We start from the raw sequence: 144179 nt of genomic DNA on the forward strand, positions 1-144179 counted from the left end.
ATCTCACTGGTCATGTAATCATATATGGACATATATGTCCAATTCATTCTACTGTCCTTCCTGTTCTCATATTCCCTTCTTTCCCATCACTCCCTTCTCTCTAACCCTAAGTACCTCAACTCATCCCTAGACCCTACCCTCTTATTGCGAATTAGCACCCACATATCAGAGAAAACATTTGGCCTTTGGTTTTCTGGGATTGGCTTATTTCACCTAGCATGATATTCTCCAGCTCCATCCATTTACCACAAATGTCATAATTTCATTCTTCTTTAAGACACAGTAATATTCCATTAGTGTGTATATACCATATTTTCTTTACCCATTCATCTGTTGAAGGGCATCTAGGTTGGTTCCATAGTCTGGCAATTTCGAACTGAGCTGCTATACACATTGATATGGCTGCATCACTGTACTATGCTGATTTTAAGTCCTTTGTGTATAAACCAAAGAATGGGATAGCTGGGTCAAAGTTGGTTCCATTCCAAATTATCTCAGGAATCTCCAAACTGCTTTCCATAGTGGTTGTACCGATTTGCAGTCCCACCAGCAATGTAATAGTGTGCCTTTTCCCCTACATCCTTGCCAACATTTATTTTTTGCTTTATCTTTGATAATCACTATTCTGACTAAAGTGAGATGAAATCTTCGGATACTTCTGATTTGTATTTCTCTAATTGCTAGAGGTGTTCAACATTTTTTCATGTATTTGTTGATCAATTGTACTTCTGTGAATTATCTTTTCAGTTGCTTAACCCATATATTAATTGGGTTATTTTTTTTCAGTGTTAAGTTTTTTGAGTTCTTCATATATCCTGGAGATTGATGCTTTATCTGAGGTGCATGTGGTAAAAGATTTTCTCCCAATCTGTAGGCTTTCTCTCCACATTATTTATTGTTTCCTTTGCTGAGAAGCTTTTTAGTTTGGATCCATCTCATTTATTGATTCTTGATTTTACTTCTTGCATTTTAGAAGTCTTATTAAAGAAGTCAGTTCCTAAGCCAAAATGGTGAGGGCCTCCTTTTCCTTCTTTTAGACACAGGGTCTCTGTTCTAGTGCTTAAATCTTTGATCCACTTTGGGTTTTGTGCAGAGTGAGAGATAAGGATTTAATTTCATTTTGCTACATATGGATTTCCAGTTTTTCCAGCACCATTTGGTGAAGAGGCTGTCTTTTTTCCAATGAATGTTTTGGTGCCTTTGTCTAACATGAGATAACTGTATTTATGTGGGGTTTTTTCTATGTCTTCTGTACCATTGGTCTACATGTCTGTTTTGTTGTCAATACCATACTGTTTTTTGTTACTATGGCTCTGTAGTACACTTCAAATTCTGATGTTGTGATATCTCTTGCTTTACTTGCTAAGGATTGCTTTGGCTATTCTGGGTCTCATTTCTCCAAATGAATTTTATGATTGCTTTTTCTAGAATGTCATTGGGAATTGCATTAAATCTGTATGACAGTTTTGGTAGTATGGCTATCTTGACAATATTAATGCTGCCTATCCAAAAGCATGGCAGATCTTTCCATCTTCTAAGGTCTTCTTCAATTTCTTTCTTTATACACTAATATTCTTTGTATGTTTGTATAAGCCCTCCTCCTTTATTCTTCAAGATTTTCTTGCCTATTCTTGGCTTGTTGAATTTCCATATAAATTTTAGAATCAACTTGTTGTGTTCTAGTGTGAGGGGGGGATTTACTGGGAATTTATTGGAATTGTATTGAATCTTTAGAACAATTTGGAAATAAGTGATAATTTTAGTTTAATATATACCACCAAGTAGATCTTCTTTACCCTGGGATGTTTGAAGTTCTTAATAGAGAAGTCTTATACTTTTTTTCTGTTGGCTTTATCTCTAGGAGTATGGTATATTTACAATTATATAATCAAACATTTTTCTTCTTGGTTATTTGCAGCAAACCCAAGGCCAACATCTTACTGAACACAGAAAAACTGAAAGCATTTCCCTCTAAAATTAGGAGCCAGACAACAATGCCCACTCTTATCACCCTATTCAACATAGTCCTTGAAACACAGACAGAACAATTAGGCAAGAGAAGGAAAATAAAGGGATACATATAGTAAAAGAAGAGGCCAAATTATCAGTTTGCTGATAACATGATCTTATATTTAGAAGACCCAAAAAACTCCATCAGAAGACTTCTAGAGTTAAAAAAAGATACAGTAAAGTAGCAAGATACAAGATTAACTTTCCCATATACTCCATTAGTGATAATGAATCTGCTGAAAAAGAAATTAGAGAAATTATCTCATTCACAATAAGCTCAAAAATACAATAAATTGCTTGTGAATTAATCTAATGAAGGAGGTGAAGGACCTCTACAATGAAAACTATAGAATACTGAAGGCATTGAAGAAGACCATAGAAGATAGAAAGACTACCTGTATTATTGGATAAGCAGAATTAATATTGTCAAAATTGCTACACTACCAAAAGTGCTATACAGATTCAATGCACTTCCTGTTAAAATCCCAATGACTTTCTTCATGGAAATAGAAAAAAAAAAACAGTCCTAAAATTCATTTGGAAAAATAAGAGACCTAGAATAACCAAAGCAATCCTGAAAAAAGAAGAGCAATGCTGGAGGCATCTTAATAGTAGATCTCAAATTATATTACAGAGTTATAGGAAAAAAACAGCATGGCATTGACACTAAAATAGACCCAAAGACCAATGGACTAGAAGACACAGACACAAACCACATACAAACGGTCATTTTTTATTTTTCATTTTTGTATCAGGGATTGAACCCAAGGGTCTTTAACTACTAAGCAAATTCCCAGCCTTTTTATTTTTTATTTTGAGACAGGGTCTTGCTAGGTTGTTTACAGCTTCACTAAATTGCTGAGACTGGCTTTGAACTTGTGATCCTCCTGCCTCAACCTCCCAAGATGCTGGGATTATAGGCATGCACCACCATGCCTGGTTATACAGTTATCTCATACTACATAAAGGTGCCAAAAACATATTGGTTAAAAGATAGCCTTTTAAAACCAATGATGCTGGTATAACTGGATATTCTGTGTGCAGAGAAATTAAAATTGACCCCTATTTCTCACACCACACAAAAGACAAATCAAGCTGACCACAAACTTAGGAATTAGACCAGAATATGTGCAATTGCTAGGAAAAAAATGTAGGCCCAACACTCCAACATATTGGCACAGGTATTGATTTCCTTAACAAGTCTCCTAAAGTGTAATAAATAAAATCACAAATTAAAAAGTGGGATGGCATCAAATTAACAAGCTTCTCCACAGCAAAGGAAACAGTGAAGAATGTGAAGAGAGAGTCTACAAAATAAGAGAAGATCTTTCCAGCCATTCCCTGGACAGAGGATTAATATCCAGTAAGAAAAAAGAAATTTAAAATCTTGACACACATACATATACACACACAAAAAAAAAAATAGCCCAATCAGTAAATTGGCAAAAGAACTAAAAAACAGACTCTTCTCAAAAGAAGAAATATAAAAATACAAATGGCCCACAAATATATGAAAAATGTTTAACATCTCTATCAATCAGAGAAATGCAAATTAAAACTACATTGAAATTTCATCTCACTCCAGTCAGAATTGCAATTATAAAAAATACAAATAAGAACTGTTGGTGAGGATGTAGGAGGAAAGGTATACGCCAATATTGTTGGTGAGACTACAAATTAGTACAACCACTCTGGAAAGCAGTATGGAGATCCCTCAAAATACTAGGAATGGAACCAATATATAACCCAGCTATCTCACTCCTCAGTATATCCAAAAGATCTAAAATCTGCATGCTATAGAGATGCAGCCACATCTGTGTTTATAGCAGCACAATTCACAGTAGCCAAGCTATGGAACCAACCTAGATGCCCATCAACAGATGAATGGATAAAGAAAATGTGGTTTATATACATATGAGAGTATTACTCAGCCATAAAGAAGAATGGAATTGTGGCCTTTGCCAATAAATAGATGGAACTTGAGACTAATGTACTAAGTGAAATAAGCCAGACCCAGAAAGTCAAAGGCTGAATATTTTCTCTGACATGCAAAAGCTAGTCAAAAATAAGGGAAAAAATAGAAAAGAAAAGGGGAAGGATTTCATCAAAATAGGATAAAGATCAGGAAGGGGATTGAGGAAGAAGCAGGAGGGATGGGATAAGTGAAGAACAGTGGAATGAACAACTTTCCTAGGTACATATATGAATATACCTCAGTGACTCTCACCATTACATATATTCATAAGGCACTAATTGAAAAGAAAAAATACAAGTAAACAGCAGAAATATCAGTAGAGAAGAGGGAAGGGAATGGGAGAAGGGAGGATGGAAGGGAAAAGGGGAAATACTAGGGACTGACTTCAAGCAAATTATATTTCAGACTTTTATAGTTACATCAAAATGAATCCTAATGTAATGCATAACTAAAAAGAATTAATAAAACTGAATAAAAATTTCTCCATGTGTTTAGAGCTGCTATAGCTGATTTTTAAAAATTCAACCTGCATTTGATAGGCAACTTTAATAAATTTCATCATTAATTTTAATAGATTATCTACAAAGTATTTTAGACTTTCTACAAAGCATATGCAAATAGTAACACTGAAAAGCTTCTAATTTTAACATAGTTTCAGACTTACAGGAAAGTTACAAGAACAATGGAGCCTGTAGATTCTTTAAGTACCTTTCCCAAATGTTAACATTTCAATATAGTTGCTTTCATGTCTCTTTCAATATATAAAACTACTTTCTTTTTCCTGGACCACTTGTGAATAAAGTGCAGACATGAGAATAAGTAATATTCACTCCTAAATATTTCATTGTACATTTCTTAAAAACAAGGCAGTATAAGAATCAAAATCAGGGAATGAACATTCCCACAATACTATCAGCTAATCAAAGTACAAATTTGCCAGTTGTTCCACTATTCCTATCACAAATTGCATTCATCAGGTATAGGTCTCTAATCAGAATCAGGTTTCCCACCTTTACTTATCACTCATGCTCTGCATTTTGAAGTATACAAGACAGGAAAGATGCTACTCAGTAAATATTTTGAGGCTAAGTAAATATCCTAAAACTTATTATACTTTTATCCCACTAATTATAGCATTTATTGGTGATTCTTGTCTAAATGACCTAGTATATGTACCAGAGATTTTTGAAATCTATTCTCTCTTCTGAGCTCATGCAATGCAATTCTACTGTGAACAAAAGGTTTTCTTCATTTATTCATTAGTATTTTATTTTTTTTATAATTACATGGGCTTGTGGTTTCTTATTTTACTCAATGTTATGACCTATTACTATTGTCAACTTACATGCTCAAAATGTCCTCAGATTTGGCCAATGGGAGCCACTTCAAGGTGATAAGTTCATTTCAATGTGCCCCACCATTTTCTGAGCACTTTCTTACTTTTTGGCATAAGATGCCATAAGGCTCATCTCATTCATTCCCAGCCATACTCCTGGAGTCCACTAATTTTCAAAAAATTCTGGTTCCTTTTTGGTGGAGAATGATATTAAGAAATCAAGATCTGGGTGCCAAGGGTAGTCACCAGTACTCAGGTGATATTGCTGCCAGGACCTCTCAGTAGACATATCCAGGAGTTCATAAAACTCAATTCCAATTCAACACCACAGAGTTTGTTTTAGCCTTCCTCCTTTGCACATTCTGACCCCGTTATCCATAACATGTGTAGTTATTTTTCAATTTTTCAATCCTATTGCAAAAGTTATTCCAGGCACCTTCTGTTGGGATGATTACATTCTAGGAAATCCCTCAAGGAGGGTTTATGGCTACAAAATTCCATGAGTTGTAACATATTTAAAATGATTTTCTTATAGCCTTTATAACTAAAGGATAACCATTTTTATTTTTTACAGTGCTGGAGATAAAACCCAGGGCCTTTAACATACTGGGTAAGTGTTCTACCACTTTTCTTTTCCTTTCACTTTTTTTTAAAAATATATTTTTTAGATGTTGATGGACCTTTATTTTATTCATTTATTTACATGTAGCACTGAGAATTGAATCCAGTGCCTCACACATGCTAGCCAAGTGCTCTACCACTGAGCCACAACTCCAGCCCCTTTTCCTTTTAAAGTAAGAAAATACCAAGGCTTTATATATAAATCCTTGGTTTTATATATGTGTATATATATATATATATATATATATATATATATATATATATATATATATATATATATATATATAATCTTCTTATTTTATTCTCTTTTATTGCTGAGTAATATTCTATTGTGCATATATGCTACATCATCTAGGTTGGTTCCACAGTTTAAGCATGTGTGTGTGTGTGTGTGTGTGTGTGTCAGGAACAAAATAAGAAGATAGTACTAAGTGAAGTTAGCCAATCCCAAAAAAACAAATGCTGAATGTTTTCTCTGATATAAGGAGGCTGACTAATAGTGGGGTAAGGAAAGGGAGCATGGGAGGAATAGACAAACTCAAGATAGGGCAGAGGGGTGGGAGGGGGCATGGGGTTAGAAATGATGGTGGAGTGTGATGATCATTATTAACAAAAGTACATGTATGAAGACACAAATTGGCGTGAATCTACTTTGTATACAGCCAATATATGAAAGATTGTGCTCTATATGTGGTAGTAAGAATTGTAATGCATTCACTGTCATATATAAATAAAAAATAATTTTAAAAATAGCTCTACTTGTTAGGTAAGTGGAAACATTGTACACAGTTCTCATGAGTAAATAAGATTTATCTGCTTTTGAGGGGTATTTCTAATCTAAAAGAAAGCCCCTCTTGTTTTATTGGGTGGAAACTGTTTCTTTTTTTAAAAAACTAGTTTGCTTTTTTATAGCAATTTTGAATTTATAGAAAATTGAGCCGAAAATAGAGTTCCCCTGTACATATTCTTGCCCACAAGCAGTTTTTCGTATAAAATGGTGCCCTCCACCAACTTCATTGATATATCTAATTAATTAATGATTGCTTACAGTATTCTCTTATGACCTTTATATGTCTATAAAATGGTTAGTATTATTATTTTTGTATTGTCTCTCTGATTTTTTCTTTCCTCCTTCTAGCTTTGAGTTCAATCTTCTTTTTTCTAATTCCTTACAGTTGAGTTATTGGCCTGAGATCCTTTTTAATTTATAGCCATAAATTTCCTGCTGAGTCCTTCTGACTTTGCTACACCTCCTCCTAAATTCTATTACATTTTCACTTTCATTCATCTTAAGTATTTAACATTCATCTTTAAAAGTATTTTCTTTGTAATTCGCGTGTGCTGTGTAATTGCTACATGGAGCATGTTAGAACATGTTAGAATTAATGAATCCATACTGATACATTATCATGGAGTCCACAGTTGACCTTAGGGACTCAGCTTCATGTTGTGAAGTTCCATGAGTTTTAACAAATGACAGACATGAGTCCACCCACACAGTATCATACAGAGTAGTTCCACTGTCTTAAAAACTCCCTGTGCTCCACCTCACCATCCCACTTCCTACCCTCTCCCCTCAATCCTGGCAACCCTTGATTTCTGTCTTTGTAGTTTTGCCTTCTCCACAATGTCTTGCATTTGGAATCACAGTCTGTAGCAGTTTCAGACTGGCTTCCTTCCCTTAGGAAACCTTAGGTCAAAGGTTCCTCCATGTCTTTTTGTAGCTTGATAACATTTCTTTTTACCACTGAATAAGACTGGATGGTATGGGCATATCCATTTGTTTATTCATTCACCTTCTGAAGGACATCTTTGTTGCTTCCAAGTTTGGACGATTATAAATTTACTGTGAACACTTCTGAGTAGATGCACTGAATGTAGGTGTATGTGTACTATAAACATTTTTGTGAACATTTGTTGTTGTTGTTTTAATTCAGTTGGGTAAATGCCAAGAAAGGAGAGCAATTGCTGGATTGTGTAGTAATGCTGTATTTACTTTTGTAAGAAAACTGCCTTCTAACGTAGCTTGTCACTGTGTACTTCTGTCAGCAATGGATAAGAGTTCCTGTTGCTCCCAATTATCACCAGCATTTGCTGTTTTCAGTGTATTGGGTTTTAACCATTCTAATAGAAATTTAATGGGATCTCATTGTTGTTTTAATTTGCAATTCGCTAATGATAGAAATGTTGAGCATCTTCTCATATGTTTATTTATTATTTATCATCTGTAGTTTTGTGTCTATTTAGATCTTTTACCCATTTTTAATTAAAATTTTTGTTTCTTTCATGGCTTGTGTCTTTGGTGTTGTGTCTAAAGGGCCATTACAAAACCCAAAGTATCCTATAAACTTGGTATAATTGCTTATTGGATTCAGCAGATTTTGTTTGGGGGTACTGGGAGTTGAACCCATCGGCATTCTACCACTGAACTATATCCTCAGCCTTTTATTTATTTATTTATTTATTTATTTTATACTTTGAGACAGGTTCTCAATAAATTGGTAAGGATGGGCTTGAACCTCCTGCCTCAGCCTCCTGGTTCACTGGGATTACAGGTGTGTCCCATGGTGCCCTGTCAGCATGTATTTTTCTGTTGATTATTTGTGATTTTCTACCCAATGATGTCACCTATAAAACGTTTTACTACTTCCTTTCAAAGCTGTATATTTTAATTTTCTTTTTCTTGCCTTTTTGCATTAGTTATATATAAAGCAAAAACTATTCTAAGCCAGGTATGGTGGTGCGCACTTGTAATCCCAGTGACTTAGTAGTTTGAAACCAGAGGATTGCAAACTCAAGGCTAGCTTTAGCAACTTAGTGAGACCCTGTCTCAAAATAAAAAATAAAAAAGGCTGTAGTTCAGTGGTTCAGCACCCCTCGCAACTACCAATAACAAACATAAAAAAAAAAATAATTTTAAGGTTGGTGTTGTTTTTTAAATGATTAGAAGAATGCATTCAAGTTTTGGGCCTAGAGTTTTCTTTATGGAAAAGCATTTAGTTAAAATGTAAATTTAATATTAGGTAATTCAAATTTTATTTCTTAATGTTTTTTTTTAAAATAAGTGTTTTTCAAGAAATTTAATCAGTTTATCTTGATTGTCAGATTTGTTGGTGTAACCTGATCATCCACCTGTTATCTTTTAAAAATCAGTAAATTCTGTAATGTATTTTCTTTATTCCTGATATTATTAATTTGTATTTTCCTTTGGACTTCATAAATCTGGTTTGGAGTTTATCAGTTTTATAATCTTTTTAGATAATCATTTTTTAGCTTTGTGGATTCTCTACTACATACTTATACACTATTTCATTGATTTCTTCTTATTAATGTACTTTCTTTCTCAAAAGAAAATTTAAAGGTTTAATTGCTAGATTTTCTTTTACTTTCCTCAAAGTTTAAACTGTTAATTTGAGGCATTTCTTTTTGCACATTATACATTCTGAAAGCTGCTTTCTACAAGATTTTAAGAATTTTTCTGTGACATAGCATAAAAGTCATCATTTTAACTGTTTTAAGTTGTCCAGTTCAGTGGAATTAAGTACATTCAATGTTGCAAAACCATCACCACCATCTAGTTAAAACATTTTCTTTATTTCAAATTGAAATTGTGTCCATCAAGCAGTTTTTCCCTTTTCCCTTCTCCTCTCTGTCTCTGCCAACCAGGAAGCTCTTCTCTCTATGGATGAGCCTATCTAGATATGTCACACAAATGGAATTATAAAACAAATGTCTTTTGTGCCAGTTCTCAAGGTTCATCTATATTGCAGCATGTATCTTGTTTCCTGCAATTCTACAGTGAGTTTTGAAATGGAAATTTGTGAAAGACCTCCAACTTTCTTCTTTTTAAAGTTGAATTTAGCTATTGGGATGCCATTCAATTCCACTTAAATTTTAGAATTAGCTTTTCTGCAAAAAAAAAATGGCCATTGGGATTTTGATAGGAATTGCATTGATTCTGCAGATCACTTGGGTCATCTTATGGACCAAATGTGCCCTCTCCCCAGTCCTATGTTGAAATGCTAACCCCTACTGCCATGGTACGGGGCGGGGGGTGCTTCAAGAGGTAATCAGGTCATGAGGGTAGAGTCCTCATGAATGGGACTAGTGACCTTATAAAGAGACATGCACTTACTTTCTCTGTTCTTCACCATATGAGAATATACAATGATTGCTCTGCACACCAGAAAGTGGGCCCTCATGACATTGCATCTATTAGTATCTTTGTCTTGAACTTCCAAGCATTCAGAAGTGTGAAAAATGTTGCTTGAATCACCTAGGATTCAGTAGCCCAAACTGACTAAGACAGTGAGTACTGCCATCTTAACAATATTGAGCTTTTCAATTCCTGAACATGGGGTAGCTTTCGATTTATATTACATTGATTTTCACTTTAATCCAATCTGAATTCCTGGAACAAATCCTACTTGGTCATTGTGTTAGTCAGATTTTCATTGCTCTGACAAAATAGAACTTGGGGGAATAGAGTCACTTTGGCTCAGTTTCAGATGTTTTAGTCCATGGTCAGCTTGCTACATTGTTCCTGGCCTGTGGTGAGGTAGAGTTTCATGGCAGAAAGGTATGACACAGCAAAGCTGCTCACCTCATGGCAGCTGGGAAACACAGAGGGAGGAAGAGGCCCTGGACAAGATACAGCCCTCAAGGGCACACTGCCAAGGACCCACTCCCTCCAACTAGGTCCCACCACTGTCCAATAACCCATTCAGCTATGGATTTATGGATTAACCCATATAGAAGGTCAGAATTCTCCCGATCCAATTACTTCCCCAAAGTCCCACATCTGCACTGGGGACAGTCTTCAACCCATGAGCCTTTGGGGGGCAATTCAGATGCAAGCCCTGACAGCCATGGTATCTATTCCTTTACCTTACAGAGTTCTGCAGCCACAGTCATCATTGATATTGGTCTATAGTTTTCTTCTAAAGTTTTTCTTTGATTTTGGTATAAGGATAATACTCTCCTAAAAGAGTCAGGAAATGATCTTCTACTTTTTTGGCAAGGTTTGGAAAACATTTGATAGAGTTTGCTCGTGAAGCCTGTAGGTCCCAGAATCTTATTCTGAAAGTTTTTTTAAAAATATTATTTATTTTTAAAATTATTATTTAAACTATTGATTGTTACAATCTCTTTTTTGTTATGCCACATTATAATTTTGTTTCTTCTTAGATTTTGGTAGGTTTTTTTTTCTAGGAATTTGACAACTTCATTGATATATCTAATTAATAACTGTTTACAGTATTCTTTTATGATTTTTATGTCTACAAAATGGTTAGTATTGCCCCAATTTCATTTCTAATTTCATCAATTAGAGTCTTTTCTTCTTTTCCCTTGGTTTGTCTAATTGAGTCTGCCAATTTTATTGATTTTTTTTCAAAGAATGAACGTTTTGTTTCCATACATACATCTTATTATTTTTGTATTGTCTCTCTGATTTTTTCTTTCCTTCTAGCTTTGGATTCAATCTTCTTTTTTTCTAATTCCTTAAAGTTGAGTTATTGGCCTGAGATCCTTATTAAACACAGGAATTTACAGGCATAAATTTCCTGCTGAGTCCTTCTGACTTTGCTACATCTCCTTCTAAGTTCTATTACATTTTCACTTTCATTCATCTTAAGTATTTAAAATTCATCTTTAAAAGTATTTTCTTTGTGATTCTTTGACCCCACTTGTGGTTTAAGCATGTGCTGTGTAATTGCTAGTGATCATCAGAGATCTCCTTCAATGCCGACACTCAGGCTGATTTTTTCCTTGACTGTTCCCTCACTGCTATACATTCTTGATCAATCTCCAGAGTTCCTACAGTCACATTATGCTTTCTACAATTCCTTAGTTAATTGGCTAATTTTGTAGAGGAACGGGTGGTCCATTGAAGCTCCCTGTACACCATTTTTCTCTGACATCTCTCAGTATTCTATTTTTAATCTAAGAAAGGAGGTGAAAAGTTTATCTACCTATTTTGTCTACATAAAAGTTAGGGGAGAAAAAGTAAGTCATACACAAGGATAAAAGCAACCTTTCTTATAAATATATTTTATTTTGTAGATTATGGATCTACATATTATAAATAATTATAAAAAAATAAAATATTAAACAAGCAATACACAGGAGCTGTGGTTATAGTTCAGTGGTAGAATGCTTGCCTAGCACGTGAGGAGGTGCTGGGTTTGATCCTCAGCACCACATAAACAAATAAAATAAATGTAATGCAACTATTAAAAAAAAACTTACAACTATTAAAAAAAAAGCAATACCCAAAGCAACTGTTCCCAGAGACAAAGTTGCCCAAGTCTAACTTTATGCTGAGAAGTTGAGATTTGGGTTCAGATATCCTAGAATGCTACAATCTTATTATTATGCTAAGAGAAGCAGAACATAAAATATCTAGCAAATCAAACATTATTCCCTCCTACTAACACCTTTCTCAAAGAGGCAAAATAGTTTTGCCATCTGTACTCCAGGTTCTGTCTAATAGTGAATAAACCAAGGCTACTTTTTGGAGTAATGATGAGGGAGAAATGTGCCTATTAGAACAAGGCTATATGTTAGTTCACATTTTCCTTTCAAAATTAAGTTTCAATAAAAAAAACTTACTTTTGCAAATCATACACACTATGGGTGCTCTACCACTGAGGTACATCCCAAGCTCCTTTAATTTTTGAGACGGTGTCTTATAATCCTGCTGTCTTAGCTTCCTGAGCAGCTGGGATTATAGGTGTGCACCATTTTGCCCAGCTCCCTGCATGTACTTGAGTAAAAGTGTCCACTAGAACTGAATCCCTCAACTCCTACATTCTATTACCACCACCATTTATCCACTAATATCTGAGTCCCACATCTCATTTTTCAACACTTATTGACCATTCTGTTCCTTTTAAACTGTATCTCGAATCCAACTCTCATTTTGTATTACTGACCTACTGCCTCAGTCTCATTGTGTATTTAACTGTACTATCCAATGACAAACCTTGCCATTTCTGGCCTCCATTCTTAGCTTTTTCTAAATCCATTTTCCATTATGACTTCGCAAAGCTTTTACTAAAATAAATTGAGTGAGGACACTATTTTGCTTATATCCATTATTTGTTTCCCATCATCTACAGCAGTGATTTTTCAATATATTCCTAGAAGACTCAAGATCAACAGAATTGCCTCAGTTTCTAGGAATTAAGGCAGAGCCTCAATGTATGAGATTACCTTGTTGACCCAGTTCTTTAACCTTCAATTGGCTGCTTAATTTCTTTAAATATTTGTGCAAGTCTCTTTGTAAAAAACATTTCCCAAACTCTTTGTGTGTTGCTCCTAGATTTCTATTCAGACTTAATTTACTAAATGAAACATTTCTAATTCAGCACATTGGATTCAGAAATGCTTGTGAATATGAATGAATGTGAAAATATGTAGGTATATGTACATGGAAGAACCCTAATTCACCCACCTATAGAAAATATACATGAAATTGCTATGAACCAATCTATATTCATTTAGAAAGTTTAGCATTAAATCTTTTTTAATATATAGGTATATATTCACAAAATATAAAGTTATATATAAAATACATATATTTATATGTAAGATCATAGGTATCAAGGAATTGAGAATCCCTGAAGTTTCTTTTTTTGACCACACCTTTATTATTTTTTGATAATATCCTGTTATCTACACAGAATAAGAAAACAAAAGAGGAGAAATTGTTGCAATTTTATTTCATATTTTAAAATTATTTGTCTCATATGCTTCAGTCATAAATTGAACATAAATAAAGATACATATAGGTGCTTTAAACACTGACAAAATCTATAACAATATATATTTTCAAATCAAATTTCCTATTTTTACAATACAATGAAAAACTAAGTTCATAAAAAGATTACATATGAAAATATAATAGTATATTAGTTCATTCTCTGAATATATGGCTCTGAAGGTAGGTTAAAATATTCACTTCACTTGAAAAAAATCCAGACACTACATTGCATGTAGATTTAATTTAAGTATAGTCTTCCTTCCGTTAACAGTTTATACAGTGTGAATCACAGAAGATCCATGAAGGGTCATCACTTAAGAAACTCTCCTTAGGATCACAATCAAAATTGAAAGCCTGGTTGAGAAGCATGGAAATGCTGGCTCTTGATACAATGAGGAGACATGAGTATTTGGAACTCTGGTACCACTCTGGCTCTTAACTAAACTCCTCAGTAACCTCAGGGCAAGTAGTACCTCCCTCTGATCAGAGAGAAGTCCTTACTGCTGAGGACACTGGGTCTCCAGAGTGGATTTGGAGGACACGTATACAATAGGGTGTGATTTCTTACAAGGTTCTTTTTCCAATTTGCTTGCAGGTTCTTTCCTTTCATTAACGTCTGTTTGAAGCATTGACTCAGCGGCTAACCTACAGGCATTAAAGCATCCACTTTGAATTCAAATGTAGTTAAGGAAAAAAATAGAGAAACAAACCCGTAATATATTGAGCCTCTAAGGAGGAATGGTGCTATTTTTTAATAAGAAAAAAATTAGTCGACTCCAGTACCATTAAAATACTAAATGACTCTTGAAAGGAATTATTCTTATCAATAGACTTGATTTTTAAATGTCTAGTAAATATGTTAAGGTTGATTAAAAAAAGGCCTGTTAAGGCCGAGATTAAAGAATTAAATCTGATGAGATATCTATCATGATAAGTACACATAACACAAAAATTGAAATGCTGGAGCAGTATTTTAAAGATAACATGACACACAAAAGGCCCATGCACAAGATGAAAACACCATGGGATCCTGGCTGCACAGATGTCTGTCTCAGACAATGAAAACACACTCAAACTGAGTTTCAACTAGGAGAATAGTTAAAGAAAAATATAAACAGTGGGGAGATAATAAAATAGGCCTGCGAACACTTTAAAGAAGCGCATCAATTAAATTTATAAAGCATGCAACAGTGAAGTTTCAAATAAAAGCCACTTGTTATAAAATCACCTTCAGATTGGGTATCTAAGTTAAGCATGCAAGACACAAGGTTGGAAATGTCTGCAGTGAGCAGATGGACTCACACACATGCAAAAAAAATAAATAAATAAAAATAAAGTGTTTTGTGGTATTTTATTTGTTTTTGTTTAACTAGCAAGGCAAATAGTTTCCAATATGCAATTTGAGTCAAACAATTTAATTAGATACATTGAAGCAATATTTTTTTCAAGCACAAAAGGGCAGAAGAAGAAATGAAGGCAACATAGCTGGCAAGATATGCACTGATCGGTTCTGGAAATCCACCTCTGGAAGACCATACAGGCCACACACACACCCACACCGTGAGCCACGCAAACCCGCACTGGCCATATGCACACTCCCACAGTGAGCAACACACACACATGCACGGCCTGCAGAACTCGCCTCAGAACAGTTAGCACTATGGGTACTGTCAGGTAGCATCCATTTGTCATTTCCTCAAGAATATCAAGCTCTTATTTTATGTGACTTACAACATTATAAAAAAACTCAAGGAAGGAAATAATTAATTAGTTTTCCTTACAATAACAACAGCAGCTTGAGTTTTATCATTGTTGAGTACATTTAGAAGCACTGAAAATTTAAAGAAAAATCAGATAAAACATACAAGGAAGTTCTTTTACATACGATGGACTGTTTTACTTTTTCGATCAAATGCACACAGAAAATGCCTGACTTTGTTCCCTTCTTTCTAAGAACAAAGTAGCCCTAGTAGCACCTTAAAAACCTCACTTCATTGGAGACAACCCAAGCTGGCTACTTTCACAGAAACAAGTTTGAATTTTACATGTCTAAAAGTATTTATTTTTAATATACCTGCCATTGCATTACACAACCTTCATCTTGATTTCCCCTCCATTTCCCTCACTCACTTCTGTTTATCCTACCCAGATCCTGCTGTGCATGCCCAGAACTCCAGCTGCAGCCAGTTACATCCTCTTCCCTCTGTTCACTTGCTCTTACCTTCTCACTTCTATTCCTTTTAAAGGACAAGGCCCTTCAACTGGTCCTTCAGATACACATATCTGACACTTTCTCTTTTAAGTCACAAATTCAATTATGCAGAAATTGGAGGCTTTGATGTTTTAGAAAAAATGGAAACAAATTACCTTGGATATTTAAAAATGTCAAAATAATTAAAAGTAATGTCTGAAGGACTGGTATAAACATCATCAAAAGCCATAGAAAACTTCACCTACATTTTCTTAACTAAACTGTCTTCAGACTACTGTAAAACCTTTGAGAAGGTAAGTTGATTGTTCCTTCATGGCTACTCCTTTACCAGGAGAAAAGTAATAGCACATTTATTCAAACCAAAAAGACAGATGTGTGGCTTTCTAATGACTCCCTTCTTCAGGAGTCCTTTCCCCTTGCAATCATTTTTGTCTTTCTCAAAGTTTTAGAGAAGTTGAAGGCAGGCAGATGAAACTGGGGGATTAGACTGCATGCAATATTGAGAAGACAGATAAAGAGACAAAGAGCATAGCTCATGCAGCGAGAAGGGAGAGAAAGGGAGGGCTGCTGGCTGACTTGAAAAGAGGACACTGACCTGAGAGAGTCCGGCGTGTTCTCACTTCTTTCACTTAAGGCTTGAGCAAGCTTCACACATTTCTTCTCCTTCTTTGGCTGCTGCACATCCACGGGCAGATTTTTGTGAGGAGAGAGAGGGGCAGTGGGAGTGTTTGCAGATACTGACTTTTCTAACTGCAAGTCCCCTTCTGAAGGGTTAGGACAGGACTGTGTCTCCTTGTGAAGTAGGAATCTAGAAGTTCCTTCCCCGGCAGCACCACTGGCACATTCGTCTTCAGCAGGGGTCACATCCAGAGGTAGCACCTCCCGCCTCTTTTTGAGTATAGGAACTTTGATTTTCTCTGAGAATGAAAACCATTAGAAAAATCCAGTCAATAAACAAAAGACAGACCAAGGGAGAGCGGTTATACATAAAGTCTTTTCCTTTTTTCTATTCTTTTAAAATCCACTCATCACCTCACTGAAACCTATTTCTTTTTCTTTCTTTTTCATAGACTGCATTAATAAAAGCTTTTATAGATTATTTTGAGCATAAATTTTTCCTTGGGAACTCAATACAGGAATTCTAGGAATGAATAAAATGTTCTCTTGTGGTATTTTGATAAAAAATTCTAAGGGGAGATGGTTCCTAAGGGTGACCTTGGTGCCATGGAGATAAAGATGCAGTGGCACACAGTCAGGGAGTTTAGGGTCAAGTCTGGCACTTAGCAGCTGGATGACCTTAGGAAAGTATTTAATCATCCTACATTTTAAGGTTTCTAAATCTGCAAAATGTGGATTAAAAATACTTACTTTGCTTTGTCTGTTACAAGGATTAAATGAAAAGAACAGGTCAAACTCTAAATATTGGATATCCCTTGCTGCTCCTCTGAAACCCAGATCATCTGGATTTACTAACCATCCTCCTGTCCTTTTGCTGTGTTCAGTTCAGCACACTACCCCTGAAATTCCTAATGGGTAATTTTTACTCACAGGAGCTTACTAGGATCAGGGAAGAGAAAAAGAACAAAAGAAAGAGAAGTCTTTTAAAACAATATAAAAACTTCTCATTGTTTACATTTTCCCCACTATTGACCACAATGAACAGAGTTCAGCCTGTCAACGGGGGGGGGGGGCAGAAACCCGTTGAGAATCCTTAACCTAAAACATGTTGACAATACCTTTTGGGGAGGGGAGGGAGTTAGGACCATCACATTCATGGACTTCTTTACATTTGCCCTTTTATTTTAAAATTTATACATAGTAAAGTTCATTTTTTGTAGTATACAAGAGGCAGAGGGTGTATTGGGCTATTTTTTCTCAGTGATGTGACTTGCTCTAATAACTGTCCAAACATTTTTCCTTAAAGGCTAGAACTGTAAGAGAAGAGGTCGGGTAGAAATCTCCAGTGATAAATCCCCTACAGAACGACCAAGCTAAATAACTATATGCCACAAAAATACATTCACAAGAACTAAGAAAACTAGAAAAGGTAAGTTAGACTGTGAAGCCCACAAGGGGAAAGGTTCCCTGTTACTGCAACACTTTGTCCCCAAGCTTTCATGGTACCACTTGCAGAAAGCCCCCAGAACTCAGTGTATACACTGAAAAAAGTAAGCAAGAAAAATAGATATTTGACTTCCTCACCACCAGAGTCCCTCTGTGGGAGTCTCACTGCATGGGCTCACAGCAAGCACTGAGAATACTCCATGGGATGCTCCTGAGATCAGCTAGAAAGAAGGAGAAGTAGGGCTCGAACTAGCACACAGAACTTGGCACTGGCCCTCCATCCCTGCCAGAGGAGACATGCTAGCAGACAGAATGTTTAGAAATGTTTACTGCTGGAGGCGGGGTTCATAGATCCTCTGGACTCAAGAGCCTGACTGGCTCTCCCACATGCCTTGAGTGTACTCCATGAATCTCCCATGGGTCCATCCAGGTTGGAAACTGCACCAGCAGCAGAGTTGTCAAAAAAACCTGCATCTAACCTGAGCTCAGGGTGCCCTCTAATGCTGAAATGGAATACCATAGGCAGTCTGCTAAAAATGTCTAAACAAGCCTACTGGAGTAGAATAGTCACAAACAAGTCCAGATTGGAAAAAAAAAAGAAAGAGATACCTAATTCATCAATGAAGAGACAAAGATATATGTTACAATAACTAAGAAGAGCCAAGGAAAGATGTCTTTATCAAATAGACAAAACATATTGCCAAAGATAAACCCAAAAGACATTCATATGCATGATTTGGCAGACAAAGAATTTAAAATATCTGGTTTAAAAAAAACTCAAGAAACTTCAAGAAAACAGAGGACCAATTAAGAAAAATTTATAAGGAGACATTTAACAGATTGAAATAATTTTAAAAAATCAAATTCTGGAGCTGATAAATAAATGAAATAAAAAAGCCACTGGTGGGCATTAATAGCAGAACTGATCAAGGAGAGGAAAGAATTGGTGAGCTTGATAACAGGCTATTTGAAAACAGAGGAGAAAAAAGAATGAGAAAGAATGAAGAAAATTCATGAGATCTCTGGGACACCATTAAAACAGCAAATCTATGTCATTGGTGTCCAAGAGGATCTAGAGAATGACAAAAGGTTAGAATTAAGTTTATCCAAACATATAACAGAAAACTTTCCAAATCTAAGATACAAACACCCAATTACAGGATAATCAAAGGTTGCCAATCAGATTCAACCCAAATAACTCTCAAAAGTCAAAGACAAAGAGGACTATTAAAGCAGCAAGAGGAAAGAAAGAAGAAAGTGACACAGAAGGGAATTCTAATATGACTGGTGGACTTCTCAGCAAAAACCCAAAGGACATAAGGGAATGAGATGATATCCAAACTGCTGAAGGAAAAACATCTGCCAACCAAGAATAATGTACCCACCAAAGCTTCTTCAGAAGTAAAGGGAAGACAGACCTTCCCAGACAAAACCTGAATGCACTCATGGCAACAGACTATCTTACAAGAAAGGCTGAAGGGAGTTCTTCAAATGCAAAGAGAAAAAAAAGATGAGAATGTCTAATATGAAAACATCTGAAGGTATAAAAACCCACAGGTAAAAGTGAGCATTCAGATACATCCAAAATAACACAGGAACTAGGGGATGTAAACCATTTATATCCTTAGTAAGAAGCCTAAAGGACAAAACTAATACAAATACAGTAATAAGCTAAGGGATATGTAATATAAAAAGATGTAAATTTTAACATCAAAAACTCAAAATATGGGAGAGAAATGGAGTTGAAGAGTAGAAGGCTTTTTTTCTTTTTTGCTTTTGAAATTAAGTTGTTGCAGCTCAAAATAACCTGTTGTAATTATAAGATGTTCTGTGAAAGCCTCATGGTAATCACAGAGCAAAAACCTTAAATAGATGCACTGAAAATAAAAACCATGGGATCAAAACATGCTGATAGGAAAAAAAAATCACTTAACAAAGGAAGACAGGAAGATAAGAACAAAGATGTACAAAACAACCAGAAAACAAGTAATTACATGACAGTACCCAAATCTGACTCTGCTGCCTACAAGACACTCACTTGTAAGGAATAGATAGTGAACAAATGGAAAAAGATATTCCATTCAAATGGAAACCAAAAGAGAGTAGGAGTGGTTATACTTAAATAAAATATGCTTCAAGTCAAAAACTAAGGAGACAAGGCTATTACAGAACAAAAAAAGAGTATACAACAATTGTAAATATGTCTAAATACATAAAGCAAGCATTATTAAATGTAGATCGATAGGCAGCAATTTTTTTGCGGTGATAAGGTACTTTAACAGCCCACTTCTAGCAATGGAAGAGCATCTAGCCAGAAAACCAGCAGAGAAACATCAGATTTAAACTGTACTCTATACCAAATGGAGCTAACAGAAGTTACAGACCTTTCCATGCACCAGCTGCAGCACATTCCTCTCAACTGCACATGAAATGTTCTCAAGGGTATCATGTCAGGCCACAAAAGAGAACATCAGAAACTGTACAAAGATGTAAAAATTAAACATACTTAGAAGCAACCAATAAGTCAATGAGGAAATTAAATGATAAATTTAAATATTTCTTTTCACAAGTAAAAATGAAAATATACCAAATATGCCAAAACTTTATGCTTTCAGCAAAAGCAATTCTAAGAAGGAAGTTTATAGCAATAAACTCCTACTTCAAAAAAAGAAGGAAGAGAACAGCTTAGTGGTGGAGTGCTTGCCTAGCACGTAAGATGCACTGGGTTCAATCCTCAGCCCTTCATATAAACAAAATAAAGGTTCAAAAACAATTTAAAATTTTTTTTAAAAAAAAGAAGGAAGATCTCAATGTCTCATCTCAATAAACTAGAAAAAAATAAGAAAAAAAATAAGACCAAAATTAGTAGAAGGAAGAAATGGTAAGGATCAGAGCACAAATAACCAAAATAGAGGAAAAAAAGAAAATAAAAGATAAATGAATAATTGGTTTTTGAAAAGATAAACAAAATGAATAAATCTTTAGCCAGACCAAAAAAAAAAAAAAACTCAAATAAATTTTAAAAAATCAGAGGACCTTAACTGACCTCACAGAAACAAAGAATTTTAAGAACTAGTAAATACAAACAAATTAGAAAACCTGAAAAAAAAATTTCTGGAGAGCAGAAGGCAACAGCATATCAAAATAATTAAATACCATGATCAAATGGAATTCACCCTAGGATCAAAGAATGGCTTAAAATACAAATCAACAAGCTGATATATCACATTTCAGACAAAAGGGCAAACACCATAGAACCATTTCAATAGAAAAAAAAAATGATAAAACTTAACATCCTTTTTTGATAAAAACTCTAAATAAATTAGGCATAGAAGGAACACATCTCAGTATATTAAAAGCCATAGATGATAAACCCACAGATATCATACTCAACAGGGTCAAAATCAAAGTGTTTCCTTTAGGATCTGGAACAAGACAAGGATGCCACCAGCATTCACTGTTATGACTCAACACAGAACTTGAAGTCCTAGCCAGAGAAATTAGATAAAAGGAAGAAATAATAGGCAGCCGAATTGTAAAGGAAACCGTCCCTGTTTTCAGATAATACAATCTTTTTTTTTTTTTATTGTTGGTCGTTCAAAACATTACACAGTTCTTAATACATCATCTTTCACAGTTTGATTCAAGTGGGTTATGAACTCCCAACTTTACCCCGTATACAGATTGCTGTTTCACATCAGTTACCCTTCCATTGATTGACATATTGCCTTTCTAGTGTCTGATGTATTCTGCTGTCTGTCCTATTCTCTACTATCCCCCCTCCCATCCCCTCCCCTCCCCTCCCCTCCCCTTTTCTCATCCCTGTTTAATGTAAATCTTCTTCTCAAGCTCTTCGTCCTTACCCTGTCCTTGTTTACTCCCCTTATATCAAAGGGGTCATTTGGTATTTGTTTTTTAACGATTGACTAGCTTCACTTAGCATAATCTGCTCTAATGCCATCCATTTCCCTCCAAATTCTATGATTTTGTCATTCCTTAATGCAGAGTAATACTCCATTGTGTATAAATGCCACATTTTTTTTATCCATTCATCTATTGAAGGGCATCTGGGCTGATTCTATAATCTTGCTATAGTGAATTGTGCTGCTATGAACATCGTTGTAGCAGTGTCTCTGTAACATGCTCTTATTAGGTCTTTAGGGAATAGACAGAGAAGGGGAATAGCTGGGTCAAATGGTGGTTCCATTCCCAGCTTTCCAAGAAATCTCCATACTGCTTTCCAAATTGGCTGCACCAATTTGCAGTCCCACCAGCAATGAACAAGAGTGCCCTTTTCCCCGCATCCTCTCCAGCACTTATTGTTGTTTGACTTCCTAATGGCTGCCAATCTTACTGGAGTGAGGTGGTATCTTAGGGTAGTTTTGATTTGCATTTCTCTAACTGCTAGCGATGGTGAGCATTTTTTCATGTACTTATTGATTGATTGTATGTCCTCCTCTGAGAACTGTCTGTTCAGGTCCTTGGCCCATTTATTGATTGGGTTATTTGTTATCTTATTGTCTAATTTTTTGAGTTCTTTGTATATTCTGGTTATTAGGGCTCTATCTGAAGTGTGTGGATTAAAGATTTGTTCCCAGGATGTAGGCTCCCTGTTTATCTCTCTTATTGTTTCTTTTGCTGAGAAAAAACTTTTTAGTTTGAGTAAGTCCCATTTGTTGATTCTAGTTGTTAACTCTTGCGCTATGGGTGTCCTATTGAGGAATTTGGGGCCCGATCCCACAGTATGTAGATCATAACCAACTTTTTCTTCTATCAGATGCCGTGTCTCTGATTTAATATCAAGCTCCTTAATCCATTTTGAGTTAACTTTTGTGCATGGCGAGAGATAGGGGTTCAGATTCATTTTGATGCAAATGGATTTCCAGTTTTCCCAGCACCATTTGTTGAAGATGCTATCCTTCCTCCATTGCATGCTTTTAGCCCCTTTATCAAATATAAGATAGTTGTAGTTTTGTGGATTGGTTTCTGTGTCCTCTATTCTGTACCATTGGTCCACCCGCCTGTTTTGGTACCAGTACCATGCTGTTTTTGTTACTATTGCTCTGTAGTATAGTTTGAAGTCTGGTATCGCTATACCGCCTGATTCACACTTCCTGCTTAGCATTGTTTTTGCTATTCTGGGTCTTTTATTATTCCATATGAATTTCATGATTCTTTTATCTATTTCTACAAGAAATTCCATTGGGATTTTGATTGGCATTGCATTGAACTTATAGAGAACTTTTGGTAATATCGCCATTTTGATGATGTTAGTTCTACCTATCCATGAGCAGGGTATATTTTTCCATCTTCTAAGGTCTTCTTCTATATCTTTCTTTAGGGTTCTATAATTTTCATTATATAAATCTTTCACCTCTTTTGTTAGGTTGATTCCCAAGTATTTTATTTTTGGGGGGGATATTGTGAATGGGGTAGTTGTCCTCATTTCCGTTTCAGAGGATTTGTCACTGATATACAGGAATGCCTTTGATTTATGCGTGTTGATCTTATATCCTGCCACTTTGCTGAATTCATTTATTAGCTCTAATAGCTTCTTTGTAGACCCTTTTGGGTCTGCTAGGTATAGGATCATATCATCTGCAAATAGTGATAATTTAAGTCCTTCTTTTCCTATTTTTATGCCTTTAATTTCTTTCGTCTGTCTAATTGCTCTGGCCAGTGTTTCGAGGACTATGTTGAACAGAAGTGGTGAGAGAGGGCATCCCTGTCTTGTACCAGATCTTAGAGGGAATGCCTTCAATTTTTCTCCATTCAGAATGATGCTGGCCTGTGGCTTATCATAGATTGCTTTTACAATGTTGAGGTATGTTCCAGTTATCCCTAATTTTTCTAGAGTTTTGAACATAAAGGGATGCTGTACTTTGTCAAATGCTTTTTCTGCATCTATCGAGATGATCATATGGTTCTTATTTTTAAGTCTATTGATGTGGTGAATAACATTTATTGATTTCCGTATATTGAACCAGCCTTGCATCCCAGGGATGAATCCTACTTGATCATGATGTATAATTTTTTTGATATGTATTTGAATCCGATTCGCCAGAATTTTATTGAGGATTTTTGCGTCAAGGTTCATTAGAGATATTGGTCTGTAGTTTTCTTTCTTTGAAGTGTCTTTGTCTGGTTTCGGAATCAGGGTGATGTTGGCCTCGTAGAATGAATTTGGAAGTTCTCCCTCTTTTTCTATTTCCTGAAATAGCTTGAAAAGTATTGGTGTTAGTTCCTCTTTAAAGGTTTTGTAAAACTCTGCTGTATACCCATCCGGTCCTGGGCTTTTCTTAGTTGGTAATCTTTTGATGGTTTCTTCTATTTCCTCTATTGTTATTGGTCTGTTTAGGTTGTCTATATCCTCCTGACTCAATCTGGGCAGGTCATAAGACTTAAGGAATTTATCTATGCCTTCACTATCTTCTATTTTATTGGAGTATAAGGATTCAAAATAATTTCTGATTATCTTCTGTATTTCTGAAGTGTCTGTTGTGATATTACCTTTTTCATCCCGTATGTTAGTAATTTGAGTTCTCTCTCTTCTTCTCTTCGTTAGCATGGCTAAGGGCCTGTCAATTTTATTTATTTTTTCAAAGAACCAACTTTTAGTCTTGTCAATTTTTTCAATTGTTTCTTTTGTTTCAATTTCATTTATTTCAGCTCTGATTTTAATTATTTCTTGCCTTCTACTTCTTTTGCTGTTGTTTTGCTCTTCTTTTTCTAGGATTTTGAGATGAAGTATGAGATCATTTATTTGTTGGTTTTTTCTTTTTTTGAGGAATGAACTCCAAAAAATGAATTTTCCTCTTAGAACTGCCTTCAATGTGTCCCATAGATTCCGATATGTTGTGTCTGTGTTTTCATTTAACTCTAGGAATTTTTTAATTTCCTCCTTGATGTCTTCTAAAACCCATTGATCATTCAGCAACCTATTGTTCATTCTCCAAGTGATGCTTGATTTTTCCTTCATTCTTTTATCATTGATTTCCAGTTTTATTCCATTATGATCAGATAAGATGCATGGTATTATCTCTACCCCTTTATATTGTCTAAGAGTTGCCCTGTGACATAATATATGGTCTATTTTTGAGAAGCTTCCATGTGCTGCTGAGAAAAAAGTGTAACTACTTGATTTTGGGTGGTATAGTCTATATATGTCAATTAAGTCTAGGTTGTTAATTGTGTTATTGAGTTCTATAGTTTCTTTATTTAACTTTTGTTTGTAAGATTTGTCCAGTGGTGAGAGAGGTGTGTTGAAGTCTCCCATGATTATTGTATGGTGGTCTATTAGACTCTTGAACTTGAGGAGAGTTTGCTTGATGAACACAGCCGCACCATTATTTGGGGCATATATATTTATGATTGTTATGTCTTGTTGGTGTATGGTTCCCTTGAGCAGTATGAAGTGTCCTTCTTTATCCCTTTTGATTAACTTTGGCTTGAAATCTATTTTATTAGATATGAGTATGGACACTCCTGCTTGTTTCTGCAGTCCATATGAGTGGTATGATTTTTCCCAACCTTTCACCTTCAGTCTATGAATATCTTTTTCTATCAGATGCGTCTCCTGTAGGCAGCATATTGTTGGGTCTTCTTTTGTGATCCATTCTACTAGCCTGTGTCTCTTAATTGGTGAATTTAAGCCATTAACATTTAGGGTTATTATTGAGATATGATTTGTTCTTCTAGCCATATTTGTTTATTGATGTTTCTAAACCTGATTTGTTATCCTCTTTGACTATTTTTCCCCCTTTACTGTCCTATCTCCCATTGTTGGTTTTCAATATTATTTTCCATTTCCTCTTCCTGTAATGTTTTGCCAAGGATTTTTTGAAGAGATGGTTTTCTAGCTGCGAATTCTTTTAACTTTTGTTTATCATGGAAGGTTTTAATTTCATCTTCTATCCTGAAGCTTAATTTCGCCGGATACACGATTCTTGGTTGGAACCCATTTTCTTTCAGTGTTTGAAATATGTTATTCCAGGATCTTCTAACTTTCAGGGTCTGTGTTGAGAGATCAGCTGTTATCCTGATTGGTTTGCCCCTAAATGTAATCTGCTTTCTTTCTCTTGCAGCTTTTAAAATTCTCTCCTTATTCTGTATGTTGGACATCTTCATTATAATGTGTCTAGGTGTGGATCTCTTATGATTTTGCACATTCGGCGTCCTGTAGGCTTCTAGGATTTGTGATTCTGGCTCATTCTTCAAGTCTGGGAAGTTTTCTTGTATAATCTCACTGAATAGTCTGTTTATTCCTTTAGTTTGGAGCTCTGTGCCTTCCTGTATCCCAATGACTCTTAAATTTGGTCTTTTGATATTGTCCCATAATTCTTGGATGTTCTGCTCATGGTTTCTTAGCAGACTTGCTGAGCTGTCTATGTTCTTTTCCAGTTGAAATACTTTGTCTTCATTGTCTGATGTTCTCTCTTCTAAGTGATCTAATCTGCTGGTAGTATTCTCAATTGAGTTTTTAAGTTGGTTTAATGATTCCTGCATTTCTAGGATTTCAATTTGTTTGTTTTTTATTACCTCTATCTCCCTGTGAAATTGATCTTTTACTTCCTGGATTTGTTTTTCAATGTGATCTTTCATTGTCTGATTTTGCTGTCTCATGTCTTCCTTGAGACTCCAGATCACCTGAAGCATATATATCCTGTACTCTTTATCTGACATTCCGTCTGATGCAGCTATTACCTCTTCTAAAGTTGAGTTGACCTGCATTGCTTGTGGTCCTTTCTTTCCTTGTCTTTTCATACTGCTCGCGTTTCTTTCTGCTTAGTGCAACTGTTGTGTTTTTGAAATTTACCTCCTATTTATTTATATTGCTCTTGTATAGTTGGGAAGTCTCCCTTGCAGGGCGGGTAGTGGCTGTGCTCCTCCCCTAATTAGGGTGGTCTGTCTACCACGCTAATTGGTCACAGGTCTGCCCCCACTGCAGGCACTGGTGGCTGTTCTGCTCTGACCCCACTCCAATTGTGGTAACGTAACTACCACACCCTGGGGTCGTTGGTCCTGATCTGGATGTGGGTGGCGGCTCTGCTGTGCTCCACTCCAATTGGTGTGACGTGTCTACCACGCTGGCAGACCTCTAGGCCGGTGGGTCGAAGTTCTGCACAGCCCCCACTCCCAATGGGGGTACCTGACTACCTCTCTAACGGGTCGCTGAGCCCCCTCCGGACCCGGGTGGCGACCCTGCTCCACCCCCACTCCAACCAGTGTGACGCGACTGCCTCAGTGTTACGTGTCCACCACGTTGGCAAGCTACCTGGCCTGTCTTGCCAGTGGGTCGCTGGTCCTATTCTAGGCGTGGGCGGCTTCTCTCTTCAGCCCCAGCTGCATTTGGGGTTTCATGATACCACGCCGGCGGGTCACTTGGCCTGCTCTGGGCGCAGGTGTAAGCTCCACTGTGCCCCCACAGCACCCAGTAGGACCCTGGCCGAGAAGCAGTCACCGCCGGTTCCCTAGCCTTGGGCCAAAGCAGCTTAGGTAGCAAGAACCCCGCCTTTCCGATCCAGATACACTCTCTCCGCTGGGAGCTGGCTCCAGCGAGCGACCCCCACGGGTTCCCCAGCCCCAGGCCAAAACTGTCCCGGGAGTCAGAACCCAGTCGCCCCAAGCTCAGCGCACGCTCCACTTGGAGCTCGCCTTCACAGGCAGTCTCCGCAGATTCCTCAGACCTGGGCCCGGTTAGCCCCGGGAACCCAAGTCCCGGGAACCCAAGTCCCGCTGCTCAGTGCCCGGCGCACGCCTTGCCAGGCACAAGCCTTCAAGAGTATTCTCCACAAGATCCCCAGTCCCAATCCTGAGCAAGAAATCTGTCTGCTAGACGCAGGCAAATACCAGCCTGAATTCACCTGTTCCGTAGCTGAATGAGCTGAGATCAGCAGAACAATGGGATGATTACATCATCTCTCCAAGATGGCGGCCGCCGTCCTCCATGGTCAGACCGGTGACTGGAACCACCGCTTCTCTCCTCTGTCTCAAGCCGGAACTCCGCACCAAGCGCTGCCGATGTATCCCTGGCAGGAGCCCCCCGAATCCGTATCGCTGTTCTCCCTCTCCTCGCTGTTCTCCCGCTCCGGCACCCTGCCGATCCCCAGCGCGCGCCACAGACAACCAGCCGCGGAGCGATCAGGCTATGCGACCCTCCGTGCGGAGAAATGGAGCTCCCACTGCCGAACCTCGCACGATGGAAACCTGTCTATTAGATTCTGTAGCGCCTCAATTTCACTGGAAATTCCCAACAAGATATCCTTCAGCCGTTTCATATCTTCTTTCACTGGCTCAGTGATGTGGCACACTGGGGTGATGCACTCCCTTCGCCGCTATCTTCCCTCGACCTAGATAATACAATCTTTTACAGAAAATTCTGAATACTCTACTTAAAAACTATTAGAACTAATAAATACAGTAAGGATATAAGATACTAAAGCCAATATATAAAAGTCAGTAGTGTTTCCATTCAAAAATAGCAAATTATCTGAAAAAGAAATAAGGAAAGTAATCTCATTTATAAAAGCTATGGTTTTTTAAAAAATGTGAAATAAAATACCTAGGAAAAAACTTAATCAAGGAGATGAATGAGCTCTACAGTGAAAACCATAAAACACTGGTGAAAATTGAAAAGACAGAAAAACATGGCAAGATACCTCATATTCATGAACTAGAAGAATTAATATTGTTAAAATATTCATTCTACCCAAAGCAATCTACAAATTCAATGCAATCTTCATCAAAATTCCATAATTTTCTTTACAGAATAAGAAAAAAATAATCCTAACCTGTCTTAAACAATAAAATTTCAAATAGTCAAAGAGCAGAAAGAACAAAACTGGAACAATCCTAGTACCTGACTTCAAAATATACTACAGTGCTAAACTGACCAAAATAGCATGGTACGGGCACAAAAACAGTGAAGAGAGCAATGGAGCTCAGAACACATACTGGGGAAAGGACAGTCCTTTAATAAATGGTGCTGAGAAAACTGGATCTCCACATGTAGAACCATGAATATTCATTATTTCTTCATTGAGAACATTGTCAACTTCTACAAAATCAACCTTTTTTAAATTTCACAGATGAATAGGATCGTGTAGTGTTTGTCTTTTTGTGCCAGACTTCTCTCTTATCATATACAAAAATCAACTAAAAACTATAAAATTACTTGAAGAAAACATAGGGAAATGCTACATGACCTCAGTCTGGGCAAATGTTTTTTAGACAATCCCTCAAAAGCAAGAGAAACAAAAGCAAAAATAAGCAAACCGGATAATATCAAACTAAAAGTTTCTATAGCAAAGAAAACAATCAACAAAGTGAAGAAAAACTAGAGAATAGAAGAAACTGCTTGCAAATTATACAGCTGACAAAGCATTACTATGTAGTATCTATAAGGAACTAAAAGAACTCAATAGCAAAAACCCTTCATATAATCTGATTTTAAATATGGGCAAAAGACCTGAACAGACATTTTTCTAAAGAATACAGAGGTTTACGAAAAAATTCTCAACACCACTAAATCACTAAACATCAGGAAAAATGCAAATTAAAGCCACAATGAGAAACTATTTCACCCAAGTTAGAATAAATATTATCCAAAAGAAAAAAAAAATTCTGGTGAGGATATGGAGAAAGGAGAACTCTCATATACTCTGAGTGGGTCTATAAATTAGTAGTCATTATGGAAAATAGTATGGAAGTTTCTCAAAAATTAAAAATAGAATTAACATGTGACCCAGCAATCCCAATACTAGGTGTTTGTGTGTGTGTGTTTTTTTCCAGATATCTGAACTCCCATAAATGGAGAAAGAAAATGTGATATGTATAAGTAATGGAATACTATGCATTCATAAAAAAGGTAAGGAATCCTGTCATTTGTGACAACTTGAATGACCTAAGGATCTTGTGTTAAATGAAATAAGTCAGGCACAAAAAGGGAAACACTACACGTTCCTATTCATCTGTGGAATCCAAACCAGGTTGATTTTGTAGAAGTTGAGTGTTCTCAGTGAAGAATGAATATTTAAGGTGATCACATGCTAATTACCTTCATTTAATCATTACACAATGTATATATAAATAGAAACATAATAAATGTCCAATTATTATATGTCAATAAAAAATATAGAATTCCCAATATTTAGTTGGAACATGGCCCCTGAGAATCAAGATTGAATTTTCTCAATCTTGCCTTGCTGTGACAGCAAGGCCACATAAATAAACTCTGCTCAATGGGATACTGGCAGATAAGCACAAAAGGAGTCTGAATCCTGCAATGCCTCCTAGACTTTCATTGGCGGAAGAATAATCACAAGCACTTAAACCTAAACTGTGTTTAGATCTTCTATAAATGATCTGAATTAGCATAACTTCCAACATTAGCTGCTTATTTAACTTTTTGGTATGACAATATGCTACGATTTTAAGTGGATAAGCCTTAAGTGACAGTATGATGAAGCCTAGACATCCAAAAAAGCCACATATCACATTCATGCATACCTAGTTCCCTTTGAATTTTTCAGCTATAAATTTCCCTTATTAACTACAGATTGATAACCACAAAATTGGTTTGTAATGAGATTTGCTAAAAGCTATAGTTTGAAAAAAATGTTGATACACTTTCTCAGTGCTACTTAGGACTTAAAAGACAAAAACATACGAAACTTGCATACCTTCAGGTTCATACTTCAGCTTTAATTCATCTAGCTTAGCTCTCAGTTTCATATTTTCACTTTCTGCAAGCTGAAGGCATCTTTCATTTGCAAAAAGTTTTTGCTCGATATCCAGGGCCCGCTGGCTCTCAAACAATGCTTCCCTCCGCTGTATGGACAATTCACTTTTGCTGCTTTCATTTTCTTTGCTACAGTAACAGAAAAGAAGAACCAAGGAATGTTAATATATAATTTTGTGAATAACTTAGTGGGATGAATCTTTAATTTTATATTTGAACACTTGGTTAAAAATATATTTCTTTGGGATTTCTAGTAACAAAGAAACAACAAATAATTAAAGTTTAATAATAGCATCCCCCGCTGCCAAAATTCATACATTATTCCAAGGTGATTCATGCATAAATTCCCTTTAAGTTATGAGATACTTATTCTTGAGAAATTTGGATTATAAGAATATTTTCTACATGAAAGTCCTTTTTACTTACCAATCTAAAAAGCTAAACACAAATTATTTACTGAAAGTATTCTTCAGTAATTAGTAATTATTAAATCTTGCATAAAACTCATGTATTACACAAAGACATGTTATTGACTTTCTTTTCTATGGAAATTTCTTTTGGCAATTTGAACTTAAAAATTTGTTATTATTTGAATACCATCTATTAAAATAAATAAAAAGTCTTTATCTTCCATCTGCCAACCCAGACACCTACTTTAAGTTCTCAAGCTTTAGCTGAAGTAAATCTGTATAATAGGTGTTATCTTCCAGAGCACCAGAGTTGCCTGAAGGTTTTAAATCCATACTTTCATATAAATTCTAAAGAAAGCAAAAATTCTTATTACTTACATAACAAATTAGGTTACTGTATGCTTATTAACAGTGGCAGCAGCCACATGTTAATCTCTCATCCTTTGACAAATACTCTTCAAAGATCCACCCACTTACCTGAGTGCAGTAGGTACAAGAACCACCAGTCCTTCCTCAGGTAAGAAAAGTGGCTCAAGGTACTACCGGCAAGTAAATCAAGAGCTAGATTCTGAATCCAGATCTAACTCGCACTCATATCTCTGAGTCCCAACTATACCTGTCTTAGGATTTCACTCTCCTGGCTTTTAGAATGAGAGAAGCAAATGCTTTTGGGGTTGAATTCTGGTATGACAAAGCTATACAATGGAAAAATATGAAAAAAGAGAGGAGATTCTTGAGGTTACTTTTGGTATCCACGCTTTAAATATTCTGATTCACTCTTTGAATATTTTCTTTACTGGAAAAAAAAGCAGATGTTTAAAAACTTGCAAAGAATTTCAGAGATTGCACTTTTTAAAATCCTCCTAATTTAAGGTCACAATTTTCAAAGTACAGCACAAAGCCCCAGGGATAGACTACATATACCTGCCAAGTGACACACTGCAAATTTAGCTAAAATTATAATACTTTTAATAGTTTTTAGAAGAAACAGAGATAAAGTCATATAAACAAATTTTTCTTCAAAAATGTCAAAATAAAGAAAGAGAAACTGTTCCAGATTAAGGAAGACTGAAGAGACTTCATGGTAAAACATGCAACCTTGGATTAGGCCCTAGAATTGAAAACACTAGATTTTTTTTTTCTTTTAAAATTTGCTTAGGGTATGTTTTCATCAGCTTTTTTTTTTTTTTTTTTTTTTTGTCTCGGTGATCAAAAGATCTAACAAGAACAATGTAAGGAGAAGTTTACTTGGGGTTCATGGTTTTAGGTCTCAATCCACAGATGGCCAACTCTATTGCTCTGGGCCCAAGGTGAGGTAGAATATCATAGTGAAAGGGTGTGGGGGAGGAAAGTAGCTTAGAAAATGGTAATCAGGAAGCAGAGATTGAGAGCTCTCTGCTCACCAGGGACAAAATTCCAGTCACTCCTCCAGTAACTTAACTCCTCTAGTCACACTCTACCTGCCTAAAGTTACTACTCAGTTAATCCATTTAAGTGGATCAATTCATAGATCAGGTTAAAGCTCTCATAATCCAAACATTTCTCCTCTAAAAATTCTTGCACTAACACAATAGCTTTTGAAGGACATCTCATATCTAAACCATAACAGGGTATCAATGATAACTGGCAAAATGCAAAAAGTAGCTTGGTTAATAGCATGGTTCAATGCATATCAATGTTAATTTGTAATTTTGACCATTTGCTTATATCTCCAATAACATCATGGTGCTTAGGGGTAAAAGGACGTCTAGTTTGGAACTCAGTCTCAAAATTTAAGAAAAACATATAAAAACAGAAAAAGTTATAAATCAAGCATACAAATAAGAAATAGGGAGCTCTGAGTCAAAGGCATGTAGGAGTACTTTCATTTTCCTAGAAGTAAAAAATAAAATAAATTTATTAGAATTTATTAAAGACATCGATAAATTCTAGTGGATATACAATGTTGAATTGACAAAGCTCTAATATTAATGGAACAGATAGCACTAAAAAATAATTACTGATGACATTCAGGCAAGAAATCTCACTGACATAACACTGAGCAGAAGACAGAAACAAGGGTATATATATTACATGATTCAATTTATATATATTACATGATTCATTCAACAGAATGTTCACATAATGTTGACACAAAGTTAGGAGGTGGGAGCACTTCATTTCAATGGGGCTTTTCTGAAGTGCTAGGAATATTTTATGTAATCTGATAGTAATTGTAAGAATATACATATACAGATATAAATGTGTGTGTGTGTGTGCGTATATAAACATATATATGTTAAAACTCACTGAGTTGTACACTAAAGATATAGGTACTTACAAACAATAACCAGATAATAACAACAAAAATAGAATAGATTGGTTTGTCTTTGCTTAAGTAAAAGAAGCATGGTCAATAATACTGAAAAGCAGAGACAAGAAAAAAATAATTTAAAGATTGGGTCAATATGTACTGAAACTGAAAGTCAATTATACGATGAGAAACCTATTTAAACTGAAAATTTAAGATATTCAAATAAAAATCCAGCCACATCTTTTCAAGATATTATACATACCTTAAATTTCTCCAGATTTCTAATTTCACCTAAAAGATGTTTTATTTCACCGCTCTTCTGCTCTAACATGGAAAACAACCGTTCCTGCTGCTCAAATTCAGTTTGAGATCCTTTCATCTGTAGCAATGTAGCAATCTGTAACTAGAACCCCCCCACCACAACAAAATTGAGATATTCTGATAAGCATATTTCTGGAACAATTTGTATTTTGTACTAATACTATTTAGAACTTGTTTTAAAAACTAATTAGTTATTTCTAGTCTAATAATTGGAAAATATACATCAATTAGTTTTGTTGTAGACATAACTTTGGAGTACTTCTACTTTTTAATGATATCTGAAGTCTTAAAATAGTTTTACCTAGTTTGTGATACAAAATTGAACAGCATGACTGTGGTCCAGAGGGTGTCATTTAACTGGTAAGTAAGCCTGGATAAATGTGGCCTGCTATTCACCACCTATACTAACTCCTGTTAAAGCGGTTTCTCAAAATTCTCCATTAGCTTTACTTAAGTAGGGGAAATTGTTAAGCAGCTCAGTCACAAACATGATATTCACAATGATAAGAATGGGAAGTACCATATGAGTATTTTTCTACACTTTAACCCCAAGACAGTTCTGAGAGGCAAGTTCTATCACCTCTACTTTGTAAATGAGGTATGCCTTTTAGATGCTCTCAGAATATATGTCCCAGGTAACACAACTAGCAAATGACAACTATGCTTCAATCCAGTCCATCTAATTCCAAGTTCAATCAGTGACCTTTCTCAGTTCTCTGGTAATACTGACATCTTGAAAAAAAAATCTAAACTTTCTTCCAAACACCACCTTAGGAACATCAGGCAGAACAGACCATACATTGGAATTCTAAGGACTGCTATAATCTTGGAATCTTTCTAATTGCCATAAGGTTTTCTGTTACTTCTTATTTGTGTGCAGCAACAACCAACAAAACCCTTAAAATTAAAGGGGTTAATTACATGCTTTGAGGAGCTGCAAGAAAAGAGAACCCTAAATAGTTCAAATTTCCATCTAAAATAAGCCTTCATGAGAAGTGAGAAATGGCAAAAGCTAGTCTCATTTGATGCGGGAACCCAGAAAGACTCAGAATAAGTGAGAAACAAACACTTTTAAATTCCTTTTCCCTATTCTATAAAGATTTAAACCTCCCTGGCAAGGTTAGTGAATGATCATTAAAATAAACAATTAGTAGTTGTTAAACACATTAATGTTTTTCCAAGATTAACTTTTTGAAAACATAAAAGTATTTTATGATCTACCTGGAATTTCTAATTTTTTAAAAAATCATTCAGTTCTAGAAAAAAATATAAAAGTATACCCCTTGAAGGAAAAGATGTATTTTGTGATATATTTATCTATATAATGCTAATATGAAGTAGTTTTAACAAACATTTAAGAGCGGTAATTCCACACCTTCATTCTTTGCATCTGTTCTCTATTAAATGCATTTTGCTTCTTTAGTGACTGATACTTGACTTTCATACCGATAAGCTGGCGTTCCATTGCCGCCCTTCGATCTTCTACCTGGAAAACATTGATATGTTTAATTGTTCTTGTACTAAATGAAATAATAGTTTACCCAATTCAATTATTAGAATACTTGTAAGTACCTCTGCAAACAAAGAGTTGCCCTTACTATTGGGATCCAAGGCTTGCTGGAGGGCCTGGCCGAATTGCACCTGCAGATCTTGATTTGCTACACGAGCTTTCTAAATTCAAAAGAAAATAATTTAGCTAGCAGAGATTAAATTAGCATGAAAACAATTTAAAAACTGGAAACAATACTACTGTAATCATAATACCTCTAAGGCATTATAGTATGAAACTGCTTCTTTCTCCCGCTCTTCTTTTTCTTTTTTAAGTCGGTCTACCTGGCACATTAAGTTAGTACTAAGACGTTCTAGTTTTTCCTGTCTGTACTGTAGTTCATTCACTTCTTCCTTGAGAGCATTCTATTCAACAGAAATTGAAAGACAAAATTCTCTTGAAAATGCTTTCATTTAGCAGTTGCTCAGCTAACTTATCTGTAGTGGTTCACATTCAAATTAAAACTACAAAAACCTGTCAAAGTTGTCAGATACCTATTAAAATTTTAAAAATTACTTAATTTTTCAACAGGGAACCAAACAAAAAGCTCTAGAGACTGCTCTTTCTGACTGTGAATTCAGGGCTTTAATTTTTAATGATTCATAGTTTGAAATGAAAAATCTATGTTCACACAAATTTCCACTTCCACTGTACTAACATTTTATATTATGACACAAACTAGGATCAGAAAATGTCTATGTCCTTTCAGAGCTTTCATTAATCTAAAGGTACTATCTGCCTTATTTAATCAGGTCACCTAATACTATTTTTTTAAATAAAGTAATTCACCTAAACTACATAAAACATTTTTTGGATAGTTAGATAAAAGTAGGTCAAAAAACATTTCTTCCTCCACACTAGCTCATTAGAATTATTATAAAAACACATAAAATGTATGCAAAAGAAAATTTTAAAAATCTAAGAAAACACATGCCATAAAAATTACCTTCACACTTTCCATTTCAGTCAGCTCGACCTGAAGAGCCAGCATCTCTGAAGACATGCTTTCGTGGACTCGCTCAGACATCATCCGTATTTCCTCTGATTTATGAGACAGGAGTTCCTTCTGGTGGTCTACTTTGTGCTTTAGCTGCTTTTCACTAAGCCTAGCTTCATCTAACTCTCCTTTCAGTTTTTCTATCTAAAGTAAAAAAAAAATCACAATTTTATAAATCAAAAGGTATTTTCTTTCTGTAAAATATCACCGAATGATCTAAACTTGTACAAGAAACTAGTAGAGCTTCCAAGGACACTCCAAAAGTGACCCACCTTGTTTTATAAACAGTCCATTCTAGCCATCCAAGTGGTTTGGATGCATTAAAGCTACCAGAAGCACTGTGTAGCTGTGTAAATGATGCTGTGACCAGCCATGCAGAAGCAGACGCCTGATTGGAAGGCTACCACAACAGTCTAGGGGAGAGCAGATGGTGGGGACTAGAGCCACAGTAGCCTACATCAAGATTCTGTTGGCCAAATCGCCACAACAGGCCGATAAATTCAACATGAGAAGAGAAAGGTACTGGGGGAAAAAAGAAAAAGCCAAACTTTTGGCAAAAGTGATTTAAGAACATCAGTAAGACTGAAAATTTTGTATTGATATACTCTTTGCTCTACCACCTAAGCCATCTCTACAGTTGGTCCTTACTTCAGGCCCTGAAAAAATATCCCCTATACTGCTACATTTGTTTATGTAATGAAAGCTACATGAAAAAAAAAACCCACCAGGAGAAATGAAAATGCATCATTACCAGTCGTTACTGTCTAAAACCAGATTAGTTCCAGACAAGCTAGACTATTTGTCAGTAATGTGCAGGATGACTATGTATTTCACAAAAGCATTATTTGTTTGTTTTACTGTCTATTAGGAAAAAATAAACCAACTCAAATATGTGATTTCATTACTAAAAATAGAAAAACACTTAGAGCTAAATCAATAAAGAATTAAGGGAGCAGTATAGCTTGTACACAGACATGGAAAAAATCTTAGAAGATGTTACATAAAAAAATCTAAAAATTGAAAGAGACTTCTGAGAAGACAATAAAAAGTCAAGCGAGTTTTGAAAGAAAGGGTTTGTAAAAGTCTGGATTCCACACGAAGAGGAGCCATGGTGAAGTTCTGGATTCTTAAGTAGCAATCTGAAGGCTGGATGGGTGGGGGTGCTAGAAAGGAATGGGCATTCATGAACAGCTGTTGTCTATTTCGTTTTTATGTATGAAGTGGAGCTAGTATGTAATGTGTCATCAGATTATGTAGATACTCAGTGACACAGAATTTGGTGTGAGGAAAACTTGCTTCAATTCACAACTGACAATTTCTAGCTCTCACCTTGTCCAATTTGCTTGATCTACCTAAACATTGGTTTTCTCATCAGTAATATGGAATTAACAATAGGATTTCCCTTAAAAATATATTTTGAGAACTGGATCATGTTTTTCCTCAAAAAATAAATTATAAGGTATCAATACTACTATATAGTAATTTATAAGGAACTACTGATTTGTTCTACAGAATTACAAAGCACACCACTAGCTGCAGTAAAGGCTAAGGGACAACTCTTTCTGAAAGGAGACTGCTTGACTATGACCAAGGATGCCTCAGTAGTTACTAAATAAATGGATCATAAAAAAATTGCTGTTATCAAAATTGGAAAATTATATGTAATTAGAAGGCTATATTGATACAATTCTCACTTTTAAAGTCATTTTATAAGTTTTTGTTTCTCAGTGTTTCTACTCTCAACATTAAAATGACAGAAAACTGATCTATGCTATTTTCACAGTGATACTTGAGAAAAATCTTTATCACCTTACATTAACAGATGGTTGCATCAACATGGGGTATTTTTGCTCTGAAAACATACATATATTCAAACCTTGTTTTTTAGTTCATTCACTTCCTGTCCATGGCTTCTGCTTAGCTGCTCTTCTAATTGTTCTAGCTGCATTTTTGTTGTTGCTTAATAGCTTCACATTCACAGCTCAAACTTTCTAACATGCGACTCTTGAGCTCAACTTCTCACTGAAGAGTATATTTTTCTTGTTCATAATTCTGAAAATAGATTCAATTACAATTCAATTACATAAAAAAAATCACTTAAAACTATTACATATAATCAGTTCTAACCTTCAACTGGCTTATTTCTGTTTCATACACTTGCTGCTTTCTGAGGTACAACCACATGTTAAATCTGGAATAACTTTGTAGCTCATCAGTTTTAGTGAATCCCTAAGGTATATTCTGAAAGTACAGTAATGTCAAAAACACTCAGGCTGAAGTTAGTACAGGCATCAACTCTAGAAAAGATGCAAGGTAACCACTTTCCAATCTGGGGCTCTGATGCCCTAGTAACCCGCAATGCAAAACGTAACTGGGGAGGCATTCTCTGGATTCCAAAATCTGAATAAAACTTTGTATGATGAGTACCATCAGGCTATGTTAAAATGTCCCTGATTTTGGCTACATTATCAACTGTCACAGCAGCATGTCTTATCTCATGCTGACCCAAAACTAGGCATTTGTTTGACGATTAGGAAAATAAGCTACTTATTATTTCGTACAGTTTGATAGCACAACCTTCAAATCTGGAGTCCATCTGAGAGAGAACACAAAAAAGTAAAGGGACTTTTGGTAACAAAAGACCAGAAACAAAGTCTTAGGCATTCAACCTTCCATCTATTCCACACATACTTACTAAGAACCCAGCAAATATGCCAGGTAACAGAGAAACTCAGATAAATATAAAAAATGATGCCTGACTTCAAGGAGGATCAATGTCTAAAGGAACAATAAACACACAATTCAGCAATTACATTAAGTCACAGTAACTGGTAAGTGCTAGCTCAGAATACACTTCCTGAAAAAAGTAATGTCTATATTGGTTTTTAAAGTATTAGGACACATGCTTACATACTACGTTCTGATGCAGAGAACATCATAAAGTGAATAACTGTTTAACTAGTCAGATCATTCAGGTGTCTGAGCTCCACACACAATCAGATATCATTTGCATTTTATATGCAGGGGATGTTCCAAGACCCTGGGTGGATAGCTGAAACCACAAGTTGAACCAAACTCCATATATACATATGTACACACATATCTTGATGAGTTTTAATTTTAAATTAGGCAAGTTAGAGATTGGTAACATAACTAATAACAATTATAATAATATGCTGTAATAAAAGTATGTGAATATGATCTCTCTCAAAATATTTCATTGTACTATGCCTAGGTGAGGAGAGGAAGTGAGATGGAGCAGGTGGGATAAAGTAGGATGTCACCAGATTTCCTCACACTATTCAGAATGGCATGCAATTTAAAATTTATTATTTACTTATGGCACTTTCTATGTAATATTTTTAGACTACAGTTGTCCAGAGGTAATCCACACTAAGAAAAGTGAAACTAGAAATAAGGAGGGGGCCTACTGTATGGTAAAGTTCATGATAGAGATATGGTAATTGCTTCACTACCCCATAGAAGGCATTGACAGAGAAGTATTAGTTCAAACTCCTTCATGAAGCTTTAAAGTATAAGATAAAATGAAACTAGAAAAAAGACCTAAAACAAGTAACATTATTTCTCCAAAAGCACTTCCACTTTTGATAAGTTATTTCTCCAAATAATTATATATAACATGGTTTTATTTTCTACTATTAGATTTTTAATTCTTTGCTTTGCTTTATAATTAGGTATTGAGCTCGTGGTCAAGAGCAGTACCATATGGAAAAACAAGAGCTGTCATTAGTAACTTTTACCTGCTATATTTATAATTTTCAATTTTAGTTTATACCACTGAGGATTTACTAAATTAAACTGATTTATTCATTTTTTCAATAAATATTTGTGTGCAAAGCACTAGAGAATATAGCAGTGAACAAGACAAAATTCTTAAGGACCTTGAAATCCTGGAGATAATTAGTACTGCAAAGAATTAAGAGTGAATGATGCTACCAGGTGCAGTGGTGCACACCTGTAATCCTGGCAGCTCAGGAGGGAGGCAGGAGAATCACAAGTTCAAAGCCAGCCTCAGCAAAGGCAAGGTGCCAAGCAACTCAGTGAGACCCTGTCTCTAAATATAATACAAAACAGGGTTACGGATGTGGCTTAAGTGCCCCTGAGTGCAATCCCTGGTAATTATACACCCTGAACTCCCCCCACAAAAGAGTGAGTGATGCTGACTTTAGTTAGGGCTGGACTCTATGACATTTAACTGAAATCTGAAGATTGAGGATTCAATCTATGAAGAGTGGGTGAGGAACAACTAAGAAGGAGGAAGGAGCTCATATAAACCCATAAGGCAAGACTAGGATAGCCTGAACAAGGAAAAGCAGTTTCCTATGTTTGCAAAAGTCCAGCAGAAGTCAAATCACATAGGGATGTATAAACCCTCAGACTGTCTTTTGTAAATACAATTGAAAGCCTTATGCAGATTGAGAAAGGAAATGACATGATCTCTTGTGCTTTTCCATGAGAAAGAATGATTCTACATTGAGAAAGAATGATCTGAATGGCAATGATGGAGTAGGCAATCTGGTTAGAAGGCTGGGAGAAAGAAGACAGTGGCCTAGATAGATGTTTTATAAATCATGTCCCTAAGAATTTGTGGACTAAATGTGAGACTTCTAGATCTTTGGGTCAAGCAACTGAATGTCATTCAATTTACTAAATAAATAAACTAAAGACAGAGAATGTTTGATTAGTAGACAGGGAATTAAATATTCTATTTGTTTATATCAAGTTTGAGATACTCTTAAGTGGGCAATTGAATACATTAATTAAGAGTTCAAGGGAGGACTATTGCTCCTCCCTTGAACTCTTAATTAATTGTTAATTAAACAGTTTAGGTCGCTAAACTACTATGGGGGCATTTAAATGATATTCAAAGCTCCAAAATAAGTGAGGTCACCTATGAAGAGTGTGGACAAACAAAACTTAGTGATAAATATGGTAGGTAAATTGTGGTAGAAAGAGTAAACATAATTGAAACTCAGAAGACACTGCTTTGGAAAGAATATCAGGAATTCATTAACTTATTCACCTTTAATGAAAATGGCATAGATAGGAAATTAGATCTTCAGAAAATAAAATAATTACTGCTAGACAAAATAAACCTTCAATAGCTAAGCACACCCTCACAAACAGAGGAATCCACAGTCTTACCTCAGTCATGGTCATCATTTCATTACGACATTTATCTAATTGATTTTGCAATTCACTTTGGCTCTCCAATAGTTGTAAACCATACTGTGCAGCTTTTAGTCGCTCTTTTTCAACCTCTTTGAGCTTGCTTCGAAGATCTGCAATATCTGCCTCCATGTTCTTTTCCTGTTTTTAGACTATTATAAATAGAAGAAATACAATTTTTTGAGCTTAAACAAAAAAGCCCCCTACAATAAAACCAATAATAAAGGAACCATGTATCCCCAGTGCTACTATCATATAAAAACATAATATTGAGATTTTATTCCTGACTTGTAAGGAGTCAAATTTGCATTCTTGTTCTAAGAGCAAAAATTGTTCTGATAATTTTTTTACTTGAGTTGAGACCAAACCAAAAAGAACAGAAAAAAAAATACACTCAATTGTGCTCCTAAGAAACTCAACATTAGGAAACTATTCAATTGTTCAATTGTTATATGTTAAATGTCCATAATTACTAAGGTAGAATTAGTCTCATAATTGTGTTACTGTCAAAATAATCAAAGTAAAAAGAGAGCAATGACAGAAACCAAGAAACTTTATGGTATGCATGCATGACTGCTACTTAAGAGTATAAAAAGACAGTTTTAAATCAGACTCACAAGATAAAGTAAAGAATATCCTGTCTTATTTTTTATAGTAGTACTACTTTGCTGAATGTATTTGTTTCATTGGAAACAGATTCACAGTATTTTTCTAATTACTCTTAACAGAGTATGTAAATAGAAACTATGTTCAGAGCAATTTCCAGGCTAAGCCGTACAAGTTTATACATAGGATAACTGTACTTTAACTTAACCTCATTTATTGTCCCTTCCTCTTTGGCCCTAGTCCCTTTAAGCCAAACTGAAACTGGACTTTGCTTTCATAGAGCATCAGATGATTCCCTATGTCTTAATTTTATAGAATCATGCATTTAACAAACATTTACTGAATGCCCCATTAGCTAGGCTTCATTCTGGGCACTTCAGATCATTATGGTGCAAAACTGGCAAAGTTACTCATTCATTAAACTTACATTCCAAGAGGGGAAAATAATAAGTAACAGCATAATAATTAAATACATTAGAAAATAGAATTGGAAGGGAAAAAAAAGCTCAAAAGAGATAGGTGGTGTAAATAGGAGGCAAAAGATGGGAAATAGGTATGCATCATTGTGTGGAAGAAATGTTCCAGGCAGATGGGAAACCCTAATATGGAAAAAGAGTCCAAGATATGAGCTAGAATTTAGGTCACAGATAATAAAGGAGCCGGCAGATCAATCCATTATAAAGAGTTTGGCTTCTAGCATGTGTAAAATGGGAAGTCACTTCAAAGTCTGAAGTAGACAATTTGGTAAAATTTAAGAGAATCATTTCACTGCTGTGTTGAATAGTTAGGATGAAACAAAATTGGAAGCAGAGAGACCATCTGAGATAATGCCTCATGCTAGGTGGTGGCATAGTAGGTGAGAAATGCCCAGATTCTACCTATATTTTAAAGGTAAAGCCAACATGATTTTCTTATATATGGAATATAGCAAAATAAAAAATGCCTTTAAAAAGTAAAAATACCTTCAAGGCTCTGCCCTGAGCAACTAGCAGAATGGAGTTGCCCTCATTTGAGATATTGATGTAAAGTTTTTGGGGGGCCAGGGGGACCAGGATTTCAAGTTTTGCATGAAAGATGTCAAGCAGGCAGCTGAATGAATATATATGTAGGAGAGGGGTATAGGCTAGAGATATAAATTTGGAAGTTATCAGCACAAGTCCTTCAGATTGAGTATCAACAGAGGATGAACATAACAAAGAGAAGAGGACGAAGGACTGAACCCTACTAGAAGGTGAGGAAAAAGATGTAAAGTATATTCAGGAGTTAACAGTGAGGTAAGGAGGAAATCAAGAGCATGTGCTGTCTTAGAAGCCAATAAACAAAGTGTATTAAGGAGGTAGGAGAGCTCATATCAAACGCTGCTGCTAAGTCAAATTGGCCACTGGATTTTGAATTTATGGAGGTCACTGGTGACCCCAAGAGAATTTTGGTGGGAAGATGGGGTAAAAGCCCACTTGAAATGAGTATGATAGAGAATGGAAGGAGATGAAAAAGTGACAGAAAATACAGTTTTGCTTCAAAAAGCAAATAGGATAGTAGCTGGAATGGAAGTAGAGACAAATTTACTTACTATTTTAAAGATACAAAACAATATATGTGTATACCCTAGGATAAATTCATGACAGAAGATGACATAGGAGATACTGGAGAACTGCCAGAGTGATGTCCTTGACTAGAGGATGAGGTCTAATGTACTGAGAATGTAGCATGGATATCTTCTCTAAAATGAAAACAAAGCATACAATATAGATACTGATTAACTAGGGAGATATAGTAGGGAGTATATTGAAGTAAACCTAGTTGGTTTTTTGTTCATTTATGTTTTGGTAGATTATGTATTGGGGATTGAACCCAGGGCCTGCCTGGCCCATGCTAGGCAAGTGCTATACCACTGAGCTACATCCCCAACCCTAGTGTGACCTTTTAAATGCCTCACTTATCACTGAATTAGAAAACAAAGTTCTTAACTGAGAATCAGTAGGTAGGAGATATAGGGTTTTATAATAGGGTAAAATAGATACCATAAACTAACCAGTGCGGACTACTTTAAAATGCAAGACCTTTTCAAAACCTATATACAGTGAAGCTAGCCAGCTAACTGTTGCTTTATTAACAATAACTTATATTTGTTGGGGATTTACCACCTGCTAAAAGGAGTGCTTCAAATACATCATCTCATTTAATGCTCTTCATGAGCCCATGTTAAGCCATTATTATTATCTCCATCTATCAAAATAAAAATAAGGTTAACCTCAAGGCCTCCCATTAAGGAATACACAAGGAAGCCAAAACATTAGTTCTCATTCATTCAAAAAATTTGCTGGAATTTTATTACATGTCAGACAATGCGCTTAGTGTTGAGGATAAAATAATGATCCAAACACTAGAAAATATTTTGTCTTCTTGAATTTTATAGTACATTAGTAGAAAGGCATCAAATCAAATAACTAAACTATAATGTTACAAGTGTGGTAAGTGCAAAAGGGAGAGCTGTAACTAAGGTGGTATCTAAGCCTATAACAAGAGGGAACAGTTCCCTGATTACGTGACTTTTCAGCTGAGCTCTAATGAGTGAAAAAAGAATTAATCTATCAACCTGCAAAGAGTTAACCTATCCTTTAGCCATGGACGAACTAAAACTAATATGTGCCATAAATTTTGCTTGGTACTCTATGTACATTTTCTTAGCAATGTTCTCAAAGATCTCATAGGGTAGAAGAAGTTACATTTTAAACATGCAATCTTAATGTGGCACAGAAAGGTTAAGTAACTTGCTCAGGGTTATCAGTCACTCAGGAGCTAAATGAGATGGGAACCAGAGTCCATTTCCAAAGCCTGGTGCTCACATTTCTGTCTGGCCTCTCAAAACAGCATACAAGCCATGTGCAGTGGCTCACGCCTATAATCCCAGTGACTTGGGAGGCTGAGTCAGGAGGATCCCAAGTTGAAAGCCAGCCTTAGCAACGGCAAGTCCCTAAGCAATTCAGTGAGATTATATCTCTAAATAAAATACAAAACAGGGCTGAGGATGTGGCTCAGTGGTTGAGGGCCCCAGAGTTCTATCTCCGGTACACCGCTCCACCGGCCCCCCTCCAAAAAAAAAAACAGCATACAAAAAACATTGGAAGACAGGAAGCTCTAGAAGTCAAAGCTGCCTGGGCCCTTCCACCTCCATCCCTTACTGGTGGCACGAATTCGGACAAGTAACTTAACGCCTTGTTTCATCATCTTCAATACAAGGAGGGTAATGACCATCTTACAGGCTTATTGAGAACATTAAACATGATAATGGATGGAATACAAATAGGGCAGGGAGACACGCATGATTTGAAAGTTTCGAGCAACGTTTTAAAAAAGTAAACAAAGGACAAAATTCATCTTGACGTTTTACTTGACCCAATGCATCCAAAATATCATTTCAACTCGTAATCATAATAATTGCCAAAGATACAGCTCTTGTGGGATACTACCTTTAAAATCCAGTGTATAATTTACATTTAATTCGGGTTGCCACAGTGGCTAGGGGGCCATTGTACTGGACAACGCACCTCCAGGGGCCATCAGTCTGAGGCTCCCAGCAGCCGCCTGGCCTTCCATATTTATCCAGAGTTCCCCAGAGAAGCGAGAACGTCCAACCGAAGACTGGGGCCCGACTGGAAGCCAGCTTATAAGAATTTAGGGTTCCAGGATCGAAGGCGTTCCGGCCAAAGCCTCCGCCAAGACCCAGGCCCCAGGCTTCCTCATGCCCTGCTCCCCGCCGCCTACCGCTCCTCTCCACTCTCACTAGTCTTTACCTCTGTCGTCCTCACTCCTTCCCCCAGCTGCTGGCAAGAGCTGAGAGGTCTGGGCATCCAGATCCGTGATGCTAACCTCAGCCTGCCAGAGAGTTGCCCTCCCATTCATTTACCTAGTAGTCCTGTAAGCGCCAAGGCTTTTTGAACACAGTTCCCGCGAGAACTCTCACTTCTCACGAAACGTTCCTCTAACAGCGCGAGAAAAGCCAACGCCAAGGAGCGTTCTGCAGAAGCGCCCCGCCCCCCGCAACGACTGCGCAGGTGCGAGTGGAGAGCCCTGGGCTGGCGCAGGCGCAGACCTGGCCTCTTGGCGTGTCAGTTTTACCTCAGGTGGTTTTCCAGGCTTTCCTCTAGGTGTCTGCTTAAAATTGCTATGTTTGTGGGGTTTGTGGTTTTATGACAGGGCCTTCTGGAGGGACAGTGTCAGTTGGCGGGGATGGGTGGGACTGACCTTGGGGGCCGTTGTCAGCGTTGTCCACCCACCAACGGACTTCGCGCGTGCCCTCGGAGGACCTTCCCGCAGAATCTCTTAATCTACCTGAATCTAATTCCTTAATCTACCTGAATATCAGATACCTTCTGCCCTGGCTGGAGTTAAGATTATTCCCAGCTGGAACTGTTCTCCTAGCCTAGTGAGTCCGAACTAATGGAAACTTTCGAAGTCCCTGACAGTCTTGGAAGAACCTTAATCTCAGGAGGCTTCTTAAGCAGTCTGGATGCCTTTTGGCCTGAAACTCAAAGGACTGTTCACCTCTATCTCATTCCTGATATTTCCTTCCTCCCCTCCATCCCAAGAAGGACTAAAAGTCATGGTTGGTGTATTTCTTGGGCAACAGCAGTATCCACAAAGGGAAAAGGAGTGAGATTTCACAACAATTTCCAGGAAGCAGAAGTTGTAGTTATTTTACCAAATTGGTGCTTGACATTTTGATGAACAACTCTTGAGCATCCCCTTATAATTTCCTCCAAGTAGAAGATGGGCAAACGGGTGAAGTGTCAAATCCCTCAGTGCTAGTCCAAGTTAACTAATGGAAGGAGGTGAAACGGGTGAAGCACATTAACTTTTAACCTGATAACAGTGATTTTTTTCAGTAAGCATTGGATGTTTAAAAGAGAAATGTCTATTGGCAGCAAGAAGACAAAACAAAGGGGCCATGGGAAGGGCTGAAGCTGGCCCGAATCATGCAACACACTTACAGATCAGCTGGGCCCACTTTGCACAGATGTTTTTATAGGAACAAGAGGAGGGGCAGGTATTGTAACACTTACATATTAGCAAAGTGGTGGAATGATTGTTTCTTCACCATGCTCCTCCTTTCTCATGTGGCTGGAAAAAAAGAGGCTTTGGGTTAATTGTCACACCTGATTCAAGATAATCATATATATTGAGAATAGACCCCCATCGATTCTCAGCCTTTTGGCTAAGATCAAGTGGAGAATAGATATTTAAGTCCACATAAAATGGGTTAATTTATCTTTTAAGATGCCAACACTGAAAATCAAAAAGCTGCATCTCTATTTACTTATGAATAAAACAATCATTATCAGCTATTTTATTCCTAGATGAACAAACTCAAAACAATTTGGAGAAAATGCTTCTAAAAATCTATCTCCTTCTGCCTAAATGTTGACATTGTTTTAGCACATTCCAGGATAAATCCTTGTTTTTCCCAATTGTCTTGGTCTTCCAGTTCTTCTGGAATTTTTCAGTACTATCTCTGGGCAATACTTGTTACAGAAAGTGGAGCAAGTTGGGTTTCCATGTAAATTTGTGTACAAATTAGTAGCCCAACATTGCCACATACAGTGTAGAAAAAATCTTTGAGCCAAAATTAGAAATGGAATATGTATGGAATATGCACACACGCGCATGTGCACACACACACACACACACACACACATTTGGATTGTCAGCTTGTTTTGGAAAATCAAAATGTTTTTTTATCCTGTACCCACATTCCTCATCTCAGTAATTCATTCTGATCTTTGGTCTGGCTGTACTTTTTCCAGTTCACCACTGCCTCTTTTCATTTCATTATTATTCAGTAAGGTGAGTCAGATATAAGGAGACAATTATATTACTTTCATGCATTGTTCCTGTATACATTTGAATTTGCCAGAAAGATTTGACTATGGTATGGCTCCATTGTCCTCCAACCTGATTCTGTGATTTTCTTTTATTCAAATGGAATTCTCAATCCTGCTATAGATAATCTGATATTTGCTTGGGGGAAAGAACTCAGCTATATTGTAGCTATAAAGTTCTGTAATTTCTGTCATGTTTCAATTAGTTTGTTTAAGGCATGAATGAATTTGTGACCAACAGAATAACTCTTAAGTTGATTTTCTTCTTTGGCTGTATTTTCATTGATGAAGAATTAATTTTGATCATTTGGATAAGCTCATCTATAAATGGAAAATGGAATTAGCAATTTTAATGTGGCTGCAAGTGTAGGCAAAATATAGAGAAGTAGTTCTCAACTTTTGGATCTTCTCTACTTAGTATCAGACAACTTTAGCACTAGAAGGAACTTCATGGACAATAGCTGGCCCCATAATTTACAAATAAAACTGAACTTATCATAAGTAAAGTAATTTGTTCTTGATCACACTATGGGTTGGTGTCAAAGCTGGCACACAAACTCATCTCTTTTGAATTTAACCAAGGCTGATATTATTTCCTTTACCCTTAGTGGCCTTCAATTATATAATAGATATAATTTTAGGCTTATTTATCAGTTTTCATTGTTGTTTACTATTTATTTCAGGAAGCATTATTTATAACAAAATCATAACATTGTCAATTATTTTATAATTTTCTGAATTATTTGTGATAAAATTATAAATAATTTTGTAGGCTCTTTTCTTAAAAACATGAAGATGACCTCAATAATGATAAATTTGTAATTCATATTTTAAGAAAAAGGACTTCCAAACAAAAAAACTATCAGTAATTAGTTATCTTTTCATGACTTTAAATGGCTTCTCCCACTCTTCTCTTTTATTATCTTGTGTACATGTTTTAATATTACTTTTATAATTGTTAAAATTTTTAAGAAGTTATATGCAAGAAACAAAAGCAAAACCAATCTGATAAAGACATGAAGCATTTATGTGATATTAAAATCTTTTCACACTTCATTTATTCCTGTGAGTGAGATGTGAAGACCATTTCCTGTGACCCAAATATGCAAACACACAGAGAAAAGATTTGACACTTTCCCACAGTAAAAGAAAAATGTCTGGTGGCCGTGACTGCCAGGGGCATGTGCTGAGAGCTGTGACCAAGAGTGCATCCCAGGCTGAGTGGCACTGTCTTTAAGGTTAAAGTCCCCCAAATCTCTCAAGGATGACCTCCTCACAGTATCTGGCTAATCAACTTTCCCTATATTCTGGTATGGATTTTTATTTTCTCTGAAATTCTGAAAGCTAAAGAGAACTCAAAATTTAGAGTACTTTTGTCTGGTTCTAGGGAACAAAAAGGCATAAAAGTTAGTACCCACGCCCAACCTGTGTCCAGAAGGAAACAGCTGCATGGTTGCCAGGGGAAGAGTTAACTTGGAGGGCGAGAGAAAACACTTCTTAATAAATAATGTGTTTTTATGACTTCTGTTTCTGGGAAACCTGATATGTACAATGCACCTACACATATTTGAGGTCAAGTTCCAACTGTGTTTCTATTAAATATTTGACTGTTTTATGTGTTTTTAGACTGAATTTGAGACCTGGGTGATTAAGGAGTATGTCTGTAAAGAGTTTGCCTCTCTGTCTTGTCTCTCTTCTGTCTTATCTCTCTTCTGTCTTCTCTCTCTCTCTCTCTCTCTCTCTCTCTCTCTCTCTCTCTCTCCTTCCTTCCCTCCACACATACAAACATACACACACAAATACATATGCATATACACTCACACCTACATAGCCCATATACTTTACATATGTCTGTACTAAATTTTGTAATTAGTTGACACCACTTTCTCATGCTCCTTAATTTTATTTCTTAAGAAGGTAAAGCATCAAAAACCACTGATAGCTTGAAGTCAATCAGTGAATCAATATCTTCAGTTCTCTGATATCTTCCCTGAAAAGCTGGGCTGCTTGAGAGAATGCTCTTGATAAGCAAATCCTATATTTTGCTTCTGTGAGGAAGGCACCGTTTTACTTATTTCTTCTCAATAATGGAAGAGACACAAGTCCAGATATTCTGTTACCCTGGAGAAATATACTAAATTTCAATAAAATATCATGGCATTTTTTTTGAGTATGTGGGGGGTCGGTATCAGCACTTAATTCTTAGAAGGAGTGCTTCATTTGTAAACTTTTGGCATGTTTCTAGATTTCAGGACCCCATCCATCCATCTCTCTCTCTCTCTCTCTCTCTCTCTCTCTCTCTCTCTCTCTCTCTCTCTCTCTCTCTCTCTCACACACACACACACACACACACACACACACACATACCCCCCTAGCCCTAATCTACATTTACACACCAGTACTGCAGTTAGGTTAGAACACTTCTGCTGATTGGAAGAAGCCCTTCAGGCAGAGCCTAGTGACAGTTCACATGACACAAGAGTGAATCCCTCCCTCTGACTTTTTGGCTTTCTCAGGGTTGAGAATAGTGAGCAGTCCCTTCAGCCTGGGGTGACTGATGCTCTAACTCCTAGGAGGGTACTCAGAAGTGGCACCTCCACTTATAAGGAAGAGAATGGACAAATTCTCAGGCTGCTCCATTCAGTTGTTTTTAGGTCGCCCTGGAAAGAAGCTTCATTCATGGTTATTCTTGCTTCTCACTTTACAATGATGCCTCTGAAACCTTACAATTCTCACCCTAAAATAAATACAATTATACATTGATAGTTATAAGTATTAGAAAGGAAAATTTCAAAAAGGAATTTTACCATAAGATTAGGAAAGTCTTTAAAATATATTTCAAATGATTTTGGTTTAGAACACTATGTGCATTGGAAAATGAGTGAACCTTTTATCAGACCTCACAGTATGGAAAGTACTAATAGAAACATTACATTATTTATAGGAAGAAAACAAGGGCATTATGTGGAACAATTAAATTTCTGATTGAGTGTGGGGGATTGGGATATTTAGGAGAATACTACTGACAAGTAAATCCATCCAGTCTTGCAATGAACAGATTTGGGAGAGGAAACATAGAGAGGTCTTGGACTGAAGGATATGATGGAGGAAGCACCTAGCTTTAGAGGTCCCAAGCTGGCACTGTAGAATGGGAATCATACAAAGCTTGATTTTAATCTCAGCTTAACTTCTTTACAGAATAAGGACTTTGGAGCCACATTTCTTGGATCTAAATCATACTTCCACTGCTTATTCTGTGAACTTAGAAAGGTTTTCTTATCTAAGAAATGGATATAACAATACCATCTGTGGCTGTTGTGAGGATTATATAGGATGTGATATTCAATGTGTTTGGAAAGGTGCTGGTGCTTCATTCATTATTAGCTACTCTTATTATATGAGTGACCTTAGCAAAGACTAGTCACTCGGCTGCCCCTATCTTAATATCCCCATATGTAAAAGGAGAGGAGAAAAATATTGTAAGGATTAATTGAGAGGGTGTGTTTTAATAGCTTATTTTATCCTTTTTATTTAAAAAATCATAAACACACATGAAAGTAAAGAGAGACTAATGTGAATAATCCCAATGTGTTCACGGTCAGACTTCAACAATAATTTTTTGAGATTTTTGTTTTAACAATTTTCCCACTAAATTTTTTTCGGGGATGTTTGCAATCACATCACAGATGATATACCATTTTTCAGTATGCAAGTGTGCTATTGTTTGAAAGATGTTCACAATGATGCTTCTGTGTGGAGCCTCTTGGCAATCTTATTTTCGCTCCTTTCATCAGGGGATGAAGTTTGTTTTTGAACCCCCTTCAACCTAGGCTGGCCTTCTAGCCTGTTATGTCTAAAGATGTGACAAAAGTGATGTTGGGAGATTCTAAACTCAGGTTTTGTGATTTCTAGGCCGAAGAATCATTGAGCGGAACCCAGCCCTTAGTGCTGACTTTACAGAATTGTAAGTAAACACCTCTACAATGTTTGGAGTGGCTTATTATCAATTGATAGAGAACTAGCACAGTGATGTGTTTTCTTAAAGTGCCTAAAGCAAGTCTTTAATAATGAACATGAAGCTTTTACCACCCTGTGCAAAGGACTTAACTCATAAGGCATGAGGCACTTTACAACTCTCAGGGAGGATGTCAGTGTTGTAGGGTCCATGTGGAAAAAGCCTTTCGTGACAGTCATCCTAACTAGAAGCCTTCTGAGGTGAAATTATGTATTCCATTTTAAGGTCTATAGGATGCTGCTTCTTGGTCCTGAGCTTTATTGGGTTATAGTTTACTTTAGTGAAATATATGGAACATCTTAGAAAAAATGCACAGTGCTCTTTGCTCCCCTGCCCTCTGCAAACACATACATAGAAGGTATGCTTACTTCAGGGGGTCATGGACCAGTAAATGCATGGATACCAGTTAAGAATCTCTAATCTGAATTCCCAGGGCTACACAGACAACTCTAACTGCCAAGGAATATGTTTATTACTGTTTTCAGCTATTTCTCACAGAGGCGGATCTGTTGGTATGGGTTTCTGGATGAATTTCAGGTTTAGAGTCTTAAAACTTCTTGCCCAGTGATGTGTTTCAAGGTCTTTCAAACCTTTCAATTTATCCCTCTAGATCACACCCCTAGACCTCTATTTACTCCAAGCATGAGTGAGAATGCTCAGTAAACTCATCTTCCCAGCAGAGCCTCAGCAACTGCTGGTGCTACCCATTGTGCTGGATGCTTCCAAGTGCCATGGCCTGTACATTTCTTGAAGATTCCGGCAAACATTTATTAGGCTTGGGTGGACTATCATTGTTGTCTTGGTTCATATTTTGCCACTGCTTTACTATTGTCTATCCTGTCTACCACACTTAATTTGCTAAAGATCTTGTTATGGAGGTGGCTGGCCCTTTCGCCTTTGAATCCATCTTTTTCTAATACTCCATAGGGCCAGTAGTCTGCAGGACCACCTCACCAGTAGGTGAGGACAGAAGGAAGCAAGCACATGTTGTGATAGAGAACAGCCCCTAACTCAAGTGAATTGAGAAATTGGAATGTCACTAAGTTTGATATTAGAGTAACTTTATTGTCTACAGAATAGACCAATGAAAGTTTGATTCTTGATCAATATATAAATAATATAAAGAAGAACCTACCACACATCTTCTTCCTTTTTCTTTGCTTTATTCTTTGTAATAGCACTTATCACTGTGGGTAATAATATACATTTACTTGTCTGTTGTTTGACTTTCTTCATTATAAAGTAAGCTCTATTAGAACATGGACTTTTTTTTAGTTCAGTGTTTAATTTCCTGAATAGTTACTGGCACATAGGTACTTAGTAATGATTTTCATTATTTTTTAAGAAATAGATGTTATTAAACTGGCATATTCCTAAATTTTTCCAACATTGGTATTTGTAAGAATCTCCTGGGAAGGGTCTTTAAAATATGTAGCTGTGTGGCCTATATCTTTGGAGACTCTAATTCTTAGTGTGAAAGTTAAGCTCCAAAATTGGGTATATATGTAATTCAACTCCAAGTGATGTTAAGGTAAATGGAAGCTTTTTGAAAAAGGTACTCTATGTGACTTATATTCCCTCCAAATAAGGACTCCAAGAATACTTAGCAAACAAGTTGAGGCTCAATTTAGCAGTTTGGGACAGATCAAAATAATGGTAAATCAAATCAAAACATATTCAAAATAAAATAAATAAAGCAGATAATTCAATACCTCATTCTCATTAAAAACAGTTTTCTTCCTGCCCCTGCTATCTTTCCACTTTTTCCATTTTTATAGGTTTTACTAAAGAGATGTGTCTCACAAATGTAGAAAATTTGCCTTTACTATACATTTCTTTCAAACTGAGAAGAATTTGGTAACAGTCACTGAGAATGCAAAAGAAAATGCTTGGAAATGGGCAAACTCACTTGTCATTGGAATTTTTTCTTTAAACATCATATCGGACAATTAACACCTATAACAAAAAATCAGTTAATTTCTGGGGGAAATAATCAAAATAATCATTAAAATATGAATTTTATTGGTTCTTTTTAGTTATACATGACAGCAGAATCCATTTTGATATAATTATACAAGCATGGAATATATCTTATTCTAGTTAAGATCCTATTTTATGGATATATATGATGGTGGGATTTACTGTGTTGTTTTCATATATGTACATGGGAAAATTATGTCATATTCATTCCACTGTCTTTCCTTTTCCTATCTTGCTCCCTTTCCTCCAGTCTCCTTTGTCTAATCTACTGGACTTCTCTTATTCCTCTCACACTACTCCTTATTGTGGGTTAGCTTCTACATATCAGAGAAAACATTTGCCCTTTGATTTTTTTGTGGATTGGATTATTTCACTTAGCATGATAGTCTCCAGATTCATCCATTTACTAGCAAATATCATGAAGTCTTTCTGTTTATGGCTAAGTAATACGTCATTGTGTACACATACCACATTTTATTTATCTATTCATCTGTTGAAGGGCACCTCGGTTGGTTCCATAGTTTAGCTATTGTAAATTGAGCTTCTATAAACATTGATATGGTTGCATTACTATATGTGCTGATTTAAAGTACTCTGGATATATACTGAAGAGTGAGATAACTCAGTCGAATGTGGTTCCATTCCAAGTTTTCTGAGGAATCTCCGTACTGCTTTCCAGAGTGGTTGCACCAATTTGTAGTCCCACCAGAAAAGTATCCCCACATCCCAATCAATACTTATTTTTTGCTTATATTCTTGATAATTGTCATTCTGACTGAAGTGAGATGGAATCTCAGTGTAGTTTTGCATTTCAAAAAATGGTTAAAATATTTAAATTTTTAATTATTTTTACTAATCAAAGAAATACAAATTTAAAGATGGAATTTTTTTCCTCTAAGTTTGGAAAATTAATATTTTGTGTTAGAAAAGGTGTGAGAAAACAGGTGTTCTTGTACACAAAAACCAGCACCCCCCTACATGGCCTGGAACAAGTTTTCTGATGAGAAACTCAGAAATAAGTCTCAGAATTTAAAATGTGGATGTTTTTTGGTCCAGCAACTACGTTTGAGGGACTGTATCCTTAGGAAATTATTAGACAACTGTATACCTTCAAGTATATTAATGGATGGACTATTTATAAAAGTCAAATATTTTAAAAAATTTTAATATTTATCAATTCAGTATTAATAAAACTGCTTGACATATATCCATATAATGAAAATAGCTGACATTAATTGAACACTATTATTTAGCTGTCACTGTACTAAGTGTCTTATAAGGATTAACTCACTTAACTTTTGCAACAGTCCTCTGATAGATGGTATTATCTCATTTGAAAGATGAAGAAATTGAGCCCTAACCAGGTTGAGTGACTTGCTTGAGATATCAGCAGGTAAGAGTTGTATTGAGATTGACATCTGACAGCCTGGCTTGAATCTTTGCTTTTACCACCAACACGTCATAATAATTTAACACAGCAATTGTGCAGACAAGGTAAGGGTAAATTCAATAGAGGAAAGCAGATTTCAGAAGGACCTATCATAATGGAGCAGAGGAAGAAGGAAAATGTATAGAATGCTTGGAAAGAAAGGGGGTCACTTTTGCTTTATTTATGATTCTTTACAATTAAAAGTCTTATTGGGTATAAACAAAGGAGTGGGATAGCTGGGTCAAATGGTGGTTTTGATTTTTATTTCTCTAATTGCTAGAGACATTGAATACTTTTCATATATTTGCTGATCAATTATATTTCTTCTTCTGTGAAGTGTTTGTTCAGTTTCTTAGCCCATTTATTGATTGGATTATTTTGGGATTTGTTTTTTTTTTGGTGTTAAGTTTGGTCTTAAAATCAGCATACTGTGATGCAGCCACATCAACGTTTATAGCAGCTCAATTCACAATAGCTGGACTATGGAACCAACCTAGGTATTCCTCAATAGATGAATGGATAAAGAAAATGTGGTATATATACTCAATGAAATATTTTTCAGCTTTAAAGAAGAGTAAAATTATGGTATTTGTCAGTAAATGGTTGGAGTTGGAGAATATCATGCTAAATGAAATAAGCCAATCCCACAAACCCAAAAGCTGAATGTTTTCTCTAATATGTAGATACTAATTCACAATAAGTCAGGGGGCACTAGGGAAGAATAACATTACCTTAGGTTAGATAGAGGAAGTGATAGAAGGGAAGAGGAAGGGATGTGGGGATAGAAAAGACAGTAGAATGAAACAGACATTATTACTGTATGTATATATGTGACTACATGACCAATATGATTCTGTCAAATGTATACTCAGGAAAATGGGAAATTATATCCCATCTATGTATGATATATCAAGGTGCATAAATGCATTCTACTGTTACGTATAACTAATTATAGCAAATAGGAAAAATTTTAAAAAAGATTCTTATTCAACCTGTATTTCCAAAAATTAGAAAAGAAAACCCTTTTTCAAAAACAGTTCAACCATTAGACTTGGTTTGTTTTGACAACATTGAGGACTTCCCATTTGACTCCCTTGGTTTTAGTTTTCTCAACTCATGTTTCCTATAGCCAATGTCTTCACAAATTTAAATTCTTCCATCATTTAGTATTGGTTCCATGCCTATATTTTGGTGTAATATCCTGGGAGTTATAATTAAGGAGACAGAAATAAACAGAGAAGGAGTTATAATTAAGGAGACAGAAATGAAATAATTGTAGTAGACAAAATGAAGAGAAAGGGATCTCCACTCTTCAGGGTGGAGATACAAGATACCCAGCTCTGCAGCCACCCTTGGGTTTATAGTTGCCTGGGTGACACATAAAACCAGAGGTTCTGGCTGCTGCAGGGGCTTCTATAAAGCACTTTGTTTGCTATATAGAACCATAGATTGGCATTGTTCCCTTCTCCCCCAGTCTTCCAGTTATTCAGTACATTTATGAGGATGTGATTTTTACAATTATTGGAGCCAGTTTGTGAACTGGAGGCTATAAGATGGGGAAAGACCACGAGATAGTCTGGCCTGAACATTGTGGTATTGCTCAACCAAAACCTGTTGAAGTCTACCTCCATAGACTTTTTATTATGTGGGAAAACCCAACATATTTGTTTAGGCTACTATTAACTTTTTCATTGATTACCACCAAGCATATTCTCAATGGATACAGTACTCAAAATCTTCAGATATTATTTCTTTAAAATTAGAACTTAGAATTTGTCTGGTTTAATATCTTCTTTTTACATATAAAAATTGATTTTAGGTAGAATAATTGATTGGTATAAGGTTATATGCCTAGTTTTTTTTCTCTTATAACTTTGCTTGGGGACATCTTCAGAAGGCCCTCTCTGTTGACTACAAATCATAAGCAATATGACTTATGGTATATGAAGTCCAAAATGATAGATGAACAGCATCCTACAGCATCTCAATAGATAAACTGCCTGGAAAGAAATATGTCTGCTCCTTACCCTGTGCATGGGAACTGCTGGCTGATGAATTCACAGAAGATATGAATGTAAGAATGCTTGCCTGCATGTGTTGGTGACTGCTCTTCATCATAAGCACTTACAGATTCATTTTGTTGGATGATTATGGTCAGTGATAGAAGTAGAGATGTGTGTGTCTAGGGCAGCTGGTGGAGCAATGAATTCATTATTTTTGTCTACAAGACCAGTTCTGTTCCCACTGAAATATCTTTTGTGGATTTTTATATCAATTATAGCTAATGGGTCTAGGTTTGCCACTTACATTTCTAAAATGAATTCCAGTGATATGACAGCACTTGAGGGTGAAGCTTAACAAGGAAGTAGATAGAAGCTGAGCATATTGAGAGTGAAGATTTTAAAAGGAATTAGACTAAGTGTGTACTGTACAACCACATCCATAAGATGTATATTCAATAACTTTATTTAAATGTGTGTTAAGAAGATCTTTTTTTCACGTCCAAGTCATAAGATGACCCCCAAAAAATAAGAGCATGATGCTGTAACCTAAATCCCTATATTTCAAGTCTCAGCTGAGAAGTGACCTCCTTTGGAATGTCCACTGGCCCCTTGGTCTGGTGTAGTACCAGCCAGTCTATGACAAATTGCTCCATGTTTGTTCCTTCTTGGCTCATATCACCGTCTGACTGTTATTTTATTAATGTCATTCCCTGTTCATCGCTTCTATCCCCTGACTAGCATGTCACTGTGGCATCCTCAATGAAGATGGCAGGCCAGGCCACAGAGAAGGAGTTCAAGAAATATTTGTTGAATGTATGAAAAGTGGCTAAAATACTCTAACAACTCAACCATTTAGTCAAATCAGTAAGTTATCTCTTAAAGGTGATAAGAAATAAGAAAATGGGTTCTCTCTAATAATGGTATTTATTAGTTCGTCAGCCAAGCACTTTGCATCTCAGTCCACAGAGTTACAACATACATGCATGGCGAAGATGCTAGGTGACAAGAACTGCATGTGCCTTGGTCACAATAAAATTCATGTTTATATATGCATATCTAGGTCAGGTGTACCTAACTTGCTTTTGCCTGAGTGATCAATGGTCTGGGTTACTGAGGTAAAGATACAATTTTAACTGTTTTATAATGATAATATTTTTACATTTCATGGAAAAATATATTATACAGATATTTTCACAGATTTTGGTTGAGCCTGTCATCTATGCATATATATACTTTGGGCTGTGACACCACTGTAAAGGGCATCAGAAATCAGGGAAGTGTTAGCTTAGCTTAGGAAACCCACAGGGAGAGGAATTGAAAGGAAATTTAGGCAACCGTTAATAATAAGAGCAAGAGCTTGACTTTGTGCCCAAAAGAGAAGAGTCCCTAGAGAGCCCCAGAGCACCCCACCCCACCCTCAGTCATTTGGGATGTGGTGTAGCAAAATCATTATTCAGCTTGGAAGAATAGCTAAGCTAACCTGCTAGCAAACTAAATTTTCAGAGTCAAATAAAACGTTAGTTACAGATGTTAAGATTAGAGTTTGCTTTTCCCGCAAATTCCATGGGGTCTCTAAGCAACTTGATCTTTGAATCCATGAGATACTAAACATCTATAGAGAAGAGATCGAAGAGATCGTTATCTTAATGTTGCAAGAATCCTCACCTTGAGTGCTGCCAAGTAAAAATCTAGCTTAACAACACAAACTACAAGGAATATTTATTGTTTTTTTTTGAAGGCTGACATTTAAAACACAAGTTGATGATTGTAACTGTAAAATCTTCTAAAATTCTACAACTATATATATATAAGGTGCCTTGTCTGACTTAAAGAAACAACTATGTAATCATCAAGATTAGATTTTAATGTTATGAAACCTTTCCATGTTCTACTGTACTGATTGCTTTAAGAGTGTTTGTGATTTTACCAGAGAAGCACTTCCCAAGAGGAATTTTATGGCTGTAAGACAAAATGCTGAGTCTTCATGTTCGGTATTCATATACATGAATTCATGTCCTCCCTTCTTGTCTTAGTCTACTAATCCTGATCACAGGGAATCCTTGGGACAAAATACAGATTAAATGGCCAATGCCCAAGGCAGAATAAATTGCTAACATTCAAGCTATATTTGCTTGTTAGCACATATTGTTGTGGCTACAGAAACACAGGTATACAAGAAATGTAAAACTTCACAGTTTTCTTAAGTACTAAACCTCACATCAATATTCAACCCTCATTCTCTTGAGTAGAACTAAACATAAAGTTAGTCCCTTGTGGATAAACTCAGTCTTTCCTGATTTAAACTCAGCAGGCTGAGCATCCCTTCTCTCCATTCTTCCTGAGTGGCAGGTAGCATCATGGCATTAGGGAGGTGAGTTAGCTGCCAAAAACTCATACATCTCTCTGCAGCCAAGGAAATGATGCACAGCTCATTGCTCTGCTGTGCCTTGGGTGATGTGGCTGGCCAGTTTGGATTCTATTGGCCCCACAAATCCATGCAGCCCTTCTCATCTATCCCTTCATGCAATGCTACTTGCCTCCCCAGATCTAGGTGGGCAGTGTGTGTGTGTGTGTGGGGGGGGGAATTCCCTTCTCCTATCTCATCATCACTCTCCTTTCACAGTCAACACTAGCCTCCTTTCTGACTCCCTGACCAGATTATCACTGTTGTCTTTTTTTTCTGATTCTATTTTTGCCTATCTACAAAAGTGTCCAACTTTGAAAAGCTCAATTTTCAGAAAAGTTGTAATAATAATAATAAATATATGTAATCCTTTATCTAGATATCTAGATATAGTAATGGCTAACTTGCAGCCTCATTTGCTTAATATGTCTCTCTCTCTCTCTCTCTCTCTCTCTCTCTCTCTCTCTCTCTCTCTCTCTCTCTCCACACACTCACACAACTTCTCCCCACAAGAACAAGGCATTCTTCTGCTTTCTCAAATTTGGAAATTTAATATTAATACAATGTCATTACTAATAGCTATGGTTTAAATATTGTTTGTCCCCACCAAAACTCATGTTGGAAGCCTGGTACACAGTGTAACAGTGTTAAAAGGTGATGGGGACTTTAGGAAGTGTTTTGGGGCAAGGGGACACCATTCTTGGAGGGATTGATGCCCGTTTCATGGAACTGAATAGTTACCATTAGCGTGGATTGTTAAAGTGAGTCCACCTCATGTTGGTCTTATTTTTCATGCCTGCTTCCCTTCTGCTTCTTCAACATGTTATAATGCAGGCGGAGGCCCTCATCAGAGACTTGTATCAGGCGACTTCCAGACACTAGAATTGTGAGTCAAATAAACCATTTTTTTGGTATGGGGAATTGAACCCAGAGGTGCTTAACCACTGAGCCACATCTCCAGGTGTTTTTATTTTTTATTTTGATACAGGATCTTTCTAAGTTGCTAAGAGCGTCTCAAAGTTGCTAAGGCTAGTTTTCAACTTGTGATCCTCCTGCCAGAGCCTTCCAAGTCACTGGGATTACAGGCATATGTCACCACTCCCAGTCCCTTTTTCTTTTTGATATGGGCTCTTACTATTTTTGCCACTCTGGCCTCAAACTCTTGAGTTCAAGTAATCCTCCTGTCTCAGTCTCTGGAGTAACTGGAGCTACAAGGATGCCCCTCCACATCTGGCCACCTCTTCTCTCATTACCCAGCATCAGGTATTTTGTTATAGCAACAAAATGAAAAAAGACACCAATATACATGCATATTAAAGATTTTTCAGTTTTTCCAGCAGTCTCCTTTTCAATTTTTTTTTCCTAATCTAAGATTTAACCTGGAATCATTCATTGTGTTTGGTTGTCTTGGACCTTTATTGAGAATTGAGTAAAGGGAGCTTTAATTGAGAATATTAGCTCAGAAAATTATCAGAGTACAGAGAGGTAGAGGAAGTGAAACTGGAGAAGGCAATACTCATTTTATTCCTTAGCCCTTGTATTTTAAAGCTTGCAATTGATTCTTTTGTCACTGTTTGCATTTTTTTGAGCATAGATGCCTATCTTGTGAGCAGTGACTTCCAGCAAAGGATGATTAGAAGCCTCCTCTTTGAACATACCAGTTAATATTACACTGTCAATTATTATCCTGCATATCTCAATGTTGTTACATAAAAATGGATTTGCATCTTCTACTTAAGTGGATGTTTCTCCTTGGGGAGCTTTTGAGAGTTCCCTAGTGTCGAATTGTTCTGTCTTACAGAAGCCATTCCCTGGGAGGACAATGTTCCCTCCTTTCACTTGTTCACACTCTTTTCTGATTCTTTTCCTGTGGGGTATTATTGCAACTGGGGCTAGAGAGCAAACACTTTAGATTGACTTTTGGAAGAAATTCTTGAACAGTTATATGAAGCAGGTATGAAATCAGTGACATTGCAGATGAAAATTTGTAGGGCCCTGGTGAAGAACGAAATACTTTTCCACAGACCTCACATAGCTGAAAGGATCATTAGCAGCCTCAAGTTGTGTGTAGCAGGTTAGGAGTGTCTTAGCTTTGTGATTGTCTCTGAAATGGATTTTTGGAGGATGAACTCAATTTAATTAGAGCCCATAATGTCTGAACTTTAAATAAGTTGCAGATTTTCAGCATGACAACTTCATTACTTCTGATAGGCTTGCCTTATATAAAGTCAACAACTTTATGACAGTTAACTAAGGGTTCTTTGTGCTGTTCTAGACAATATTTTATTTGACATCAGGGAGATGTATAAATATTTCACTGGTAGAAACACTGAAGAGTAATTTATCTTGTTCCAATAATACCATAAACAATTGAGCTCAGATTCTGGGATTTACTCAACTAACTCTTGGAGTATATGTTGCTGCTGAGATGTACAAAAAAAAGAAAGAAAGAAAAAGAAAAAGAAAGAAAGAAAGAAAGAAAGAAAGAAAGAAAGAAAAGAAAAGAAAAGAAAAAACTTCTTTCTTTGAAAGATAAGTTATAAACTGGAAAAAATATTCTCTATGCATCTATATGGCAAAGGACTTGTATCAAGAATATACAAAGAATTCTTATGGTTCAATAATAAGAAAATGAAAATAACACAATTCAAATGAGCATAGATACAGACAACTTTGGTTAATAAGCCCACAAAACATAGCTCAGAATCACTAACTGTAGGGAGATACTATAGACTAACTAGGATAGCTCAAGTTAAAAAAGCTCAAGTTGAAAAAGAAATTTTAGTGACTCTGTTGTCCAACAATATTTGAATGGATAAACAAATTTTAGTATGTCCACACAAGGGTAGCCTACTAAGTACTAGTAGAAAAAGAATCAAGGAATAGCATGAATAAATCCCAAAACAAATACACTGAGAAAAAAAAAGGCAAGCAAAAAATGAGCTCACACTATATGATTTCTTTCATCTAAAACTCCAGAAAATCAGTAATGTACATAATTGAAAGCAATGGGGGTGAAGAGAAGGGGAGGGAGGGGTTACATAGGGACAAGAAAAAAAAACTGCTGTGTATGATTAGTATATATTCTATATCTTGATTATGGTATTGTTTTCCCAGATGCATAGATATATGGGAGAAAATATACATAGATATTTGAGAGAAATTTGCAATATATTACAGATAAAGGATTAGTTATCAGAATATTACAAATATTGAAAGGCCATAAAAATCAATAATGAAAAGTGGAAGAAAATTGGCAAATATCTCTAAAGGGATGTGTATGTGATTATAATAGCACAGAAGTAACATCCTTGACTTTCTTAAGAATTCACAAAAGCAAACATTTGTGTTAGATTCAAATTCAAGGTGAATATTAGGGCTGGGAATGTGGCTCAGTGATAGAGCTCTTTCCCACTATGTGGGAGTAAGAATATATAACTAATAAGGGAAATGTAATAGTAAAAATCCATAACATAGAAAAAAGGTATAAAAGAGAAAAAGACTTGAGAGCAGGGGAGGGATTCTAAGTTTGGATATGGAGACCCATAATTAATTATCATTATTGTTTTATGAAGTTAAGAGATATAGATGTATCCATAGACATTTTCGCTGAATTCCCATTGTTACGTATTACTTCTGTATCTCTGCTTCATTCTGCAATTAGCTTCCTTCCACTTGAGTAACTTATTTATACCTTTACTGTGAGCCTGCTTCTAACAAATGTTTTTAACATTTTATCTTTAGGGCTGGGGATGTGGCTCAAGTGGTAGAGCTCTCGCCTGGCATGCGTGTGGCCCCAGTTCAATCCTCAGCACCACATATGAACAAAGATGCTGTCTCTGCTGAAAACTAAAAAATAAAGATTAAAATTCTCTCTCTCTCTCTCTCTCTCTCTCTCTCTCTCTCTCTCTCTCTCTTCTCTCTCTCTCCCTCTCTCCCTCCCTCCCTCCCGCCTCTCTCTTTAAAAAAATAAAAGTATCTTTATTTTTGACTACTTCTAAAATTTTTGTTGGGCATTAAATTATAAATCAATAATTTTCATTTCCTATTTTCCAGATACAGTTCCACTGTCTTCTAAATTCCACTACTTGTGTTGAGAAGTGGATATTGTTTAGGGGTTCTTGGATAGTGTTGAGAAGAGGGTATTGTTTTGGGCTTCTTTGTTAGTCATGTTTATTTCTTCTTTGCCTACTTTTCTTTTTATTTTGTTTTTTAATTGATTTTTTTAAATACATGACAGCAGAATGCATTACAATTCTTATTGCACATATAGAGTACAATTTTTCATATCTTTGTATATAAAGTATGTTCAGTCCAATTCATGACTTTATACATGTACTTTGGGTTTTTTTTTGCATTACAATTCTTATTACACATCTATACCACAATTGTTCATATCTCTATTTGTATATAAAATAGGTTGACACCCAATTCGTGTCTTCATACATGTACTTTATACATGATGTCTATCACATTCCACCATTCTTGCTAATCTCCTGCCCCCTTCTTTTCCCTCTCACCCCTCTTCCCTATCTAGAATTCATCTATTCCTCCCATGCTCCCGCTCCCTACCCCACTATGAGTCAGCCTCCTTATATCAGAGAAAACATTTAGCATGTTTTTTTGAAATTGGCTAGCTTCACTTAGCATTATCTTCTCCAATGCCATCCATTTACCTGAAAATGCCATGATTTTATTCTCTTTTATTGCTGTGTAAAAATTCCAAAGTGTATATATGCCACATTTTTTAATCCATTCATCCACTGAAGGGCATCTAGGTTGGCTCCACAGTTTAGCTATTGTGAATTGTGCTGCTATAAACATTGATGTGGTTATGTCCCTGTAATGTGCTGTTTTTAAGTCCTTTGGATATAGACTGAGGAGTGGAATAGCTGGTTCAAAAGGTGGTTCCATTCCCAGATTTCCAAGGAATCTCCATACTGCTTTCCATATCGGCTGCACCAATTTGCAGTCCCACCAGCAATGTATGAGTGTGCCTTTTCCCCCATATCCTCACCAACACTTATTGTTGTTTGTCTTCATAATAGCTACCATTCTGACTGGAGTGAGATGCTATCTTAGTGTGATTTTTATTTGCATTTCTCTAATTGCTATAGATGATGAGCATTTCTTAATATATTTGTTGACTGATTGTATATCCCCTTCTGAGAAGTGTCTGTTCAGGTCCTTGACACATTTATTGATTGGGTTATTTGTTTTTGTGGGTGCTTGGCTTTTTGAGTTCTATATATGCCCTAGAGATTAGTGTTATATCTGATGAGTGAGGGGTAAAAATTTGCTCCCAGGATGTAGGTTCTCTGTTCACAAAGATTGTTTCTTTTGCTGAGAAGAAACTTTCTAGTTTGATTCCATCCTATTTATTGATTCTTGGTTTTAATTCTTGTGCTATAGGTGGCCAGAAAAATTAGACAGATGAAAGAAATTAAAGGGATATTTATAGGAAAAGAAAAACTTAAATTAGCACTATTTGCTGACAATATGATTCTATACCTAAAAGACCCAAAAAACTTCATCAGAAAACTTCTAGAACTAGTAAATAAATTCAGCAAAGTAGCAGGATATAAAATCAACACCCATAAATCAAAGAAATTTCTGTATATCACTGACAAATCCTCTGAGAAGGAAATGAGGAAAACTACCCCATTCACAATAACCTCAAAAAAAAAAAAGATACTTGGGAATCAACTTAACAAAAGAGGCAAAAGATCTTTATAATGAAAACTACAGAACCCTAAAGAGGGAAATCCAAGAAGACTTTAGAAGATGGAAAGATCTACTTTGCTCTTGGATAAGTGGAATTAATATTATCAAAATGACCATACTACCAAAAGCACTATACAGATTCTTTTTATTTTGAAACAAAAAGCTATGAAAATTTTGAAAATATAATACAATAAAACCTGTGTCTACTTTAAGATATACACCATTTATTAACACTGTTCACAAATGTGTTGTGGGTCTTTTGGAACAAAAGACAGATGACATTGTTGTAAAAATTTAGTTTTGGTTGGGTTTCCTGGGATCTCATTTTGAGGACTCTTGGAATGAGTCTCTTACACTGGATGTTTATTAGTGGGTTCCTTTAGGATCCACACCTGTGAAGAAGGGAAAAGGGGAGCAGGAAGAGGACTGGAGCAAACACTTTTTAGACTAGGGATTTTGTCTTAAATGTGAGAAAAGAGTCCTTGTTTCCAAGTGTCCTTTGCCTTAGAGTTACAGGGTTGCTTGTGGAAGCTTAGGGAAGCAAAAGTCATCATAGAACTAAAATATTCAGCAATGAGCTGACCATTCAAAATCCCTCCTCAGAACCCATTCCTCTTGACTGTGGAAACTGTCCTAATCTAACCTGTTAATAACTCTGCTATTTTACTTTTAAATTTAGAGATTCTCTAAACATTCAAACAATATAAATCCTTGAAAAATTTTAAGTGTATTGGTTTTCTCTTACTGTAAGACTTTACCAAACTTAGAAGCTTAAAACATCACATATAAACCATCTCAGTTTCTGTGGGGCAGGTGTCTTGGTATGGGATAGCTGGATCTTTTGCTCAGAGTCTCTTGAATGTGAAATTACAGTGTTAAGAAGGACTGTGATCTCCTCTGAGATAGGGGTCTTCTTTCATACTCACTAGTTGTTGGTAGGATTTAGTTCCTATGGCTATAAGACATAAGTTTCCATTTTCTTGCTGTTAGCTAGGACAGCTCTTAGCTCCTAGAGGGTGCTCTGAGGCTTTGCCGTGTCCCCTTCCATAGGTACTTGACTGCTTACTTCTACCAGGCCAACCTGAGGTTCTCTTTGCAGTCTTGTATAATAATACATAATTAATTATAGAAGTCACTCTCTCGTCATAATCAGTCTCCTCCTTCACTCCAGGAGAGGGGATTATATAATTATATATACCAGGGGGCAGGAATCTTGGGGGCTGCCTTACTGCAACAAGATTTAATGTCATCAATGAAAGCCATCTTTGGAGAACTGCTTGGTTCCTACTCACATGCACTGTGAGTCCAGTTATCAAATGAAAACAAAACAAACCAGAGAAAAACAGTAGCACTTCAAAAAGGAAAGATTTGACCATCAAATAATTAAGAGATGGCCTTGGGCAATATACTTGTTAAATGCATTATTTTTATTTAAAAAAGTGCTTAGAAATTCAGTCATGAAACAAAGGGTATTATTGTATTAGCTCCCATAAAGTTTATTACAGAATTTTATTCCAGTACAATCAAAAGTTGATTCAACATTTGTCCTAGTAATAAGAAGTTAACTACAACAAATTTGTAAGTTATTAAAAGGTGAGTAATTTTATTTAAAAAAAATTTGTTTTATACAGTAAAACCCCAATTACTTCCTTGCCCCATTTACTAAATTTTGATCCCCCTTTTAAGTTTTTAATCTGTGATCAATTCCTTTGGGGAATGAAAGCCTAATTTGAAAAGTGCATGGAGTTTGGGGAGATGATTCAGTTTGGTGTATCATATTCATGAACTTTTACCCTCTAGTGGTTACCTAGATGCCACCCAGTTATATATCTATAGGTATGAACTCAGCTAGATTGTTTGAACATAAAACTATTTGTTGAGCCACAGTCTTACATTTTCCCAAGGATGATATTCAAAATTATTTATAAACAGCAAAGCATAGATACTGACCAGCCAGAATAGGTGAGTTCCATAAGCAAATGATAGGGCCATTCTGGGGCATTTCAGATACAGAGCATATGGTTTAGGTCATTTTATCTTACTCTAAGCCAGTTTCTATTGCGCATTTCTAACCTGTGAAGCTAATTTTACAAATGATTATGCTGAAATCACTCTGGTCAAAAAATTCCCTGTTGAACCATTTGAGAGTCCAAAGGTCAACACTCAGGCATTTAAAAAGACTCTCTCCATACACTCCAAACAATCTCCTTTCCTTTCTCAGGATTACATTCCCAAAGGAAAACAGAAAAGCTAGGAAGAGGGTAGGACTTTCATTCAGTTTGCATTTTAGTAGATTGTATATGAGATATGTTAGACTTAAACTCAGTGGTTATTTTTGTGTGTGTGAAGAGAGAAAGAAATCTACCATTATACATTTCAGATACTGGTTTTGTACCAGACTTCTCTAAGAAGCTGATCATTTGACTTTAGGCATATTTTCAATGTAATGTTAGACTAGTGTGAGGTCTAAAAGTCCTGAAAGTCATTTCCCTAAATGTGAGTGCCTCTCTAAGTTTTCTGTCCTAGGCACCTCACTTGACTCATCCATATCTTGTCCTTGTGTTAGACCTTGACCATACACTGAAAACCTCTGCTTCTTTTTTTCCCTGAAAACTAGATTATTGAAACAATGCAAGCACTCACTTGTTCAAACATTTTTGTTTCCACTGTTCCTTTTTATTCTTTACTTATTTGTGTCATTTTATGGTATTTTCAAAAGTATATATATTTTAAAGTACATAAGCAATAGTTAAATATGTGTTTATAAAATGGCTCCCCAGATATACAACTATAGAGAGGAAGAAAGGGAAGGTCTTCCTGATCTTCCGACCTCCACTCTCACTCTTTTTCTAGGGAGGGGTGTCTATTGTTGGCCAGTCCTAACACACTCTCGTCTATGCATTTAGTACTTGCAGATGCACATTTAAAAAAATTAATATCATCCTTAACATATTGTTCATCATCTTTTTGTCTCACAATATGTTTTAGAGAGTTTTCAATGGAAGGAACCATAGCTGTTCAAAATAGTAACTGTGCTAATATGAGTTATGTACATGTTATAGGTCAAACAATGTTCTGGCTCTTTAAGAATGGTGCCTTACTTTATTTTATTATCCATACAAAAAAAAGAAAATTTTTTATCATCTTCTTTTTAGCTTTGGGGGAAACCAAGTCAATGAAAAGTTAAGACATTGGACAATATAACATAGCTGGTAAGCAGTGGGTCTGAGCTCTGAATCCAAGCAGCCTAGTTCTGAAGGCTCTGTCCTAGCCATTGCCCTTTACTTCTAGTATAGCGACATCATACTTTATTTAATATGTCCTTACTGCTGGGTATTTAGGTTATTAAAATTTTGATTATTATAAGTGATATTACATTGCAAATCCTTGTCTATATGTCTTTTTTGTTTATGTACAAATATTTATGTGAGATAGAGCCCTGAAATTGTGCTCTCTGGGTCTGAAGGTGTGTACTTATCTAAGTATATTGATTTAGTATGAGGAGGCCTGACCATTACCATATTTAGAGCACAGTATGACAGTTTCATCTGCAGGACTTGAGGAATGTCTGAGCCCTCAAGCCCTGTACTTTATACCATGATCTCATCCTCCATGTCACCCTCCCACTTTCCTCTCCTGATCTGTCTCCAGAGAGGAGCTGGCTAACCCACAGACTTCTCTGTGAGTTTCTGTTTATTTCATTTGCATTCAACATGTCTTATAATGATACAATTAGCATATAAAGGAGGTTCCATTGCCCAGGAGACTGTGAGTGGTACAGGGTTCCATCTTGCTGGGATGTCCTAGAGTCTCTTTTGTTGGTTGGATTTGAACAGAGCTCTTGATTATTCTTATTCTTGCAGTCACAAGAATGTAAACTCATCTCCTCTGTCTTATTTGTTTATTCAAAGGTCTCATCAGCCTATATCCTTTTTTCTTAAAGATTTTCATTTAACTCATTTTACTTTTACTAGTTTTAATACATTTATTTCACTATAACGTAGTCACTTTTTAAACAATATTGAGCACTCAATATAAATGCCATTCGTTCAAGGTCATATGTCTATCTTACCTCTCTCCTTTATGGAAGCCTTAACTGGATAAAATGAGCTGGGTCAGGGATGAGAAGCTGGCTGTGGGAGCAAGGCCAGGGTCAGGGATGGGGGACTGGCTGTGGGAGCAAGGCCAGGGTCAGGGATGAAGGACTGGCTGTGGGAACAAGGCCTGGGTCAGGGATAGGGAGCTGGGTGGAGCAAGGACAAGGTCAGGGATGGGGAGCTGGGAGGAGAAAGGCCAAGGTCAGGGATGGGGAGCTGGGTGGAGCAAGGCCAGGGTCAGGGCAGGGGCCTGGCTGTGGGAGCAAGGCCTGGGTCAGGGCAGGGGCCTGGCTGTGGGAGCAAGGCCTGGGTCAGGGATGGGGGGCTGGCTGTGGGAGCAAGGCCAGGATCAGGGATGGGAACCTGGGTAAAGCAAGGCCAAGGTCAGGGATGGGGAGCTGGCTGTGGGAGCAAAGCCAGGGTCAGGGATGGGGGGCTGGGTGGAGCAAGGCCAAAGTCAGGGATGGGGAGCTGGGAGTGGGAACTAGGCCATGGTCAGGGCAGAGGACTGGCTGGGGGAGCAAGACCAGGGTCAGGGATGGGAGTTGGGTGGAGCAAAGCGAAAGTCAGGGCTGGGGAGCTGGGTGTGGGAGCAAGGCCTGGGTCAGGGATGGGGAGCTAGGAGGAGAAAGGCCACGGTGACCTGGGTGAGCAAGGCCTGGGTCAGGAATGGGAGACTGGCTGTGGGAGCAAGTGACCTGGGGAGCAAGGCCAGGGTCAGGGATGAAGAGCTGCATGGAGCAAGACCAAGGTCAGGGATGGGAAACTGGGTGGAGCAAGGCCAGGGTCAGGAATGGGGAGCTGGCTGTGGGAATAAGGCCAGGGTCAGGGCAGGGGGCTGGCTATGGGAGTAAGGACTGTGTCAGGGATGGGGAGCTGGGTGGAGCAAGGCCAAGGTCAGGGATGGGGAGCTGGGTGGAGCAAGGCCAAGGTCAGGGATGGGGAGCTAGGTGGAGCAAGACCTGTGTCAGGGATAGGAAGCTGGCTGTGGGAACAAGCCTGGGTAAGGGATGGGGAGCTAGGTAGAGCAAGGCCTGGGTCAGGGATGGGGGGCTGGCTGTGGAGCAAGGCCTAGGTCAGGGATGGAGGGCTGGCTGTGGGAGCAAGGCTTGGGTCAGGGATTGGGGGCTGGCTGTGGGATCAAGGCCTGGGTCAGGGATGGGGAGCTGGGTGAAGCAAGGCCAAGGTCAGAGATGGGGGGCTGACTTTGGGAGCAAGCCTTTGTCAGGGATGGGGGGCTGGCACTGGGAGCAAGACCTGGGTCAGGGATGGGGAGCTGGGTGGAGCAAGTTCAGGGTCAGGGATGGGGAGCTGGGTGGAACAAGGCCAGGGTCAGGGATGGGGGACTGGCTGTGGGAGCAAGGCCAGTGTCAGGGATGGGGAGCTGGCTGTGGGAGCAAGGCCTGGGTCAGGGTTGGAGAACTGGGTGGAGCTATTCCTGCTTCAGGGATGGGGGACAGGCTCTGGGAGCAAGGCCAGGGTCAGGGATGGAGATCTGGGTGGAGAAAGGCCTGGGTCAGGGATGGAGAGTTGGGTGAGCAAGGCCAAGGTCAGAGATGAGGGGCTGGCATTGGGAGCAAGCCTGTGTCAGGGATGGGGAGCTGGGTGGAGCAAGGCCTGGGTCAGGGATGGGGAGCTGGGTAGAGCAAGGCCAGGTCAGGGATGGGAGCTGCTTGGAGTAAAGCCTGGGTCAGGGATTGGGGACTGGCTGTGGGAACAAGGCCTGGGTCAGGAATGAGGAGCTGGGTGGAGCAAGGCCAAGGTCAGGGATGGAGAGCTGTGTGGATCAAGACCTGGGTCAGGGTTGGGAGCTGGGTGGAGCTAGGCCAGGGTCAGGGATTGAGTGTAGGCTGTGGGAGCAAGCCTGGGTCACAGATGGGGAGCTGGGTGGAGCAACGCCTGGGTCAGGGATTGGGGACTGGCTGTGGGAACAAGGCCATTTTCAGGGATGTGGGACTGGCTTTGGGAGCAAGGCCTGGGTCAGGGATGGGGGACTGGCTGTGGGAACAAGGCCTGGGTAAGGGATGAGGAGCTGGGTGGAGCAAGGCCAGCGTCAGGGATGGGGATCTGTGTGGATCAAGACCTGGGTCAGGGTTGGGAGCTGCGTGAAACAAGGCCAGGATCAGGGATTGGGAACTGACTGTGGGAGCAAGCCTGGGTCAGAGATGGGGAGCTAGGTGGAGCAAGGCCTGGGTCAGGGATGGGGAGCTAGGTGGAGCAAGGTCTGGGTCAGGGATTGGGGACTGGCTGTGGGAACAAGGCCAGGTTCAGGGATGTGGGACTGGCTTGGGGAGCAAGGCCTGGGTCAGGGATGGGGGACTGGCTGTGGGAACAAGGCCTGGGTCAGGGATGAGGAGCTGGGTGGAGCAAGGCCAGGGTCAGGAATGGGAGCTGGCTGTGGGAGTAACCTTGGGTCAGAGATGGGGAGCTGGGTGGATCAAGGCCTGGGTCAGGGATGGGCAGCTGGTTGTGGGAGCAAGGCCTGGGTCAGGGATGGAGAGCTGGGTGTGGGAACTAGGCCATGGTCAGGTCAGAGGACTGGCTGTGGGAGCAAGACCTGTGACAGGGATGGGAGTTCGGTGGAGCAAGGCCAAGGTCAGGGATGGGGGGCTGGATATGGGAGCAAGCCCTGGGTCAGGGATGCGGAGCTGGGTAGAGCAAAGCCTGGGTTAGGGATAGGGGACTGGCTGTGGGAGCAAGGCCAGGGTCAGGGATGGAGAGCTGGGTGGAGCAAGGCCTGGGTCAGGGATTAGATGCTATGTGGAGCAAGGCCAAGGTCAGGCATGAGAAGCTGGGTGGATCAAGACCTGGGTCAGGGATGAGGAGCTGGTTGGAGCAAGGCCAGGGTCAGGGATTGGGGGCTGGCTGTGGGATCAAGGCCCGGGTCAGGGATGGGGAGCTGGGTGGAGGAAGGCCAAGGTTAGAGATGGGTGGCTGGCTTTGAGACCAATCCTGTGTCAGGGATGAGGAGGTAGGTGGAGCAAGGCCTGGGTAAGGGATGGGGGGCTGGTTCTGGGAGCAAGACCTGGGTCAGGGATGGGGATCTGGGTGGAGCAAGGCCAGGGTCAGGGATGGGGAGCTGGCTGTGGGAGCAAGGCCTGGGTCAGGGTTGGGGCTCTGGGTGGAGCCAGGCCCGCCTCAGGGATGTGGGACTGGCTGTGGGAGCAAGGCCAGGGTCAGGGATGGAGAGCTGGGTGGACAAAGGCCTGGATCAGGGATGGAGGGCTGGCTGTGGGATCAAGGCCTGGGTCAGGGATGGGGAACTGTGTGGAGAAAGGCCAAGGTCAGAGATGGGGGGCTGGCCATGGGAGCAAGCCTGTGTCAGGGATGGGGAGCTGGGTGGAGCAAGGCCTGGGTCAGGGATGGGGGGCTGGCTCTGGGAGCAATACCTGGGTCAGGCATGGGGAGCTGGGTGGAGAAAGGACTGTGTCAGGGATGGAGAGCTGGGTGGAGCAAGTCCTGGGTCAGGGATGGGGGACTGGCTGTGGGATCAAGGCCTGGGTCAGGGATGGGGAGCTGGGTGGAGAAAGGCCAAGGTGAGGGATGGGGAGCTGGGTGGATCAAGACTTGGGTCAGGGATGGGGGACTGGCTTGGTAACAAGGCCTGGGTCAGGGATGAGGAGCTGGGTGGAGCAAGGCCAGGGTCAGGGTGGGGAGCTGGCTGTGGGAGCAAGCCTGGGTCAGAGATGTGGAGCTGGGTGGAGCAAGGCCTGGGTCAGGGATGGGGGACTGGCTGTGGGAACAAGGCCTGGGTCAGGGATGAGGAGCTGGGTGGAGCAAGCCAGGGTCAGGGTGGGGAGCTGGCTGTGGGAGCAAGCCTGGGTCAGAGATGGGGAGCTGGTTGGAGCAAGGCCTGGGTCAGGGCATGGTTGCTGTCTGTGGAGCAAGGTGTGGATCAGGGATGGGGGGCTGGCTGTGGAGCAAGTCCTGGGTCAGGGATGGGGTGCTGGCTGTGGGAGCAAGGCTTGGGTCAGGGATTGGGGGCTGGCTGTGGGATCAAGCCCTGGGTCAGGGATGTGGTGCTGGTTGGAGCAAAGCCAAGGTCAGAGATGGGGGGCTGGCTTTGGGAGCAAGCCTGTGTCAGGGATGGGGAGCTGGGTGCAGCAAGGCCTGAGTAAGGGTTGGGGGTTAGCTGTGGGAGCAATACCTGGATGGGGAGCTGGGTGGAGCAATTCAAGGTCAGGGATGTGGAGCTTGCTGTGGGAGCAAGGCCTGGGTCAGGGATCGGGGGCTGGGTGTGGGAATAAGTCCAGGGTCAGGGATGGGGAGCTGGATGGAGCCAGGCCTGGGTCAGGGATGGGGGACTGGCTGTGGGAGAAAGGCCAGGTTCAGGGATGGGGAGCAGGGTGGAACAAGGCCTTGGTCAGGGATGGGTAACTGGCTGTGGGACCAAGGCCTGGGTCCGGGATGGGGAGCTGGGTGGAGCAAGTCCAATGCCAGGGATGGGGAGTTGGGTGGAGCAAGGCTAGGGTTAGTGATGGGGTGTTGGCTGTGGGAATAAGGCCAGGGTCCGGGCAGGGGCTGGCTGTGGGAGCAAGGCCTGGGTCAGGGATCGGGAGTTGGGCAGAGCAACACCAAGATCAGGGATGGGGAGCTAGGTGGATCAAGGCCTGGGTCAGAGATGGGGACCTGGGTGGAGCAAGCCAGGTTAAGGGATGGGGAGCTGGCTGTGGAGCAAGCCCTTGGTTAGGGATGGCTGGCTGGCTGTGGTGCAAGGACTGGGTCTGGGACGGGGCACTGGCTGTGGCAGCAAGCCTGGTTCAGGGATGGGGAACTGGGTGGAGCAAGGCCTGGGTCAGGGATGGTGGGCATGCTATGGGAGCAAGACCTGGGTCAGGGATGGGGAGCTGGGTGGAGCATGTCCAAGGTCAGGGATAGAGAGCTGGCTGTGGGAGGAAAGCCAGAGTTATGGATGGGGAGCTGGGTGTAGCAAGGCCAAGGTCACGGATGGGGCACTGGCTGTTGAGCAAGACCTGAGTCAGGGATGGGGAGCTGGGTGGAGCAAGGCCAAGTTCAGGGATGGGGAGCTGGTTGTGGGAGCAAGGCCAGGGTCAGGGATCGGGAGCTGGTCGGAGCAAGGCCTGGGTCAGAGATGGGGGACTGGCTGTGGGAATAAGGCCAGGGTCAGGGCAGGGGGCTGGTTGTGGGAGCAAGGCCTGTGTCAGGGATGGGGAGCTGGGTGGAGCAAGGCCAAGGTCAGGGATGGGGAGCTAGGTGGAGCAAGACCTGTGTCAGGGATGGGGAGCTGGGTGGAACAAGGCCAGAGTCAGGGATAGGAAGCTGGCTGTGGGAGCAAGCCTGGGTCAAGGATGGGGGGCTGGCTGTGGAGCAAGGCCAGGGTCAGGGATCGGGAGCTGCTCAGAGCAAGGCCTGGGTCAGGGATGGGGGACTGGCTGTGTGAGGAAGGCCAGGGTCAGGGATGGGCGACTGGGTGGAGCAATGCCAGGGTCAGGGATGGGGAGCTGGGTAGAGCAAGGCCAGTGTCAGGGCAGGGGGCTGGCTGTGGGATCAAGACCAGTGTCAGGGATGGGAGCTGGGTGGAGCAAAGCCAACATCAGGGATGGGGAGCTGGGTGTGGGAGCAAGGCCTGGGTCAGGGATGGGGACCTGGGTGGAGCATGGCCTGGGTCAGGAATGGGAGACTGGCTGTGGGAGCAAGGCCAGGGTCAGGGATTAAGAGCTGGGTGGAGCAAGGCCAGGGTCACTGATGGGGGATTGGCTGTGGGAACTAGGCCTGGGTCAGGGATGTGGAGCTGTGTGGAACAAGGCCAGAGTCAGGGATGTGAGCTGGGTGGAGCAAGGTCTGGGTCAGGGATTGGGGACTGGCTGTGGGAACAAGGCCAGGTTCGGGGATGTGGGACTGGCTTTGGGAGCAAGGCCTGTGTCAGGGATGGGGGACTGGCTGTGGGATCAAGGCCTGGGTCACTGATGGGGAGCTGGGTGGAGCAAGGCCAGGGTCAGGGATGGGAGCTGGGTGGAGCAAAGCCTGGGTCAGGGATTGGGGACTGGCTGTGGCAACAATGCCTGGGTCAGGAATGAGGAGCTGAGTGGAGCAAGGCCAAGGTTAGGGATGGGGAGCTGTGTGGATCAAGACCTGGGTCAGGGTTTAAAGCTGGGTGGAGCAAGGCCAGGGTCAGGGATTGAGAGCTGGCTGTGGGAGCAAGCCTGGGTCAGAGATGGGGAGCTGGGTGGAGCAAGGCCTGGGTCAGGGATGGGGAGCTAGGTGGAGCAAGGTCTGGGTCAGGGATTGGGGACTGGCTGTGGGAACAAGGCCAGGTTCAGGGATGTGGGACTGGCTTTGGGAGCAAGGCCTGGGCCAGGGATGGGGGACTGGCTGTGGGAACAAGGCCTGGGTCAGGGATGAGGAGCTGGGTAGAGCAAGGCCAGGGTCAGGAATGGGAGCTGGCTGTGGGGGCAACCTTGGGTCAGAGATGGGGAGCTGAGTGGATCAAGGCCTGGGTCAGGGATGGGGAGCTGGTTGTGGGAGCAAGGCCTTGGTCAGGGATGGGGAGCTGGGTGTGGGAACTAGGCCATGGCCAGGTCATCGGACTGGCTGTGGGAGCAAGACCTGGGACAGAGATGGGAGTTGGGTGGAACAAGGCCAAGGTCAGGGATGGGGAGCTGGATGTGGGAGCAAGCCCTGGGTCAGGGATGCGGAGCTGGGTAGAGCAAAGCCTGGGTTAGGGATAGGGGACTGGCTGTGGGAGCAAGGCCAGGGTCAGGGATGGAGAGCTGGGTGGAGCAAGGCCTGGGTCAGGGATTAGGAGCTATATGGAGCAAGGCCAAAGTCAGGGATGAGGAGCTGGGTGGATCAAGACCTGGGTCAGGGATGAGGAGCTGGTTGGAGCAAGGCCAGGGTCAGGGATTGGGGGCTGGCTGTGGGATCAAGGCCTGGGTCAGGGATGGGGAGCTGGGTGGAGGAAGGCCAAGGTCAGAGATGGGTGGCTGGCTTTGAGACCAATCCTGTGTCAGGGATGAGGAGCTGGGTGGAGCAAGGCCTGGGTCAGGGATGGGGGGCTGGTTCTGGGAGCAAGACCTGGGTCAGGGATTGGGGATCTGGGTGGAGCAAGGCCAGGGTCAGGGATGGGGTACTGGCTGTGGGAGCAGGCCAGATTCAGGGATGGGGGACTGGCTTTGGGAGCAAGGCGAGGGTCTGGGTTGGGGAGCTGGGTGGAGCAAGGCCAAGGTCAGGGATGGAGAGCTGGCTGTGGGATCAAGGCCTGGGTCAGGGTTGGGGCTCTGGGTGGAGCCAGGCCCGCCTCAGGGATGGGGGACAGGCTGTGGGAGCAAGGCCAGGGTCTGTCAAAGGCCAATGTCTCGGCTTGGCACCAGAATCACGAGGCACTCACAGCTTTGTAGGTTCAAACAGCAATTCTTTATTCCAGCTCTCACACCGCCTCCACACAGGTCCAGGGGCAAACGCGTTCTGCAGTCTCCCCGCACAATTCACCTACTCCACGAGGCTCTCTCCAAATCCCATTTTAATCTCACGAGAACTCAATGAGAACAAGCAACAGGAACACCCTAATCCCAGCAATAATCTTCAACCTCTAACTTCCCTAAAACCCATTATCTTAAACTGGCAACGCCTTAAACTCAAGGAGCCGGTTACTTCCTCAAACCTGATCAGCTCTAAACCCGGATCCGCCTTGGTCCTTGAGCAAGGTCACCTTATTAAAGCATGCATGCAATGTCCCATGGAATGTCCTCTAAGCAGCATGGGGTACGCTTGGCAAGGAAATTTCGATGCGTCCTTCCTACTTGGTAATGGCCCTCAGCAAGGGTCAGGGGTGGAGGCTGGGTGGACAAAGGCCTGGATCAGGTATGGAGGCCTGGCTGTGGGATCAAGGCCTGGGTCAGGGATGGGGAACTGTGTGGAGCAAGGCCAAGGTCAGAGATGGGGGGCTGGCATTGGGAGCAAGCCTGTGTCAGGGATGGGGAGCTGGGTGGAGCAAGGCCTGGGTCAGGGATGGGGGGCTGGCTCTGGGAGCAATACCTGGGTCAGGCATGGGGAGCTGGGTGGAGAAAGGACTGTGTCAGGGATGGAGAGCTCGGTGGAGCAAGGCCTGGTTCAGGGATGGGGGACTGGCTGTGGGATCAAGGCCTGGGTCCGGGATGGGGAGCTGGGTGGAGCAAGGCCAGGGTCAGTGATGGGAGCTGGGTGGAGCAAAGCCTGGGTCAGGGATTGGGCACTGGCTGTGGGAACAAGGCCTGGGTCAGGTATGAGGAGCTAGGTGGAGCAAGGCCAAGGTTAGGGATGGGTAGCTGGCTGTGGGAGCCAGCCTGGGTCAGAGATGGGGAGCTAGGTGGAGCAAGGCCTGGGTCAGGGATGGGGAGCTGGTTGTGGAGCAAGGCCAGGGTCAGGGATGGGGGGCTGGGTGGATTAAGGCCAAGGTCAGGGATGGGAAGCTGGATGTTGGAACTAGTCCATGGTCACGGAAGGGGACTGGCTGTGGGAGCAAGACCTGGGACAGGGATGGGAGTTAGGTGGAGCAAGGCCAAGGTCAGGGATGGTGAGCTGGCTGTGGGAGCAAGGCCAGGGTCAGGGATGGGGAGCTGCATAGAGCAAAGGCTGGGTCAGAAATAGGGGACTGGCTTGGTAACAAGGCTTGAGTCAGGGATGAGGAGGTAGTTGGAGAAAGGCCAAGGTCAGGGAAGGGGAGCTGGGTGGATCAAGGCCAGGGTCAGGGTGGGGAGCTGGCTGTGGGAGCAATCCTGGGTCAGAGATGTGGAGCTGGGTGGATCAAGGCCTGGGTCAGGGATGGGGGACTGGCTGTGGGAACAAGGCCTGGGTCAGGGATGAGGAGCTAGGTGGAGTAGGGCCAAGGTCAGGGTTGGGGAGCTGGGTGGATCAAGACCTGGGTCAGAGATGGGAAGCTGGTTGGAGCAAGGCCTGGGTCAGGGAATGGGAGCTGGCTGTGGAGCAAGGTGTGGATCAGGGATGGGAGGCTGGCTGTGGAGCAAGTCCTGGGTCAGGGATGGGGGGCTGGCTGTGGGAGCAAGGCTTGGGTCAGGGATTGGGGGCTGGCTGTGGGATCAAGCCCTGGGTCAGGGATGCGGTGCTGGGTGGAGCAAAGCCAAGGTCAGAGATGGGGGGCTGGCTTTGGGAGCAAGCCTGTGTCAGGGATGGGGAGCTGGGTGCAGCAAGACCTGAGTAAGGGTTGGGGGTTAGCTGTGGGAGCAATACCTGGGTAAGGGATGGGGAGCTGGGTGGAGCAATTCAAGGTCAGGGATGTGGAGCTTGCTGTGGGAGCAAGGCCTGGGTCAGGGATCGGGGGCTGGGTGTGGGAATAAGTCCAGGGTCAGGGATGGGGAGCTGGATGGAGCCAGGCCTGGGTCAGGGATGGGGGACTGGCTGTGGGAGAAAGGCCAGGTTCAGGGATGGAGAGCTGGGTGGAGCAAGGCCTTGGTCAGGAATGGGTGACTGGCTGTGGGACCAAGGCCTGGGTCCGGGATGGGGAGCTGGGTGGAGCAAGTTCAATGCCAGGGATGGGGAGTTGGGTGGAGCAAGGCCAGGGTCAGTGATGGGGCGCTGGCTGTGGGAATAAGGCCAGGGTCCGGGCAGGGGGCTGGCTGTGGGAGCAAGGCCTGGGTCAGGGATCGGGAGTTGGGCAGAGATCAGGGATGGGGAGCTGGGTGGATCAAAGCCTGGGTCAGAGATGGGGACCTGGTTGGAGCAAGGCCAGGGTCAGGGATGGGGAGCTGGCTGTGGAGCAAGCCCTTGGTTAGGGATGGCTGGCTGGCTGTGGTGCAAGGAGCAAGATCTGGGTTAGGGATGGCTGGTTGGCTGTGGTGCAAGGACTGGGTCTGGGATGGGGCGCTGGCTGTGGAAGCAAGCCTGGTTCAGGGATGGGGAGCTGGGTGGAGCAATGCCTGGGTCAGGGATGGGGGGCTGGCTATGGGAGCAAGACCTGGGTCAGGGATGGGGAGCTGGGTGGAGCATGTCCAAGGTCAGGGATAGAGAGCTGGCTGTGGGAGGAAGGCCAGAGTTATGGATGGGGAACTGGGTGTAGCAAGGCCAAGGTCACGGATGGGGCGCTGGCTGTTGAGCAAGACCTGGGTCAGGGATGGGGAGCTGGGTGGAGCAAGGCCAAGGTCAGGGATGGGGAGCTGGCTGTGGGAGCAAGGCCAGAGTCAGGGATCGGGAGCTGGTCGGAGCAAGGCCTGGGTCAGGGATGGGGGACTGGCTGTGCGAGGAAGACCAGGGTCAGGGATGGGGGACTGGGTGGAGCAAGGCCAAGGTCAGGGATGGGAAGCTGGGTACAGCAAGGCCAGTGTAAGGGCAGGGGGCTAGCTGTGGGAGCAAAACCAAGGTCAGGGATAGAAAGCTGGCTGTGGGAGCAACATCAGGGTGCAGGATGAGGGTTGGCTTTGGGAGCAATGCCTGCGCCATGGTGGGGCCTGACTGTGGGAGCAAAGCCTGTGAGCAGACCCCCCAGCAGTACCTTCTGGAGCAAAAAGAGGCTGTCTCTCAGCTACGGATGGACAGTCCACCTCCTGAAGGGAGGGCATACAGGTCTGTAACTTTGAATTGGTGCTGTCTGCGCTCCTCAGCTGACTGAGTTGCTCAGTGTACATGTGTGTCTGCAGAGAGCAAGTACAGAGGACGAAGGCTGCCTAGGGGACGGGGATTCTGGGGTGGACCCCCATAACATGTTTTTCTTTCATTTATGTTTTCTTTTTATTTCTGGTACTGGGGATTGAACCCAGGGGTACTCTACCACTAAGCCACATCCCCAGCCTTTTTATTTTTCATATCTTATATATGTATTTTTAGTTCTAAATGGACACAATATCTTTATTTTATTATTATTTTTATGTGGTACTGAGGATCAAACCCAGTGCCTCACAAGTTCAAGGCAAGTGCTCCACCACTGAACCACAACTGCAGCCCCCTTTATTTTTCCTTTGAGATAGGGTCTCGCTGAGTTGTTGAGGCTGGATCCCCCTCCTCAGCCTCCAGCATTGCTGGCATCATAGGCTGTGCCACTACACCTGGCTGTCTCCTCTGTATTTTTATGAGCAACATGAAAAAGGTGATATGTGCCAATGCAGAATGTGGAACATACCAGCAACGAGAGACCCTCTGCCCACAGCCAGTGCCTGTGGGTCATGCTGTCTGACCTTAAGCCCTGATGCCCACTCCTGTCAAAAGGCATCAGGTGAACCTCATGTCTTAGGCCAGAGGCCATTTACTTGACCCACCAGTGTTTCTCTTCAGACGTAAGGTGACCCATATGTGGACACAGACTCCAGGCCTTCCTTAGGGGACAGTAACCAACATCCCCAGGGGTTTCCTGTCTCTGAGATTGCCACCAGGCTGAAGAAGGTTTCCAGGAGACAGAGCCACACACACACCCTGACCCTGTGGAGCAGAGCTCACCTGCCACCCCTCCACTGCCCTGAGGGTAAGCGAGGGCCCCCAGGAGTCGATGAGGATGCCCACCAGGTGTTATCCCAGCAGGGCACCAAGGCTCTACCTTATCTCAGCATCTGGTCCAAAGAAGTGGTGATTGGAGACAGTGGCATCGGGCCGTACACTGCAGTACTCGAGCAAGAGCATGAGGACTGCAGGAGGAAGCAGAGGCTCAGGTGCTCAGTGGCCAGGACAAGGACCCGGGGCCCCTGTGGGCCCTGATCACAGACACGACTGGAGTCATGACGTCACAGAGGCTGCAAGGCCACGGGGTCCTTGAGTCTGACCAGCGTTCTGAGCTGCTGCAGGGGGAGTGGCTGAGGATGGGGGTCCACAAAGGATGAGCAGGTACCTCTCTGCACCCTGGAGGCAGACCCTTGTCCTCCAAGTGCCCTTCCACATCTCAGGGAGACTTGCCATCACCCTTCAAGCATGAGCAACAGACCCTAGGACAGACTGGTGGGAGTGGGTCGGCCAGTGCCCTGGAGGAGGTGACCCCACAGGGCCCCAGGGTAAGGACAATGGCCAACACATAGTCACGGGCTCTGGGTGTCCAGTCCCCTGGGTCAGGGCCTCTCCAGCTCTAGTACTGTCCCCATGCAGTACTCTCCGGCTGAGTAGGCAGGGCTTCCCTACACTGCCCACATGCCGAGACCCTGCCAGAGGCAGCTGCTGCGAAAGCCGCCCTACCAACTGCCTCCCAGGGACAAGCCGCAGTAGGGTCTCTCCTGAGGGATAGCCATGGCAGCTCTGTTATTCAACGTGGGCCCCGTGGCTCTGTGTCCCCCACCTTGGCTGGCCTACTGAGGGCTCCCAGTTGCATCGAACCCAAGGGGGACAGAGGTGGCTGCTGGGATGATGGGCTGAGCCCTGAGTTGGTGAGCTGGCTCTGCTCCTGACAGGGAGCTCTGGACACTGCAGGTGGGTCTACCTGTGCTCGAGTCCACCCAGTGCTGGGGCCTCTCCATGGCTTCATCAGAGCCAACAAAGCAGTGCTGACTCTGGGACTTCCCCTCAGAGGAGCAGTCACCGAGTGTGTGCACACCTCTGTCACAAAAAAACACTCCTACCCTCAAGCACAAGGACGGCCTCATCTAGAGGGTCACTTCCTGCGTGCTTGTGGAGAAGGTTCCCTACCTGCCGCCTGAGTAGGCAGCAGACCCCTGGGCCTTCCCTGGGTGCAGATAGAGGCCTAGTGTGGCGGGGGGGCATCCTGGAAATGCAGGGACGTACCACATACTGCCTCTGGATCAGGTCCAGGTCCCGCTCAACCCTCTGCTGCTGTTTCTCTCCCTAACACTAAACACCAATGTGCATACCCTGTATCTCTTTCCTGCCCTGTAACTAACAGCAAACTTAGTGGACATACAGTTTGTCCCTCACCCAAAACCCCCTCCCACCTGGCTGGCGTGCAGTTGGCCCGCTGAGGTGGATAATCAGCTAACTGCAACATCAGCAGTTTTTAGGCTGGCTGGAGAACACATCTTTCTTTAAGCACCAGGCAGGGCTGGGACCAGGTCTCCACCCTCAGGAAGAACCACTGCACAGGCCAGCGTGGTACCTACCTCCAGGAAACATGGTGAGTGCCTGCTGGATCAAGAGGGAGGCCTTCTCTCTGGCAGAGCTGAGCTCATGCTGGGGGAGGTCTGTCTGTGACTCAACAGGAAGTATGCCAATGGAACCGAGAAGGCAAAATTTGGGAGCTGCGACAGGTTCCGATGAGCCTACAAGGGAGCAAGAGGCGAGGTGAGGGGCCTGCCCTCTGTGAGGACCAGGTGCACCACAGTGAGCTGACAAAGCGGGCCACCCCCACACCTGGATGAAGGACTTGCTCCACCTGGGGGTCTTCAATGTGCAGAAGGGCAACGTGAGTGGGAAAAGAGCTCTGTTGAGCCCCTCAGGCTCAGCACTGTGGGGGACAGGAGCGACTCCCTCTCCCCACACAGCAGGGTCCAGAGTGAAGGCAGCCAAGCTATGACTGCCCCCACCTAGAGGGGCCACCACCCTCTTCAAACATTTCCCCGCCTTTCTCTGTGTGCGATGTAACAGACATGATCTACTCCATGCTTTTCCATTAACAGGGAATGCTCGTCTCCACAGAGTTCTGTAATCTTATAAACCACCACAAACATTCTTCTGTGGCTGGTTCTTGGGACCCCGTGGGTTTCTTATAGCCATTCTCCTGAGCTCCTGGAATCTCTGTAAACTAGATCCCTGGATGTGAGACTTCTTGGCCAACTGTATAAAGAGTTATGTGATTTTAAATGATTTACCTGTTTTTCATTACTTATTTTTTATGAAAAATGTATTTCTTTATTCATGAAAAATATGTACTGTGAAAGGTTCAAGCAGAAAAGTAGAACAAGTACAGGCTCCTCCCCCTCCTCCCCTCCTAGGCCTGAGCCCCCTCTGGACAAGCTCTGTTCAGCTGTTTGTCCCACTCAGTTTGCAGCAGCTACACTAAAGCGAGAGGTGAGACTGATCTTCACACGTGGAGCCTGACCCAACACACCTATACTGCTGCTTCGACTTCTGTGCAAACCCCACCTGTAGCAAGATAGTGCATGCTCTATAGCACTCAGTGGAGCCCAAGACAAACCCCACTCTCCTGGGTCTGGGGCCCCAGGATGGCAGGTGGCATTTATGTGTGACTCTGACCTGGAACATGTAACCAATCGTGACTACCCAGACTGTCGTCCCCACACTCAGGACCTAGGGTCCCTGTCAGCCCTGCATCACAACTTCCCTCACTGAGTGGCTGTCCCTTTCTGTGCCTAGCATGCCCAGCTCTGTGGTCTGCCTGACTGTCCATTACTAAGCACCATCTCTACACACACACTCGGTGCAGTTGTGTGCTCATCTTGGGGATCTGATGCAAGGCTGCTTCCCTCTGGAAAGACCTGATTCTGCTCAACAGCAGAATTGAGGGAGACTAAAGGGCAGGAGGTCCATGGAACCCACCCTGGCTCTGCTTCATGGCCTCACCATGGCTACTAGTCACACTGCAAGCACACACCTACCTCCCACTCCTGGAAGAGGCGGATCAAGTACTCATAGTTCCGGGCACACAAGGCCAGGTGGTCGACAAGCAGCAGCATGCACAGTGGGTCCTCATGTGGCTCAAGGCTTCGCAGGCAGCACAGTGAGGGAAGAGCAAAGAGAGCAAGGAAAATGTCAGGGCCCAGGGTCTCTGCAGCCCAGAAGCCCCTGCCATGAGGACTGGCAGGAGTGGATCCCTGGTGGACACTCACCTCAGGATGAGCTTGCAGAACTCCAGTGCGGTGCACGGGCAGCCACGCTTCTCCAGGAAACTCATCTGCTTGTAGAGGGCCAGGTAGAAGCTCCTACATCCAAAAAGGTCCATGTGAGTTCAAGTGGCAGCAAACAGCAGAGCAGCCTCTGAGAGCCACCTGGCTCCACGCCAGTGTCCAGGTCATCATACGAGTCTGTGAATGCCTTTTGTGTCTGAGGAGAAGCTTTGTGTGTGCCTGAAGAGCTGAACACACACAAATGTACTGAAAGTTTTTTAAAAATTTTTGTTGTTGGGGCTGGGATTGTGGCTCAGCTGTAGAGCGCTCGGCTAGCACAGGCGGGACCCGGGTTTGATCTTCAGCACCACATTAAAAAAGGCACTGTGTTGTGTCCATCTATACCTAAAAAATAAATATTTTTAAAAAGGGTTTAAAAAAATTTTGTTGTTGTTGTAGATGGACAGAATATTTTTTATTTTATTTATTTTTATGTGGTGCTGCTGAAGATCAAACCAGTGCTTCTCATGTGCTAGGCAAGAGCTCTGCCACTGAGCTACAGCCTCAGCTCCCTGAAAACCAAAATTTTTGAAATCATTATCTTGCTTTTGGTTTGCTACTTGTTATTCAAGGGAAATGAGCTAAAAACGGTTATAATTATGATCTTAATTTACCTTCAAATTTCAATGGCGCTACTGTTGGGTACATAAAGCTATGTGACTTTAGTCATCCTGTAGACTTATTTTTAGAACTGAGAGTTTACTAAAAAAAGAAACCAGTGGAGAAAGTCTAGACAGAGTGCCTGGTGCAGCCACGTTGCTGCACTGAGACAGGGCATGGTGGCCATAAGGTGGGGGCCATGCCACAGCCAAGCATCGCTGCCCAGAGCAGCAAGAATACACACAGGACAGCAGGAAGACTGCTGCGGTCATGCAGGCTTGCCTCAGGGCTGATGCCAGAGGTGGTCAGCACAGAAATGTCATAAAGCAGAGCATAGACCCAGGTCTGCTCTGTCAGGCTGAATCTGACTTAAGCATCACTGATTTAAGAATCAAGACACAGGCCTGTGAGGCCTGCAGAAGTATCCCAGGCCCACAGGGAGGGCTGCCCTCAGGAGAGGCAGCTCACCTGTTCTCGGGTCTGTGGTAGTCCAGCCGGCATGTCCCACTGGTGAGACTGAACAGGGGGTGGAAGGCACACTCCATGCTGTACAGCGCCCGCTCTGTGGGCAGCAACACAGAGGTGGGAGTCAGCCACAGTAGGCGCCTGCAACTCCCAAGACCCCAAACAAGCAAAGCACTGGAAAGAAGGGGTCACAGAATTGGGACCCTGCAATGGGACCTCCTAGGTTTCCCTGGTGCCACGGCATTAATTGCAGCCAAAGAACATGTGAGCCTGAATGAGAAACACCCTCGACACCGTGGGGTGCCACTGCCACATGTCCTGTTCATGCCCAGTCCCCAGGTGATACAAACATGGACCAGACGCCCACAGCAGCATGCACGCACACACGGAAGAGCAACCAGAACCACCAACTGATGACGGATTCACCAACCACGTCTGTCCAAAGGGGGAGTACTATCCAGCCAAGAGCACACGCAAACCTGGGTCACACCACACATGGGGCACACAACCATGGGCAGAGACCACGCACAGTGCTTCCACTGAATGGCTCCCCACACAGGTAGGGCCACGGAGAGTCTGACCAGAATTCAGGGGTTCTGGGGCCTGGGGGAAGATAGAAGATGGCAGGCTGTTTTCCTGGAATGGACTGCAGTGATGGCTGCCCAGTTCCAGGACACATTAAACCAGGCATGACACACCTTCCAAAAAGTGCTACATGACAACATCCTGCCACCTGCATCTGCTCTAGTGGCGAGAATAGGCAGGCTGAACTGCCTACTGGGTCTCACCTATGAGGTCTCGTGCCATCTCCTGATCCTCTTGAAAGCGGTAGGCATCACTGAGCTGCAGGAGTGAGTCCACATGGTAGGGGATTGTCTGGAGCAGAATCTACCAGAAAAGAAGGGCAGCTCTGGAGGAAGGTCACAGGTAGGGACCCAAAGGACACCCCTGTAGTCCACCAGGACCTGTGCACACCAGGAGAGATGATCACCAGATGACAGACGAAATTCCCTTTGGACTCCAGGTGTGCACTGCTATTACCCAGCCAAGGCCTGGACCTGACTCCAGGTGGGAACTGGGGAAACTGCCTGCTCAGTGGGGCTGTATTTGCTCCCAGGTCTCAGGACAGAGGACTGAAAGCAAGCAGGTTCCCGCCCCCCCTACGCTGGGGACATGGGGCCAGCAGGATCTACATGCTCCCCCTACCTCCCCAGTGAGGCCCAAGACAGAGGCAGCACCTGGGAAGGACCATAGTGCCACTACACGCAGCTCCCAGCAGGAGAGCACCTGAGTGCCAAGTCTTCACAGTGCCCCTCGGGTCCGGGGGCCCCACTGCCAAGGGAGCAGCTGCCTGGGCATTCGCCCTCCACCCACTGGCAGCTGTGGGGCCCACATACCACAAGGTTGTTTGGCTCCATGGCCTCCACGGCCACCAGGAACTTGTGCTGTACCTGCTGGTACTCCTCACTGTGTTCAAACGCAAAGAAGGAAAGCCCTTTTTTCGATTCCAACAGCCACATAGACAGACCTGGCAGGTGAGAGTGCACAGAGAGGGTGTGCTGGATGCCAGGACATGGCGCCTCTACAGAGCACAGTAGCCCCAATAGTCTCCCTTGTGCTGTTCTCAGAAAGGACTCTGTGATACCAACCCACTCGATCTGAGGGGTCTCACAGGTCACCCAGGCCTGGGGCTGTGCTGCCTCTGGGCCAGAGGCTGACGTCCAGGGACTCTCTCAGAACACCTGGGCCTGCTTCCCACTGCTTCCTTGGGCTGTCCCGGGAGCTGGCCTCCGTCTGCTTTCCACAAAGACTCACTTCTCTATAGAATTCAGATCAGCTCTGGGAAAGGATGGAGCCGAAATGGCCTAGGACAACAAACCTCAGGGATGGGAGCATGGAGGTCCATCTGGGTGCCCGATCACGTCTGGTTGGGACCAGCAGCCAGGGTGGCTGTGACGGGCTGGGGCAGGAGGCGAGCAGTGGGCACAGGGCCAGTTCAGAGGCCTTGGCCATGTGTAACCCCTGACCAAATATGGTTCTGCTCCTTTTTTGTGACTGTGTGGAGGGACCATTTCCTCTGTTTAACCTGAAAAACTCAGTCTGCAAAGACAACCGCTAAATGGCCAATGGTTCTCATGGGCTTCCCCTGAGCTACTCCATCCTGAGAGCCCGGCCCAAGGTCCAAGTCCTGCAGATTGAGACAATGAGCCCCTATCTCTACCATGTTCGGGTTCCTTTGCTACAAGGGCAAGAGACCTGGTGGGAAGAGAAGATACATGAGAGGCATCAGGGTTGATCCTACAAGTACAGGTCCTGAACTCCCAGGCGATCCTCACTGGGAGTCCAAGGGGATTCTTCTAGAATCCCCAACCCCACAGGCACAGCAGGTGAGGTGCGTTGGTTACCACCCTCCACACATGTCCTCTACACACCCATGACCTCTTCTACACTATGTGCCCCATCAACCTGCAGAGGGCTGTCTGGATGCTTCTCTATGCTGTGTAGCCGATGCCCAGAGAGGGCATTCACTTCCTACCCTGCACCTTCTACATGGCTGTTTTCTTTAAACATAAAACTATCATACATTATTGATTTTTTAAAATATTTTTAGTTGTAGATGGACACAATACCTTTATATTGCTTATTTAGTTTTATGTGGTGTTAGGAATCAAACCCAAGGCCTCATACATGCTAGGCAAGCGCTCTATCACTGAGCTACAACCCCAGCCCCCAAATTATCATAATGTGAAAACAAACTCAAGGGCTGAGAATGCAGCTCAGCAGCAGAGCCCAGCCTGGCATGTGTGGCTTGGAGTGCTCGGGCTCAGTGCCAGCACACACACACACAAAAAACACTTAAAAATGCAAGCGTCTGTTCAGCTGCTTCCTGTAGCATGGCACCCAGAGGACGAGGCAGACGGCAAGGAAGTTGAGAGCTTCTGCACAGGTCAGGCCAGCTGGGGACATACAGGCTGCTGCACCCTCAGGAACACCATACCTCACACGCAGCTGTACATGGTGCTGCAAGGCCCACCCGGAAGGCACTGAGGACAGTGTGCCAGCCCCCTGCTGCAGGAGTGACAGACTCACCTGGCTTGCTGTACCGCGGCCAGGTGCTCTTGGGGGTCGTCAGCCACGTGCACTTGGGTTATACATGCTCCCTCTGTCGCAACCTGGGGAGAAGGAGACAGGCACAGCTTTACCTCCACAGGCCAGGGGCCAGGCTGGCTGCCCAATCCCTCCAGCTCTCCCTGGAGTCAGAGCAGTGCGCAAGGGGCACACAGGGAGGGAGAGCAAAGCACTGCTGCGTGAAGAGGGGACCCAGCTGTGACCTGTGCAAGCAGCTACCATCAGGTCCAGGGGAACAGGGAGGCCAACAGTCCAGCACGAAGGCAAGAGGGACAAAAAGGAAACAAAAGTGAAACCCTAGAACATGGTGCAGAGCAGGAGCTCAGGGCCACTGAAATTCCCTGAGCAAACGAGCTGCTTCCTGTTGGACAGGCTGCACAGGAGGAATGCCTGGCCGTGGTCAGAGGCAAATTAGGGAAGTGGACCTCTGACACAGACCCCAGCAATATGACTCCAATCTTTGAAAAGGAAAACATGGAAACAAAACTGAGGAGTAAATTGGCATATTTCTGCAAGAAAGAAGACCAAGAGCAGAGTGTTGAGGGTCCTCAGGCACCCAGCTCCCTGTGACTCTTGTGTGAGCGACAAGTTGAGAGTACCAGGCCCCCTTTGGGCAAGAGTTCTTAGCTGCTGTTAGGGGGTCTGGCTCCCTTGCCAGGTGGCATCTTAGCCAGGCCTGGAAGGGCTGCACCCTGAGCTGAGTGATGGGATGTGGATGTGTGTAGACCAATCTCTAGGCTTTTCAACAGTGCCCTATTTCACTAAAACAAAACAAGGAATAAGGAGCTGTACTACCCAGAACAGGACAAAACAGCATTTTTCTTTTCTCAAAAAGAGACATGAAAACTGTGTGAGAAGAACAAATACACAAAAAAAGCATGGCCAGAGGCTGAGAGGCACAATATGGCACAACTCTGCACACGCAGCAAGCAGTGGAAAGGAAACCACCGGTGCCTGGAAGTCTACAGCATCCTGGGCACCGCCAGGTCTGTCTGAGGTGAGCTGCCAGCCAGAAGTCTAGGGGAGGAGGCAGCCCTGACAGATGCTGGGGGGAGGGTCAGGAGGAGAACCTTAAGGGTCGCGACACAGAGGGTGTGGAGACAGCACAGACAGGGGGAAGGGAGCAGACCCCATCTGTCTCAGGAGGAAGTCAGATTCCCCCCCAAAGATCAGTGCACAGCTATATGGAAACCCTGAATGGTCACCAGGAGGGAGGAACAGAAAGGAGCTAAGGTTTGGTCTCTGAACAACAGGACAAGGGTGGGGGACCAAGAAGGAGGGAACCACAACTTTTCACTGGACATACTTCAGTAGGACTTAAATTTTTGAAGAAACAAACAACAAAAAAGTGTGCTGCTATAAAGGTAGTAAGTGAGCTGACCTGGTTACAGACCTGTGGTCCTGGCTGCCTGGGAGGCTGAGGGGGAGGCCCATGCAGACTCATGAGTGTGCGACCAGCCTGGGAAGCATGGAGGGCCTCACCTCAAAAATAGATACATAAAACTGAAATATGTGCAGGGGGCAGCTCAGAGGTGTGTGGCTCGGAGGTGTGTGGCTGTGGGTTCACTCCCTAGCACCATAAAAACTAAAAAACAAATGTAATTATTAACTAATGACTGATAATATCTATAATTTACAAAAATAAGATGATGCAAAAATGTAACACAGGGGCAGGCAGACAGAGCTGGGCTGAGTTGCAGAACTCAGCCTGAGCAGCACAGGTAGTGGCTCATGTAAGTGCTTTTCACAAATAACCCAAAACACAGAGAAGTCAGAAACCCATGAGTCCCCAAACACTTAAAAACAAAAATACAAGGCAAAAACTGTTAAACACAAGGAAAGTGGGAACAAACGAAGTGTGAAAATAATCCTTGGCCCACTCATGACCCAACAGACACCAGTCAGACAAGGGCGCCACGTGCACACCTCACGCAGTTTCAAGGCACTGTGTGGTCGAGAATGTAGCTGAGGACGACTGAGTGCAGGTGGGCCTCGGTGGCACCATTCCTGGGAGGGCAGCTGGGCAAGGCGCAGGTACTCGAGGAAACCCACAGTGGGCCACTTCTCGGAGGGCTTCATGGATGCAGGGGGCCTGCAGCCAAGGCGTGGACACGCCTATCCTTGGCCTAACAAAGAACTCTGTGCATCAGGCACAGAAGACACCTGGGACTCCGACATGCCAAAGCCAGCACAGCTTCCTCGAGAGGAAGAGTGGAAGAGATGGAGAGTGGAACTCCCACCTCCTACAGAAAGTCCCAGGATGGCCCCTGACTTCCCCTGGAAAAGCCAAGGGACACTCCACTGCCTGCTCACCATCAACTGACACTGCAGAAGCTGACTAGCCAGGAACGAGTTAGGTGACATAAAACTGATCTCAGAACCCAAACTTTTTGTCATTTTTCCTGCTGGTGGAGAAACAAAATGGATCTGTCTAAAATTTCAGGATTCAAAGTTTAACAGCTTGTAGGATCTTTTTAAAAATATGGGTTGCACAGTTGAGAAGGTGTGAAACAGCCTGGCCTCCTGGCGTCTCAGCCACCTGCCCAGGCCCTGGAAGGGCTCCATCTGTCCAGTGTGGCTTTCAGTACTCTCCCCCAGGGTTTTCAATGGCTCCCCCACCCATAAGAAATGAACGCAGGTAAAAACAGCTTGAGAATGCAGCTACTGTGGGCCTTATCTTTGCTCCCCCAGGACCACTAGAGCACCAAAATACCGTTTCAGTTCTGTGTCAGATTCAAGTGTCTAGAATGTGGGAAATGTGAGGAAGAAAAATTAAGTCAGGCTTTCCTACAATGACTTGAAATTGCAGAAAGCTAAGTAAGAGTCCAGCCAAAGAACAATGATTTGGGGCTTGAAAGGTGATTTCTAGGCCTGCTTTCTTTAAATCTGCCACCTGCAATAGGACCTGACCACTACTGGCCCCATGGGGCACCCAAGGGATGCAGTGGGTCACTGCTAGGAGAGAACCTGGGGTAGGTCTCCCCTGTGGGTCCAGTGTTCATCTGCCATGCTTCGTACAGGGAGCATGCACCCTGACGCGGAGTGGAGGGCCTCAACGATACAGGCAGCTTACTTGTCAAAGCTGGCAAAGATCAGGTTTCATTAAGCACCCACCAGACCAAGAGATGGGTGATCGTCCAAGGGTGACACTACACTGGTACAGCTCAAAACGCCTCATGAGACATACAAAGGCAAGCTGTTTGGAAGTCCTGAGCTGGGCATGATGGTGCCACACCCGTGTCTACTCAGAGGCCAAGGCAGGAGGACTCCTTGTTAGAGGCTAGTCTCAGCTACTTAGGAAGCCCTAAACAAGCTAACAATACCCAGTCTCAAAATCAAAAATAAAAAGGAGCCAGGTGCAGTGATGCTCGGGTATAATCCTAGCATCCAGGAAGATCGAAAATTTGAGGATCGCCTCAGCAAATTAGTAAGGCCCTAAGCAACTTGGTGAAATCCTGCCACAAAAAAATAAAAAGGGCTGGGGATATGGCTCAATGGTAAAGCACCCCTGGATTCAATCCTCAGTACCAAAAAAAAAAAAAGTCCTTTGAAACACAGATGTCTTTTCCTTACTTCTTTCTCCTTTTTTCTACTTCCTCAATGTTTAATAATGCACTCTTAACACTTCTAAATAAATAAAGACAGCAAACTGTCCTCTTTCTAAATCACTCCTCCCCATCAAAATCAGAGGCTGAGGCCATACCTGTGCTCCACATACAGGACATGCTTCCTGGAGCTCAGTGGTGGGGGACCCGGGCAGCTGAGCCCAATGCCATCCTCAATCCTCTCCAAGATGCGGTCGATATCCTCCATCCCACTTTCCTAAAAGCCCAGAAGCAACTGTTAATCGCCACACTGGCTTCACTCCAAGTGCTCTGACAACCAATAACAAGGAGTTACTTTGAAAAGTTATTTGGTATGTACTTTCTAAAAGATGATCTAACTCAGAAGGAGGAGATGTATTATAGGAGGAAGCTCAGAACCATCACTAATCCAGAAGGCCCTGGGAACCATCGTGCCAGAGAGCCACACTTCATGTCTCACAGGTGAGCTCACATCCTCAGCTGAATGGAACTGGGACCTGTGACTCCAACTGAACAGCAACAAAGCTACCACCTCTCTTCAGGACGAACAATGAGACAAGGAGGATCAAGGCAAGAACGGAAACATTCTGACTGAGGGGGATCTGGTCTGTGGGCTTCCACACCCAGCACCCCTCGTGCACTGGCGGGATGAAGGCTGGGTGAACAGCAACAGGGAGCAGGGCTGGGAAGGGACTCTCCCTGCAGAGGGCAGCTGGGACACGGAGACGAGGAGTAGGCCATGACAACCAAGGAACAAAGGAGCAAATCACAAGCAAAACTGTAGGTGACTCTTCTTTGTCCTTGACCTCTTAGATAGTTATACTCCTGACAGGAAAAATGAAGACATCAAATAAAATGGTCTTCTCCCAGCACCACCGTGAGGGACACGGCCCAAGGGGCACGGAGGGATTGGGCAGGGGCCAGTCAAGTCTGATCGCATACCGAGGCTTCTCCTGCACTGTTTTTCTTATTTTTCTGCTTCTTTTTCTTCTTCCGGAGTTTTCCACTTGCATTAGACTAAAAAAAATAAGATGTTTTAATCAATGGAGAGAGAAGCAAAATCTTAAAAACTGAGAATCAAAGCAGAAAGCCAGCACCACTTTGAGCACCTGTGGCCCCTCACATCCTTCTGCAGCAGGACCCTGCCCGTACCCTCTGCTGTCAGTGTGGCCTCTCTCTCCCACCCTACCCTGCTGTAGAGCTGGTCCAGGCTGCCTGGGGCTCCCACATGCTCCTGACTGGGCCAGCTCCTCTGGGCAGTGAGAAGCTCCTCAGGGACGCTTCACCAGAAGTGGTTGCTCCCAGAAGGCACATAGCTGCCTGGAGCACAGTGGGCAGCAGGCAGGGCAGGGACCTGCATGCAGTACCCCTGGGGCCGCCTCTGATCTCAAGGACTTTAGCACAAACTTCATCAGGGTTCCCACGGAATCAGCCAAAGCAAATTCAGAAAATTATACCTCCAAGAAAAACCCAACACAGGTGGCACGTGGCAGGATGCCACAGCCCTTCCCTGACATGCCAGCCTCCTCGTTATCATGGGGTCCCCATACCTGCTCCGGGGGTGCAGCCTTGGCCACATTTCCTTCCCGCTTGGTCTCTGGGTTTCCACGCTGAATCCTTCCTTTGTTCTCTGACACTGCAGTATCTGTTAATACACAATCAGACTTCTCTCCATTCACCCCCGGGTCGTCCTCAAGATCCTCAACATTTATCTGGAGAAACAAGCCGAGGGCATTTCTGCACAGGGGTCACAGTGTACATGGCGAAGTAGAGCTGAGCCAGATGTGAAGACGACTTGCCATGCCTGTCACCCCAGAGACTCTATTTGGGAGGCTGAGTCAGGAGGAAGGCAAATTTGAGGCCAGCCTGAGCAACCTCAGTGACAAAGTGAAAAATAGAGAGCTGGGGGTATAGTTTAGTGGTACATCACCCCCCTTAGTTCAATTCCAATACTTAAAACTAAAAAAACAAGGGGCGCATTATAAGGATTATAATTTTCTTTTTTTTTTAGAGAGAGAGAGAGAGAGAATCTTTTTTAATATTTATTTTTTTTTTAGTTCTCGGCAGACACAACATCTTTGTTGGTATGTGATGGTGAGGATCGAACCTGGGCCGCACGCATGCCAGGCGAGCGCGCTACCACTTGAGCCACATCCCCAGCCCTATAATTTTCTAATATTGTTCTTGTTCATGTTAAAATAATTTTGTCCTCAAGTCTGATAAGGCAATTCTCCTGTCCCAGCCTCTAGAGTTACTGGGGTTACAGGCATGACCACTATGCCTAGCAGGGAGTTTTCTTCTTGATGCAATCAACATCAAATGACTAATTGTTGTCACCACTCTGGAAAATAGCATGGGGATTCCTCAGAAAATCTAGAGTGATACCTCCATTTTACACAGTTATCCCACTCCTCAGTTTATACCCAAGGGACTAAGTTCTATAATGATACAGCCACATCAATGGTGATAGTAACTCAATTCACAATAGCTAAACTATGGAACCAACCTTGGTGTCCTTCAACAGATAAAAGAACAAAGAAAATGTGATTGGTATATATATATATATATACACACACACACACACACACACACACATATATATGTGTATATATATATATATATATATATATACACACACACAATGAAATATAAATGTATATATTTTTATGTATATATAAATATATATATACTCATATACACACACAATGAAATATTAATCAGCTTTAAAAAAGAATAAAATTATGGCATTGCTGATAACTGGACAGAACTGGAGAATATGATGCTAAGCAAAATAAGCCAATCTCGAAAAACCAAAGCAGAATATTTTCTCTGATATGTGAATGCTAATTCATAGCAAGTGGGAGTGGGGTGGCTAGGAAGACTAGAAGCACTCTGGATTAGATAGAGGGGAGTAAAAGGAAGGGAGGGGGGATGGAGGTAGGAAGAACAGTAAAATGAATTGGACATTATAACCCTATGTGCACATATGACTACATGAACGGTGAAACTCTACATCATGTACAACCAGAAAACAAGAAGTTATACTCCATTTATGTATGATGTGTCAAAATACATTCTTTTTTTTAAAAAAAATTACTTTTTAGTTTTTAGATGGACACAATATTTCATTTTTTTGTGGTGCTGATGGAAACCAGTGCCTCATGAATTCTAGGTAAGTGCTCTACCACTGAGCCACAGCCCCAGCCCCTGTCAAAATGCATTCTACTGTCATGTGTAACTAATTAGAATAAATTTTTTAAAAAATTATTTATATATGACAGCGAAATGCATTACAATTCTTATTACACATACAGAGCACAAATTTTCGTATCTTTGGTTATATAAAAAGTATATTCATACCAATTCATGTCTTCATATGTGTACTTTGGATAATAATGTCCATAACATTCCACCATCATTTCTAACCCCATGCCCCCTCCCCTCCTTTCCCTTCCCACCCCACTGCCCTATCTAGAGTTTGTCTATTCTTCTCACGCTCTCCTTCCTTACCTATGAATCAGCCTCTTTATATCAGGAAAACATTCAACATTTGCTTTTGGGGATTGGCTAACATCACTCAGCATTATCTTCTCTAACTCTATCCATTTACCTGCAATGTCATGATTTTATTCTCTTTTATTGCTGAGTAACATTCCATTGTGTATATATGCCACATTTTTTAATCCATTCATCTGTTGAAGGAAATCTAGGTGGTTTCCACAGTTTAGCTATTGTGAATTGTGCTGCTATAAACATTGAGTGGCCGCATTCCTGTATTATGCTGTTTTTAAGTCCTCTGGGTATAGAACGAGGAGAGGGATAGCTGGGTCAAATGGTGGTTCCATTCCCAATTTTCTAAGAAATCTCCATACTGCTTTCCTTATTGGCTGCACCAATTTGCAGCCCCACCATCAGTGTATGAGTGTTCCCTTTTCCCCATATCCTCACCAACACTTGTTGTTTGTATTCATAATAGATGCCATTCTCACTGGAGTGAGATGAAATCTTAGAGTAGCTTTGATTTGCATTTCTCTAGTTGCTAGTGATGATGAACACTTTTTCATATATTTTTTGACTGACTATATATCATCTTCTGAGAAGTTCAGGACAAATAATTAAAAAAAAATAAAATGACTATCACAGGTGTGGTGGTACATGCCTATAATCCTAGTGGCTGAGGCTGATCGCAGGTTCAAAGCCAGCCTCAGCAACTTATCAAAGCTGTAAGCATCCTAGTGAGAACTTGTCTCAAAAGAAAAAAAATTGGGGCTGCAGTTGTGGCTCAGTGGTGGAGCGTTCACCTAACATGCGTGAGACACTGGGTTCAATCCTCAGCACCATATAAAAATAAAATAATAAAATAAATATATTGTGCCCACCTATAACTAAAAAAAATTATTAAAAAAAATAAAAAAAAATTTAAAAAGGGCTGGGGATGTGGCTTAGTAGTTAAGCACCCTTGGGTTCAATTCCCAGTACCAAAGGAAAAAAAAATCAAATGACTATCAAAAATAAAGATGACACAGTGTTGGCAGGTTTAAAACCTCCACAGCATTTCAAGTCTTTATTCCAGCCTAACAGCAGCAGCCTGAACACTGAAATTTATTTAAAAAAATTTTTTTATTTAATAGCACAATTTAAATGTATTTCAATTACCATCAGGGAACAGCAACTATACTGTACATGAAAACAAGACAGACATACACACATAATTCTTTGAAAGGGACTGAGGGAAAAGTTTTCAATGCAATAAAAAGATGAGCAGCCACATGTCTGCCCAGGTGTCAGTGCTCCATGCTCACAGAGCAGCCTGGGAATCCACCACAGGTAGCAAAATGTGAAGAGACGGTTGACAAAAGAAGACAAACAGGGGCTGGGGTTGTGACTCAGTGGTAAAGCGATCACCTAGCACATGTGAGGCCCTGGGTTCGATCCTCAGCACCACATAAAAATAAAATAAAGATATTGTATCCATCTACAACTAAAAAATATTAATAAAAAGAAGACAAACAAATGGACAATAGGCACATGGAAAGACACCCAACAACATCTTTATTGAAATGTAAATCAAAAGCCAGTGAGGAGCACTGTCCCTGCTGAGGGCTGGGTATGGCATAAGCTGCCAACACCAATTCCCTGGAGGCTGGAGCACCTTCAGCCTCGCACAGCCCATAGGAAGGTGGGATAAAACGCTGGAGGAGCGCTCAGCACCTGCTGGTCCAGGTATACACATCCACTCCCGATGCAGCAGTTCTCCCTGTAGATGCCCCATCAGCCAAAATGAAAACCAAACCCACAAAACACCTGTCCTTAGAGCTCAGCAATTCCAGGCAGAGCAGCCCCCAACCAGAACTGAGTCAGACCCCTGAAACACCACGGATGAACACCCTGCAATACACTGCTACTCAGCAAGAAGGAGCTGACCGCGAAAACCCACAGCCTGCATGAAACTCAAAAGCACAGGCTAAGCAAGCGGGGACAGAAGGAAAGAGCACATTCTGGAAGACTCTGCTGGTGGGAAATGCAGACACAGGCAGGACTCACACACACGCAGGGAAAGGGGGCACAGGCTGCAGGGTGGCAAGCTCTCAGAATGTGGTGTGGCACTCATGCTGTGCATGCCTCTGTCAAGACTCACTACATACCCCTGGGGTGCATCTGACTGCACTTCATCTGACTTAACTTCAGTAAGCTGTCTTTAGGACCCCCTGACTGAGACAGTAAAGGTGATTTCTAACCAAAGCCAAAGGAACACCCATGAGCCATGCATGACACCAAGGTCCACACTCTAGGCGGCAGGTGGGGACCAGGCCTATAGGTGTCTGCGTCCATTTCCCCATGAGGCTTTTCTTTTAGAAAAGCTCTCTTGCTTCCTCCATTTCAACATCACATCATTTCTGTGCTTGCTGAGTGCCCACTGAGGGCCCAGCATGTCTTAACCACAGTCCCACAAGGCCAAGGAAAGCATCCCCAAAGCTTTCATCAGGTATCTCATCAATGCTCCTACATCCAGAAGAGGTGGATCCCACATTGGAATGGAAGTCACTGACTCTACAGCCCAGGAGCCTACACCCTGAGGAAGACATGCCTTCGGTCTTCCAGGAGGAGCTCTGTGCATGCCTGCTGGGTGGTGGGGACACACAGCTAGCAACAAAGTCCTTTCAGGAAGCAGACACTTCAGCCCCAGGAAGCAACCCATGCAAAACACAAAGAACAAACAAGTAGTGTATACAGTATGTTCGCAGGAGATGGAAAAGGGCCAGAATAGATGGAATGGGACTGTAGGGCAACTGTGACCATAATCAGACTGTATGGCAATGTGACAGGGAAGAGACTCTGCCTCTGAGGGAGGAAAGATCCAGCCATGTGTTGGTACTTGAACGTGGGGAGTAGGCATAGAGGGCAGCAAAGGAAGGGCAGTGTGGCTGAGCAGATCAGGCTAGAAAAGCGAGTGAGGAGAGCTGTCTAGGCAGCCTGGACAAGTGGAGACTGGGAAGAATGGGTCACGATCCTGTGCACTTAGAGCCACGCAGGACTTCTCAATGGTTTGCACAAATGTCAAGAGACCAGGGACATCTTCCAGGTGGCTGATCTTGGCATGTGGTTTTCAACAGAGACAGGGAAGCTGAGGAGCAGGTAAGCCCTAGTCTGTAAGGTCAGGTGCATTTGGACACATGGATACAGATATAGAGCTCATGCACAAATCCAGAGACTGGGAAGGAGACCTAAGCCAGTGATACTAATACCCTCAGAAAGCAGGGGCCGGGGGTGCAGTTTGGTGGAAGAGGATACTTAGCATGCATGAGGCCCTGGGCTCAAGCCCCAGCACCAAAATACAAGCTCCCAGCAACTGGAGAGGCTGAGACAGGAGGACCACCAGTTTGAAGCCAGCCTCAGCAATTCAGTGAGACATGCAGCAATTTAGCAAGACCCTGCTTCAGTAATAAAATGCCCCTGATTCAATCCCCAGTACAAAAGTCAAAACTAAACAACAACAACAACTCGACAAAACACACCAAACAAGCAGAAGGCTTACACAATCACAAAGCCCCAAGCCAATCTCTTGGACCAGAGTGATTTCAAGGAGGGATTCACATAAGCATCATTTTTTCCCATTCAGACATACAATCATCTCTTCTTTTTTTTTCATAACCCGGAACACCTCTATTTCTCTATTCACCTACCAATTTTCACCAGCAGGGACAATATCATTGTGTGGTTTAAAGAGCACAAGGTTCAAATAAAAAGCCTAAACTTAATTATGTGTATGTGGGTTTATTTTTTCTGTTTTCTTCTTTTGCAGTGCTAGGGATGGAGCCCTTGCCTCCAATGCCTGAGGCAAGGGATCCAGCACTGAGCCACAGCCCAGTATAAATTGAAGATGTCACTGCTGCTGTCAACATCACCCCTCTTCCCAGACTGTGAGGAAGAAATGAGTGGTACCCAGAACATGTAAATGCCCTCCGCCTGGGAATTATTCTTAAAGACAATCTGGAGGGCATTTGAATAAGGACAAAAGGTTTGTGAAGTGGCAGACTTCACAACTGATCCTGAGCTGGTAATAATGAGACAGGGTGAAAAGTGGTGCATCCTGAGAGTTGTCAGAAACAGGACTGGCAAGTTTAAGGGCAAGTGGTGTGCTGTCTGGGATGTTTTTAAGTCATCCCTGGAGAGAAGGGAGTGAAAGTCCAAGGCAAATAGTAGTTGCCAAGTGTCCATAATTAGGGAACCCGGGGATGGACACATGAAGTACTTGTACTACCATATCTCTGTGTTTGAAATTTTCCATAATATAAAAGATAGAAAGAAAAAGAAAGCTGGGGAGAGTTACTTTCAGGCTGAGAAATAGAAGAGATCGGGTACAGACAGAGAATTCAAAGAAGGGACTTCAGTCCCACCTCCACCATACTATGGGGTTAGACCAGCTCTTAAGTGGCAAGGTCAACAACTTTTAAAGCAAATCCCCAAACTATCTAAGGACAATTTCCATACTCCACAATGTCTTTTAACATTATAGCCTTTTAACTTGCCAACTCGATAAAAACTCAGGGGCAACTGAGACTGATAACAAGGTGAGCAAAACAGTCATGCTACCTGCCAGCTCAGAGAAGCCACTATCAGATAATCCATACAAACGAGAAACTACAGATGAGGCCCGTGCTAAGGGGAAAACATTGTGGGACCAGCGGGCATTTCACTTTCCTTTACCTCCCTGTAGCGGACACCTAGGTGAGGGAGGCAGGAAGGAGCAAGATGCAACATCCCCGGTTAGGCAGAGGTGTTATGAATAAACTGAAAGGTTTTGGAGATGCTAGACTATGAAATCTAGGAAGACCCGAATCAGGAAGCCCTGCCCCACCCCTTCACTACAGCGCAGTCAACAGCCGCACTCTGCCCTGGCACTCTGCCCCTGAACGCCGCTGCCCCACCCTCCCCTCTGCAGTGAGGGGACCCCCCCTCCTTTCTGACGCCGCCCCTGCTCACCCCAACCTCACTTCTATCATCACACACCACCGTCCCCGCAGCAGCAGCCGCCCTCCCTGCAGCAGCGCAGTCCCATCACTCATCCCCTTCACTGGGACCCCCTTAGCCAGTCCTGCCCGCCACAACCTCTCCCAGAAGCCACACCCTCCCCGCTGTAGCTCAATTTCGTCTACCCACCCCAGCTTTCCCCTTTAGTCCCACCCCTGGAGGTCAGAGCCACACCCTCTTAGCGAAGCCCCTGCCTTGCCCAATGCAGCTCAGTATCGTCACGTGGGCCCTTAACTGCTCGCCCCGCCTACTTGGTCATTAGCCCCGCCCCTAATCGGCACAGCCCCACCTTCTCCTCTGCGACCCTACCTGCCCTCGACACCGTCCCCGCTCGCCCCGGTCCGCCCTAGCCCCGCCCCTTACGCCATGGCCCCGCCCTCTCCACTGCAGAGCTGCCCTGTAGCCCGGCCCCACCCATGACATCAAGACCCCGCCCACAAGTTCACCGCAGTACAGACCCAACTTTACACCCACCCCGCCCTCCAATGACGTCACGCTCCGACCCCCGCCCCCAGTTCCCACAGGTTGCCCCGCTCCTCACCAGCTCGAACTGGTTGTCGACTTGGACACCCTCCTTCCCTGAGCCCCCGGGGCGCAGGCCCCCAGACCCCGTTTTGGTCCTTCTTCTGCGTCATCATCATCACAGAGGACAAACTGCAGGGTGGGCACCGGCCTGAGGGGCTCCTGGCCGCGCTGTTCCCCCCTCAGCCTCTGGAGGGCGGGGGCGACATAGGACCCTACGGCCTGACGTCTAGAGAGAAAGAGAAGGAAGAGCAGAAATGAGAGCGGCTGGCGAGCCTGCGCACTGAGGGCGCGCTGGCGCTGCGGCTCTCTGCAACTTCTTCCCTGTCACCATTAGCACCAAAGAAGGTGCAGGCACTTCTGGGCGAGTTTTCGCGAGAGTTGGGCGCCCCCGCGCGGCCGACCCTGGCTGGCTGCAGTACAGTGCTTTGGGTTTTCCAGTGTGCTGAGTGCAGATGACCTGTTGACATGGGGCCTGGGGCGCATAGGCTCAGAGCAACCGGCAGCCTTGGCCTAGACCCAGACCCAGAGGGCTGGAGGCCCTGGTAGGCGGGTCGGGGAGGAAGAGGTGCGTGCAGGTGGGCGACTGTGGCACGTGGGTGGTCAAGGGGACGGTCTGCTGGCGACCGCGTGTCTCATGTGGTCTACCTGTGTGTCGGGGGCTCCGTGCCCCCTCTCAGCCAGCCTCTGCGCTGCAAAGAGATAGTTCTCTACTGAATAGGAGTGAGCACATCTAAACCGAGAAGCTTCCCAGAGTTCGATTCCCAGACACCCTTCCACTCCCACAAAGCACGAAGGGAGATCTTGAGTTACTCTGTGTGGAGGGACAAGCTAAGTGTTGGGCAATGACTGAAGACTTCTAGAGACCAGTCTGAAGGAGTCTGGAATAGGAGTTATAGAAGCTGTCAGTTATGTTCCTTCAAATCTTTTTTTTTTTTTTTTTTTTTTTTTTTGGTGCTGGAGATTGAACTCTGGGCACTCGACCACTGAGCCACATCCCTAGCCCTATTTTGTATTTTATTTAGGGACAGGGTCTCATTGAGTTGCTTAGTGCCTCAACATTGCTAAGGCTGGCTTTGAAGACCGAAGTACTGGTTGCTCTCCTTGACTTTGCCTTGGAACTCCCTGCGTTGAGTAGTCTCAGGAAGAGCTTTGTGTGGGTGCTGTAGGCAGCTCCCCTGAGCTCAGCCCAAGATACGTTTCCACTATTTGTACAAGGGATTTCATTGCTTGTATGGATCAGAACCTGGGTCTACCCATGGTTGGCAATGTGAACAGATGTGTTGCCAGGTGCAATTTCTGCATCTGTAGAATCAGGAAGTAATGGCAATAGTATTTAGCTCCCAGGAACATCTACCCTTGAGAGTGCTGCACAAACATGAGCTTTGTAATTTTTATTAATTTTTAAACATAATCTTTTTATTACCAGCTCTGACAGGAAAATTCCTAACCCTGTGTGCCTGTTTTCTTAATTTTAAACAGGAATAAAAATATGGGGACAAGGAGCTTGGGTAGTGGCTCAGCGGTTCTCAGCACCACATGAAACAATAAAATAAAGGTATTGTGTCCAACTACAACTAAAAAATAAATTTTAAAAAATGTGAGTATACGCAGTCTGTGAGGGGGCTCAAAGTAGTGGGAGTTGGTGATTTTTATTGGCTGCTCTAATTTTATGTGTTTGAATTTCATGAACCCAAATGATAAGAATATTCTTTCCCACAAGCCCATCTATTACCAGTCATATTCCTTCTGGGTCTCCTCCAACCCTGGGCAGATGTTACAACTTGGAGTCAACAGGATTCGGCTAAGGTCTTAGCATATTCCTGAGTGAGCATCCAGATACTTCACTTTCCTCATCTGAAAGGTGCAGTGAGGACCATACCACCTCAGGATGTGTGTGAGGAGGAAGGTGCTCAGCACAGAGCCTGCCTGGATCCACGAGCTCCCATGAGCCCTAGGCACATCATCTCCTTGGAGAATGAGGGCAAGAGGCTGAGAAATGAGACCAAAGGGTCCTCTGGACCAGCAGGTGCAGCCAGTGACCTCAGCAGCTCTTCTGTGTGCAACCCTAAGATGACCAGGTTTTATGGACAGAAGTGGGCCCTGGAACCTCATTTTTTGATAGGCACCCTTATAGTGCAGCCAGGGAGGACTTTCTCTGTCCTGAAAGACAGGTAGTCCTTCAGAGCCAAGCTCCCACCTTGAGAAAATATACTAACTGCCATAACTCAGTCTTTGTACATATCCCAGGCTGTGAGGCCAAGAATGGCCATGTGCACCTGTTTACAGAGCTGCTTCTCCCTGTACGAGGACCACCCAGTGTCACTGGGCCCTTGGGGCCACCGAGGAGTGAGTAATCAGGATGGAACCAGGTGTGGTAGGGCCTGGAGGGAAGAATGACTGGGGCAGAGTCAGAGAACAGGCTTGGCCTCTGGCCTCCCAGATGGAGACCCAGGGTGCCTGAGTGCCTCCCAAGATAATCCCACTCCTCAGAGCCTTCCCAGCTGTCTCTGCCCACACCTCTTGTCACTTTTGGATCTGAATGTCCCCCAAAGTCTCGAAGCTTGGTCCCTAGGTGGTGGCACTATTGAGAAGAGGTGGAGACTTTAGGAGGTGGGGCCTGTTCAGAAGAAGTGGCTCACTGGGGGCATGTCCTTGAGGGTACTGGGACCTTAGCTCCTTCTTTCCCTCTCTGCTTCTTAGCCACCATGAGGTGAGAAGCTCTGCTCTGCTGTGTGCTCGCCAATATGATGTGCTGCCTCACCACAGATCCAAAGTGTCGGGGCCAAGCCATCTTGGATAAAGTGCCACCACCTAGGGACCAAGCTTTGAGACTTTGGGGGACATTTCAGATCCAAAAGTAACAAGAGGTATTAGCAGCAGAGACAGCTGTGGACCAAAGTAAATACTTCCTGCTCTAAGTTGTTTGTCTCAGGCAGTCTATCACAGTGGTGGAAAGCTGACTAGCACACAGAGTTGGTGTGGGACAGTGGGGTCAGAGCCTCTGGAGCTGGTTTCCAGGAGGAACTTAAAAATTAAGAGAAGCATTCTAGGAAAAGCTTAGAATGCCATAATCTGAGAATAATGGGCAATTCTGGTTGGAGCACATTAGCTCAAATGCTGATAGGAATATAGACATTAAAGACTGTGTTGATGTAACCATACTTCTGAGAAGTTTTTTTTTTAAACAAACAAAAGTATTCCCTTCAATTCCCATGGAAAGATGTTTTTCTTCAAGTTACTTTCTCCTCCTCTGTCAACCTCGTCCCTACATTACCCCATCTCTTTCTCATGGTATTGTAAATTCTAAAGAAAGCCCTCTGCTAAGTCTTTCCTCACCTCAGCTCAAAAGGTAATTGTCAATCCAAAAAGCAAATGCAGACACTGACCCCAGGAGGTAAAGGTTCCCTTTAATTTGATAAGGAGGCAACAGAGGTGAGAATGCTCTCAGAAAAGGGATTTTCTGCCTTTTGAACCACTGTGCCCTTATTCTCCCCTCTAAAAACTGCTCTCATAAGCCCCCAGAGATGAAGATTTGAGACAAAGCCGGCTTCGAGGCTGTCTCCTTTCAGCAGTCTGTCTCCTGAGCTTTTGTGGAGCGTGACAAGGAGTGGAACCTTCCTTCTCAGTTATACTGATGAGGTTTCAGGTGAACAAGGACTGTTGGGAATTGGACCAGAGGCCACACGGATGACACTCTGGCAAAGAACTTGTCTACATTTTGTCCATGCCCTGAAACTGTGTGAGGCCGCATTTAAAGGTGATGGACTAGTGTTATTTTTTTATTTTTATTTTTTTTTGGTGGGGGAAATTTCAAGGCAGCACAGCATTCAAGCTACAGCATGGGCATTGTTGGCTGATTTTAGCCAGGGTTGTCATAAGAATTGTGTGCAAAAAAACATAGCAGAAAGATTTGAAAAACTTGCAGTTTTTCCAGAAAAGAAGCATGTGTAATTTGGGCCACCGAAGTTGTAATTGCTGAAGACTTAAGTTAAAACAAAGCCAAACCAGTCACGGTGGTGTAGACATGTGATCCAATTGACTTGGATGGCTGAGGCAGGAGGATTGCAAGTTGGGGGAGAGTCTGGGCAACTTAGCAAGACCCTGTTTCAAGATAGAATAAGCTAGGAACGGTGATACACGCCTGTAATTCCCATGACTCAGGAGACTTAGTGAGGCCCTCAACAATTTTGTTAAGATCCTGTCTCAAAATTTAAAAAAATAAATAAGTGAAAAGGTTTGATGATATGGCTCAGTGGTAAAGCACACATGTGTTCAATCCCCAGTACCCCTACCCTGAAAAAAATCCCCCAAAAAGATAAAATTAAAAAAGAGGCTGGAGATGTAGCTTAGTGGTAGAGCACTCCTGGGTTAAATCCCATGTATCACAAAAATTCATTCATTAACATAAATAAATTCCAGGCTGGGCACAGTGGTGCACACCTATAATCCCAGCAACCTGAGAGGCTGAGCCAGGAATATTATAGGTTCAAAGCCAGCCTGGGCAAATTAGCAATATCCTGTCTCAAAACACAAAACAAACAAAAAAAGGACTAGCGATGTAGCTCAGTGGTAGAGCACCTCTGGGTTCAATTCCAAGTACTAGAGGAAAAAAAGTTAAAGAAGCACAATTGTAATCCCAGCTACCTGGGAGGAGGCTGAGGCAGAAAGTTTGCAAGTTCAAGACCAGCTCAGCAACTCAGTGAGACCCTGTCTCAAAATTTAAAAATAAGAAATGGCTGGGCTTGTATTTCAGTGGTAGCATGTAGGAGGGTCCTAAATTAATTCCCAGCACCAAAACAAACAAATAAGGACTTTGAATTTGCATCTGAACAACAGGAAAGATATTTGAGAGCACCTCAGGAATCGGCCAGACCCCACCTATCTCAGGCTCAAGGGTGTAAAAGAATAAACTCATAGGAGAGCGTGCAGGGCTTACATAGGGCCACATGGTCCAGGTGGGCCCTGCTACTGTTTCAGCTGGTGGCAGATCTTGGCATCATCTTTGTGATGCTGGTTTTACAGGAATGCAGAATACAAGAGTTTTGGGGTCAGGGCTCCCTGGCCACCAGGAGATAAGCATCTCTGCTCTGCCACATGCTGCGCACTATGCTGCTGCTTCACCACACGCCCAGAGTGATGGGGCCGGACAGTGTGTAGCAGGGTTGGGACCTGAGCATGAAGCCCCAGAAGGGTAGTGTGTGAAGCTGCGAGAGAAGTTAATAGATGCCAGGAGCATGACTCATCTACCAATGAAAACTGCAGGCAGCAAGCAGAGCCAGCCCAAGAGAGTGGCCCTCTGGACTACCGATGGCAAAGCCCAAACCCTTTAGGGCCTTACCCATCCCCACAACATGCCCCAGGTGCCAGACGTGGAGCTACAGTACTCAGTGTTTGCCTTGCTGGGTTTTTGTCTTTCTTTGGTCTGATCCTTCTGTGGTTTTCTCCTACTCCTCCTCTTCAGAATGGAATGTTCATCCTGTACCATTGGTATACTGGACATATGTAACCAGGTCTGTTGTTTTTTTAAATAGGTGCTCACAGTAAAGGTTGGCCCGAGTCTCAGAAGAATTTTGGATGTGTACCTGTGTTGCTAGGATTGAACCCATGGGATCCTAAGCACTAGGCAAGTGTTCTGTCACTAAGCTATTTTATTTTGAGACATGGCCTTGCTTAGTTGCCTAGGTTGGCCTTGAATTTGCAATCGTCCAGTCTTATCCTCCCAAATAGCAGGGATTATAGGCATGTGTGCCATACCTGCAGCATCTTGGACTTGTGAGGAATGCTCAGACTGTCGAGACCAGGGGATTCTTGGAGACCAACTGAATGCATTTTGCATGGTGGGACGGGCACCTGCCTCTGGAGACCTGGGGTGGAGGTGGGTGGGGAGTCTGGATCTCAGGCGCCCCCCAGAGGCAAGGTGTTGAAGCTTTGGTTCCAGGCCGATGCTGCTATTAATAGATGGTAGGAACTTCAGGAAGTGGGGCTTCACTGGGGGACCTGTTGGGACTCGTCTCTTCTCACTCTGCTCCCTGGCCACCACGAGGTAAGCAGCTCTGCTCGGCCACATGCTTCGCACCATGCTTCTGCTTCACCACAGGCCCAGAGTGATGGGGCCGAGCCACCATTGATTGAAACCAGGACCCAGAATAAATTGTTCCTGCTTTTAAGTTGTTTGTCTCAGATATTTGTCACAGTTGTGGAAAGCTGGCTAACACACCCCCTGAGGAGAGCAGAGACAGGCAGGGTGCTCTGCTCCACCTGGGAACCCAGGTGCCATATCCCAGCCTGGACATCTTCCCGGGGAGGGAAAACTGCCAGTTCTCACTCTTGAGGTGGAGACAAGAACTGGAACAGAGGCCTGGAGCCCTACCACCTAGAGTCTTCTGCCCTCCCTTCTCAGTGAGAAAATCTATCCCTTCCCCTCCCTGCTCCTCCAAGGAGTCCTGAAAGGAAACACCAGGCCAGGGTCTTGGAGGGGTTTATTATATAAAGGCATCTGGTATGTATATGTCCATGCACAACACAGGAGCATGGTGGGCAGCCGGGCCCAGCACTGGGAGCAGAGCCTCAGCCTGGAGCAGGCTGGAGCCAGGTCCCTTCCTGAAGGCCTGGCCACCTTAGGCCATCACTGGAAGTCAAGAGTCCTGTTGCTGGGGACGTAGAGGTACTGAGTCTGGCAGCTGCGGCGCGGCATGGCATTGAGAATATCCACAATTTTGCAGCTGGAGCGCATGACGTGGGCCACGAAGCTGGTGCAGTCATTGCAGACATCCTTCAGGGTGCAGCCGTGGGTGTAGATGTGGGGGAACTCCTCCTCCACACTTCGCCACTGAGGCCCCTGCAGGGATCTGGGGCGGGTGGGGACCCAGAGAGGACTGTCAGGCTGGGGAGCCAGCAGGGCTCACACATCTTGGGGGCCCTGCAGTCCCCTAGGCTCTCCTGCTGCCTGCCCCTCCCCTTCACCACCACAAACCCACAGAGTCCTGGGGAAGCAACATGCCTAGCAAAAAGCATCCCAGAAGGGCTCTGGACAGGAACTGGAGTTCTGGGTCCTGACCACCCCAGCTCAGTTTCCATCTCACCACTATGCCTCCCCACCCCTCCAAAGCCATCTGAACTACACCTCCAGGGGGCGTCCTCACACAGGTGAGGCCAACCCCTGCTCCTGCTCCCAAGTCCCTGCAGAAGCCTGACCACCATAGACACCAGCACCCAGGCCAGGGAACACACTGGAAGAAGTCTCGCCTTGGCGCCCTCGTGGTTTTGGCAGTGGGTGCCCTCTGAGGACTCTCAAAACCCAGTGTGTAGACAGGGATGTGTGCACACTTGTTAGAAGGCATCTTCATCTGCAACAGAGGGAGGCATGGCAGGCCCCACAGTCACTTTGGCTCCATACCCAACAGGACCTCCTTCCTGTCACACCCCAACAGTGTCTTCTGCTCAATGACACTGGTATAAAGGGGTACCTTTATACCAGGAAGGGTGCAATGTGAGCCCTAGACACAATCGGTGTTCAACACCGGGGAGGAGGAAGTTTGCACTGTTGAGGGTGGATCATGAAGAGGGTGTGAAAACAGGTGTGCAGAGGCCCTCCTCAGCGGGCTTGTTTCCAAGCTGAGGCCAACAGACACGATTCTGAGCGACACTGTCTGTTCACCTGGGTGCATGCTGCATGTCACTGGGCCACAGATGCAACAACAGATCTGGGGGAAGGCACTCCCAGGAAGGAGGCTTCAAGAGGGGCGACCTCCTCACATGGAATGCTCACTGCTTCCTAAAAAGCCTAGCAGGCCTGGAAAGTGTAGGGCAGGGTCTGCCTGGAGGAAGTGATGGCAAGGCGCCTAGGGGCTGGAGCGCTGGTCCATGCCCATCCCAGCTGGGAGAGACCCTGCAGATCCTAGGAGATCCTCACCTTCATGCTACAGGAAGTGCAGATGGCTCTGGAAGAGAACAGAAGAGGCAGTGAAGAGGCCCAGGAAGGCACAACTGCCTCCAGGCCCCTGGGTCCCACCCCAGACCCTGCAACTACCCGTGCAGTCTGCCTGATGCCAGGTGGCTCTGGGCTTTCACGGTTCACTCCTGGCTCTTTTTCTCCTCCTCCTGGTCTTGCACCCAGTGCCCCTCAGCCCCTCAGTTTGCTCCTGGTGCATCTGGCTATAGTCTTCATGCATCCATACTGGGGTGTGCCAGACCCGCCTCACTGAGAAGCACCATCTAAGCACAGGCCTCTAGCTGAGATGCTCAGTTCCCAGCATCATTGAACATGCCTGTAGTCCAATGCCCAATGTTATATGGAAAGGTTTTCTTATAGAAGATTCAAACTTCAGTGTTACAATTTACCCACCCACAGAGGTGATCTCTGTTAGCAATACAGCCTTCATCCTCCAAACTCTTCTAGACAAATAACAAAATTATTTACAAATGGAAGTGAGGTACTGTGTAAGCTATTCTATAAAGATACACCAACATCTCTTCTCCATAGTGAGAGAAATCATCCAGACTCATTTTTTAGAACAATGGGCTATGTCCTCTGGAATGAATGTCCTACATTGATTTTTCCATCAACAAACCCCTGGGTTGGGGCTGCAGACTTGGCTCAGTATTGGAGCATTTGCCTAGCATGTGCAAGCCCTTGGGTTCCATCCCTAGCACCATATTAAAAAATAATAACAGGGGCTGGGATTGTAGCTCAGTGGTAGAGCACATGCCTAGCATGTGTGAGGCACTGGGTTTGATATATATAAATAAATAAAGGTCCATCAACAACTAAAAAAATATTTTAAAAAATAATAACAACAGCCAGACACAGTGATGTACACCTATAATTCCAGCAACTCGGGAGGCTGAGGTAGGAGCATCACAAGTTTGAGGCCAGCCTCATCAGCTTAGTGAGTCTCTAAGCAACTTAGCAAGACTCTGTCTCAAAATAAAAAATAAAAAGGGCTGGGGATGCGGGTTAGAGGTAAAGGGCCCCTGGGTGCAATCCCTAGTACCAAAAACTCAACAATACATTATCATTAATTAAAAAAAATTTAGTTGTTGATAGATCTTCATTTTATTTCTTTTTTATATGTGGTACTGAGAATCGAACCCAGCGCCTCACACATGCCAGGCAAGTACGCTACCGCTGAGCCACAGCCCCAGCCCAGTTTTCATTAATTTTGTTTTATTTCTTTATTTTTTGTTTGCCTGGCAATCTCTGATTGAATACCAAGTCGTTTTTTTTTTTCTTGCGTATGTTTTTATTTATTTATTTATTTTATGGTCCTGGTACTTGCAATCCTCCTGCCTCAGCCTCAGTTGCTGGGATCAGAGGTGTGCACCACCGCACTCGGCTATTCCCATTCTTCAGCTGTGTTCTGGGAAACAATGAAGATACTTGGAAGCAGTTTGGTCCTTTCAGGTCTTTCCATAATGACCTGTCAGGCCTGGAGAAGTGCCGACACCAGTGACTTACTCTACACCTGTGTGGCAAGACCCGCCTGCCTTTCCGCCCCATGTTCCAAAATCATGGCACTCCAGCGGTGCTAGTGGACACCGACATGACACTTGGCCCTGAGTACCTATCACTTTCCTTTAAGTCTGCATGTGCCCCTGCCACGTGGTACTGGGAATTGAGCCTAGCAGGGCTCTACCACGGAGAGACATCTCCAGCCCTTTTCATTCACTAGGATCACAGTATGTGCCACCCTGCCGGGTTGTTCCACTGAATCTTTAGGACACAGGTAAGCAGACACTTCTGTAAAGGGCAGGACAGTGAACATCTCATATGTGGCTAAATGAGAAATGCGTAAGTGTGTGGCTGTGGGTGTGCTCCGACTAGCTTTATTTACAGAGCCAGTGGTGAGCAGATGGGCCCAGGGGCTGCCTGCCAGGGCCTGCCTTAGGATGGATTTGTACCTAGCTTCAGCCATCTCCTAGCACCTCTCCTCCAGCGGCTCAAGGAGACCTCTCTGGGGGCTTTCTATGCGGCTGTGCCCTGAGAACTCCGCTGCCAGTCCTCCCTCCACACTCAGCCTTGCCTCCTGCCCTGAGGAGATCCTGGCTCAGACCCCAGACCTAGATGCTTCCTGTGTGTTGCCAGTACCCTGAAAACCACCATTTCCCATTCCGCCATCTTGTTCCAGCTGGAAGGTGCCTGTGACCCCATCTGGGTTGAAGGTCAGAGCCTCTTGGCTATTTATGTTTAATTTAAATAGAACTCAAAATTCCATTCCTCAGCCTACTTTTCCCCAAGACTACAATCTTCTGGTCTTTAGTCACAGGGAGGAGCACGGAGGGAGGAGAGAGACCCTCACATGTGTCCTCCCGGCCTCGAGAAGCCAAGGAGATGCTGCTTCAGCACATACGTGCAGATCTACAGGAAGGCTGGCGTTGCTACTGAGAAGAAAGGCCCACAGAGTTCCTAGGCCACCAGAAGGGTCCAGGGCTAACCCACCTGCCCACAGAGCCACCACGAACAAGCAAATCAAGGGCAGACTCCTGCCCAGAGGGCCCCTGTGTGTCTGGCTAAGAGCCCGGTTAGCTTCCCACAACACATGAAGGAAATCAATGCCCAATAGACAAGTCCCTATTTCCACTGAAGCTCCTGCCTGCTCTGCCCAGGAAGCCCACTGTGGGAACCCATGGGGGGAGGCTAAGTCCCACAAATCCACCCCTAATAGATGCAAAGGAAAAATACCTCCTCAGTGGCACTGACCAAGCTCAAGGACTCAACAGCCACAGCAGGTGACAGAACATCTCACCATCACGTGGGTTGCCCACCGCAGGCCCACTCCTCTTCCTCCTTGTTAATTGGTAGCCAGGCGCACTGAAGGCTCACCTCTTGCAGAAGAGACAGGTGGGCGGCCAGGAGAAGAGTGGGAACTTGGCTTGGCAGCAACAGCAGATCTGTGAAGGAAGGCATGCTGGGGCTCAGTTGTGTTCACCGCCCACCAAGGTGCTGCCCACACTGGCATGCCCCTGACCTGCCATCAGGAGAGATCCACCTTTAGCTGTCCCCAGGCCCTATCTTCCCCCTCTTCAGGCTGCTGAAGAGCTCCTAGTCCTGGGCGAACTTTTCCATCTCGGCCTTCACCAGCACGCGACGCACACCCACCACCTCCTCCACAGTCAGGGCCAGGCTCTCCACGGGGTGGTGGAACTCCTGCACAGAGGGTCCTGCTCACGCAGCCCAAGAGCAGGGCCCAACCAGCTGCATCCCTTCCCTGGAGCCAAGCACTCTGTGGCTTTCTGAATTCAGACAGCTCCCACCTTCTCTGAGGAGGCTTTGCTGCAGCAAGACTCCCTGCTGGCTCTCCAGCTCCCGGTCCCCACCCTTGGCTGCCTGTACTCCCCAGCTCCCCAGCTGCCTGAAAACACACACCCTGGGCTGATCCACACCACCAGAGGACAGGCTGTGGTGCACGCCTATCATCCCAGAGACTCGGGAGGCTGAGGCAGGAGGATTGCAAGTTCAAAGCCAGCCTCATGCAGAGAGAGGCGCTAAGCAACTCAGCCCTATCTCTAAATAAAATACAAAATAGGGCTGAGAATGTGACTCAGTGGTCCAGTGCCCCTGAATTCAACCCCAGGTACCCCATCCCCCCAAAAGACTGCCAGAGTCCATTTCAAATCTTCCTCCCCTTGGAAGTCTCCAAACTGAGCTCTTTCCTCTCCACTGACTACACAGTAGGTGCCCTGTCCATCCAGCATGGCACGGAGTCAGCCTGGTGCCACCTCCCAGTGCTCAGCATGGAACTCGTTGTGGACCTCACTGAGCTTGGTGTTGGGCACACAGAACTCAAAAGGCCAGCTGTGTTCCCAGGGCCCAGCCTGTGAGTGCCAGAGACAGAGCTGGGAGGGCGTCCTGTCTGGGTCTTTAGCAGGCCGTCCATATGGGGCTTCGTGGCAGGGGAGGGGATCTGGACCCTGCTTTCCTCTCCACTTGGCCTAGAGGCTCTGGCCTTGGGTCCAGGCTCTGTGCCCATTGCCATGGCCAGGAGTTCTGCTGTCAGGTCAACCATGGCCTGTAGGCAGGGGAGGCACCGTGTGTGCCAGAGCAAGCCTGGCAGCCACCAGCTCTGATTTTGATAGTCAAACTTTTCAGAAGCACTTCCAGAATGTTAAAGCTGAATTTTAAAACATGTCTCTGATTCCTGGACCCAGAAGTGGTTCTCAATTCTTCTCCCCTTGGGAACAGGCTGGATTTGGTGACTCACATGCAATGAATAGTGGAAGCATGGCTGAGACCTGATTGTCAAATACACTGCAGCTTTCACCTGGCCCTCTCCTGGTCCACTTGCTTGGGGGACACAGCCACCATGTGGTGAGGATGTTCAGTGGTCCCTGAGGCTTTGAGTGGCATATCCCTAGCGTGAGAGAAGCTGTCTGGGCAGCAGCTCCTGCAGCCCCCAGACAGCCTTCAAATGACACTGCAGCCCCTGCTGATAATCCAACTGCAAGCTTGGAAGACACAGCCAGGGCCCTGATGGGCTGCTTCAGGATCTGACATTCAGAAGCTTTAAGGAATAACAAATATTGATTTTTTCTTTTTCTTTTTTTGGAGGGGGAGCGTCCTAGGGATTGAACCCAGGAATGCTCTACCACTGAACTACATCCTAGCCCTTTTTTTAATTTTTATTTTTACTTTTGGTGGGGATACCAGGGATTGAATTCAGGGGCACGGGACCACTGAGCCACATCCCCAGCCCTATTTTGTATTTTATTTAGAGACAGGGTCTCACTGAGTTGCTTAGTGCCTCACCATTGCTGAGGATGGCTTTGAGCTCAAGATCCTCCTGTCTCAGCCTCCCTAGTTGCTGGGATTACAGGTATGCACTACTGTGCCTTTTGAAAATTATATATATATATGGAATTGAAACCAGATATGCTTAACCACTGAGTCACATCCCCAGCTCTTTTTATGTTTTACTTTGAGACAAGGTCTTGCTAAGATGCTTATGGCCTCACTAAATTATCTGAGGCTGGCCTTGAAATTGTGACCCTCTTGTCTCAGCCTTCTGAGTTGATTGGATTACAGGTATGTGCACTTCATCTAGGCTGCCCTTGAACTGTGGTCCTCCTGCCTCACCTGGGATTACAGGTGTAGCCCTCACACTTGACAATAAATGTTAATTTTTATACATTTATTTTGTTTATTTGTTTTTATGTGGTGCTGAGGATTGAACCCAGGGCCTCACATGTGCTAGACAAGCTCTCTACTGCTGAGCCACAACCCAGCCCATAATTTTTTTTTAAATATGCATTTTTTAGTTTTAGGTAGACAATCTTTATTTCATTTTTCTGTGTTATTGAGGATCAAACCCAGTGCCTTATGTGTGCTAGACAAGTACTCCACCACTGAGCCACAACCCCAGCCCCTAAATGTTAATTTTTAAAAAGCCAAATGGGGATAACTGTTTGGGGAGTAGGGTACTAGAGATCGAACCCAGGGCCTTGCACATGCTAAGTCACGCCTACCTGTTTATTGATTTATTTGTTTGTTTATTTTAAAAAATTTTTGGTACCAGGAATTGAACCCAACGCTCTTAGCCTCCCTAGTTGAGGGAATCACATCCCCAGCCCTTTTTACTTTTTATTTTGAGACAGGGTCTCACTAAGTTTCTAAGACTGGCTTTGACTTGCAATCCTCCTGCCTCAGCCTCCCATGGCTGGGGTTACCGGCCTGTGCAGCTTGAGAAGGAATGTTAATGCAGGAACAGTAACTAACCCTGAAGGGACAAGGGTCACCGTCCAGTTAAAATCAACAGCAGTGCCTTCCTTTCACACAGAACACTTTTCAAAGCATTTCACACCTATTCTCAGAGGGGTGTCTTGCTGCCGACCACACCCAGCACCCCTCCACCTGCCTGAGTGCCTCTGAAGCTCCGTTCATTCCTGTCACCTCGCTTGATAGAATCATATGTTGACAGGTTTGGGGCAGGGGCCTCAGAACAGGGGTAGGCAGAATCTCTGCACCACCCTGCATCAGACTTGGTCTCTGCTGATAGACCAGGGAAATCTTGGCCAGGTTAGAGTCTCATCTCTCAGCATGTAGGTTACGCAGAAGGCCAAGGATGCAGCCTTCAGGGCTCACAGCTGCCTCAACTCACACACTCCTTGGCGTCACAGTGCCAATGTGTCCCAGCAGGGGGCAGCAAAAACCAATGTCCCAGAGAGCACCAGCTGCACAACCCGAGGCTTCGGGGAGAAGGCCAGACCCAGCCAGACCCCAGGAATGGAGCCTGGGTCTCCCTAGCACCAGCTGGTGTTCAGACATCATAAAGATTCACTCAAGAGGTCCCCACAGGACCATCACTCACCAACCACAGGTGCCTGGCGTCTGGTGCAGAAGCCTCAAGTCTGTCTGCTGAGCTCAGGCTGCTGAGCTGCGGGGAGCTGGGATCCGGTTGGGATTGGACACTCACAGGAAAGGAACCTGAAAGAACACAGGCCTGTGAGGGTCACCTGGCGGAGTGCTGGTTGGAGGGCTGTGGGTGAAGGGGGTGGTGTGTGCCTCTGTGGGCTAGGATGATCAAGTTGAGTCAAGTAGAAAGCATGTCCCCCATGTGGGACCTGTACCAGGGTCCATGCTCTCCAGAGGCCACATGGGACCCTGAAGGGTCCTTCTACTGAGCCCCATGACAAGCCAGCATTAAGCACCCGCGGTGCAGCAGGCAGTCTGAACACTGGCAGGCACACACCAGGAGGGTCCCCTGCCCACATGTGTGCTGGAGGCTCCAGGGCAGGGGAAGAGGGACAGCTGGCCCAGGGAGAGACCTGGGCAGCACACGGTGTAAAAAGGCCTGGCCCAGCCTCCTACCCGGAAAGGGAATCATCAGGACCAATGGGTTGTCCCAAGAGTGGCCAGAAGGCTGCAGGGCTGCTCAGGGGACCATGCAGGCCACCAAGAGGCTGGCCATCCCTGGGGGCTGACAACCCACTACCTGACAGCTCTCAGAAGAACTAACCCTGCCTGGCCGCAAGCACCAGCCGATGCTCTGTGTACTCCAGCGGGAAAGGAACCTGTGGAACGGCCCACATGCCTATGAGGGACTCCTGCTTCTGTCCACAGAGAGGACTGAGCTGTCTGGTGTCTGGCCAGGCAGCTTCCCTGCTATGTGTCAGCTGCCTTGAGATACAGTGAGGCTGGAGAATCAAGTTCTTGAGGAAATGTTTTATAGTAAATGAAAATGTCCTCAAGTGAGAAAGGGGGTATCAGTGGGAGACTGAAGGTCTTATTGCAAGCAGCAGCTCCTGTACCCTCGGGAGCTGCCTGCTCAGGAGGGCCTGGGCCTGAGCTGCCCTGGGCAGATCTGAGGGGAAGGTCAGGCAGGAGGTGGGAGCAGCACTTGCCCTGGTCTCGGGTGCTGGGTTTCCAGGTGTGCACGCTGCCTGCTCGGGGCCGGGGTGGCTCCGTCCCTCCTGGGGGCTGTGTGGCTGGTTGCAGGCCAGAGGCCATTTCACTACGGAGCTGGGCCAGGTCATGCTCCGAAAAAGAGCGGTCCCGTTTCAGTGACACCTCCCCACAGGGAGACTCTTCTTCCTGCAGACACGTCAGATAGAGCCCTGCCCTGGCCACGATGCTCCCAGTGCCCTGCCCATCCCTGACCGAGGCACCGGACCCAGGGGTGCTACGAGGTCCACAGACACCCTAGGCTGCCCTCTGCCCACTGCTTGGCCTCCCATCTACTAGAAAGTTCATAGCAAGTGCCTTAAAAACTCAACCCTCCCCTGAGGTCTTTGGAAAGTCCCAGAGAGATGTACAGAAGAAAGCTGAGTCCACCAAGAGGACCACCATAGGAGTCATCTCCTGTCCTCTTGGGAAGGGGAGGGCTGTGGTCAGAGGACAGCAAGAGTGACAGCTTTTCTTATCAAACAGGGACTGATTAGCCTTCTGGCCCCAGATGATGGGTCACATCTATTCTCAGCTTTTTTTTTGCTGTGGGAAGAAGTGGTCCCAGGCCACTGTCCCAGCATCCCAAAGCTACTTCTGAGCTGCCAAGATGGGATAAGGGCTCTAAGCCCCATGCCACCACTGGCCAGTAGCCCTGGCAGTGGATGCCCCACCCAGCTGAGCACTGTGGCCCCCTCTGGTCCTCAGGAATCTCTGTGGGCTCTGACCTCAGATGTGGTCATCTCCTCCATCTCAGCCAAGGTGGGTGCCTTGAGCAGGACTCTGGGTCACGAGCGCTGCACACTGCTCCCAGCATCGGGAACAAACAGGTTGATGCAGGAAGTGGACTTGACATCGCCAGAACAGACACTGAGGATACAGGGCAGAGAGCCGAACCCTGGGAGGCAGGAGGCCAGGCAAGTGGGACGTGAGTGGGGAGGAGGTGCACAGGACCTGTGCGGCCAGCCTGGTAGACAGGGTTCCCTACTTTACAGAATGGGAGCCTGAGGGCTGGTCAGTCACTAACAAATTGGACACCCAACCCGAGGGGCAGTGCAGGCTAGCCTCTCAGAGACAGAGTACAAGGACTGCAGATGGTCTCCACTCTGACCGGGAAGATCAGGTCTCAGACATCTGAATAAATGCCTGATTTTCCCAGACCCCAAAACTTCGGTTTTATTTTATTTTCCGCCTAATTGTTGAAATTTATCATAGCAAAAAGTACAAAGTCAGGTCAAACCCCAGAGTAAAGTCAGGGCACCTTGAACTTCACAAGGCCAGACTACAAACTGGGACGTCCTCTGCCCAGGAGTTCGTGGAGCCGACACCGACTCCTGATTTGTGGCGTAACCAGGGGAAGTGGGGGACTTCATCCAGGGCCGCCTGGGGTCTCTTCTCCCATCACCCCTCCTCTTGCTCACCATGGGTGCCCAAGTGCTGGTCTCCCACAGGGCGCAGCCTCCGCTCCTGCTTGATCTCTTCCAGGATCTTCTCATGCAGGGTCCTCTGCTTCTGTGGCAAGGGACGCAGCCTTCTCTCCAAGACCTGCAAAGAGGATGAAGCACTGGGTAGGAGGGACTTAGACAGTGACAGGGGATGCTCAGGAGTGGGGAGATACTCAAGGTTCACAGGACACATGGCACTAACTCTTGGCTCTCCAGGAAGGAGTGCTACCCAAAAGATCTCTGTCTGCAACAGGCATGCAGGGAGGTGACCAGCACCATCCTTCTAGAAGGACGGAGCCCCGGGGCCCATGCCCAACCTTCCAGCCAGTAGACAGGGAGCATAGCCCACCCCATGGTTCGGCAGAGGTATGCTCAGGGCCCCCTTGCAGGTGAGACACAAGACAGCACCAGGGCTGGAATGCCCTGCAGGAGGCACAGCATGGGCACCTGCTTCAGCGGAGGCCAGGAGTGGATAAAGTCCAGGATAAGCTCATGTGCATCCTTCTTCACTCGTGGAGGGATGTCCCCATCGACCTACCGCAAAGAAGCCCCAGCTCAGACCGGGGCTGACCTGAGTTCGTCAGGGTTGTCTGCTGGTGACTGGGAGGGCTCACTCAGCCCCTGACACAGCCTGGCCTTCATTTCTGACCTGCCTCTGATGGCATCAGCTCCCTGGGACCAAGCTGTCTCTAGGAAAGGAACACGGCAGGTAGTCAGCTACCACCTCCAGTACTCACACCTCTAAGCCCAGCCATTTGATCTCTCTCTACCTGCGATTCTTCTAGAAAGGATCTTGCTAGTACCCACCTCAAAGGGTTGTCACAGGAATGAATGAACCTGTTCATTTAAAATTCTAAGAGTAGCTGGGTGCTGTGGTACACGCCTGTAATTCCAGCAGCTAGGGAGGCTGAAGCAGGAGGATCACAAGTTCAAAGCCAGCCCTGAAACTTAGTGAAGCCCTAAGCAACTTAGCGGGACTCTCAAAATAAATGAATGAATGAATGAATGAATGAGTAAATAAATAAATAAATAAATAAATGGTGCTGGGGATGTGGCTCAGCAGTAAAATTAATGATAATCATAAAATTCCAAGAGTGGCATCAGCCCATGCCGGGGCTGCTGGGTGCTCCTTAGGTGGAATAGCCCTGCAGCCTCAGTTCCAGGCCTCCCAGGCGATCTCCGTATTCCCCATCTTCTTTGTCAAACTGTGTCCCCAACACAACATTGAGCTGTGGGGCCCGAGGGCCACACCTGCCTTATTCATGATCTGTGTGTGGTAAGGGGCTCAGTGTTCAGCCTAAGGAGCCAGGGCCTCCAGCAGAGGTGGGCAGGAGCTCGGCACTCACCATGACCTTGTGCAGCTGGTAGTTCCTGGCGCGGATGTCCTGCATCAGCATCTCGAAGGGGGTGAGCTGGAACTTGGTGAGCAGGGGCTTGAACTCTTGCTCCTGCACCTTCTTGAGCTTCACCCCATGGCGCAGCTCCCGCATGAGCTGGACCCACAGCCGGGCCTGCCCCAGAGACAGACAGGGCCCTCAGCCTGTGCAGCCTCCCTGCACAGCCCTGGGGTGACTCTCCTGTCTTACCCAGTCTGTGTGTCCCAGGTTGTCCAGCTCCACCAGCAGCTTCTCCACCTGAGGCTCATCCTCCCCCAGCTTCTGCAACATCTGAGACCACACATCTGGTTAGTCCAGAGAAGGTGGGAGGTGGCAGACATGGGACATGGGCTTCCTCACCACACGACCACTGCTAACCAGCTGAAAGGGGACCTGTGGAGTCCTGACCCAGGCTGTGGGGCTCAGGAAGATGTCTGGGAGAACCACGCTCTCCACCTCAGAACCAGACAGGTACCTGTCCGTCAGCTCTAGGTCGCTCCTTCTGGGTAGGGGCTGGTGAGAATCTAGTACCCATGTGGCACCTCCTCCCATCTCATCCACATACCCCAGGGAGGTGTGGCAGGGGTGAGAGCCCAGATCTCAGTGCACACAACACCTCCTCAGGGGCACCTTGGCCAGCTACGGCCCATGCATTCTCCTGAGACATTCACAGCTGCTCCTCCACCACGATCCCCACAGGAGGCCACATGGAACCCAGCACCTCAGAACCTGCAGCTGGACCTGCCGCAACATGGCACAGGCTAGGTCCTCAAACTGTTGGAGCAGATGGTGGTGGGTGCAGGCCAGTGTGGTTGCCAGCAGGTACGGGGGGGATCATTCCCAAACCAGGAAAAATGCCAACATTATAGTGAGGGCCAGGAAACATCCTGGCATTAGGGACTGTCAGGTAACTGTTCTGGGCTGAGAATTTGGGGAAGCCTGCTGGACTAGCTGCCTCGGTTGCCCTGCATCTCAGTGGCAGCCTGACTGCTCTGACTCCCCTGTCCTGGAGAAGCATCTGCCCTTCAGCCCACAGCCACTCTTGACCAAGACAGAACCGGATACCCTGGCTGCACCCCAAACTACTTGCCAAATGGCTCTGAGACACTCTAGGAAGTACTGCCAGCTCAGAGAAGCACAAGGCATGCCATTCTAATAGCAGTCCCCAGGTGGGACCTGGCCAGCCCAGTGGCACAGGGCAGGAGGGTGGCTCTCCCATCCTGAGCACGCTGCTTCTCTCCAAAATGCCCGCCTAGACTAGCACAGCTGCACCCCACCGAGGGACCTGTCTCTATGCCCCCTACCACCAGTTACCTGAACTTCAGGCCAATGGCTCGACATCCAGAGCTGTGTGTTGCTGCTGAAACAGGAGCCTTGCTGTCTGGGTGAGAAACTGAGCAACAAGACACAGGCTAAGTTCAAGGAAGGAGGAAAGCATCGGGAACACCAACTGTCTGTGGAGTCAAGGGAGAACACCCCTAGGATGTCAAGGAAGAGCTGGAGAGAAGGTGGGATGACCACAGGAACTGGGCACGGCTGGTAACCTCCCCATCTCGGCATGCGAGAGCTGCAGGGGAGGCTGGCAGCTCCAGCCTTTTCTTAGTACCCAAGGGTCAGTGAAGCTGCCAAGAACCCCTCTGTATTAGAAGGAAAGAGCACCCAAAAAGGTGAGGTTGGAGTCAGGGACCATACCAGGTAACTCCCAAAATACCTTCCAACACCTAAGCAAAGGAGTGCAGCCAATCTCTCTGACCTCTCCAGGTACCCCTCTCTCCTCTGTGGAAAGCTGATGGGCCCAGGGTCCCTGCACTTAGGACACTGCCAAACAAACCCATCAGCTCCCTTTGAACAGCACCAACTCCTCCAGGAGGGGCTGAGAGCTGGGAGAGCAGACTGCACACCATCCCTGAGGTCCAGGGGGATCAGGACAACCCCAAAGGAGAACCGTGGCTTGGGAGCCCAGGGAGACCAGCCCTGCCCTATACTGGCTCTGCAGCTCCCGGCAAGGATCCAGCCTCCCAGAGCCTACATCTGCCCACCTGCAAAATGGGCCCAACCTTAGAGGGGTACCTGGAGAGCAAGGCCAGGCACAGCACATACCCACAGGTACCCCCACGGAACTGCCCACCCACCCCACTTGAAGGATCTGTGTGGTTCTGAGAGGTGGGAAGGGGCTGCCATTGGCACTGTCTTCAGAAGAAACTGGGACCTGGGGAGCAGGTGGGGGCAGCAAGCTGGACTCCCTCACAGAATCATGACAGCTGGCTTAAGGCAGCAGGAACGAGGCTCGGGCAGAGGCTAGGAGCCCGTTACTGCCTCCCTAGGCCTTGGTTCCCTTCTCCAAAAACCTGGCCAAAACATATGAGGCTTCAGCACACAGCCCAGAGCAGCTGGGACACTCCCACCCGAGGGGCAAGGTACCCACTAGTAACCCCCCAGATCCCTTTGGGTCTGGCCATCCGCGGGCCCCACCTTCAGCACTGTGTTCCCAAGCTCACCTCCTTGGCCTCCTGCACCCTGGCTAGGAAGGCCTGGAGCTCCAGCATCTTCACAAAGAGTGCGCGGCACACAGCCTGGTAGTGGGCCTGCGCACCCCGAGGGTCGGTCAGCCGCGCCATGCACAGCTGCATGGCCTGGGAGAAGGTGCGCAGGGCCCGGGGGCCACTGTCTGCAACCTCCTCCTCCTCCTCTGGACCCCCGTAGCCCTCAGTCGCTGTTGGCCATGAGGTCGATGAGCCGCTCCAGCTGTGGGCTGAGCTCGAGCTCCTTGCTCTCCTCCAGGCCCCAGTCCAGTGCGCGGTAGATGGAAAAGCCCAGCAACTGCACCATCTGCAGGACAAAGAGGGGTTGGCAGCAGGCGGCAGGGAACAGTGCAGGGCGCCTCAGAGCTGGGCAGGCTGCCAGCCCCTTCACAGGCGGGGAGTGGCCAGGCCCAGTGAGAGGCCAGGAGGCAGGAGCCAACGGTCCACTGAGGGGATACACCAGGTACAACACGGTGAGGTGCGTGACTGCCTGCGGCACACCACCTTGCAGAACAGCTTGGCCCCTCGCAATCCAACAGACGTGGGACCAGTGCCTCAGCAGCTCTCTCCAAGTGCTGAACTGACGGGTTCCGAGGGTGGCCACTGGAACGTTCTCCAGCTGAGAGTGAGACCGCAATCGGGACACTTACAGGGAATGCTACCACACAGCAAAGAGGAACCAACATGCAGGCCCACGTTCTGATCCAAGGAACAGGATTGGCAGAGAGCCTTCAGGACACACCGTCCCTTCCAGGAGCCTCTGGGAGCTGAGCCTGATCAGATGCAGAGGGTCAGGGGCTCCCCACAGGCATCCTCACTGGCGTCCCACTGAGAGGGGTGGACCTTCCAGAGGTTCCACTGCAAGGTCTTCTGCTGGGGTGTGCCCTCGGAGGGAGAGTGCAGTCCAGCCTTTCCCTCCTCTGCCCTGTGCTCCCACCATGAAGTCCTGAGCCACACCCGCCCAAAGCCGCAGGGCCAACTGCCATGGACAGAAACTTGGACACTGTGAGCCAAGATGAACCTTTCCAGGTACTTGAGTCTCAGAGGCGGAAAGCTGGCTGACCCCAAGCCAGACATGGTGAAGTCTGACCTAAAAAGTCATCACACTGGAGTGGGTGGTGGGTGAGATGAGGGGATCACCAGGCAGGGTGGGTGGGACCCAGTGCCGTGGCACCCAGTGAACCAGGCACCCCGGGCTGTTCTGCCTGCTTTGGATAAGCTCGAGGCTCTCCGAATTCTTCACCTGTTGGTTCGGTTTGGTTTGTGGCACTGGGTCTGAACCCAGGCCTCCAGCATGCTAGGCCAGCACTCCACCTCAGCTATACCCCTGCCCACAGGAAGTGTTTGTTGTTTTTTTGTTTGTTTGTTTTTTAAGCTCATTTTTAATATCCGAGAGGTCTCTTGGTGGAGGCCTCTGGGCTCAGTGCCTCTCGGCAGGGAACCCTGTTTCCACAGTCTGCCTTTAGGGGCCTGGGGACCAGAGGTCTGTGGAGGGGTAGCGGGTCCTGACACCGCTGCACGGGGACTGCCCTGCCCTGCACAAGGTCCTTGCTCAGCATCTGGAAGGCCATCCTCAGTGATGGCAGCCATTTTAAGAGAAAAGTTTTGCTTTCCTGCCCCAGGACCTTCCTGAGAAAGGCTCACCACTCCTCACACCAACCCTCATGCCAACACTCATCAGGTCCACCCGGATCTGGTTCCCGAGCCTTCCCCCTGAAAGTCCCAGGACCCCAGCCCATTTGCCCTCCCCCATCGAGATGGCCGTTATTTGTCAGCTCTGACAAGTGAACTCTCATGTCTCCCGGCCTGGCTCCGACTTTCATCCCTGGCTTACCCTCTCTCCTCCCCTCGCCCTGGCCCACGGGCTCCCTTGGAGGGCTGGGTGTGCTCCCAGCACTGTGACAGGCCACAGCTCTGCTGAATGCAGTGGACAGCAGGGCCACCCCAGCCTCAGCCTCAAGATGGCCTACCTTCTCCCCTGGACGCATCACTTCCCCAGGGAGCCCCTGTCTGACTCCTGCTGAAACTCGCTTCCATCAGGTAAGTGAAGAAACCCATGGTCCCAAGTCTAGCTCCCCCTTCCCTCTGGCGACTCCTCAGACCTTTCTCCAAAGACAATCTTCTCTGTGACATCTCCTGGTGACCTGCACGGGATCTTCAGAGGTACTGACTTTGCAGATATCTGGCCCACCGGTGACTTGGGGTGGGTGGGGATGACTGGCAAATCATCCCAGTTCCATGTTCAGAAGATGGCAAGAGTCCCATAATTGAGGCCAGCATCTGCCTCCTTCAGAAGAGTGAAGGAGGAGACTTCTGATCCCTGACTAGGCATGGCCATCACCCCTTGCCAGCCTGAAGAAGCCACAGAAGACCGATGTTTAGCCAGGCTCGGTGCACATATTTGAATTCCAGCAGCTAGGAGGCTGAGGCAGGAGGATCACAAGTTCAAGGCCAGCCTCAGCAATGTAGTGAGACCCTGTCTCAAAATGAAAAAAAAAATGGGCTGGGGGTGTAGCCAGTGGTGAAGTGCCCTTAGGTCAGATCTCCAGTGCCAATGTAGAGGAAGAAAGATCATCACCTCTCACAGCCCTTAAGACTAAGGGTGCAAAGTTTCTGGGGGAATAAGATAAAAATTTAGGATAAAAAAGATATCTACTAAGTCTCAAAGGAACCACCCAGGAGCCAGGAGAAGCAGGGACCAGAGCTATTAAGTCTTGAGCCACACACCCTTGGAGCATGCCCTGTGGAAGGAGGAAGCTCAGAGCTCCACCTGGGCCACCTGCAGTCCAGCCCCAGCTACAGCCCTCTATAGCATTGCCCTGGCCCAAGGCGGGACTTCTCATCTAGAGAGCCCACATTCTCTCCTGAATGGGTATCTACTTCCTGAATCAACCTCTGTTTATTTAGAAAATCATACAAAAAATATAAATAAATAATGACACTCCTGCCAGGTGTGGTGGCCACATTGATAATCCCAAACAGGAGACTGAAGCAGGAGGCTCACAAGTTCAAGGTGAGCCTGGGCAACTTAGTTAGACCCCTGTCTCACAATGAAATGAAAAGGGTGGGGTACAGCTCGGTGGCTCGCACTCCTTAGCCTGCACAGGTCCGGGCTCATCCCCAGCATACGACCTCCCTGTGATCTGCTGGGCATTGCTCTTAGTGCTATCGGACTTTCACGCTTTTCTTTTATGACATGGATCAAAAGGAAGCATTTACGCAAAGACACTCTCCTAGTTGGAGCCTGGGCTGAGCCTGGTGTCACTCTTCTACTTGGCTGTGGACAACCCACCAACACCATCTCTCATCTTGCAGTTTGGGGAGAGAGGCACAGAGAGGTCAGGTTGCCTGGGCACAGCTTGCAAAGAGCTGGGCCTTTGCTTGGCCAGGCTTGGGTCTGCTGTGTAGAGTCCTCAGCCTTGTCCCTCACCAGGAGGCCACTGCCCTCTCCGGGAAACTTCTGGGTCACCTGCTTCAGGGCCTCTAGCTTCCTGTGTGCCCACCTCTGGGAGCCTGGGGAGCCAGGGCCTGTGCCATGCCGAGCAAGAACAGGTGGCCAACCCAGTGCCAGGCAGAGGGCCAGCAGGAGTGCAGGGCAGCAGTGGGGCCGAGGGTGGCCCCCTGGAGGCCACCTCAGCATGTCTGTGCCTTCTGCAGATGAGCATCAGGGACACAGCTCCAAGCTACACCCTTGACTCTAGAGCCACAGCCACAGCCACAAAACTCTAGCAGAGGGTCACATCTAACAGGTGCCAGCCTGAACCCGGCTCAGGCAGGTGAAGCCCGGGGTCAGGGGGGCTTCAGCAGGGCCTCAGGGCCCCTCCTGCATGCCACGTTGACGGGGGCAGGCAGGAATTACAGTCCCCTCAAAATTCCGGTGATCCTTTTGGCCTCTGGGTAGGGGCCAAGAATGAGCGAGGAGGCTGGAAGGGCATCTCACTCCTACTCCATCTGCCTTGAGCTTCAGGCTGGCTCTGACGGTCTTTCTCATGCAGATCGCCCACCCCATGGACAGGAGGACAGACTGAGGGCACAGGAGGAGAGCCCTCTCTTCCTCCTGGCCCGAGCTAGTGCCACACTGGGGAAAATGCCAACTGCAGTCCGGTCTTATGTGATAGCTGCGTCAATGAAAGGTCTTCTGTGCCTCCAGTCATTGGAACTCTCTGGAAGTCAAGAATGCTCGGTCCCCATAAGGAAAAGTCTAGGCAGTTGGCCAGGCTCAGAACCTCTAGCCCTGCCAGCATTCCAACACTGGACAGGCTCAGCAGCCTGGGGGTGGTCAGAAGCTGCAGGGGTCCTGTGGGCACCTCGTGCAGCCCGAGTAGCCCCAGTCGAGATGAGGTACAGGCAGCTCCCCTCCCCTGAGAGTGAGGCTACTCACTCTCAAGTGCACCTGGGGCCTATGATAACAACAGTCCTGACTGGACTATTCCCATACACCGTTGTTGTGAATATTTATAAATTTTTAGTTGTAGATGGACCCAATACCTTTATTTTAATGTAGTGCTGAGGATCAAACCCAGTGCCTCACACTTACTAGGCAAGCACTCCACCACTGAGCTATGGTCCTAGCTCCTCTTTATAAATCTTTTTAAAACTTTGGAAAGTTTTCAAGTAATAGACTACTTGGGGACTCTGCACAGCAGGGGCCAGCTGCCACCCAGGAGAAATGCACTTGGGAAAAAGAAACTATCCAAAATATTATGCAGCCATGAAAAGGGATGACTAATCACCACAGGGCAATGCAGAGGAGTCTTGGAAACACACAATTGTTTGAGGAATCTCTATGTAGGACAAGAACAGAGCTGATAAATAAACTTGGCGATGTGCTACTTGAATGGCAGTATTTCAAGGTGAGGGACTATGGGAGGTGAGACACACTGCTAGTTTCTGGGTTCTCAACAACAGATGGTATATCCTCTTCTGGTCTGTGCTCACTTCCCCCTGAGTGTGCCCCGCCCCCGGCCCATTTCCCTGTAGGAAAATACAGTAATCCCCCCAATCTCCCAAGGAACCCCAGAAAGTTAATTGCCAGCTGAGCCACCAGGTCACTTGCAAGGCCCTTCAGGAGCCAGCTCTGGGCAGGACACCTGAGTGCCAAGAGTGACTGTCCCTTTCTGCACTAGAGAAGGCAGACCCCAGTGCTCCCCAGTGCCTGCTCAGAAGAGTGGTCAGCCATGCTGGTGAGTGGGTCCAGGGGCTGGGGTCCAGGCCTGCTTGGAGACAGAGGGAAAGGAGGAGCAGCTCAGGTAGGTGGTGGCTGCAGGCAAGAAGCCGTGGTCTGAAGTGAAAAGCTGTGACGTTGGGAACTGAGGTGGCCTGCCTCCGAGTTACACTGTCGGAAGAGACTTGGGCTCAGAGGAGCTGAGAGGCTTTGCCTAGCTGGGAATGTCCACTTCGGACTGCGACTCCTGGATCTGAGGCCCACGTACAACCTCAGTGTGGTGCTAAGTGGCGGCAGGTAGTGAGTGGCATTTTGCAGGTGCTCATCCATGTATGCCGAATCCAACCCAGGAAGTGGGCAGCTCAGGCACTCATTTACAGATGAAGAGACAGAGGCTCAGAGATGACCTCCTGTGCTCCAAGGTATCACAGCTAGTGGCGGGGGAGATAGTGCCAGAGCAAGGCAGGGAACCCCAGAATCTGGACCACCAGTTGCTACCCAAGCCACCCGCCCCCCAGGTTCCAAGGATGCCACAGAATGAGATGCAGAAACCCACCCACACATACGATGTGCAGGGGCACTTGAGTGGGCATGGGAGCTTCACTTCCTTCACTCCTATTAGAAAGAGGCGAGACGTGGGAAGACAGACCTCAGGACGGTCTCCGCACGAACCTGCTAATGCCACAAACACTTTAAAAATGCCATCAAGAGCCAGCAGGATTGCCCAAGATAAAGGAGACTGCCACCCACTGCAGTAATGGGAACAGTCCAGGCCAGCATCAGTGAGGTCAGGAGAGGCCAGCAGTGTGCAGCAGGCCACAGGCTCCTGTCCTGGGCCAGTATCCTGCCTGCTGGGCAGTCAGGGAAGCTGGCAGCCACAGCTGGCTCCAAGTAGTGGGGAGGTAGAAGCATCAGACCCAGGACCAAGGTGCTTCCTGGAGGCCAGTGCCTGGGTCATGCTGCTGGTCGGGAAGGGCAGGAGGGGCTGACCGGGAAGGGTGGCCAGCCCTTCCCAGCTCTCTGCACACTGATGGCACACACAGTCTAGCTCTGCAGCCAGCTCTCTGTGGAAATACTTTCAATGCTTGTGTTGCTGGCTCAATAGTTCATATATTAGCAAAAAAAAAAAAAAAAAAAAAAAAAAAACAAATAAAATCATGCCAAAATTAAAGTGTCTGTGAATCTTAATTGTTTTCAGTTACAAGGACTTAGGAACTCTCCAGGTTTTGATCAGCAGGCTCGGCCTGCTGAGATGGGAGGTGAAGGAGATCTCTCGGGGGAAACTGAGCCGGGGCCTCCACGAGGCGGTCACAAAACTCCAGCAAGTTCCAGCCTCTGTCAGCCACTTGGTGGGGGTGGTGCCAGGAATCCCCCTCTGTGGTGAGGAAACTGGGGCTCAGGCAGACTCAGAGATTTGCCTGAGTCCACCCAGCTAATAAACGGCAGAGCTGGGTCCCCGCCAAGCCAAAGCACACTCCTGACCCACCCACCCAACAGTCCAGGTACGACTGCCCGGAGCTGCCCTCACTGGAGTAGACAGAAGCAGATAGAGGCTGCGGGACCCAGGAGATCATGTGTCTATGGTGAGACCTCCAGAGGGGAGATGGAGCCAGACACAGGCTCCCACCACCACTCCTGCCGTGGGCGGGACCGCTCAGGCACCTCCTCCTGTGGGAAGGACACCCTCGCCAGGGAAAAGGAAACCCACTCCAGATTCTCTTGCGTGGAATGGCAAGTGAGGAGAACTGAAGCGCTTGGCACTCCTCTAAACACTGTTCCGGTGGTGGAAGGACAGACTGCACCTGGAGGAGAGGTGCCCAGAGGACCTTCACAGCTGCCCCCAGCAGCCTCCAGAGGAAGTGCACAGCCCTGCGTGGCAGGTGACAGGAGGTACCTGTACCTCTGCCCCGTCTTCCCCGGGAGGACTGGAGACGTCAGATCCTGGCCGATCGAACCCGGGCCACACGCATGCCAAGTGAGCGCGCTAACGCTTGAACCACATCCTCAGCCCACGTTGTGTCTTTCTAGAACTAAAAATATATTAAACAAAAAGACAGGACTAAGCTGGGTGCACTGGCACATAGATAGAATCCTAGCATTCCTAGTGACTGAAGCAAGAGGGTTGCAAGCAAGGCCAGCCTGGGCAACTTGTGAGACATTGTCTCAAAATCAAAACTAAAAAGAGTTGGTGTGTGGGGCTGGGACTGTGGCTCAGTGGTAACCCACTTGCCTGGCATGTGTGAGCCACTGGGTTCAATTCTCAGCACCACATATAAATAAATAAAATAAAGATCTATCGACTGCAAAGAAATTTAAAAAATAAAAATAAAAAGAGTTAAAGAGTTGGCATGTAGCTCAGTAGTAAAGCTCCCTGCTCAATCCCCAGTACAAAAAAAAAAAAAGGTTAACTGAGAGTATAATAAAAATTTGTGTAGGTCAATCATTAACCCAACTTGGAAAGCTATTCCTATATTTATAGGGTCACTTGTAGCTTACTTCATTTCCAGTAAATTAGAAAATAGGGTGGTATCCATGACTCTGCCTGGGGACACACTAGAATCCCTTAGTGCTTGGAACTGGCTCATCACTTTGCTGAGTTTCTTATCTGCAAATACACTCCCAAAATAGTCACCCTTGGTGTGAGCTATTCTGCTCACACTGTTCACAGCACCAGGTACCCCGAGAAGCCTGGAGAAAGAGCTGTGAAAGGCCCACCTCTGTTCCTGGGGGGGCCACCATGGGGAAGCAGGCCAAGTGCTGGACACGAGCTTCAAGCGCCCCGTTGGTTGCCTTTTGCATGCTCTACGCAGAGCTTCGAGAAGATACTACACGTCTTCTCCAAGGAAACTGTCAATCTTGGCCCCTGGGGGGCATTGCCAGGGGAGGGCTATGAGCTGACCACTGTGCCAGCACAGGTTGGAAAGCTCTGGGGATTTTCCTATGAGCATCTTCACAGATGTAGAGGCTGGAGGCCAAAAGGTGATGTGGGGACTGGGTCTCCAGGTGTTCTGTGGCTACAAGTAGAGACAGTTCTGGGGCACTGAATTCAGGAGTATAAGACTCCTGCTGTAGCAAGAACACCCAAAGTGCCTGGGCACAAATGTCAGGGTGAGCCAGGCAGAGACAATTCCAGAGCAAAGACCTTGTGCACCAGCCCATGGATTCTGTGCACACCATGCAGTGAGCAGCCGAGCTTTTGCCAGGACTCAGAGGCCCTGAATGCATTCTTTGTCATGCTCCCTGCAGCCAGGCAGGGCCAGAGTTCAGGGGTCTGAGAGAAAAGCTGAAATGTGAGAAGCTGGGGTTTTGTGCTGTAGGTTTATTTTGGGATAATGATAAAAGCTGTGAATCCCAAGGGAGGACAGGTAGAGCTAGACTGTGCTTGATTTCTGGAAGGAAACCCAGGAGAGCTGGGAGGAAGGGCTGTGGGAGCCAGGGCTGCAGGGTTTCTGGGCTGAGCAGAGGGAAGAGCCAGAGAAGAGGATGAACTGTTGCCACTACAAAGGTCCAGGGCAGAGCCAAGATGAAGGTGGAACAGTGGACACACTTTGGATGGGGGTGGAGGGTCTTCTCCCTCCATTCCTGGCATCTCCACCCTCCCTGCTGCTCAGGATCAAAACTCTCAGTTTGGGATCCTGGCAACTCTGGGGGTTGAGGCAGGTGGATCTCAAGTTCAAGGCCAGCCTGGAAAACTTAGTGAGACCCTGTCTCAATGTAAAATAAAATAAAAATGGCAAGAGAAAAAAACTCCCAGACTCTCTCATCTAGTGAGATCAACTTCCAAAACAAACAGCTTCTGAGAATTGGCAGACCCTGGTTGTCCCCTGATCCTGCTGGTCACTCTCAGCCTGAGGTTGACATGCAAGCCTAGAGCAATGCAGGGCGCCTGGGAGCCCAGGTGGCCCCTGCCCTCCACCCCAGCTCTCAGCACCTGCAGTTCTCAGTCCCCCATGGCACTGGCTGCCTGTCCTCAGCAACCACATCTTACTTGTGTGTCTGCTCCCAGGGGCCTGGTCACTTCAGGAGGGCAGAGCTGTGGCCTGTTTTGCTTTTATTGCGGCAGCATCCTCGGGCCTGGAACATGCTGGTGCTGGGAAGGGCCCAGGGGAGGTGTGGATGGGATGCCAGGGAGGGGCGTGCCGACTGGAGCCAAGGGAGCGCCTCTCCTGCCCGGGTGCGTGTGCGCAGCCCTCTACCGCCTGGTGAGCACTCTGCTGCTTTCACTTCATTCATCCTCACAGAATCCCACCAGGGAGGTAGAACAGGCACCATGATCTTTCTTCCCAGGTGAGAAATGAGGTGTAGATTGACCTTTTGGCTACCTGTGAGTTCACAGGCGAGGCCAGCTTTCCTCATTCTCAATACAGGGATCTCTCTGGAGGCCACTCTGTTTTGGTAAATAAAGTGTGATGGTCACAAAGGCCTCTCCAGCTGTGACCTGTCATCTGTGGTTGCTGTCATGCTGCTGTGCTGGAGCTGAGAGGCTGTGATGGAGACTGTGAACCTCGGAGCTGAAGTACTTGCTCTCTCTACCCTTTGCACAGGAGTACACAGACTGTACAGGTGGCAGTGGACCTCCAAAGTGCTGCTCAGGTGCTCAGAGGTCCCAGGTGCCCTCTGTTAAGGTTCCTATCGTGACACCGGGTGCATTCTCCCCTTCATACCACGCTAACACAACAAGGGTGCAGAAACAGTGGGGGTTATGTGGGATCCTGGGACTCCCAGCACAGACAAGCAGCAGCGTCGCATGCATCTTCCTGCAGTTCTGGGGGCCGAGGCCAGTGTCTGCAGAGCCAGCTCCTCCGGGGATCTGGGGTGCTCTGTGCCTGGGGCTATCTTCACCTCTCACTGCTTCTTCTCTGTATCACCTTTTATTCTGGCCCTTATTTGGACATTGTCACTAGACTTGGCTGGTTGTTGTTGTTGTTGTTTTAGGGTTTTTTGGGACTGCGGACTGAGCCCTCCTGCACAAGCTCTAAGCCTCTTTAAAAAAAAACCTTAGAGGCAGGGTCTCAAACTGTCCAGGCTGGCCTCAGACTAGTGGTCCTCCTGCCTCTCCCTCATGAGTAGCTGGGATGACAGTCATGGCCACCACTACTCCTGGCAGGAGACCGGATCCTGCTGCAAGCACCAGAGGGTAGGCCCCTGAACTTCCACAGAGGGAGAGGCGCATGGCCAAGCAGTCAAGGCTAGGAGGGTGTGTGTGGTCTTGACCCAGGCATGTGATACTTGGAACACATCCCCTGCTGAGAAGAGCCTTCAGACCTCCAGGAGTGTGTGCACTCTAAGGTTGCCTTGCTAAAAGAAGATGAGGGAATGACACTCAGCAGTAGGGTTGTTAGACAACTGAGGATGCTGCATAGGCCAGGAGCTATCAGAGTGAACTGAAGGAAAGGCTGCATCTACATGCATGAGTGCTTCTGGGGAGAACACACAGGGTATTTATTTGAGGCAGGATCTCAAACTCCTGGACTCAAGTAATTCTCCTGCCTCAGCCTCCTGAGGAGCTGGGTCCACAGCCTGGTGAAAGTGCAGATTATAAAGCTGCAATTAAAACTAATTGTGCTAGGGATGGTGGTGCACCCCTGTAATCCCAGAGACTCAGAGGCTAAATCAGGAGGACTGCAAGCTGGACCCTGGCTGGGAAACCTAGCAAGACTGTAGAAAGAAAGAAGGATGGAAGGAAGGAAGGAAGGAAGGAAGGAAGGAAGGAAGGAAGGAAGGAAGGAAGGAAGGAGAAAAAGAAAAAAGTATTTGAAAAAAGAAAGCCGGGGCTGAGTGCTTTCTGTAATTCCAACAGCTCAGGAAGCTGAGGCAGAAGGATCAAAAGTTCAAGGCCAGCCTCAGCAACTTAACTTAGCAAGACCCTGTCTCAAAAAATAAAAAGGTCTGGGGATGTGGCTCAGTGGCAAAATGCCTCAGAGTTCAATTCCCAGTAGAAAAAAGAAAGAAAGAAAGAAAGAAAGAAAGAAAGAAAGAAAGAAAGAAAGAAAGAAAGAAAGAAAAAAGAAAAAAAAAAGAAAGTCTGAAAGACACACAATGAAACATTAGTCTCTATTGTGATTTTATTTTATTTTTTGGTATTAATGCTGATAAAGATGGCACTTCTCTTCTGGGAGCTGAGGTCCATGATGCACTGAATGGCGCGAAGAACCATCTCCTCCAATCCCTGTAAATGGTGCAAACTTTGAATGGCGCACCTCCAATCCCTGAAGTGGCTCCATCTCTCAGTCAATGAAGAAGTAACAGCCCACTGACCCTGCTCCTCCTCATCCTTGATGAGCCCATAAATATCAACACCCTGTTCACTCTCTTAATCTCTTGTTCTCCTCCCTCCCTCCCCCCTCCCCTCCCCCTCCCCCCTTCTCTTCTGTGACTGCCTGCTACAGTCCCACCAATAAAATCTCCGACAGGTAAACAGTTGTTTTGGCTCCTTGAGTTTATGGAGATTTTCCTCCACCGTTCCTACATTAGGAATTGAACTCAGAGGTGCTTTACCACTGGGCCACATCCCCAGACCTTTTTAGTTTTATTTGTTTTATTCAGAGACAGGGTCTCACTAAGTTGATGAGGCTGGCCCCGAGCTTGTGATCTCCTGCCTCAGCCTCCAGAGTCACTGGGATCATAGACATGTGCCACTGTGCCCAGCTTCTTTTGTGATTTTGAGTGGATTAATATTTTGTGTACCTTTAGATTTATTTGTCAATAAACACATATTGACACTATACTACTGAGCTGTATCCCAGCCCTTTTTATTTTTTATTTTGCTAAGTTGCCCAGTCTGGGCTGGAACCTGCACCTTCCTGCCTTAGCCTGTGGATTCTCTGGGATTGTAGACCCAATATATATCAACTCTTCGATAATGGAGGAAAAGTCATTTTCAAAATGGAAGAAAAGAGGGTTGTGGCTCAGCGGTAGAGCACTTGCCTAACAGGAGGTAGGCACTGGGTTCAATCCTCAGCACCACATATAAATAAATAAGTAAATAAAAAAAGTTATTTAAAAAAAATGGAAAAGTTTTCACTTCTCATTCTGAGATGATGAACACAAAGCAGAGAAAGGTTATAGAGGTGTGGACTTGTGTTGAGTGGGTAGTGTCCCAACCAGGCAGTGACTGAGGCCAGACTTTCCTGTCACCTGGGTTTCCTGTGGCACTTGAGATGATGGTCAGCAGAGACCTTCATCCCCACTGAACCCACAACACACGGTGCCTGGCCGCAGTGCTGGGTTTTATTGAATGTTCTCTTCTGCTGCCCTGGGACCCTTCGGGGTTAGGCTTTCCAGTGTTCTTTTTGAGGTGCAAGCTGTGCTTCAGCCCTCTGCCTGGCAGTGCCGCCTCCTGGCAGGTCCTGTCTGGCTCTGGCTCCTCCTCCCGACTGCTGCACTCTGAGCTGCGGCTCTGTGTGCTGGCTTCCTCTTGGGCGAGCTTTAGCAAAGCGAGGCAGCCATGGCCATCTCAAGCCTGTCCTGAGGGCTTGCTCTTGTAGACACTGTCCACACCTCTGCATCTCAGATGGCTCAATTCTGGGAACCCACCAATTTTATGTTACTGGGTGGCTGACAGTTCCCCCCACCCCCCGCATCCTCTTTCCTACTATTGATGAATAGTGTTGCTGAGAAGGAAGAAAGTTATAGAATTTAGCTGAAATGCTGTGTGTGCACGCATGTACCATGTCTGCCCATTCACATGGGGTGTGTGTGCATGTCTGAAGTGTGCACATGGTGTGTTTGTGGGGGGGCACTGTGTGCCCCAGTGGGGGTGAGTGGCAGCTACAACAGGTTTCCCCACAGACTCTCCCCACCCCTGCCTTCTCTTACCTGCCTCCACTTCCCTAACCACCTGCTGTCCTTTTTCCCTCTTAGAATCTCAGGACCAATTAACAAAACCAAGCATTGGTCAAGCAACCAAGAGGTTTTATTCTAGGCCAAAGAATAGGCGACATGGGACACATGACCCTCAGATCCGCTCCTTGGATTCTCCATTCTCCATCGAGGCTGAGAAGGGCACACACAGGTCAGCAGAGTAGTGGAGGGAAGCTAAGGGAGGGGTGAAGGGTCATGTAGTTTCCAGGGAGAGGTGAAGTTTCTAAGAATTTGTGGGCTGCTCTTTTTGCTCCTTTGATGGTCTCTTTTGGTCATCCTGGTGACGTTAACTGTCACAGCAGGAGAGGACAGGAGGCTGTAATCAGCCTAAAAGTGAGTGCAGGTCAATGCTCTTTATACCCCTTTCAGAGCCTGGAATGAAGGACCTGGACAGTAGGCCTCAGGGAACTTTCCTTATCCATGACTGTCTTCACCCATTCCCCCCTCCCGACCCATCACTGTCCAGGCCCGCTGGGTGCAGAGCGTGGAGATATCTGTGGTGGTACCCACAATGTCCCCAGCACAGGTGGAGATTTGTCATTGCAACCCAGAGGGAAGGCAGGAAGGGAAAATGGGGAGAGCACAGAAGGAACCTGGCCCCACCCACAGCACATGCAACCCCTCCCCGCTGTCCAGTGGCCCCAAGGAGATTCCCTTATTTACAGATGTTCCCTACCCACCCTCCTGCCCCCCCAAATTAGGCCACCTCCAAATTTTCTCCCATGACCTCACCGTGCTAAACCTATAAAACCTTGATGAAGCCTGCTGCCATTTTTCCCTTGAAAATGGGCCCCTCTGTTGTTAATGAAGCACTGCTGATCTGCTGAGTCTGTCTTCATTTCTTTTATTTGGTGCTGGAGATTGAACTCAGGATCACTCGACCACTAAGCCACATCCCAACCCTGATTTGTATTTTATTTAGAGACAGACGGGGTCTCGATAAGTTGCTTCGTTCGTGCCTTGCTTTTTGCTGAGGTTGACTTTGAACTTGTGCTCCTCCTGCCCCAGACTCCCAAGCAGCTGGGATTACAGGTGTGGCCACCACTTCTTTTTGTATTCTCTTTCATTTGCTTTCAAACATGGCTGCTCTTGCTGCTGAAGCTGGCCAGGTCCAGCTTTTTCTGTGCTATTGTAGTGGCATCCCCTCCTCCACAGAAAATCTTGATTGTCACGTTCCTCATGACTAAGACACCCAGGGTCACTGCAGGGGGACTGGGCTGCATTAAATAACCAGAGACAGAGATACCTTTTTCTTTGGGTCCGGTGATGGCTCCTCTGACCTTCGTGGTCCATGGGAAAGAAGAAAGGAGCAGATGCTGAACCCTTTTTACTGGAGAGAAGCCATCAAATGAGGCCAGGGGTCAGGTTTCAGGGGCTGAGTCTAGCTTGTGATGTCTGCTGTCAGGTTGACTGACATCTAGGAAGGCCACACCCAAAGGCAGAGCAAGAGAAGGGGACACACAAAGGGAGCTTCTATGGAATATTCTATCCCAAACAGAGCAAAGGGGTGGGATTACAAAGGAACAGGTGTGTGTAGCTCTACCCTAGGATGTGCCTATCAGAAGAATGGCTTTGCTATTTGTGTGGGGTGGGGTGGGGGACTGAGTCACAAGTCCTGCACTCTGTGTCAGACTACAGTGGTCTTTCAGATCCCCATGTTGCATCAGGACTGGAAGGCGTGGTACCTCAATGTGGCTCCCCACAATTAAGCTTCTCCAGAAATCTTTGCCATAATTGATCTTCGGACTATCGGCAAAAGAACCTCTATGAAGGAGTTCAGAGTGGTTAAGCCTCTGGTTTCCTGTTGCTCTGACTTGTTTGGTCTTAGACCTGAAAGAGATCTGCACTCCAGTGCTGAACACCACTTAGCTAGTTTTTCATCAACATTATGGACTCTCTAGTGTAGTAATGATGTAGATAATACTTTGTAGAAGTGTGATTGCAAATGCAAAGTCTGAGAGGAAAGACAGATCCTTTCACAGGACCTCCCCTGCACTGAGCTCCACAGAGGTGTTTACATTTCAAAGAGAAGAGGTTACCAACTGGACTCCCTGGTAACAGCTAGCCGGGAGCGAAGGGGGAGAAGCAGCTTTCCACTTCTCAGGTGCTGTCCTTAAGGGCTAACCTGCCCAGAACAGTGAAAGGAAAAAAAAAGAAGCTGCTTTTGTGTGAACTTCTTCAGAGTGAGAGCTTCTGAGCCCCTCCCCTGACACGCTGGGTATCAAGTTCTGGAACTGCCAGAATGTGGGGTTCAGGGGCACAAGAAAGCTGCTCTGTGAGTGCGGACAGCCGCTGCTTTCCACGGGGGGACAGCCTGGTCAGTTACCTCATGTTACTGACAATAAGTCTCTTGCATGAGATTCAGGGCATGGCGTGGTTTTTGGACTTTGCGTGGACTCTGCAAGTCTCCTTTCACTGATGCCAGTGATTCAGATTAGGCTCTGCCATTGACCTTGATCTCTCTTTGGGGATCTGAGCTGCTCTGGGATCCTATACTCCGTCCTAGACCATCCTCACCTTGAACTCACCTTCCATCTCACTAAGTGCCCACTAATTCAGATAAGTTCCCCTGCCTTTGATCAACTCAAATGACCTGCCAGTTCAGGAAGTGACCGTTGAACGTCCAGCACTCCTAGGGTTCCCATTCACAGGCACCCCCAACCATTGATTGAGTCCATGGGCCCAAAAGGCCCCCCCCAGCAAAAGATCTCTCTCTGGGTCTCAGTTCTGTAAAGGATGATGGAAAAGCTCAACAAGCCAAAACAACCATTTACCTGTCTGAGGTTTTATTAGCAGGACCATAGCAGTCAGTTGCAGAAGAGGAGGAAGGAGAGAGAGAGGGAGGAGAGAGAGAGAGAGAGAGAGAGAGAGAGAGAGAGAGAGAGAGAGAGAGGGGAAAGGAGAGAGGGAAGAGGGAAGAGAGGGGAGAGGTAGGAGTGAGGAGGGTAGAGAGAGAGGGGAGAGTAAGAGAGAGAGGGAGACTAAGACTGTAAGAGTAAGAGAGCAAACACGAACAGGGTGTTGATATTTATGGGCTTAACGCAGGATGAGGAGGAGCAGGGCGAGTGGGCTGTTACTTCTTCATTGGCTGAGAGTTCACACCACTTCAGGTATTGGAGGTGCGCCATTCAAAGTTCGCAGCGCTGTTCACAGGGATTGGAGGTGATGGTTCATGCGCCTTCAGTGCATCATGGACCTGAGCTCCCGGAAGAGAAGCACTCTGGCACCATCTTTACCAACAAGTTCCTCCTTTGGCTCAAAGCCCTGGTGCTGAGAACCTCGTGGGCCTTAGCCCCAGCTGCAGCCCTGAGGCAGTGAGGACTCCCAGAGTGGTCAGCTCTTCCTCGTTCAGTGTGAGAAGATGTAGAGGGATGCCTGCGCTGCTCCCTACCAACTCTCTCTTGCCATGGGCGCATCCTCCTCTGCCATCCCCTTGAGTTGCCTTTTAGCAAATTTAGACTCACTCCACTTTACCCCTGACTTAAAGGTGTGAAAACTAATTCACTCTGCAACCAGATTGGGCCTCTAGACCTTAGACAATGGTTCCAAATGGTCACTTAAGGCACTCTAGATCCCAACATTTTGAGGGACCTTTTTAACTTTTGTGAGAGCTTGGGAGATGAAAAGAAATCCCCCTCTGCTCCTCTTGTTCTCCAGCCCAGGTTCCACTGACTCTGGATACCCCCCCCTTCTCAACCTCAGGACCCTCCCGAAACCCCAGACTTTGACCCCACTGACGAGTCCCTCCCTACCACCCTCCACCTTCTCTGACCCCTCCCAGCCTCCCTCACCTACTTTCAGTCACCCTTTACTTGCTCTGGCTCTGGCACGGACCCCTCTACCCAGCTCACCCCTCTGCTTCCCCTTTGTGAAGTAGCAGGGTCACAGGGAGTTGTTCAGGTACCTGTCCATTCTCCCTTAGTGAACTCTCCCAAGTCAAAAGAAGGCTAGGGTCCTTCACCTCTCACCCTTCAGGGTACATTCAGGAATTCCAAGACCTAACCCAGTCACATGCTTTCCTTTCCATGATGTTCCTAGGATCCCATCTGACACTCTCCTCCTTGAAGAACACAGGCGCATTCGGGAGCAGGTCAGAAATTATGCTGGGAAAGTCCACCAAACCTCCCCGTCTCATCCAATTGGCACAGAGGTAGTCCCTGATTGTGACTCCAACTGGGAGGACTAAGAAAATCAGCCCATAAAGCTATGAGGAACTCCAAGAGGTTATTCAGGACAAAAATGAATACCCCTCAGTATTCTTGGTCTGCATTACAAAGGCCCTTTTACAGTTCACCTACCCAACCCTGAAACCCCAGACAGGAGACAACTACTAATGACCCATTTCTTCTCCCAAAACTTCCCCGACATGAAGGCTAAACTCAAACACCTAGAGAGGGCACCCCTAAATCCTCAAGCAGAGCTTCTGGAAGTGGCTTTTAAGGTCTATAATGGGAGAGATGAGAAGAAACACCAGATGCCTGCCAAGGCCTTTCAACCTGCCCCAACCACTGGCACTTTGGCATCCCCACTCCCTAAAAGGCAGCCAGGGGGACCCCGTGACCCCTCTTTCAAATGTGGTCAAATGGGTCATGGGGTCAGAGTATGTCCAGATCTCCGAAAGCCTCCTGGGGCATGTTCCAAATGACATCAGGAAGGCCACTTGCACCAAGAGGTGCAAGGCCATCTGGCTCTGATATCTTTCCAGTGGATCTTCTAGGTCTGGCAATGGATGACTGAGGAGGCCCAGGTCCCCTCACCCAACCACCACTTCTCAGGAGCCCAGGGTAACCATGGTGGGGGCAGGTAGTCCCGTCTCTTTCCTTTTGGACACTGGAGCCACGTAAGTTCTAAAGGAGTTTTGGGGACCTACTTATGTGGTGAGCCACTCCAAATGCACACCCCTTTAAGTCCTGATGCACCACGGGGATCTGAAAATCCCTGTAGTCTGGCACGGTAGAGCCCTGACTTGTGACTCTTCCCTTGGTCAGATAACAAGGCATGGCCCTAGGAGCAGGCAGCACCCAGAGATGTGAAGCTATACTCTCCTAATCCTTTGTAATCCTATCCCTTGCCTCATTTAAATGGCTTCTTTCCAATAAAAGTATTCAGCACGTCCTCCTCCTCACTCTTTTTCCACAGACCCTAAGTTCAGAGGAACCATCACAAGACCCAAATAAAAAGATATTTCTCTGTCTCTGTATGATTATTTTGGGCCACCCAGTTCACTTGGAGTGATCCTGAGTGTTTAGTCGTGCAGTGTGACATACTTCTCTTTCTTGTTCTTCTATTGTCATGCTGAATGACTAGCATTTTCTTCCCATGATTGGTAGAGGCTCTGTTGGTCACTTTTGTAGTGATCTGGTCACTTTCGTAGTGGCCCTAGATGCTGCCCCAATCCTTGAAGTAGCAGAATGTGTCTTCATGCTAGGTGTGCCTTCCTACAGCCCCATGGATCAACTATGCTCACCTGTTCCGTTGTGCTATTACCCCTTTGCCCTGTTTGGGATGGAAGGTTTCATGAAAATGCCCTTTGTGTGCTGTGTGCCCACTTCTCTTGCTCTGCCTTTGGACGTGGCCTTCCTAGATGTCAATCAACCTGCTGGCAGCAGACATTACAGCCTCCTGAAACCTGACTCCTGGCCTCATTTGAATGGCTTCTCCTCAATAAAAGGGTCAGCATGTGCTCCTCTCTCTTTTCTGTGGACTCTTAAGGTCAAAGGTGTTGTCAAAGAACCCCCCCCCAAAAAAAAGTCGTCTCTGTCTCTTGTGTGGTTATTTCGTGCAGTCCAGTTCACCTGGAGTGACCCTGAGTGTTTTTGTCATGAGGAACTCGACAGAGGACCCTTGACCAGCCCCTACAAAGACCTTGGCTTCTCTGCATGCTCCAGGGCATTGCCCTCTCCCACTCCTTCCTGATTCCCACTGCCCAGTTCCTCTTAGGCAGGGATCTCCTAGCCAAAGTTGGGGCTTCCATTACCTTCACTCCCGAGTCTCAGCTCGCCTCCGGTACCCCCCTGCTACTAGTCCAGACAAATTCCACGGATCCCTCTTACCCTGTGTCTGCATTAGAGATTCATTCCTCTATCTGGGACTTCCAAAAGCCCTCCACAGCCATCCACCACTCTCCCTTGATAATACATCTCAAGGACCCCACCTATTTTGCAGCAGGACCCCAATACTCACTTTCTCTCCAGAGCCTCAGGGGTCTCAAACCTTTGATCTTCTCCAGAAAGGCCTCTGTGCCAAACAAACTCCCCTTTCAATACACCCAACCTAGCAGTCAGGAAACCAGACACTGCAGACTCATACAGGATCTTGCTTCACAATACAGCCGTAATCCCCTGTTATGCTCATATTTGGGACTCCCAAAAGACCACCAATCAACACCAGCAAAGAGGTGTTGATGGTGAGCTAGCTCCATCCTCCGCGTGCACACATAGCAACTGGTGATGCTGAGAGGCCCCGAGCCCAGGGTTTGCAGCAGTTTTATACATTCTTTGGAGAAGGCAGGGATCCCCACATACGTCATAGCATCTCTTAGCAAATCATCACACACCATGGGGAAAATCAAATCACAACTCTAAAACATGATTAGCACATTCACTGGTGGGAACAGGTTGGGTAGGGGTTACTACAAAAGGGTATTCATTTGAACTGATTGGTTTAAGCCAAGAGGGGTGTTCATTCTGAATTACACATGGTTTCCCAACACCATAAACTACTAGGAGAGTCATCTGGCATCCCAGGTATTTCCATGTCTCATGCTGATGAGTGGCTGCTAGGGGGTTGCTATGGGTCCCCACCTAGCCTGACTGAGTCAGGGACACCTGGAGCAGCAGATCTCATTTGTAGATAAACCACTCAGCAGGGTGGGAATGTGCCTAGGAGTGCTTTGTGGGTCTTTCCAAGGACAAAGGTCATGTCCCTTTCCTTGGACAGGTTTTTCTCTGAGGTAGAGGCTGGTTTTTCACCCTGTTGACCCAGGAGTTCCCAGCCCACATCCTGCCTCTCCACCATTCCCTCACACATCACTCATTTTTCGGTTTTGGATGCCTTCTTCTCCATTCCCTTACACCCCAATTCCAGAACATTTTCCTCTTTACCTGGACAGACCCAGACACTCACACCTCTACCCAGTTAACTTGGACTGTCCCACCCCAAGGATTTAGAGATAGTCCCCATCTATTTGGCCAAGCTCTTTCTAGGGATCTGTCTTCCCTCTCCCCCAATGTAAACTTATTCAACATGTAGATGACCTCCTCCTTTGCAGCCCCTCTTTACAGATCAGTCTCACTATAAGGCAACCCCCAGAGGACCTCTGACTTTGTGCATCTCCAAAACCTCAACTTTCAACCCTCCAAAGCTCCCCACTGATTCCTAAAGAAGACTCTTCTTGGAGAGAGGAGGCTACTACAAGGACTAACAGCCCCTGATGCCCAAGACAGAGACCTATGCGTCCTGATCAACTCCTCTCTCCCAGAGACTCTGCCCCACCTAAAACCCTCCCTGATTCCCTTTACAGGAATGAATGTCTTCACCCCTAAGCAGCAGGAAGAAACTACAGAAGAAAGACCATCAGCCCCACCCCTGGTATCTAAAAACAAAAAGGGAGGAATATTGACATCATATCAATATTGGCATCAGATTCACCATTTTAGTTTGGGAGCATTTTTATCTAAAGGCTTCAAAGTTTCGATTATGAAGCAATGATGCTTAACTTCCCATAAGAACATGTGTCTGCTAAACAATCAACCCCACCCCAGCTTAAGCTCCTAAACAGCTTGTGACCAACCCTACCCGCTTCTGGCCCAACTCCTAAGAAGCTTTCCGTTTTGGACTTAAAAGATGCCAATCCCAGGACATTTTCTTCTTCACCTGGACAGACCCAGACACTCACACCTCTACCCAGTTAACTTGGACTGTCCCACCCCAAGGATTTAGAGATAGTTCCCATCTCTTTGGCCAACGGCTGCTCTCCACCAAGGGACAAGCTTGCCAGTTTGCCCCAGGTCACCAACAGTGAATCTCTTGCACAAGATTCAGGTGTGTGGTGTGCTCTTTGGACTGTGGAAGACTGCGAGTGTCCTTTCAGATGGATTACAGCAAAAGCTTTGCCCTCTGAACCTGCCTACAGCCAAATAAATCTGTTTCCTGCTGTCTTCAGGTCTTGTCTCATCTGTCCCCACCACACTATGGAGATAGTTGGCTAATCTTTTTCTAGCATGCAGAAAGCGCAGTTGGTGTATTCTGTAACTCTCCCTTACAGAAAAAGGATGGATACACACTTCAGGTTGCCTGGGCCACTATTATAGGAAAAGACTATGATTGTTAGTTTTGGCATAAGCGATGGGGCCCTTTTTCCCTAGGTGACATTATGAGCTCCATTCTGCTCCCCTAACCTTCGAGTTAGGAGAGTCACGCCGTGGCACAAAAGCCCCTTGGGCCAGTTTTTCCAGAAATGAGAACTCAGCACAGCAACCCCGGGTAAGAGAAATGCAGAACCTGGTGTTGCAGGAGCTGGCCCGCCCTGCAGTGGAGGGCCGGGAGGTTTTCAGCATCTCCCGCTCTGGGTTTGTAGCGCCCGTCCGTTCCAGATCAGCTCTGGGTCCTTTTCGTCAGGAAAGACGCATTAGGGACGTCGCTGTTTCCTGGCAGGATGCCACTGTCAATCCGCACCGCCCATTGCCCATTCCAGCTTCCAATCCCGGGTAACTTTTCTCTCCGCGGCGTGAGCGCTGGACGCTCCTGCCACAACCCAGATAGCCGCCAGCGCCTTTTTTCTGATGCTACTGCCAAGATGGTCGGGGCCCCAGGTTTCCGCCTTTGTGGGGTGTGTTTCAGCCCTGAAACACGCGAACCGGCCGCAGCCAATGAGAAGACAGCGCGGGCTCGGCAAGAGAGCGCCTCGACGTCCTGGCGCTCACCATGGCAGGCTCGCTGCCTCCCGGAGCAGCCGCGGGTTCTGATCCGCTGCGCCACCGGAGGTCCTGGGCCCAGCTGCTGGGTAGGTGGGCGGACCTACGCTGGCCCGCGCCCCTTCCCCGGGCGCTTTCCCACCGCGGCTGGGCGGCTCCGGCCTGAAGGGTCCCTGCGGCCCAGCCCTCCGCCCGCTGGGCCCCGGCCACCCCGCGGGGCGTGTCCCCTGGGCCCAGGGCAGGAGCTCACCGGTCGACGTCTGGAAACTGATTTTCTCCTTTTCCTTAGCGGGAAGAGTCAAGAGGCAAAAATATAATCCGGAAAGGGCACAGAAACTGAA

General features: G+C 44.9%; 1 protein-coding gene and 3 pseudogenes across 3 annotated transcripts in view; 1 reads left to right on the forward strand and 3 right to left on the reverse strand.

The window, feature by feature from the left end:
* Positions 1 to 13841: 13841 nt before the first annotated feature.
* LOC144374204 (protein Spindly-like) lies at positions 13842 to 84147 on the reverse strand (annotated as a pseudogene). The gene is made up of 14 exons (XR_013433667.1): positions 84055 to 84147; positions 82600 to 82758; positions 47152 to 47209; positions 41459 to 41634; positions 38169 to 38344; positions 36242 to 36436; positions 35511 to 35660; positions 35319 to 35417; positions 35122 to 35232; positions 33688 to 33828; positions 31377 to 31480; positions 30664 to 30851; positions 16515 to 16836; positions 13842 to 14352 (listed from the first exon to the last, which is right to left on the reverse strand). The product of XR_013433667.1 is annotated as a protein Spindly-like (transcript).
* A 7047-nt stretch (positions 84148 to 91194) lies between these two features.
* On the reverse strand, positions 91195 to 101020 carry LOC144374205 (ribosome quality control complex subunit TCF25-like; annotated as a pseudogene). The gene is made up of 5 exons (XR_013433668.1): positions 101016 to 101020; positions 93671 to 93857; positions 93063 to 93137; positions 92240 to 92358; positions 91195 to 91278 (listed from the first exon to the last, which is right to left on the reverse strand). The product of XR_013433668.1 is annotated as a ribosome quality control complex subunit TCF25-like (transcript).
* A 6782-nt stretch (positions 101021 to 107802) lies between these two features.
* Positions 107803 to 122203, reverse strand: LOC101965041 (protein spire homolog 2-like; annotated as a pseudogene).
* Positions 122204 to 143848: 21645 nt separating this feature from the next.
* Positions 143849 to 144179, forward strand: part of LOC144374206 (Fanconi anemia group A protein-like) — a 7096-nt gene continuing 6765 nt past the window's right edge. Inside the window, exons 1-2 of the mRNA XM_078037138.1 lie at positions 143849 to 143927; positions 144128 to 144179. The exon at positions 144128 to 144179 is cut by the window's right edge and continues 58 nt beyond it. Of these exons, the coding sequence (XP_077893264.1) occupies positions 143849 to 143927; positions 144128 to 144179 (131 nt within the window). The remainder of the gene's footprint in view (positions 143928 to 144127) is intronic.

This window comes from Ictidomys tridecemlineatus, unplaced genomic scaffold, assembly GCF_052094955.1.
Source record: "Ictidomys tridecemlineatus isolate mIctTri1 unplaced genomic scaffold, mIctTri1.hap1 Scaffold_612, whole genome shotgun sequence".
Taxonomy (NCBI): domain Eukaryota; kingdom Metazoa; phylum Chordata; class Mammalia; order Rodentia; family Sciuridae; genus Ictidomys; species Ictidomys tridecemlineatus.